The 144,179-nt window shown below is 34.4% G+C and overlaps 3 protein-coding genes across 4 annotated transcripts in view; all 3 read right to left on the bottom strand.

Moving 5' to 3' along the window:
* Nucleotides 1-7,556: 7,556 nt before the first annotated feature.
* Nucleotides 7,557-61,633, bottom strand: LOC105232404 (mucin-4). Its single transcript, XM_011214068.4, has 5 exons — nucleotides 60,157-61,633; nucleotides 8,762-11,698; nucleotides 8,564-8,701; nucleotides 8,296-8,503; nucleotides 7,557-8,175 (listed from the first exon to the last, which is right to left on the bottom strand). Exons 1-5 carry the CDS (start codon nucleotides 60,265-60,267, stop codon nucleotides 7,865-7,867), a joined length of 3,705 nt encoding a protein of 1,234 aa, XP_011212370.2. The 5' UTR covers nucleotides 60,268-61,633; the 3' UTR covers nucleotides 7,557-7,864.
* A 17,364-nt stretch (nucleotides 61,634-78,997) lies between these two features.
* The window catches only part of LOC105232405 (dual specificity tyrosine-phosphorylation-regulated kinase 2), a 162,349-nt gene continuing 97,167 nt past the window's right edge, over nucleotides 78,998-144,179 (bottom strand). For both annotated transcript variants that reach the window (XM_049446875.1, XM_049446874.1), the window contains exons 4-10: nucleotides 120,378-120,529; nucleotides 118,173-118,752; nucleotides 114,235-114,404; nucleotides 113,891-114,168; nucleotides 89,653-89,791; nucleotides 88,964-89,135; nucleotides 78,998-82,157 (exon numbers count right to left, since the gene is read on the bottom strand). In XM_049446875.1, the coding sequence (XP_049302832.1) occupies nucleotides 81,052-82,157; nucleotides 88,964-89,135; nucleotides 89,653-89,791; nucleotides 113,891-114,168; nucleotides 114,235-114,404; nucleotides 118,173-118,752; nucleotides 120,378-120,401 (2,469 nt within the window). In that variant the 5' untranslated portion in view covers nucleotides 120,402-120,529 and the 3' untranslated portion in view covers nucleotides 78,998-81,051. The remainder of the gene's footprint in view (nucleotides 82,158-88,963; nucleotides 89,136-89,652; nucleotides 89,792-113,890; nucleotides 114,169-114,234; nucleotides 114,405-118,172; nucleotides 118,753-120,377; nucleotides 120,530-144,179) is intronic.
* Nucleotides 126,352-132,039, bottom strand: LOC125775825 (uncharacterized). The gene has a single exon (XM_049446756.1). The coding sequence runs from the start codon at nucleotides 132,037-132,039 to the stop codon at nucleotides 126,352-126,354; it is 5,688 nt and encodes a 1,895-aa protein (XP_049302713.1).

Raw genomic sequence — 144,179 nt, forward strand, 5'->3', positions numbered from 1 at the left:
ATACTCATAATGTTATGCTGTTAAATTTTTTAAATGCTAATTAAACTGCATTTTGCACTCAAAGCAACAGTGTATTAGATATAGATGAAATGAAAAGTGAAAACGAAAAGCGAAAAAAGTATAAATAAATAAATTTACTATAAATGTGTATTGTAAAAAAACGGATATTAAAGAAATAAAAAAGCAAATACTTAACTTTGGTGAAAATACACACACAAAAACGTATAGAATTTATTTAAAGTAACGATTTGAGGATAATTATAGAAATATGTAAGGCAACAGAACAAATTACAAACGAAAACAAAACCACATTTAGGAAGCTAAACTAATCAAAACGATATTGAAAATATGACAGACAAACTTAACTTAAATATAAATAAACTAAGAAATTTTAATTAAAAACAAAAAAACAGCGTTTGCGACGCAAGCGAATGGAAGAGCATGAAGTGAGTAAAGAAAACAGCATTTACACGCTAAAGAAATTGGCGGCAAGCGATTAAATCCATTGTACTCGCTGTGGCAAGCAGTGGTAATGTAAACGCGCAAATAATATTATAATTATTGAAATAAATAAATGATGAAAAAAATTATAAATGAAAGCTATGAAAACCCTAAGTAATGTTAAATGAAAAATTTATGACAATTTTAAACGTCGATTTAATAAAGAATTTATGAAAAATTAAATGTAAACTTTTTAAATTGTAGTTTTTATTTAAAAATGCGCAAATTAGAGATTTTCCAAACATAGCGGTGAGTTGTAGGAAAAATTGTTGATATGCTTAAGTGTGGGCAAAAAATAGTAAGACTGTTGAATTTAAATTTCGCGTGAAAGCCCAATTGTCAAAATATTTATTTTTTAGGTTGGTATGACTGTAAATGACTTCTGTGCTAAATGTCATAACAAAATAATCATTATTGTTTAGTTTAGTCTCATCTTACTGAAGTACATAAAGTGCATATGGTGATTTTTAGGATGTGTGACATTTTTCAACAAAGAAGTTCAATTAAATGTGTAATAAATAGTGTTCGGAATCAAATTTCTGATGGCGAGACGTTCAGAATGTTGGAAAAGAGCTTCGGTGATAATTGTTTGTCACGAGCAAGTGTTTTCGATTGATGCAAATTATTCAAAGAAAGTCGAGAATGCGTTGACGACGAACCACGTCCTGGACGGCCATCAACATCAACTGATGATCAACACGTAAATAAAATAAAGAAATTAGTAAATTGAAAATCGACGATTAACAATCATCGATCAGATATCTTATTAGCATCGTTAGAATATCGGAAGGATCAGCGAAAACCATTTTGAAAAATCATTTGGGTCTAAGAAAGTTGGAAGCACGATTGGTTCCAAATTCACAATCAGTTTTTTTCGAAAAACAGTATCGCGTTAACATCTCAATGCTTTTCGACTACCAGCATATCATGAAACGAATTATTACTTACGATAACTCATGAATCTATGCTTGCGACCCGGAAACAGATGATAAATAGGACAAATATCCTTTTCAAAAAGATTTGGTGTTTGAAATTTAGAAGTCTTACATTTCAAAAAATATTCCTTTCATACAGAGAACGTATAAAAAGGAATTCATATTTTATACGATAATCGAAAACAAGGCATAGCGAGTTTCCCCACCAAATATATGCAGCGAAGGCACACACCACCGCACATTCTGTACACATCACGAAGAAGTAATTATTATAGCCATAAACCGCAAACTGTACGAGAAGAAAGTTGCTCTCGTCATATTTTATAGCACTTCCCATAAAAGCAGAACGAAAAAATTTTGTACACACTTCCTACTGGATATCGACAAACATCCGAATGAATGTAAACCTGCTTCCGATCCATCAAGAACTATACTCGTATGCCAGTGCATAAGAAAGATAGAGCGAGAGAGCAAATCTGGCTTTGTATTTCCAATTACAACGTCTCCAACGTTTTTTAATTACTTTGGTACATCTAGATTGCATAAATCTACAAGAGCTCGGCATCTAGAGAAATTTATTTTCCTCAAGCTTTTTTTGCTACTTTTCCATAATTCTTGGAAATGTTTTAGTTTAGTGTTCCTAACAACTTTTTTCATATCCAGACAAATGTGTTCTATTAGATTGAGGTCGGAAGAGAACGGCTCCCAATCCAATACATAATAATATGAAACGACGTATTAGATCCTTTCGAAATATGCTTCGGGTCATTCTTCTTGATAGAATCATCGCAATGACATATCCTCTTTGAAGTAAGTTAGAACTACGACTTCAAAGAATAATAAATTGTGTCCATAGCTCCTGAGAACCAGATTAGAGGCCCAACACCACTGCAAGAAAAACATTAACATAACATCAATTTGTGGTTGAATTGCTGATTACGGGATCATCTGACATATTGTTCTTTTTACCAGAGTTAAACAGTACAATCATTGTCACATCAGTGCATAAAATCTTGTGCCAAATTGACAGGAGTTCACCCAAAAACTTTCTAGCAAATTCAAGTAGTCAGTTTATGTGCACACTTCTGAGGTCCCTAACTTGAAGTACGTTCCCTTGGGTTGGCAAATATCAGCATTTTTTTATATATGATGTTGACATTGGAAATTAGAATTTTCCTCCCCGGAAGTCCTAAATGGGCACCTTTTAACAAATATTGTGATGTGCTCATCCTGATTATTGTACGTACCTTTGGGTCTGCCCCTATTTCATTGTATAAGTAACTAGCAGTTGCTGCCTTATATAGGCAAACATTTTCTTTTCCGAAAGCATTTTTTTTAATTTCTTTTCTTGGTAGAATAATGTGGATATCCTTTTTACAAACCGCCGCTAAGATTTTGTCTAAGTCTTCGAACAGGTTGTTTCATTTTCTAAAAACTCAAACCAGACGTAAATGTTTGTGGAAAAAAGTATAAATAAAAACGTTTGCAAAAATTTTATATCATATAATTCTTGGATCGCTTCAGTTGTTCTTACTATTTCGAACACGTCTGTATATTAATTTTTTTGTTTAATTATTATACCAGAGAACGTCTATCATAGAGAAGGTTCACGGCGCGAAGAACGTAAAAATATTTTTGGCTAACTCGGTCGCGATGGTCCAGTTTCACCACATACAAATTATGAGCGTGTTTAACAGCGATTGAGTGGTTTTTAGAGTCTATGAGCAATAACAAAAATGAATAAAAGAGAACCAATGCAGGGCACTATACATACAAGCGTATTTATATGCAGGTGATTTCTGGTAGGCGGAGAAGTTCCTGTATGCTTTTGTATACTATATACAAGTAGTTAGATTTTTTCTAAGTCTAATATACGTATGTATGCATGCTCCTTATGATACTCCCAACAACAGCATTGTGATATTTTCATGCTTCATGTTAGCTTTCAACCAGAGGATCGCTTGTGTGTGATACATATGCAAATACATACATATGTATGAATGTATGCTTTTGCGTTTTGCCGTCGGCAATTCAATATTGACATGTAAACATAATTATGATATGAGTATAATTTTATATGAATGCATAGTACTATTTACAGTCAATTTGGACTTGAATATTTAATAATTTTATTTGATTTTTACATAATATACTATACTAATAAATATTTTTGTATTATTTCTTAGTAATAGAAATTGAATTTATCACAACAATATATGTATAAATACATCGTCTATCATATTAATCTTATTATCTACTCATATGATTGCATGTATACGCATGTGCGCGTTCAGAAATTCATATCATGATTTTATCACTTATCAATATATTACATGTGCGCGCATTGATCTGCATGTTCATATATTCATATATACTTATATGTACATATATTTGTATACACTTCCGAACAAATAATGCACAAGCATACAAACATACATATGCGTACACATGTGAATATGTCACCACAAAAAATTGAAGCATTGTTCTACAAAAACAACAATTGTCTAAATAGCAGAAGCATCACAAGTCAATATGGCAGCCGAATTGGCGAAGCCCAAATGTAGTAAATTTTACAACAAAAACGATTTCATTCATAAACGCAGGCGCATATTCCACAAACGACCTCGCTTCATTCTTAAAAACAGACGCCGTAACATCTCCCCGAGCATGCCTTTGCCAACAAGCGTCTTTTCGCGACGATGGCAAAAGCTAAAAACCATAAATTGAACAACTTTCTGATGATTCTTCACAGAAAGAAGTGAGAAAAGTGGCAACATAGGAGTTGTCGATTTATAATATTTGTCTAAAATATTTTTCCGTGACTCGCAAAAATCTGCGTCGATATGTATGCAAGCTCATACATATGCATACATATTTACGCTAGTTTGTAGGCGAAGCTGTTACAGCGGCAAGGGAAGCGGTCAATAGGCGGCCATTCGTTTATTTTTTTCGGCACAGCTTGGATTTTCTATCATCACACAAGTGCTGAACACATTGAGTGCGACAGACTGTTCTGTCAAATATTAGAATACAGACGTTCTTAGGGACACAGTTATTGAGGCAGCTGCACAACTACATAACTGTGTCCATAAGAACGTGTGTATTTTAATATTTGACAGAATAGTCTGTCGCACTCAATGTGTTCAGCACTTGACTCTTTGACAAAACACCAGTTTCGGCCATTGGTTGATCTTGACAACGGAGATGCGAAAGATGCGTGCGACTATTTGGCTGCCATATTGACTTGTGACGCTGCTGATGCTATTTCAAACGATTGTTGTTTTTGTAAAGCAATGTTTGTAGTTTTTGCGGGTGACATATCTACATGTGAACGCATATAAGTATGTATGTTGTTTATGCGTTATTTGTGTGCCAATATCATAGGCACATATTTATGTATGTATGTACTTATGCACATAAGTACATATCAGCAGCGCGCACATGTTATTATTGATAAGTGATAATATACATGTGAATATAAGTTTTGAATAATATGTACATATGTAATGAAGTATACACATAAGTATGAATATATCAATTACAAATATAATTAAAAAAATAGGCTTTATTTTCACATAAACTACGAATATTGCTTTGAAAAAGTGATTAAATTCAAATTTATTCAATTGCACATGTATTCATTAATATGAACAAAAAGAATTCATACGAATACACGTGTTTGCATATATCCATATAAGAATATAAGCAAAAGAGCGAACATACGTCTGTTAGAGCAATATATTGTTTTGAGCATAATTTTAGTAGAAAAAAATCTAACTACTTGTATATAGTATATAAAAACTTTTCCAATCGAAAAGCAGAATAACCTCATTATGTTTCATTTTGGCGCCGTTTCCCCCGTAAAACATATGTACATATTAGTATATGTTAGCTTTAGAAAAAGTCATACATAAGTATGTAGCATACAGGAACTTCTCCGCCTACCAGAAATCACCTGCATATAAATACGCTTGTATGTATAGTGCCCTGCATTGGTTCTCTTTTATTTATTTTTGTTATTGCTCATAGACTCAAAAAACCGCTCAATCGCTGTTAAACACGCTCATAATTTGTATGTGGTGAAACTGGACCATCGCGACCGAGTTAGCCAAAAATATTTTTACGTTCTTCGCGCCGTGAACCTTCTCTATGATAGACGTTCTCTGGACGTTCTCTGATTATACTCTTGCAAATTCATATCCACACATGTATGTAATATAATTATTTATCATATATACAAACACAGCTTTCCAACTGTTTTTGCACGGTTCGTGTCTTCGCTGCAGGCAACCGGTTCAAGACTGCACTGGGTTAGCAAATACACAATTATACCTGTAAAATCTTCAGTTCGTACTGTAGTTGGGTAAAAACAATGCTTTAATAATTGAAGTTTCGTGCTTAAGTCTTTTGTTAATCTTAAAAAAAATGATGGAAAAAGCTATTATTCGCCTAAAAATAAATGAAATTGAACTGTTTCTTTATGCTGCTGGTGAGTGACATAGTCTGAACTACACCAATAAAATACCATTTTGAATTTTATTTAATATTTAACCTCTAACTGGTGACATGGTTTTTGTGTAATTTAATTGGTGACGAGCGGCCTAAGACGATAGCTTACTGCAGACTTTCAAACCATTAAATGAATATATAAAATGATAAAATAAAACTATTCAATAGGCTCGCTATTACTAACTTTCTAATACAATCTATATAGGAACTAAAATCAGGCGGTAAACTAAAAGGAAATACAATCAGGCGGCCTGTGAGACCGCTTGTCACCAGTTAAAGGTTAAAACATAATTTGAGTTGTAGGCCCTAAGGTATAACCATTCTGTTTAAACAGCTTCTTTACTATAATTACTCTAAGCGATTTTTCCGAAACTGCCCAATCGGAAGTAAATATTCCCCTCTGTTGAATATCTTTCTGTATATTCTGTATATAGTTCTTAACTTAGTACAGTTTCTTATTTGAAAATCGAAATTTAACACACAAAAATCGTTAAGAATTTCAAAATTCAAATTATTTTAAACGTCCCATGTCTACAATTTTATTATTCTTTGGGGGGCTTTTGGCCATTGTTCGAACAATATCCTATTTTTTGATTTTTTTTAACGCCGTAATAAAAGAAAATCGATTTTTTTCAAGGCTGTCACATATGTCAATGCAGAATACTATTGAAGTAGAATAGGTACTAAAGTGAAATCTGGATTTCATTTCATACACTGTAGAAAAGAGTTTTTATTTTGTTTCACTTTATTTTGGTTTTGCTGTGAGCATTGACTTTAACTTAACTTTATTATTATTTGTCATTTCTCTTATAAGAAACTTGTCCTTATAGTACTCAACGACTCTTTTCTCGTTACATTTTTTTGTTTCTGTTTCCTCTGAGTAGTGAAGTCTCCACTAGTAAAGCTAAAACCAAATCATTTACATTTTTTACTTAATTTTATTGATAAATGAACCTCAGCATAACCGTTTTGCAGTATTGTACTCATTTATATTTAAATGAATTTAAGCAAACGATTTTCGATGAATTTGCATTTAAAATGACGTAAGTAGATTTTTACATATTTTCGTATAAAAATTAAAATAATTGCGTTGTATATACATTAAGATACATGGGGTACTATTATTACAAAACAAAATTCGTCTAAATTATATAGACATTTTTTTTTTATAATTATAAACTTAATAATATGCATATAAGTATAACATTTCCAATAATAATAATTTTTTTCAATTTTGTAAAAAAATATTTAATTTTTATTGACACTTAAATGATGATTTGGTGCAAAATATTAAATATGCTTGTGTGTATATGAAAATATACTAATTTGTCTTGAAATGAAAATATATGCGTGTTAAATAATATGGATGAGCGGTTTGCTGTAAAAAGCTTAAATTTTTTTACTTAACTGAAAATGTAGTCGTCATAGTCGTAGTGGAAGATTAAACGAAACACGTGCTTGAACTTTAGTTATGAAAAGCTGCCATACTTTACTAAAAGCTTTCACTTCTTTAATGAAAAGCATACATACGTAACTGTAAGCGGATATAACTTGTAATATTGGAAGCACCAGCAGATTTTGTTGTTTTTTCGAAATTACTTACTAACAGAGAAAATTAAAAAAACAATAATTTAAGTATTAAATAACCGAAAGTTACCACTGTAATATTAACTAACTTTAAGGCTTTCGTCGCATAAGCTTTGAAAGCTTTAAAGCGCACCTGGCAAGATTTACTTCTATATTTTTTTGTTGTAAAACAAAAATATTCTCAAACAAATTTTTCAACTTGAAGTTTGTTGCTTTTGAAAATAATTTTTCATGCGTTCTTTTCTTAAATTAAAGCCTATATATTCGTTTTTTGTTTAATGCTAACTTAATAATGTTGTTTGTGTTTTCGTAAAGCTTTTGAAGCTTTAAGCTCACGCCAGCACACCATCCAACGCGTGTATGACGCCATTTGTTGCCGGTATATTCGAGGTGACCATTTGCGCGTCGTTCACCTTGATTTTGCCAGCGGATGTCTTTTGAAGTATAACGGTTTTGCCGGTTTGCAGAGAATCCTTCACTTGATAGAAACGCATGCCTGCGGAGAAAAGTGAACCGGGTACAATATGTTTCATCGCGAACTCTTCAGCAGCATCTTTGTCATTGAACAGCTTATCCAACGCATCGGATTCCATATCGCGGAAGCTCTTGTCCACTGGCGCAAAAACGGTGTAGGTTTTGATGCCTATGAGGGAAGATCAAGAAAGATAGAGAGAGTGAGTGAGAAACATAGCAAGTTTAAATTTGAAAGAGCTTTAGAAGACAAAACCATCAAACATTTCAAAGCTTGTGAGTTTTCACTTACCTTTGCTTTGTAGCTTCTCCGATAAGCCAGAAGTGTACAGAATTTTCAAGAAGTTAGAGAATCTATTCTCGCGGTCTGATTGTAATGTCTGCAAGAGATCGCCCACTGGTAACGGGAACATGACACGATCGACTGCGTGAGCAACACCTTGCGGTATCTTTATATCCTTCTTGTTCAGTAAGACCATTGCGCCATTTATTGTTGTGATCTGTAGGAGATAACCAATATCATTTATTTTTGTAATTTTTATGTGGTCTTTAATACTCACAGTCACATCGTTCCACTCCTGATCGTGCATGGTGTATTGGTTAACGCGCAATTGCGTGCCCGCCAAAGAAACGCCTGTCATCTCATCTTGCAGCGTTGCAATCTCGAAAGCGCCGGGTATCACGTGATGCAACAATAGCTGTTCCGTAGAGGAATAAAAATTAAAATTGTATACAAATAATTTCTATCAAGCACTTACGCCACTCAGCAGCCTGGGGTTCGCCTTAAACTTCTCCTCAGCGCGTTCGGGTCCACCAAGTTGTACCAGCAAGTTCTTGAATGCCTTATCCGTTGGCACAAAGATCGTGTATGGACCGGTCTCATTCAAGATGCTATCCAAACCGGATTGACGTAAATATTTAGCCATGGCGAAGAGTCCATTCGATTTCAGGATCTGTATGAGATCTTCACTAGGGTTCGTAGACGTCACCTCGGCAGCCTTTTCATTATTCTCAGTTTCTTGCACCAACGTGTCGGTGTAGTGACCTGACTCGGGCACCGTATCGACCAAACGTTCGGTGACGGCAAACGGTGTTGAAGTCTCATAAACTACAGGCGCAGTAGAGGCGGTATAAATTGGCGCTGGTGTTGTATAGTAGGTTGTGGCTGTGGACTCTGGTGCAGGCGGTGATAGCGATACTTCAGCGGGGCTTGTGCGATGCACAAGTGGCGCGTAGGTAGTGCTGGGGAAGACATACGGCGATGTGCGTGTGGAATGGTATTGGTGACGTATCGGTGATGTGCGCGCGAATGGAAACTCGGTGGTAGTTGTGGTCGTTGTAGTGGTGCTAGTTGTTGTGGTTGTTCTTGGAGTAGTGGTCGGTGTAGCGGTAGTCTTTATAATGTTACCACCCTGTATTTCGACCACCTCATCGTTGGGTAGTGTTAGGCGCGAGACTGAGGGTGGCAGCTTAATTTCACCGCTGCGTATACGCTCCAAAATGCTCTCCACCTCGGCACCAGTTTGTTTTGTTTCCTTCTCACCATTGGCTTTGACACCCTGTATTTTGAAGCTACCATCAGCTTGCTCCTCAAGATAGACGTATGTTGCCTTTTTCTTTGGCGGTAAGGTGGGTGCTGGCTGCGGTGCAGGCGCTGGTTTATTCGAACTCAAACCTTCAATTTCATAGCCATCGGGTATGAGTCCACGTTTGGCCAGTTCTTCCAGCGTTGGTGGTTCATCGGAGTCGGACTGTATGACAGCCGAGCTAGCGATGCTGTTGGCGCCACTTGAGATACCCTCAATATCGCCACCATAGAGTGAGGCCAAATTGGAGAGGTCAACACCACCGGGCAAAGCTTGTGGATTGATGGCAGCTTCTGGATCCGGTGAACGTGAGATTTGCACTTTAGAGCCATTTGGCAACACGAGATCCTTTGCACTTTCGGGCGCTACATCTGATATACTCAGTTTACCACCAGCTGGTGCGCTCACGGCTTCAGACGCTGAAATGCCTTGTTGGGCCAGCAAGGATTGCAATTGATCTTGTGAAAGTGCTTGTTGTCCTTTAACCAAATTGGGATCCGTGGTGCGTATGACTTGCACACGTTGACCGTTTGGTAATACCAAATCCATCTCGGAGTAAGTTTTGTTATCATCCTCCTTCTGCGGCGCTTCAGCCAACGCAGCCTTCAATTGCTTCAGCAGCTCATCGCGCCCGATGGTCTTGACGGGTTTCTTGCCTGGTGTGGTTTTCATGCCGTACTTGCCGAGCTCGGCCTTCACTTGCGCATAGACGTTTTTGCTGTTCTGTTTGCTCGGTACTGTGGTTGCCTCAGTGGTGGTTGTAGTTGTGGTGGTTGTTGTCGTCGTTGTGGGGTGTTCCTCGTGATACTTCTGCAAAGCAGATGAGAACAGATGGAGTTCGGATGGTGCTAGTGGGCGACTGCGTGGTGGCTGGTAGTTCTGGTATTGCTGCTGTTGTTGCTGCAACTGCTGCTGTTGTTGTTGTAGTGGTAACTGCAATGTGGGCGCCAATTGTTGCTTAAGTGTCTGCTGTTTTGCGAGGAATTCCTCATGTTGCTGACGCACCTTGTTCTGTGACTTCTCGTATTGCTTCTGCACGAACTGTTCGTGCTTCTGTATGATCTTCTGCTTGTACTCCTGATCGGCCGATTGTGCTTGCGGTGTTGGCAGCGTGGCGAATTGTGGATTGACAAACTGTTGTTGAGGCTGTTGCTGAGGCTGTGGTGCCGCTGATGGGAAGGCAGTCGACTGCAGGTTGGGGAAGATCTGTGGCACTGGCAGGCCCAAGTTGGGCGTCAACTGGAAAGCGCCGTTCTGCTGCTGCTGCAATGGCAGTTGTTGGTAGTTCGTGTGTTGCTGCTGTTGCTGTTGTTGTGGCAGTGGCAACAATTGCGGTTGCTGCTGCTGTTGTTGTTGTTGTTGGAAAATCAACTGTGGTGTGGTGGAGAATGCGGCTTTCAGCGGCGCCTGCGCCACACTCTGCGACTGGAAGGTGGGTATTGGCAGTGAGCTCGGCAGCTTCTGTTGCGTCTGTGGTGGACCAAAGTTTGAAGGTCCTGCTTGCTGTGGCTGCTGTGGTTGTTGCTTATAAACGCTGTTGGGTAGCGTGGAGTAGAGTGGTTGTTGCAGCGGTTGTTGTGGTTGTGTTGCCTGTGTCTGGAATGGCTTGTTGTTGTAAGAACGTTGTGGCAAGCTCTGCTGTGGTCCGACCTGTTGATTGCCAAAATTACGCAAAGTCAAGAAATTTTGCGTGTGTTGATCTACATTTTGTTGTTGCTGCAAGGGCTGTTGTTGTTGCTGTGGCTGCTGGAAGCGTATCGGCTGCTGTGGCGTGTACAATTGGTTCTGTGTGGAGCGTTGGAAAACTGAGTTCTGTTGGTATTGTTCATTGTTGTTGATGTTGTTGTTAGCGTTTTGATTACTGACGTAATTGCCACGTCCGTTGCCGCTAGGCGGGAAGCGTGTATTCACAGTGGGTGCCACCTGTCGGTTGCGTTGCTGCTGAGTTTGTATGGGTACTTCCACGCTTGGAGCTTGCTGCAGGAAGTACTGCTGTTGCTGTTGTTGTTGCTGCTGGGCCTGACGCTGCTGTGTATGGTGTTGCACGTCCGTTAGAATATGCTGTTGGGTAGAGAGCTGCCGGCGGAATTGGTTGTGGAAGGGAATCGGCTGCAATTAGAAGAAAAAAGGGTGGCGTTGAACAAAAATTTTTTTCTGAGTAATTTAACTACTTAAAATATTTCGTGGAAGCAGTTTATATACATTCTTCTTAAATCTTTTGATTTGGTTACATGAAAGATTGAAGTATAAAGGCTCTACACAGCTTTCAAATTCTCGTATATTCAAATTTTTCTTTGTAAATAATTTTCCAATGGTTAGTATCTCCCTAATACCCCAAAATATACCTCCAATCCTACTTTTTCCATTGTCAACCAATGTCAACCGCGAAATTTATAGCACAACAAACTCCTATTATTACATAATTTTCACTTTCAAACGCACAATTTCAACGACCTCTCAATGCCAGCGTCACACATTCGATAGCGTTGTTAGCATTACTCTACTTTCGTGGACTTCGTGGACGGAAAGTGGATCAACGATGCTATTGCAAAATACCTACAGGCTTATAAAGCAAAAACCTGTAACTGGGTAAAAGGAAAAATTGCGCACGAAATTGGAGCAATGCAAGTTTAACTGGTAAAATTGCCAAGTCAATTGTCGTTTGCAACGAGAGTGTGCGCATGCGCAACACACCAACAGCCTAACGTGCAAAAACACGCATTGTAATTGGTTCAGGCAAAACATACGGACAGCTTTTTAGCAAACCGCTTTTGTTGCTGTCGATGATGTCTTCTGCGGTCACATTGAAAACGTCAACCAGTTTTGTGTGTTCGATGACAAAAGCATCGCTGTGGCTGTGACGAAGTCTAGTGAGATTTACGATGCTGTAAAGTTGCATTACTTATTTTGCAAGTATGTATAAATATCCGTATTTAATTGCATCGACACTTTCATATACAATGTAACGTTGGTTTAATCGAATAATGGCGTAACTCAAAATTACAAATATTTTAGTTAAATAAATATTTCCATGTGATATTTTGCATAAAAACATATATCATAGTGGATTTCCAACCTTATTGCTGATAGCAATTTTTTTGATAAATAGATATAATGGGGAAATCCCCTTTTGTATTTTTTAATTGTATATTTTCAGCTTTAACCTAAGGTTTCTTATGAAATGATTCTTTCAAATGGTAAATTGATTCCTGAACGAGAAAAGCTTGTCGGTTACAAGGTACATATCAGTAATATAATAGTATAAACATACATATATGTTATAACTGATTTCTTTCTTTATAATATCAGAGGATGAATATCTCATTTTTATAAAAATGAGACCCAAATTTTATGAAATAAGCTACATTACAAGTATATTCCACTCCAATAATATCTTCATAGAATTCATGGATCACTCTAAGGCTAAGCCTCATATCTAAAGTAAAGGTAAAGCAAATGCCAAGCTGCTTAGAGTTCGATCTTCTCTTCTTCTTTGGCAGTAAAACTATGAATCGGTCTGTGTTGGAAACACGACCTCTTTCACTTCTTTTTCTAGACTGGAAAAGGCTGCGCTGACGACTATGATATTACTACCAAAGATGTCAATATCATTTTTATATAGAATAGCATTATCTTTTTAGAGTAAACAGTGCCACTGCGGTTCAAATTAGTGGTCCGTATCACTCTTTTTTGCATTATGTTATATCGAAGAAGGTATATGAGGGAGAATCTCACTATCTAAAACCCTGTATGACATTGAAATCTTCTCAGAAGTTTTTTCTTTTGACGGAGCTGAAGGTCGTGCTCAAGATCATTCTACACAACCGTATCAGATTCACAGAGATACCAAATATAGACATCACATCGAATAGGCATCTTCTATCAATGCAGTCAAAAACGCTTTGAAATAAACAAAAAAGCTTTTGGATGTCAATATATTTGCCGAGGGTCTTCCCAAAGATTCGAGGAACTGTAAAAATCTAATCACGGCATATATGTAAACATAAACATTATACTACTATTTGTTGATACAATATTAGTTCGACTATTTCTTTTCTACACAACAATTGTTGGAACAAGTTTTTCTTCATCCGTTGCAGCCCTTCTTCCGTCAATTAGCAATAACAAAAAGTGTTCCCTTCCATTTTCGAGTGTACTGTAGGTGTTTGTTACCAGATTTCAGTTCCTGTCTTTTCAAAAGATAGACCAGAGCTGTAAATCATTCGATTGATTAATCTCGAAATAAAACGGAAATAGTCGAATTAATATTCTCACCAAAAAATATTTGCTATAATGTTTATGTCCTGGTTATACATATATATATATAAGTATATGATTTTTATTTCATAAGACAATTGAGAATTACAAAAATGTTAAGCATTGGAATGAAATTTGACAATATGAATAATCGTAATCAAGTTCATGTAAGGGATCTTTTATTATTTTTGGGGAATTAAGTATATGCTTCGGTGTAATCAAAGTTAACGTTTTTGCTTGTTTTTCCTTGCCATTTAAGCATACAAGAGAGCTTTATTTGTAATAGCGAAAATTTCTTCTTAAGCAACAAAAAATATTTCGGATAGAAAAAATATAATTACTTTCAAATTATCTATTTCCTTTCATGCACGAAATTCTTGTGGTGAGAAATTAAATTTCATACGCCCTAAAAAAATATTAACGCATATTACATGAAAGCTCTTAAATGCAACCGACCGCCTACTACCGGTGTTACTTAATCTAATAACATTACAGCGATCTTTTCGGCCATGTAATTGCTTATTTATGCCGATTAAATGCTGTTTTTTTGACGCATTAATGCCACTTCTGCTTTCCACACAATTACTTGTTTACTTTTATTAATAAATTTTCAACGTAACCACTTTTTTCAGCTTATATGTGAGTACACTTACAAAACAAACGCATTTGTCTGGCGCTGGTAAACACCGAAAACTCTTTTCAAGTTTTTTATTTACTTTTGTTTTTGTATATTTTTTGCTGCGTGGCGTTTATAATCTCGGCGTGGCCGCATAATGCGCGTTTTGCCGCATCATTACTTGGTGGCGCTGCCGCGCATGCGCGCCGCCAGCATATTTCAGATTTATTACCTGCACAATTAATGTACAGTGTGGCATGTACGCCTGTAGTTGTTTGGCTAAATAAATTGAAAATGACAACAACAATGTTGCATTGCGTACAGGGCAATAGGGAAACAAATAATAATCAGCAAATTGTTGGTGGAAAAAAAACTTGACAAACAACGCAGCGACTTGTGGCTGCGGCATTAGCTTAGACGCGCTTATGCTACAGCGGCGGTTTGTTACTGCTTTTGTTGTATAACGCATCATTTTTGCGTTTGTTTAACGCTCTTTTGTTTCCCTTCAATTATTTCCAGCTTCTTTTTGTATCGGTGTGTTGTTGCTGTTTTCATGCCCTCCCACTTTGGCCCATTGTTGCGCACAATTGCTTTTGTTCATCACTGCATGCCACAAATTTGAGCGGTATTATGCTACATTTTGTTGTTGTAGTGCCCTGCAAAGCTTTGCTATTGACAACAACAACAACGTCAAAGAGAAGACAACAACCACTGCAATTACGCATACCGTAATGAGGAACGCGCAGCGATTTCAGCTGCGAAGCGAGAAAAAATTGCTGCTGTCGGTACTTAACAGCCACAGCATCCACACACACACTTGCGCATACACACATATTTGTGAGCATATTAAAAATCTATTACATTTTTCGCGGTTTACGCGTACATGAATGCAAATTAATTACGCATCACTCATACCACCTGGCGCACCACCGCCGCACCTCCCACCGTTCGGTAAGGCATCGGGTTACGTGACGCCTGCTGCGCTCATTGCTGCGGTTTGGTCATTTCTTTCACAGCTCTGGCGACGCGTGCAACATAGCCCAGTTCATTTAATGTGTTTGTTGTTTTTTTTGCTTGCAAGCGGCGCTTTTTTGGTATCAGTTGGTTTCAACTTTGCGGTTATCCCATCACTATTAACGTACGTTTTGCAGGTGCGGCCATCGCTTTAATGCGTTGCATGTAGAAATTTCGCCGCTGCCAAACGGCAGATAAATACATAATTCTCATCGGTTGTCTTCGGCTTGCCGGCTCATTGCAAATGACGGAATTTGAAGTGTTTCGTTGGTGCATGTGAGTAATGGCGATTGTGCAACAGCGTGTTGTGGACGTGCCTGTGGTTGTGCATGCGACTGATATGGGGTTTTCTTCCATAATTTAATGTAAATTTTTTTAAAATATGACCAATTTTTTTCCTGTTGCATAAAATTGCATGTAAAGTTGCTAAACTGAAAATTGCCAGTTAATAAATTTAGTAATAGACTTGTTTTAATAACGAGCGACATGCAAAGAATGTTAAAACATTTAATAGAGATGAGAAATTAAAAGGAAAATGGCTTATTAAACTGGATTATAAATAAAAAAAATTTCCTCAAGCAAGTAGTAGTACCACGTCACGGAAATTATATTTTACCCAGTGGCCCCTAAAGTGGTGAAATGATTTGTTTTCATACACCTTGGTGTAGAATATTTTCAGTTTTTCATTTGTTTTCACTTCCACCGCTTTATTCAGCTACAATTCTCCTAAGCTGAATAAGTGCTGAATACCATAAAGGGTAAAAAGGTTATATCAGATTAACATATTGTTCAGTTTTTCAGATGTTGTAACACTCACCGCTTTATTCAGCTATATTTCTCCTAAGCTGAATAAGTGCTGAATACCATAAAGGGTGAAAAACTTATAGTAAATTAACATATCGCTCAGTTTTTCATACGCTTTTACACTCATCGCTTTATTCAGCTACAATTCACATAAGCTGAATAAGTGCTGAATATCAAAAGCATGAAAAGCTTGTAGTAGATTTACATTTCACTAATTTTTTAAGATGTCTTCATGTTCATCGCTTTATTCAGCTACACTTCTTCTTAGCTGAATAAGTGCTGAATATCAGAAGCATGAAAAGCTTGTAGTAGATTTACATAACACTCAGTTTTTTCAGATGTTTTCACACTCACCCCTTCATTCAGCTACATTTATGCTAAGCTGAATAAGTGCTGAATACTATGAGGATTGAAAAGCTTCTAGTGCATTATTACTCATTCAGTCATACCTTCAGCGAACTAGCAGACAGAACCAAAACTAGCATTGACCGCCTCAACACATTTGTGATCGGCTCAAAGCACTTGGTCGATTTATGAGGGTATTTATGACAAATGTTTCTAGTAATTCTAGGTACCGACGTCATAAGTTGCCCAAGCGAGATCTCCTTTTTAGGATGGACTATTTAATCTTACCTTACCTAACGCAAACACCTCAAAATATTGCCCTGAACATCTTCAACTTTCTTTGAATACTTCATTATCTTGCGAAATTTCTTTACGTAACTCCAAAAATTATGAAGAAGCAATTAAAAAGTACGCAATTTGTTACATAACTACAATTGCGCGTAATATTCATCAAAATATTCCACAATTATGAAAACAATAATAAAAGCAACGTTACCTCAAAGCAATAAAACAATTTTTAAATAACTTGCAGCGTTGCCTACAAAGAAAGCCAATTACCATACATTTAGTAGAGATGATTCTTTGTACTACACCAACAACAAAGTAAAACTAAGTCGTCACTTATAGTTCACCTCAATTTTTGGCACACTTTACTCCATTTCAACATAAATAAATCACGCTTATAGAGTGCAAATAATAGAGCAATTGCTGAATATGCAATTAAAGTGTGGCAACAAAAAAGCAAAAACAACCCATCGCATGTCATAAACTGGCTTCTACGCCATATCTTCCATACTTCTCGGAATTCGCTTTGCAGCATCCGAAATACTTTCTACACTTGCGTGAAGCACACCAAGCAGAGTCGCTGTAAGACTTCACATATGTACATACATACCAACAAATGCACTTGCAGCAATTGCTGGGTTTTAGCTAGAAACTTGCAACCTCATCTACATATTAGACAAGTGTGTTGACTTGCATTTTACGCTGCTGGTATTTTTGTGGCACTAATTATGTCACATTGTATTTTTCGTTGCATGCTGCACGTTGCATGTTGCCAGTGCTATGTGCTTTTATTGTTATCGTTTTTACTGTGTGATTTATGCAAATGTAGCTAAACCCTAAATTTGTGGCATGACAAATGATGCAGCGAGTGAGTGGCAGGCAATTAAAATTATTGTTGATGTGAATTGGTTTTAAAATTTTAAAGTTTTCGGAAGGGAACTTGTCTTACTGCATGGAATCGAGTGTAATTTGTCAAATCTGTGAAATAAATTTCATAAAAAATATATTGGCGATAAGACTCTCTTCGCAACCTTTAAAGCTACTTTCGTTGGTAATGGTTTCAGACATGAAAGTTATCTTTGAAACTCATGACAAGAGGATTTGAGTCTAATCTGCTACATTTAGGTTTTAAGCCAGTTTTGGAAGAACTTCGAGGAGTAAGCTCATCTAAAAGTACTGTAAAGGAAAGAGAGTGCTATTATATGCGAATATGAGCCGCAAATATTATTTAATGGAAGATAGAATTATCATACAGGTATGAGGATGATTCCGTCTTCTTCACAAAATAAAGTATGGCATTGAAAGACCAATATATTGATTATACACGATTCTAAAATAATGAATACTCTAGTAATACGTGGGTCTTTAACGATATTCGTGGGAATTTTGCCACGAGATGGTGCAACTTGAGTATTATTTCATAGTACCAATATTCCGAACATCCTTTAGAGCTACTGTTCTTCTGCGTCATTTTCAGTATACATATGTCATTCTTTTTGGAACTTAAAATACAATAACCCTTTTCCATTAAAAATATCGAACATTGTGCCTGTAAAAGTGTTTTCCCGGGCAGTTCTTCTTCGTAATTTTAATATGAAAGGAACCTCAGCTGAAAGTCATCGTACTTTAATGGAAGTTTATAATGAACACGCTTTAGCTGAGCGAACGGGCCCACAAAGGGTTGCACGTTTCAAAGGTGGATGACTTTTCGAACTGGAGAAGACGAAGAACAGTCTTTGGGAACAAAAAGTTTGAAGCTGAGGAGCTGGAAGCATTACTTGTTAAACATTGTTGTCAAATATAAAAAGAACTCACAGAATCTTTGCAAGTCACCCGAGCAGCCATTTCAAAATGTTTCAAAAAAGTCAGTTATATTCAAATGCAAGGATGCCAAGAAGCCAAAAGACGTTGAAAGACGATTTTGAATGTCCAAAATGCTACTTGAGCGCAACACAAAAAATTGGTTTTAAACACAAGAATGTGGCTAGTTATGATTATTACATTATGACAACCTCCAACGTAAAAAATTATATCTGAAACCTGGAAACCAGAAAAATCAACAGCAAAGCCAAATATACATGAGGCCAAGATAATGGTCTAAATTTGGTGGGATCAGAAGTGTGTTGCACTGTGAACTCTAAACCTGGTGAAATTATTAATGAATATTTGGGTATAAGAAAGCTGTGTGCAAAGTGGCTGCCGCGCGAGCTCAAAGCAACGGCGAGTTAATGATTCGGATGTCAAAAATCCATGAATTGGGCATCCACCGCATTCTCCAGATCTGGTCTTCAGCGACAGTTTCCTATTCTCAGAAATCAAAAGAATGTTCAGCGATAAAAAATTTTCAACGAATGAAGAAGTGATTGCCGAAACTAAGACTTGTTGTGAAGCAAAATACAACTTGTGCTACAAAAAAGGTACTAAAAAGTCGCTATATCAGAGTATCATGTTGGAAGAGAACAATGTTAAATATGAAAAGAATTTTGTAAAATAAATGTGGTTTGGCTACTATAAACTTCTTAATTGAATATACCTAATAATTAAACTTATTTATTTAGATATAGAAGCCAACAATATTTGAACTCAACGAAATGCCATCAGAAGTTAAACGCAAACCCTTAATACAATCTCTGCAACTAAACGCCGCCATATTCTAGCAGTACTTCTAAAAATCAAAATAGAAAGGATTGACATGAAAATGTAATGATAATAAAACTAAAAATTATCGACTAGTCACGCAACCTAAGGCGTATTTGGCTAAGGCACGCAACAATAAAAACACTGCATTCGAAAAATCAACATCAAATCACATAATTGAACAACTGACCAATTCCACATGATGGCATAAGAAAACCTCTTCACAAAAAATAGGCAAAAAATAAAATAATCTGATAGAGAGCTACGCACACAGCGCTAAACCGAAAACATCAAGTGGTGAGTGGTTGTAAACCAAAAAAATATCAAATAAAATTAAAATAAAGCAAAAAATAAATAAATAAATAAACTAGGCAAACGAAAATTTGAAGAGCTCCACACAACGGAAAAACAAAAACAACATACAACTTGCCGCGCCACAGACGCCAAGCAAAGCAGGGAATGCGCTTGCGCAATAATCGCGTCTTGCGACCTCAAAAACAGTTGGCCAAAAATAATAGAAATGGACAGAAACAAGCTTTTTGCCAAGAAGCAACCAACGCAGCACACACTCAGCTACACTTGTGGTAGATATACAAGAGTCGCGCTAAGCGATGTCCGCCAATTACGCAACCGCGCCAGCCGAAATCGGAAAATTCGATGAGCATATGAAAAAAAAAGAAACGCGAAAAAAACGCATTTGCAAAAACTTCAGTCAAATAAACATAAATATGCGCCTGAAAAGAGAACGGAAGAATCGAAGAATCGCAAATTGAAGCATTTTCCAAGCAACTGCCGAAATATGGTGAGAATATATTAGCAATCGACAGTTGTTGCCGCCGATGCGGCACGTACAACCTTGAATTAGTTGCAATCATTGCAAGTAGCGGCAGCAGCAAAAAATGCATGTTGATAGACAAAACACGAACATAAATATTGAAAATAGCAAGAAAACGCATGAATTCCAACGGCCGTCGAACAGATGGGCAACAGCATCAGTGCATTTTGAGGTTATGAGCATTGAATTGCGCAAAAGTCTAACTGTTAAAAGTGAACTGAATAGCAGCTAACGAAGTTAGGCAAAATATGATGGAAGCTGCGGTTAGTTGAAGAACGTTTCGCGCTGCGTGATCTGCTCGTGGTACGAGTACTTGGGTTCAAAGCCGGGTTAAATGAACTGTGAAAGAGTTCAGCCGCTACCAAACAGTAGCTTTGAATATGTAATTAGTTCAGTTTTGGTTTGATTGAGAGTTAAGGGTCAAAATTTACAATTTGACCAAATAAAATAATCAAAATTTAGTTATAGAATTATGAACCTTGCCAAAAATGCCGGGAAATTTTCTACATTGAGAATTGAATGACTCCAAAGTTGAATAATGGAATCAGGTCGCATACCGACGACGTTGCATACCGACGACGGGATTTATTCGGTTCGAACGAATATGCCCAAAGAAGTGATATTTGCTCACATACTATACTATTAAAGGTTAGGTCTAACTAAAAGTCATAATCAACTACTAGAAGATGTCGGGAGTCTCCGTAATGAGTCCTTCCTTAAGCGAGGGGATAATGATCCGTCATAACCTCACAGATTTTGTGGAGATTTCTGACTTTTTCCACATCAATGCTTTCTAATTTGAACTAAACTTACGTGGGTATGAGAATTTTGGCACTTCTTAATAGATCTGTTTGATATATTTGAGAATGCTAAGATAAGATAAATAGACGAAGACCGTGATCTTAGGTCTATTGTGCCCTCTCCTAAATCACAAAGACTCACCTAGCCCCAGCATATTGATTAAGTTCAATATACTGCTAGCTGCTACCGAGGTGATGGAATCCTTATTTGGAAACATGGACCCCAGGGCATTTATCCTGCGTCTGCGGATTGCAATTAGCAGGTGTTCTGGAGTTTCAGGTCCCCTGTTGCAGAACCAACAATTGGCGCAAGCCTTGTAGTTGTTGCCAATACCTCTCTCTGCCTACTCTTTTTCTTTCTTCTTCTGTATATTATGACGACTCACCGCGCTGAATGGTTCTGGTCTTACTATGTTAGTGGATGCTGCGGGGCGGGCGAGCTCATCAGCCAGTTCATTCTCGGCCATACCTTTGTGACGAAGCATCCAGATGAGGTGCACTTGTTTTCGTTCCGCTGGACTATTCAGCCATTCTCTACACTCCTGTGCCAGTAGCAATTTGATCTCATGGCAGATATTGCTTTAAGCTCCACTTTGACTGTCGCAAAGTATGGTTGTACGTTCGTTGTGATAATTGCGTTCGAGCTTATCTCTACGTACCGGCTTATGGCTAAAATTTCTGCTTGAAAAATGCTCGGAAAACTTCCCATAGGTATGGAGAGAGTGGTGCGTGTTCCTGTGACTCTTGCACGAGTTCCCTCCGACGTTTTCGAGCCGTGGGTGTACCACTTGATTGTATTTACTATCCATAAGTACTAGTACGAGAATAAAAACATTCCATTCAGCCTTGCTGCTAAGGGTAAACTAGAACTTCTTGGTGAAGTTGAACCTTTTGGTAATGCTGTCCCTTGGGACAAGAGCCAATCGTATTATACTACAAAATTATTTAAAACGCAGGGATGTAGAATTAGTATTAGCATGTGAATGCTAAGTTCTTTAATCAGTAATTTGTTACAGTTCCATCTTCCCTGCCTCGCTGACGACGCTACAATATCTGCAGAAAATTTCCAGATCGGACCGCCATATCATACAGCTGCCCCACAAGCTGCATTATTAAAATCAAGTTTTTCAAACTACTAACGGGTGATTTTTTTGAGGTTAGGATTTTCATGCATTAGTATTTGACAGATCACGTGGGATTTCAGACATGGTGTCAAAGAGAAAGATGCTCAGTATGCTTTGACATTTCATCATGAATAGACTTACTAACGAGCAACGCTTGCAAATCATTGAATTTTATTACCAAAATCAGTGTTCGGTTCGAAATGTGAAAATCCGCTTTTTTATCGACAAATTTTGTTCAGCGATGAGGCTCATTTCTGGTTGAATGGCTACGTAAATAAGCAAAATTGCCGCATTTGGGGTGAAGAGCAACCAGAAGCCGTTCAAGAACTGCCCATGCATCCCGAAAAATGCACTGTTTGGTGTGGTTTGTACGCTGGTGGAATCATTGGACCGTATTTTTTCAAAGATGCTGTTGGACGCAACGTTACGGTGAATGGCGATCGCTATCGTTCGATGCTAACAAACTTTTTGTTGCCAAAAATGGAAGAACTGAACTTGGTTGACATGTGGTTTCAACAAGATGGCGCTACATGCCACACAGCTCGCGATTCTATGGCCATTTTGAGGGAAAACTTCGGACAACAATTCATCTCAAGAAATGGACCCGTAAGTTGGCCACCAAGATCATGCGATTTAACGCCTTTAGACTATTTTTTGTGGGGCTACGTCAAGTCTAAAGTCTACAGAAACAAGCCAGCAACTATTCCAGCTTTGGAAGACAACATTTCCGAAGAAATTCGGGCTATTCCGGCCGAAATGCTCGAAAAAGTTGCCCAAAATTGGACTTTCCGAATGGACCACCTAAGACGCAGCCGCGGTCAACATTTAAATGAAATTATCTTCAAAAAGTAAATGTCATGAACCAATCTAACGTTTCAAATAAAGAACCGATGAGATTTTGCAAATTTTATGCGTTTTTTTTTGAAAAAAAGTTATCAAGCTCTTAAAAAATCACCCTTTATAATACTGAAGGGTATTCCAACTTATGTATAAGATTTTTCCTTAGTTTCCTTTGACATACTATCTTTTACCTATCGCCAAACTTCCGAGCCCTTTAGACACATTTTGAGGTGGCACCATTATAGTCTACCCTGTCTTTGTTAAAAACTATGTCTGCCCACGGGCAATATGAACTCATTGAATATACACACAACGGATGACGGATGAGAAGTCACCGAAAAGTAGGTAACTCAATAATAATATGCGGCCAGTAGCCAATTTAGCGGCAACTAACAGCAGCTGTACGCCGTCAGCCAGACACGCCACGAGGCACGCGGTGAAGCAGGCATTTAGTTAGCCAGCAGCGTCCAACTACTTAAATACACACTTGACGAAACTGCACTACTAACGAAAAGCAACAATAAAGTGGCAATTTAAAAGTATTAAACAACAACAAGAAGCAGCAAGATTAAATTATATTGAAGCGGCAGCAGCAGGGGCAGCGGCACAGCATTTGCTGAAGTTGCAATTGTGCAATATTTTTCTCGTGCTTTCCGCTGTTGCAGTTGAAGTGGTTGCTTTCGTGCAACTCTTCTCGTTCGTGCTTGGAGCTTTTGAGCTGAATTTATTTATTTTTTGCTAAAGCAAGTTTTGGCTTTGTGTGCAACTTGCAACGCGCATGTGGCATGCACTTGTCCGTGCGCCACAATTGCAATTGCAATTGAAACAACATTGAGTAGCGCTTGGGGAAGCATCCAATTGCGAGACTCCGCTGGTGTAAGTGTCCAATTTACACAGAGATACCTGCATCAGTGGCGCATAACAGCGGCGACGACGACGACGAATGCCGACTGCCGACTGCTGACGGCTGACGGCTGTCTTAGGCAAATTAGCTTGGAGAGTTTGTGTGACGCCCGGCAACTGCCAAGTGGTGGTTAGTTGGCTGGTTTCGAGGCATATGGACAGCTTTAGCGTTAATAATAAAAAATCTCTGTGTAAAAACTTCTGGCGATTCCACTTAAATGTATGTTTGTATTTACTGGGTGAACTGCTGCTGGGGGAGCGCAGCGGATTCGGCTGGAAGCTTCATGTAGAGGAAACAGTCTGAATGTAAAATTTAGCCAGCAATCGCTTGAATATCGTTTAAGTAGTGGTGTATGTGTGTGTTACAGTTGTGGAGTCATAAAATTTTTACGACTCTGGACGATTGTAGAGCAGTAATAGTTGCCCCAAAACTTTTTATGTCTTACTTAGCGTGTTGTGTGTGAATTTTTTGAGCGTGTTGCCTTAATTACATTTTATTAGCTTGTATGGAATTTAACTGCAGCTAAGTAATGCAGTACTGTTGCCAGTAATGAAAAAGTAATCTGTTACATTTAATTGAGTAATTATCGATAATGAGCAATGTATCTGTGAGTTGAAGGTCTTCGATTCGTTTACTTATCAAGACAGGTTAGGTTTGGCTGCACGGCTGGTCCTCGCTACAAAGGGAATGAAGGATTCTACTTGGACAGCTGTGAAAGCTGGTACTTTGTGATTCACAAAACTCCTAGACATTAATTAAATTATTATAAGTCAAAGAAGCGCTTCAAGACAACCACAAATTTCTCGAAGTGGCTAATATCAATCCCAGCAACTTCAGCGAGTTCGAAGAAAGTGTGTCTAAACCTTGACAGTTGAGCTAAAAGTGTCTAAATGATTCAACCTTGCCTGCTTCCATACAAATTTGGCAATTTTTGGCCGACATATGAGCCATTGGACACTGTCAGAAAGTGTCTAAATGATACAGTTTGTATAGTGTCCGACAAGACGTGTAAACTACCAGTGGTCAGTGTCTAGCCGATTTGTGTCCGCCAAGGCAAGCAGTGTGGTTACCACCTGTGAGCTTATTGCATTGGGCAGTTTCCAGTCAGAGTGTTCGCAGCTGCACAAGTTTTGGTTGTTGAGGAAAGTATTCGGACATCCCAGCGCTCATTGGAAATCCATGGATCCAAAGTTTTGAGCGCTAGAGAACAGTGAAGTACCGATTCTTTGCCAAACTGATAAAATTGGCTGTACAAATAGTATCAAAAAGAGGTGGAAAAATGTTTTCCTAAATGCCTGCCACATACAGATTTTTATATAAATTTTTGTTTTTCTATAGCTTGCTATAGATATCTCAATATTTCATAATAGGTCCTATTGCCATAGAAAGCATTAGTTTTTTGGCTTCGAAAGTTCTCGAACCGCCATTTTCCATCAACATCACTAAAAAATCTTCATAGACATCAACTTTATAATAAAGCACTCGCATAAATGTCTATTGGTCTCGCCCAGAAGTCTAGCAGAGCCTTATAGTGCTCATAACCACAGAAGACAGGTCCGAGTAAGGCAAACTAATAAGTTTTCGCCACAACCTGGTACCACGAATCGAATATCCGAACTGATCTGGAGTTATATTAGGGATCTAAGTACCATTTGTTCCAACTCTATCAACCCATAACTGTATTGTGGCAATATTAGATCAACTTTAAAACACTGCGGCACATATTTTCGAACATGGAACTCCTAAGATCACATTCACAAAGGAAATTGGCTCGAGAAACACGTGTTCAATGGTCGGAAATTTCTAGAGAAGTTGTACAATGCAATGCTCGCCGCCTAAAAGCAAATAGGGACATGAGGAGCTCAAAGCTCACTAAGCACTGATTAAAGCCAAACATATTACCATCCAATTCTTCAAAAACTAGTAGCATTAATACAGTTATCTATCACTTCAGGAACCCACAATTTCAACCATTCCATTTGGCATCCTATCGTACTCATCCTTAAAGGTTAGGCTCACCCAGCATTGAATAAAGCTGAGCTAATCACTTAAAGCTTCCTGAATCAGCAGCGTTAATATAGTTTCCTCTTTGTATAAAGCATTGCTTCACTCGCTCATAATTTTAATCGCGCCACTTGGGATTTTTTTTGTTTACTTCTGCCTGCTTCCGCAATTCTCAACCACTTACTGAAGTTTTAAACTTTTAGTGGAATAATTTTTGCTGCCAAAAAGTTCGCTAGAAACAAAATTTTATTACCAGCGTGACCAGCGTCCTGGTGTCTGCTACAAGAATCGCTGACCCGCTATGCCGCGCAAACAAACTATCCACTGTGGTACATAACGAAACAAGTGTGCCGTTACCACCTTGTTGCATGCAACGTAATTAACATATTTACGGAAGCTTAAACTTCTGCAACATTTTCAGCAACAAGTCACTTAACGCCTTCGAAGTTTGTTGAGTACACATACAAACATGTAAATACACACAAAAATATGTATATATAGGAAGGTATGGTATATTGTGTGGTGTGCTATACAGGTGAGTATGCTAATAATGTGCGCACATGCGCCGCTCGAGTACACACACCCAGTGGTAATTACAAACATTAGTCCATGTTCAAACAAACAAGCAAACACACTTGCAATTATGCACTGGAAGCCAATGTGCGCTCAAAAGCCAAACAATTGTTAAGGTAAACACGCATATGCACATACATATGTATGTACGCATGCGAATAACGGCATTAAGCACGTGAAATTGTGTTTAGCTCATTTGAAATTTGCATATCCGCACGTTTGCATTGATGAATTACGCATGCGAAATGTTGGGCTCAGCTAACGGTTGAATGTGAAGTGGCGGGGGTGGTGAGAAAGCGGAGAATTCGCTTGCTGGAGTTAACTAGTTTGTATTTTTAGCAAAATTTGTAAATAAACGCGCAGAAGCTTAGCGGATTTAACTAGCATTTGCTGGTGATGGTCAGATTTTTATTTGTTGATGTAAAAATATTGGCTTCCTTCGTTGCAAGTGGAGGAGGTTAGCTGAGCTAGCGCTTTTCTTTCATTGCTCATAAGAAAGTTTCAGGATTGTGAGATAGTGAATAAAAGAAATATAAACCAAGTCAAAGAATCCTCTTTGGTGAGATCCAAAATCATATAAGACGTATTACTGGATATTTATCATCTGATCAAATTTGACCCGGATTGGTTAAAATATTCTATAAACACCTGATCAAATTGGCCCGGACTGGTCCATTTAAATAATGATGTGGTCCAAAATTTATACATATACTAGTCCCGGACTGTTCTATTTAAATAAAGGAAATACGTGGTCCACAATCTATATACATAGTAGTCATAAAGAGTAGGCAGGTAGATAGAAGCCATATAATTAAATTTGACCCAGACTGGTCCATTAAAACAAGAGACGCACTAACGTGGTCCGAAAGCTTTATACTAGTCATATTTACCATATATGCCATCTGATTAAATTTAACCCGGACCGAACCATGTAAACTGCGCGCAAATCGAATCAGTGAAAATTTTTCCCTAGATTGGTATCACACCTTAATATGTTTCTGTAGTTTGATTTCCATATGTCAATAAGTGTGTACTTGGCAGCTGTTTCTTTACGACACGAAAAGTTTGTGGAGTGATTTTTACTATCAAAGAATAGAGCCACGAGTTTGCTATACATTTTGTGTTTTTAATTTGATTCGTTAAAACTACTGCAATAGTGGTTTGGAGAGTCTACTTTATCATGAACACAAATATTTAAGAGGTACAAAGTTCGGGTTCAGTGAAGGTCGAGAAATCATAGAAAATGCCTCATGCAATACCTTTCTATTGACGATAATATTGTAACAGTTATAGAAAAAGTACTTGGAAATGGTAGGTTTGACATAGTAGGGAATCTCCACATATCTTAGAGATTGACTCAACACTTTATGGTTAATTTTTTGGTGAATATTTTGGTTAACTTTTGTGTATGAAATGTGTCAATACTAAACTCCTGCTAAAAGACCTGACTTTTTTCCAAAAACGACATCGTTAAAGAGAGACTTGAAAACGCCATCTTTTTGAAGTGCTTAGTTACTGGGAGCAAGACATGAATTTTTGAAAATGAAATCGAATGAGTTCAACAAATCTAGCAAATGGCGCTCCCAAAAAGATCGAAATTGTCCGACAATCAAATGAATAACCATCCAAAAATGATCACCAACTGAAAACAAAAATACGCTAAAGGCACTGAAAGCCATCCCTGGAGCGGGATATAACAAGTTTATCGAAAAACGGATTCCACTTAGGCAGCTAATGATACTACCACGAACCGGCGTTCTAAGCTATCCATGTGTGAACCTTCTTAGGATCGACTTTTTAACCTAAACTAACCTAAACATCTAAGAATGCCGGTACTTAGAATTGTTCGAAAATCTTATCCAAAAAATTTTTATTTATCAAACCACCTCTACATAGAAATGTTACGAAATTACAATATTTTCAATAAAAATTTGGCATGCCTATAAATTTAGCTCACAAAATATTTACATTTCGTATAATCAATGAAGAAAGTTAAGCATCTCGTTGCGACTTTTGAACTTTTTGATTATGAATAAGGAAATCGCTGATCAGCATTGATACATTTTGGGTAAGTTTGCTTGACCACTCCCGTTGCTTTCTATTTTAATTTATTAATTAAACCAACAGCGAGCTGGTGAAGCGGTCAAGCCGTAGAGATAATCTTAAATGCACGAGGAATTTCACTTTTTTCCATAACCGGTAATGTGCGTTCGTATATATGTACATCTGTGTGTAAGAAAAAAGGGAGAAGTAAGAAAAATAAATGAAATTAGCAGATAAAAAGCTAACTCAGGCTTCTTTCAGCATCGCAGCCCAGCGCAGCAACTATGCAGACTTTATGCCGCATTCTTCACGAGGTAAACGAGATATCTTCTTCACTTGACACACATACCCACACAAGTGACGCAAGCACTTGAACGCAAGCGCTTATGGGCGGGCATTACCACATGTCTGCCAGTGGGGCCGTAGAGCAGGTTAAAATTCATTCGTATGCACCGGCTGGGCTGCGTGCTCACTACCTGCCTTGCGGTTCAGTCACATTAGAGCAATAAACAAGCAACAAGTTAATACGTGTTAATTGATTTGTGATGCATGCCGCATGCATGTGCGTGTGTGTGTGCATTCATTCAGCGCTGCTGGCTGGCTTTAATAATATAGATGAGCCACGCATTTGTTGGTATTTATTGGTGCTAACGCACAACCAAGCCCAGTGCGCGCCGTTGTGGTTTCTCCCAACTCATCTTTGCGTAAAGCAAAAAGTTACAGCAAAGCGTAGACGCGCATGCGCATTGTTGTTGGCGCGTTCCACTAATGAAAGCAGCGTCGAGAGTGAAAGTGCCGCTATTTCTACCACATTTTTCCCCACTTTATTTACTTAGCATGGATTTTTCATTGAGCATTTTATTATTGTTGTTTGATTTTTAATTTAATGCTGCTCTTCTTTGCTCAACGATTCGTGGCCGATGATACTTAAGTGGTTAAATATTTGTATTTGTTCAACAAAGAATTTGACAAATCGGTAGAGGGGTACAGAAGAGTGTGTGTGATTTGTTGATTGATTGAACGACTGATTGAAATTAGAAGATTGAGAAGAAAAGAGGTTGGTTTCAATTAGCAGTTCGCTACCGCATTCTACTTCGTTTCTAATGTGGTAGATAAATAGTTTTCTCGCCGGCTAAACATAAAAATATGAAGGTTCTTGGAAACCAATAGTTAATCATTAGAAATTTTTCATAAATTCATAGATAGTCACTTGAAATTACTTACTGTTGGAACTAACATTATAACGGGTGATTTTTTTGAGGTTAGGATTTTCATGCATTAGTATTTGACAGATCACGTGGGATTTCAGACATGGTGTCAAAGAGAAAGATGCTCAGTATGCTTTGACATTTCATCATGAATAGACTTACTAACGAGCAACGCTTGCAAATCATTGAATTTTATTACCAAAATCACTGTTCGGTTTTTTTTTTTTTTCGGACAAATTTTGTTCAGCGATGAGGCTCATTTCTGGTTGAATGGCTACGTAAATAAGCAAAATTGCCGCATTTGGGGTGAAGAGCAACCAGAAGCCGTTCAAGAACTGCCCATGCATCCCGAAAAATGCACTGTTTGGTGTGGTTTGTACGCTGGTGGAATCATTGGACCGTATTTTTTCAAAGATGCTGTTGGACGCAACGTTACGGTGAATGGCGATCGCTATCGTTCGATGCTAACAAACTTTTTGTTGCCAAAAATGGAAGAACTGAACTTGGTTGACATGTGGTTTCAACAAGATGGCGCTACATGCCACACAGCTCGCGATTCTATGGCCATTTTGAGGGAAAACTTCGGACAACAATTCATCTCAAGAAATGGACCCGTAAGTTGGCCACCAAGATCATGCGATTTAACGCCTTTAGACTATTTTTTGTGGGGCTACGTCAAGTCTAAAGTCTACAGAAATAAGCCAGCAACTATTCCAGCTTTGGAAGACAACATTTCCGAAGAAATTCGGGCTATTCCGGCCGAAATGCTCGAAAAAGTTGCCCAAAATTGGACTTTCCGAATGGACCACCTAAGACGCAGCCGCGGTCAACATTTAAATGAAATTATCTTCAAAAAGTAAATGTCATGAACCAATCTAACGTTTCAAATAAAGAACCGATGAGATTTTGCAAATTTTATGCGTTTTTTTTTTAAAAAAAGTTATCAAGCTCTTAAAAAATCACCCTTTATTTCAATACCTCCTGAAATCAGCTGTTTCGAGATGAAAGCTCTTGTATGAAATGGCGAAAGCTCATAAGTAGAATCATATAAGCCTAGGTCCCCCTCATTAATGATTATGTTTCCATTCCCTTTGAAAACGACTCCATCGAAGTGAATAAAATGTTGAAAGCTTATAACTAACAGAAACAGAGAAAGCTCATTACTTCACAAAACGTTTCTTCTTTTGAAAAATAATGTAATTCACGGTTGGTTAAACTCAGTTTATCATAAAATGATTATATTTATTTCTATTCGCCCCAAATTCAGTGCTTTCGAGCTTCATAAGTTGATAGCATATAAGAAAAAGATGAAAGCTCATAAGTGAAAAAACTTTTATGATTTCAAATCAATCATATAATCCTAGGTTGAGTAAACTAGAAACCTCATATATTTTTAAACTCTTTGTAACCGCTTCTTCTTTTTCGAGGTGAATAAAATAATGAAATCTTATAACCAAAAGAAAATGTGAAAGCTCTTGAGTAAACAAAGTTTCCATAGTTTTGAAAAAACTGTATAATCATGTATAGAGTAAACTAAAAACCTCTTATTTTATTACAACTATAATATAAGAGGAGATAGGAGAGAGAGGAACTTTAACAGAAGAGGCGAAAGCTTATTTTCCTGACGATGTTTTTCTGATATTAATGGCTTTCTTCCTCTGAAATTTGCTGTTTGAAGGTGTATATAAAGTTGAAAGCACATGAGTGCATAAAACATTCATTGTTTTGAAAAAAAAACTCTTAAAAATTCCAAAAAGAAAATTTTAAATTTCTCAAGCCTGAAGTTAAGGAATCTTTTGCAAAATAGAGGTCTAAACCAGATCTTGGAACATAGGGTTGCTTCTTAAAGAATGAAAGCAATTGTTTTCAGATTTTTATAGAAAATTTTGATAACACAGCTTACAGTTTAATGGAAGCCGTAAATAGATCACACAATTTAAAAAAGAAAAGTAAAATATTCAAAACAAAAATCACAAAAAAGCAAAAAAAATCAAATTTTTGCGCATCACTTGCATATTTTTCGCATTTTATAAGCGAAAAAATTAAAAATTACAAAATTATGATATGCAAAAACAACAAACTGGCATTATCAATTTATGAACGATGTTAGCTCGTTAAATGTAAATTTGCACAACGCAATCACCGAGACCGAAGCGAATCGTATTGACAAGCAAATTATGCGGAAAGATGATTGCGAAGCTTTCAAAGAGGCGTTATGCAAGAAAGCCGCTGGAGAGGTTCCCAAGCAATATAAGGCGCTGCGAATTTGTTATTGCAAACAAGTTACGCGTGGAAAGTGTTGTGCATAAACTTAAATGTGGCAAGGCTGACTATTGACTGCAGGGTCAACAAATTCTAAAGCTCTGGCAAAATGTTTGTAAATATTTGTACATTGTTCCTAATGAACCTCTCATCAAATCGATCGATTTCGCGGGGCGAATTATAGAGCGAAAAAGTGACGAGTAACTGTTATATAATAAGAAGTAATAAATAAAAAAAATTGAAGAAATAAAAAAGTCGTAAAAATCATTAATTAATTCAATTTATTAAGAAAGTTGCGTCAAAGCGGAAAAATAGCAAAATATCGGGCAAATCATCTGGCGCGTGATCTTCAAGCGCCATCAATGATCAGCGAAATGCAAAATCATAACTGCAATGCTGAACAATGAAGCGCGGAATTGGTCAACACCTTCACAGACACCAATGAGATGATTTATTGATGCTTGATGGGCCTTTGCAAAAATTTGTTTTCTTTCACACGCCAAAATGTTATTTGAATAGAAATGTTGAATTTAAATACAGTTATGGTTATCGATTGCATAACATTTCGGTCTATATATGTTTATGACTACCCGAATGGGTTTATTATGAAAGAAAGTGCAGAAATGATTTAGAGTTTTCAATAAATAAAAATATTAAATAAGTTATAATTAAATGAAATTCGATATTTATGTATTGAAAATAACATTTTCGGGATCCCGTTTTTTCGGATTTTTATATTTCTTGTGCTTGTATATTTATTTGAATTGTGTTTTAAGGCATTTTAATGGACAACTTTTTTTTTCTTATTTCTTTTTGCATGCCAAAATATCCAAATTTTTCAGTTGTTAAAAAATTAATCCCGAAATTTCGGGATTGGAAAAAAGTTTCGTGACCCCGATTTTTTTCGGATTTTAATTTTTCTTTTGCACGCATAGTTAAAAAAATCTAATGACGCTATAATTTTATGAATCAGATTTTAGGGTTCTCGATTCGGATTTGGATATTCTTAATTACTTTGCAGTGTATATTTTTTTATTATCTCCAGAACTGCCACAATTTAAAGGATTTCCAGTTTTCGGTAATTAAAAACTTTCAATAAAGATTTTTCGAATACCGATATTTCGGTATTGAAAATTATATTTTCGGGATCCCGACTTTTGATAAAAGTATGAAATTAATTAAAAATACTACACAAACAATAATTTTATGAATCCTGATTTTTGGGATTGAAAATAATATTTTCGGAATCCTGATTTTTTTTTGGAATTGTCATACTTCATTTATATCTATACTTATAATAAATAATAAATAAAATTAATTTTGTATATCCCGATTTTTCGGGATCCCAATATTTTCGATTCGGATCTTCATTCAGATTTTCATATTTTTATAAGTTGGTATTGATTACTGTTGTAACATTCCCCCAAAATGCCTCACCGTTTATTTTTTTCAGTCACCAACTTCTTTCATATAATAAATGCTATACTAGCGAATAGTTGAAATAAACTTGCTGAGCCCAGCTAATTGACGTCGGCTTAATAAAAGCAACATATTTAATCGTATCTGATTAATTGTTTAATTTTTTCTTATTCCACTTTAATCCATTTTGCAAGAAAATAAATCAATTTCGGTACACAAACCTTTTACTTATTCAAGCACTTAAAGCAACCGATCCCCACCACTTTGAACTCTCCCATATCTCTACGCATGTTGCAACCAGCAAACAGCAATTTAAAACGCAACAACAATAAATATAAATGCTTCGTAATTCCAGTTGCATTATGCGAATGCCAGTTGCAACTGGCGCTATGCGCTTTGGTGGCAACATTCAAAAGCGAGTGAACTTGCAATCGCTCATTAGTCACGCAACAGCCGATTTTGATTGCCTTTTTATTGAGTTATAAAAATATATTTTCTTTGCAATTTCTTATATTAGTAAGTGTCTTAGAGTATCTTAGAGCAATCAGTTTTCTTTGATCAACATTACGTGCTTTTCAAACGGCTGAAAGAAACTGCAAAAACTTTATTTGAGTGACAAAGAAACGTCAGAAAGGAAGAGTGCAAGATTATTCTCATATGTAAATGTCAAATGGTGGAGGTTTTGATGATGAGACCAACACCTTGATCGCTGTAGAGTGTCGATTTACTATAAAAGTTGACGGAAATATGTTCATAAAAAGGCTGCAAACCTTGCCTAAACTTCAGAAAAAAAAAATAATCCGAAGTAACTTATAATGTGGTTACCAGTAATGTAAAAGGGTATTAAGGGCTTAGTGATTCTGACACAGTTGATTCTGACTACAAAAAATATGTGTTAGTATACTGCCTGTATATTTCGCCAAGTCTATGTATAAAGTAGATCAAAACCAAAGTAAATTATTTTATGAACTTGTGGAACGCCTTCAGTTTCACTTTGATTTTCTAGATTTCTCACATCACTATGAGAAAATTGCAGTTAAAATTTATGCAGCTACTAACCTAAAAATTATTGATTATGTGTATTTAATTGGCGTGGTATTATCTTACCGTTATTTATAAGAGTACCACCGTAAGCAATAGCATATTTTGATTGACGGCGGCTACAGCTGACTTGCAGCGTAAATTGAAAGGCAACGGATCATGTAGAGCAACATAGTACGTTTGTAAACTTTGTGTGCCTGTTATAACTGTCTATATTAACTGTATAACACATATTGAAATGTAGCAACATGCACCGTTATGTATTCACCTTCTAATTCAGCGACCTAGCAACAAGTTGCCATTTTTTCTTACACTGCAAAAAAGTCTAGTTGACAATGGCGGCATGTTGCAAGTGGCGCAATAAAAACATGTAGCATTTACTGCAATTAAAAAATACTCACGTGGCAAGCTTGCGGCATATGATTGAATATTAGCGAACTCCACTCATTTGCAGTTATTTTGAACGGCTGGTGCGTGTTATAAATGTAGTTTTTGAGTCGAAAATAGTTTATAATGGATTTTAAGCTGTTGCAAGAACATTTTTTAGCATTCAAGTGTGTAATATAGCAATGTTTAAGTATTTTCTAAGCATATTAGAATTCAAAAGAGCTTCTGAAGTACCATAATTTTTCAATAAAATGACAGAATTAAATAATTTTCTTGCGACGGCTTGAAAGATAACAGGAAAAATTTGTTGCTTAATTATGCGGAAGTTCTCTTCAGCTTGTTGATCAAAGTAAATCGTTAACTTTTGCCCGAAATCTTCATACCCTCCACAGGTACATTTCTTATAGCACAAAAGGGTATAAAAACATATTTTTCTTGATTTTGTGGGTTCAGTTTGTATGGCGGCTATATGCTAATGTCAACCGATCTGAACAATTTCTTCGTAGATGACAGCACTGCTGCAGATAACAATCCATGCCAAATTTAATGAAGATATCTTGTCAAATGAAAAAGTTTTCCATACAAGCTCTTTATACCGATCGTTCAGTTTGTATGGCAGCTACATGCTATAGTGGTCCGATATGAACAATTTCTTTGGAGATTATAGCACTGCTTTGAGAAATAATTTCTGCCAAATTTCGTGAAAATATCTCGTAAAATAAAAAAGTTTTTCTTACAACCTCTTGCAATTGACCGGTTAGGTTGTATGGCAGCTATACGCAACAGAGGCCGAATTTCATGAAAATATCTCGTTAAATAAAAAAGTTTTCCATACAAGAACATGGTTTTTATCGTTCAGTTTGTATGACAGCTATGCAATATAGTAATCCGATATTGGAAATAGGATCTCAAACTTTTTCCTTGAGATGTTACACACTTCGTAGAACCCTTTTCAGGGTATAACTATCATAAACTATGGAAAATATATGTATGTGTTTTGAAACAAGTCTGCTGCTGCCAACTTCACTCACGTCGCACTGCTGGCATACATTCCACAAGCGCTGATTGCCGCATGCCACCAACCGCAACAATTAGTATGAGCAGCCGCAAGCGTGAATATATTAATACAGATATTCATACATTCAAACATACATCAAGACAAACACACATACCATAACACATTCATACAATCACACATATCTACTCAAGAGAGTATATAAAACTTAGCTAAACACATAATTAAAGCAAAATAATTGTGATTAGCGCGGTATATTTCGGGCACACAAACACATATACTAAACTTAGTCGAGGTATAATTCGTAGAAATGCGCCAAAATACACACATACACACCTGCCACCAAATGAATAGAAGAAATCGGCTTTGCGCCACACCCCCGCCCGCGCCAGTGGAAGAGTGTAAACTACTTTTCTTTGCTTCTGCAACTCATTGCCGCGTCAAATGCTTCACAGTAGACTGCATCAGCTGCAACAGTGTGGCAGCTAAAGACTCTTATAAACTTGCCAGTAAATGCCAGCTTAGTGGCAGCGCCGGCGCGCGAGAGCGTGCCTTTTGGAGATTGTGAGCTTGTAGCATTTACAGAAGAATTGGAAATGCAGCCATTTACTTAGCTCACTTTTTTCTAATTTCAATTGAATTTTTTCTGTCGTTTTTTGCTTTATGTTGCAAGCTTCAGTGATTTCGTGAAAAAAATGCGCACATAAATATTTAAAAGCGCCGCTGCTTCAATTTGACGCGCTGCATTTAATTTCTATTCCTTATAGTTGTGTTTTGCTGTTGTTTTTGTGCATATGACGCGCTTTTGTTGTTGGCGTTGCTTGCAATGTGCAACAATGTGCAACCATTAAACATGCAACATTTGCGAATAATTTCTTGTTTTGCTGTTAGCATGTTGTTGCTTTTGTTGTTGTTCGGGTCTGAACGCTTTGGCGATAGTTTCAGCGCAATTTTGTGAGTTTCTTCAGTCGTTCGAATTTAATGAAAATTGAAAGTACTAAATTAAAATGCACTGCATGCACTTTTATTTACTCCACTGTACATATGTTTTATTATTATTATTGTTATTGTTGTATTGTGTATAATTTTTATTGAAAGCGATAAATGCAATGGCAAATGTAATTAGTGAGCGGATTTAATAAAAATTGTTAGTGTGTTTTGTTCAAAAAAATGTGGCAGCAAGAAAATTACCGTTGAAATTTCCAGGAATAACGTAGCTCCTTGTATAAGTCTGTTCTCAAGTTCTTTGATGAACTTTGATGTCATTGCTACAGAGAACTATATTTCAGCCGATCGTTACCAGAACAATGACTAAATCGTCAGTTTTATTGTTTGATAGACTACAAGGATGTGCGTTCCGCAAGTACAACCTTAATACACATTTTAAATACTTCCCTTGAACCCTCAATCAGAAAAAAGGATTAAGGTGTCTTTGCGAATATTTCCTCCACTAACACTACGATCGAAATTTAGAGCAAATGAAGGTGGTTTGACAACTATCATCGCAATAATGATCGATTCTTACCCCTTAGGATCGGATTATGAGATCGATCCTAACAGGGATCTTTCATGGACAGCTTAGAACGCCGCACCGTTGTGGTACTTAAAACTCTTACATATATAAAAGATCATAAGACATTACAATTAAGATCAACAGGTATCGATACTTCTCGGTAAACTTAACACAAACCCTCATTAGTCTTTTAATAGATTTTTCATTATTTAAGTTTGACTGTTGCAGTACAATGGACCATTCTCCATAATTGTCCATAATCAGATTTATCTTTAAATCAGTTTAATGAGAATTTCAGATATCTAAGCTAAGTGAACGAAACACACATACTCGTATACATTAAGGATCCACTTTGATCTGAATAGATCTCTATAAAAATCCCCAAGAAAAACCTTTATCGTCGTAAGGAAATAGCTGTCCAGCACACACAAAAAGACATATGAAGATCACACTTAACACGAATCTAAAAAAGGGTTATACCAACCAAAGAAATATTATTTTATTTATACGGCTTGCGGACCTGTCCAGATCAAATTTGATCTTGAGTTCATATCTAAATCGAAACTAAGTCATTTCATTATAATTATAATATTATAATTATTTTTACAACTTCTATTCCATTTTAAAATTCACTAAAATCCACTCAAATTAGCTGACAGTAAGGAAGAAGCTAACAAAAATTTTCAACTAACTTGCAACTTCCTACTTTTTCCACTTCATGCAATAAATAGCTGAAGTGTCTTCCTTATATGTTATTGATTTTCCTGTAGTTTCTTTCCCTTATTTAACACTTACCGGATATTTATTTTATACTCTTCGAGCAATTGTAATTTCACATGCCAAAAAGGTATAAAATAAGTATTTAATAATAATATTGTTGTTGCTACGGACAGTTTCATGCGCTTACGATCAATTTTGAGTTTAAATAAAATTAATTTGTATTATTTATGTATAGTAATTAAAATGAAATTATCATGGATGACCAGTCATGATGTCCGAAGGTGGGAAATAATAATAAAGTAATTGTTAATACAATATTTTGCAATAGGGTTGCCAAGTAGTGTTAAATTAAAATTGTTATTAAATAATAAGAGGAAAATTTTGATGAAATATCATTGATATTAATTTTAAATTTTTTTCATAACCAGAAACAGATGTGTCTAAGTTGAAAATTATAAAGAAAATTGATTATTTTTCGAAATTTTACTGCACCAACTTGAACAAGGTTGCCAATATTTGTTCAATGCTATAGCTGTGATATATTAATTAATGTAGGAAAAATTCGAAAAATACTTAAAAACATAAACCACATAACTATTACTGGATATACATACGCCTAGTGTTGATACTTTTTGATAGTGTTGCTATATAGATATTTAGGAAATAAAATTATTCAAATTGTTCAATTAATTATATATTTAAACATTTAAGCTTTAAAATATTTAATACGAAGCAAAAAATTTTTTTTCCAAATAGTTTTTTCAAACCTTAATATTAGGGTTGCCAATTTTTCTTTTATTTAAAAAAAATTTTGAATTGTACTGTTTTCTTCACCAGGAGAAAAAACGTTTTTCTCGAGTGTATAATAATTTCTTAAAAAGAGGATTGATAACTACTGTCTAAAAATGCATAAAGTTCTTAAAAAAATTGAACACCAAAAATAATTATTTTTCGTAATTTTACAGAGATAGGGTTGCCATTTATTTATATAATAACATAATTTCAAATTTAAAACTGAATAATATATTTAAATTTCAAACTTTAAGAAAATTTGCCACAAAGCAAGAAAGATATTTTTTTCTAATGTTAATGTTAAAAACAATTATAGTTTTAAGGGTTGCCAACTTTTTGTTTTAAGTAATTTAAAAATTTAAATTGTATGGTCTTCTACGTGGTTAAATATATTTCCCTTAAGTGCTCTATTAGAATGCTTCATAAACAGAGTTGCCACCTGGTTTTGAAGAATAGTTAATTTGTAGATAGTTATTTGTAAATAAAAAAAATGTCTCTAAGTTTTTTTTTTCATTACTAACATTTAATATTGTTGTTGTTTTTATTGTCGTTTTTTTAACAAAAAATATTTAAAGAAAATTATGAAAAATCAGTTATCCTGAAGGCTCAAACTTTCACACTATAGCAGTTTAAAAAAAATGTGCATGCCTAAGCAAGCGGAAACATGACAGTGTGTGAAGACAACTCAAATATGTGAACAGACACTTACATAACGGCGCATACCAGTGCCACATGCCACATACCGCAGCATAATCGCCATGCGTGAAATTGCATCGGCTGATAGGCGCGCGGCAGGCCCGGCAGCTAATAGTATTAGCAGTAGTCGCTGCAATTATCTTCATAGCAGTCATGCTAATATTTGTGCTTCAATTAGGAACTTGCTATTTTTAGCATTTCATTAGTATTCCAGCACAGAAGAAGAAGGTGCATTGCATATCGAACGCACACACACGCTCAGATATGATAATTTAAACAAAGGATTATACGATTTGGCACATAAGCTACTCGCTTTGAATGTGTAATTGTAGTGCTTGTTGTAGTTGTTGGTTTTCTTGTAGTAGTTATTATTGTTGTAGTAGTTTTCATTGTTGTAGTATTAGTTGTAATAGTAGCTGTAGTTGTTGTTGCAGCCATATTTGCATTACGACACTGCCAGTAAAATATTTGCGAAAATAAATTTGTGCAGTAAAAGCAGTAAATAAATGTTTACCACCTCACCAATTATCCCAAAAATTTACTGTTATGCAAATTTGGGTGCATATATTCATATGTGTGCATGTATTCGCTTAAAATTAGCAGTGGCATGCCACATGTTGACTGTGTTGAAAGAAATCTCATTGTTTGAGTGGGTGGCGCTGAGACGTAAAAGCTCTCACATAACGGTAGTGTGTGTAAAAAATAAGAGGAGTGGATTTGGGTTCAAAAATGAATAATAAGAGACGGTATGCAGTGTTGGTGGAATAAAGTGATTTTTATTTTGAATTGCTTTTGGTGGAGATAAAGATATTTTTTTCGGAAAATTTGGAACTAAAATGCTACAATATTTTTTTTGAAAACTAGTATAGAATGTTTAGGACAAATAATTTAAGAAATTTTCAAAATTGTTTTAAAAATTTAGTCCTTTTTTTCAGAAAATGAGTACAGTGGGTAAAAGTAAAAAATATTTACTTAAAAAATTTAAAATTTTTTTAAACTTCTTTCGATGTTATTAACTGAGTTTGAGTTCTCAACCAATTCTCAAATAACTAATTACTTCAAAAATGGGATGGATCACAGATTTCGCATAAAAATAACTACAAAGAGTATAAAAAGGGTTGTTTTCCTTCTTAACCATACAAAATATCTCTCTGTGAGCTCAAAAAAAAATCTAACCTCAAAATCTTTAATATCACAAAATCAATAAGATTAACAAAATCATGCAACAAAAAAAGATTTCTTAAAAACGTCCCCACCACCAACCTTCCAAATCCGCTACTGTCACCGTTGGCCCCATTCAACAGCTGGGTGTAAAAGCACAGCTAAATGCATGTGTATTGCGAAAAAGTTGCCAAACATGTTGCACCAGCTTCATGTGCCGCTAAAAAAATATCGCAACTACTTTTTAATATGTGTGTGTTTGAGCGCATACTTGAAGTTTGAGCAGCAGTCAACGGTCAGTTGCTGCTTCAAGATGCGCAAAAGGCACACGGAAGCGCATAAAGGTAGGCACACATAGACACATACACACAGAGCTATCGGTATGTGAATATATGCCGAGGCACACTTCGAAAAGCTTCAAAATTAATAACAAACTTTCGTTGCATGCAACTTTTTCATGCCACGCGCATACATACACATACTAGTGTGTGTGTAGTGAGCGCACATATGAGTGTGCGAAAACAATTTTCAAGCATTGCAGCCGAAATTGCATGCCTAAACTTGCCTTACAGTCGACAAAAAAAAGGTGGTGCGCTCCCAAAAGCAGGTGAAAGGGCAGTGGCGGCGCGGTCTCGAGCGCTGTATCGGCGCAATAAAGTTGCCATTTTTTATTATTTTTTAAAGCTTTGTGCAACATGCTTAGCTTAATTTCCTTCAATCTCAGTCGGTCAAGAGTGTGCGCCAAATAATTTGCATTATTGATGATCGCGTTGTGAAAGATTGTGAAATTGTGAGATCCCTCGGTCTCATACACTTTCGCAGTGAAGTGCAATTTTCTCATAAAAATTATAACTTTTATTGCACTACGCGCCTACAAGTGGCCATATTTGTTTGTTGCTTCGTATACAATTTTTAGTTTCACAATTTCCGGTATATCATGCAACAGCGCGGCTCGCAGCAATGTAGGAAATTACACTTATGAATTTACAATATTTGCTTACACAAATCGAAATGGGCAGTCTAAAACGGTGGAAAAAATACTGATGATTCCAACTATTAATTATTGCGCCGTCACAAATCCAAAAATGTACAAACATGCAGTGTCGCATCGGGCCCTTAAATCATTCATCAACTGTCAGTCATTGGAAATTAGCGCGAGTCTTCACTTCCGTTGGTATGTAGTCGGTCAATTAATACATATTCGCCGACCAATTTGGGATGGCAAAGCAATGTGAGCGTCAATACACAATTCGATTCCCAGTGTTGATGGGAAAACATATGAAATGAAATCGAGAGTGTTGTAATGCCTTGCAAATTGTGAAGGCCAAAACACGTGTGGGAAGTCGCATAGATTTAAGAAATTAAACTGAAATTAATTTTCATTAAGATAATTGCAGTTTTCCTTACGATGAGAGCTCAAAAAATTGGTAGAAATTTTTAAAAATTTAAGGGGCCTGCAGAAAATATGCATTTCGAGACTTCTATTGATATAGACGGGTAATCAAGAAAATATTCGGAACATCTAAGAGCATATTAACTACACAATGAAGTCGCCTACTCTTGTAACGGCAGTATTGTAATCCATATTTTCATGTGGTATCTTCTATTGCACAGATAAGCGTCGAAACAGACAACGTTTCTATACTTCTCAAAACTATTGAGCGTCAGGTGCCTAACTAAATCAGCGTAGTAGGTCTTCGAAATATTCCAAGACCCAGCCACAAGAAATGTCATCTAGAAATTTCACTACGTTATCTAGGATTTCATTTTTTATTTTGACGTCTTAAGTCTTTGCCACTCCATAATTACTCCTTTATAATGAATTGCCTTTTCAACAAGGTCAGGTTAGGTTTAATGGCTGATCTCTCGGCATGGCGGGAGAATCACACTCAATATTTTCAGTCCTATATAGAGCCTAACGAAAAACTCCTATAGTTGGATATTAGCAAAAGCATCCTGAAGCTATTAAAAATCTGCTAGAGTATTTTATTTCTATTTTTGCTGTTTCTTCTAGATGCCTAAATGTATGAGATTTGAGGTACTTTTGCCTTGATCTGTGAAAAGCGGTATATTCAAGGAGAAAGTGTTTAGTTGATTCTATCTCATCTTCTTCCCTACAACTGATGCAGCTGGTGAGATATTCAATCTTACTGCATGAATTTTGCTGAGAACGTAGCTACCTTTGACAGCTTTCTCCACTTGAAAGACGCTGCAGTTTTTAGGAAGCCTAAGACTAAAGTTGAAGGAAAGCTCCCGACAGTGTACTTCTCCACCAATCCTCCCCGCAAGTTTATCTTCATCCGTAATAGACTCGCCGTTGTAATTCTTCTACAATAAAACTTTTTCTCTGCAATTAATGTTTCATTTTTTAATTGAACTAATTATGAAATGAAAACAAACCAAAACTCATCAAAGTCACATGTCGAAAACAAAATTTATCCAAGGTAGTTTATGTGCTGAATTTGGTGGTCATTGCTGCGGGAAGCTTAACTCAGTTCTGTTGCAATAACATCGAGCTGACCAACGACTTAAAACAAAAACCAAGCAACATTGAAATCAATGCAACAAAAATCAAATTGAATTTCGGCATTGAAATGAATAATTGATTTGATTATGCAGCAAGATTTTTTACTTGTATGTATGTGTGAGTATATATTAGGTATGCGATATAAATGCAAATTCGAACTTCGAAAATTAACTCATCTGATGTTTTGACGTAATTTAAGTGAATTTTGAAGAGTGGAGCTAGCCTGAAGGTATGTATAAAATAATTTTCCTTCAAATTTACTACACATTTATTTTTCTTCAGTTAATAAAAGAAATGAAATTTTCTTTTAAATTTCTTCCCTTTTATTGCAAATTTCTTCGCTGTTGCTCTTTTTGCGCTTGTCACTGAAGATGAAAGTTGCATTTTGTTTTTAAGCTAAATTAGTGACGAATGTCGGAACAACAAAGGCATGTTGCAGCTGCCGCACAAGGGCCAGTGACCATAGCAACGGTAAGCAAGCAGCAAGAAATGCATAAAATTATATAAAAAATGCCAGCTACTAAATTGTTTTTGTTATGGACAACTTGTTTTTACCAAATTATGCTGCTAACAGCACCAACAACGACCGCTTGTGGCAGGGGGATGACCCTAAAGAGTAAAAAATATGACTGGCGTTAAATTTAGTAACTCATTGAAATTGATAGCTCAATGAAAACCCTTGATTAATAAAGTAATGCTTGTGTAATAATAATTGCTGAAGTAATAAATGCAATAATAAATTGTGCACAGCTGTTACTCGCAGCAAATAAAAATATTTAACTAAACATTTGCCAGCAACAACACTTCCTACATTTTCACAAGCTTTTACATATATTTTTTGAAAATTTTCACACACAAATTTTCAACGAACCCACTATAGCTCGCTGATTATATGCACTTACATATAAAATTACATAAAAAAGTGTTTGTTAAACAATTATTTAATAGAAATAAGCGAGAAAAAAATTTATTCATGCAACAGAAAACGAAAACTCGTGCTGCGAACGCTTGACCTTAACCAGCTGCAATTGAATGCGGTGAAATGGCCAAAAACGACTCTGCAGTCATGCACTCACTCATCTCGTTGCATTTTGTTTATTATTCAAAAATCTAGTTGGGAAAACTTGTTCCTGTTGCCGCTGTTGTTGTTGTTGTTGCGTACTTGCATTGTTTGGCACATGCGCTACACTTTAATTTCCGTTAACAAATTTGATGACGCGACAAAGTCAGATTCGCCTTCTGCATACCAAGCGAAAAGCAGCGAAAATAAATTATGGACACATGTTGCAGCAACATTTTTTATGCGAGCTAAGCAAGTTGGTGGTTAAAAAAAAAAATGCCTTTCCTAAAATGTAGAGGGTGGTAAATTTATAGAAAAGTGGGAAAACAAATTCATTGGCTGGGAAGATGAAAAGTTTAGAGCTCAGAGACCGATAGTATAGCTACTCAAACTCAAGGTAATTTAGAGCTTATATAGGGTGATTTTTTAAGAGCTTGATAACTTTTTTTAAAAAAAAAACGCATAAAATTTGCAAAATCTCATCGGTTCTTTATTTGAAACGTTAGATTGGTTCATGACATTTACTTTTTGAAGATAATTTCATTTAAATGTTGACCGCGGCTGCGTCTTAGGTGGTCCATTCGGAAAGTCCAATTTTGGGCAACTTTTTCGAGCATTTCGGCCGGAATAGCCCGAATTTCTTCGGAAATGTTGTCTTCCAAAGCTGGAATAGTTGCTGGCTTATTTCTGTAGACTTTAGACTTGACGTAGCCCCACAAAAAATAGTCTAAAGGCGTTAAATCGCATGATCTTGGTGGCCAACTTACGGGTCCATTTCTTGAGATGAATTGTTGTCCGAAGTTTTCCCTCAAAATGGCCATAGAATCGCGAGCTGTGTGGCATGTAGCGCCATCTTGTTGAAACCACATGTCAACCAAGTTCAGTTCTTCCATTTTTGGCAACAAAAAGTTTGTTAGCATCGAACGATAGCGATCGCCATTCACCGTAACGTTGCGTCCAACAGCATCTTTGAAAAAATACGGTCCAATGATTCCACCAGCGTACAAACCACACCAAACAGTGCATTTTTCGGGATGCATGGGCAGTTCTTGAACGGCTTCTGGTTGCTCTTCACCCCAAATGCGGCAATTTTGCTTATTTACGTAGCCATTCAACCAGAAATGAGCCTCATCGCTGAACAAAATTTGTCGATAAAAAATTTTCGAACCGAACACTGATTTTGGTAATAAAATTCAATGATTTGCAAGCGTTGCTCGTTAGTAAGTCTATTCATGATGAAATGTCAAAGCATACTGAGCATCTTTCTCTTTGACACCATGTCTGAAATCCCACGTGATCTGTCAAATACTAATGCATGAAAATCCTAACCTCAAAAAAATCACCCGTTAAAAGCAACTAACCGCACAGAGAAAAAACGTATGTAGATAACGTTATATTCAAGCAATCAAAACTTTTTCGAAGCGACTTTGAATTTCCATGCAGAAAAAACCTTAGACTTTATTTGAAAAATGTTTGCAAACCTTGGGACCTACCATCAAACCTCGGGAAATTCGTCGACTCCATCTTTTGCATAGAATTTGTTTAAAAACTTAGGAAACAATTGGGAGTTCGTCTTTAGGAGATTGCGACTTCGTTCTATTCGAGTTCAAGAATCATGAATCTTAAGATCTAATATTTTATTCTCTCACATAACTCGTTATTTCAAGAGGAATATTTGAAAATCTTCGAAGTATCCATCAAATCTCGGGAAATTCGTAATCTCAATCTTTTGCATAACTGGATACACTAAGAGAATACACTAAACGAACGGAACGGATATCCAATAGCCTTCGGAAGATCCTCACACTTCATTTTTTTTGAGTTCGAGGTTCGTGGATATAGAGATATACTACTTTATTTTCCCATACTATTGCCTATTTTAAAAGAAATGTTTGTAAACCTAGAGACCGAATATCGGATGATCTCGGACCTCATAAGTTCCTCGTTCGTCAAAATATTAATAGATAGATGACTTGGAAGGCGCAGTTTTCAACTCCGGTATAAATAATTAACGAGGAATCGAGTGACTTTTCTTCGTTGAATATATTTTTCAGTTTTGAATGAAAAATAAAAAAAGTTGCAAAGAAACTGTAAAAAGTGTTTTGTTCCCAAAAATTTCACTCTCAAAAATTCTCAACCAGCTTATGACTTAATTTCCATAAAGCTGGTTACTTAACTAAGTGCTGATTTCAATGACTCGAACTACTTTTGTTTAGAAATTCGTCGAAATTCGTAACACCCACGTTGGTGAAGTAATGATTATATAAAAGAAAGCGCCAAAAGTAGAAAACTGACCAAATTGAGTCATACGATTACCAGTGAGAATATGAAAGACAAAATAACAAATAAAAGCCAATAACAGTAATGGCAGCGATGAAAGCAACAACATCGCAGCAAACAACGATTAGCAACAAAATTGAAAACTTCAACACCAATAACAACAGCAACATCAACAGCAAAACACCAAAAGCAGCTTGGGGCACAATGTCCTCAGCGTTATGAAGATTACAACGGTTGAGCAATAAGAAATAAAGACAACAAAATATGCGCCAAAGGCTGCCACAACCAGTAATGACAACAAAAACCGATTACAACAACAACAGCAAGCGTATTAGCAAAAGCAATAAGCAGAGCGCAGCGACATCTGGCAACAATTCGAAACGCCACATTGACGCTGAAGATGATCGTGTCGTGGTTATTATTTTTGTTGTTGTTGCTGCTGTTACTGTTGCATACTTTTCTTACGGTGTCAGTGCTTGAGTGTGTGTGTTCGTTTTCTTGTTTCTGGCGTTCGCTGCTGTTATGGTTGTTATGGTGGCTGCGGCGGCGGCTGTTGCCGCTGCTTATCGCGTCTCACAACTGCTCATTTGGGAATTTCTTCATTTGTTGTTGTTTTATTTAGTTATTTTATTTTATTTTATACCTTTTTTGCTTTTGTTGCGCATTTATCTCAATTTGCTTGTGTACTTTTGCGCTTCATATACATCGGCATTTGGCGATGCTTACTTTCACTTTTGTTGGTAGTGTCTTTCAGAAACCCCAAAATTAAAAATATTTTCGAATTCCAGTTACAGACATTGTATGAATTATAATTGGTGTTTAATGTAGAGTTCTGTTTAGCTAACTTTTTCCTTTTTACAATTTTAATAGAATTTTTTTTTGTGAAAATTTTTCGTATCCCTGTCCCTATCTCTTATACACCAGTCTCTCACTTTTCGACTTATCGACCTGAAATTCCTCGGACGCGCTTTTTTTCCTCAAAAAGCTGCTCATTTGCCAGAACCGCTGATATTGGACCACTATAACTCTTGGCTGCCATACAAACTAAACGATCGGAATCAAATCCTTGTATGGAAAACTTTTTTATTTGACGAGATGTCCTTACGAAATTTGGCAGGAATTATTATCATCAATGTAATCCCCGAAGGAATTGTTCAAATCGAGTCACTATAGCATACAGCTGCCATACAAACTGGTCGATCATATTCAAGTGCTTTTCTGGAAAACTATTTTACAAGACAATTTATCTTCTCGAAATTTGGTGTGGATTATTATCCAAGACAGCCCCATTATGCCCGATCATATTATTCGGATCGCTTCACTATAGCATATAGCTGCAGTACAAACTGATCGACAAAAATAATGAAAAAGATCTTTTTATACCCTTTTATGCTATAATAAATGCACCTGTGAAAGGTATTATAGCTTTGGTGAAGAAGTTAATATTTTTTTTCCTTTTTTTAAAATTTGGGTGCATTAAAATTTAAATTTGGTACGATTTACTGCCATGGAGGTTTGCCAGACTATGTGGAGGAAGCCGCGGAATGAGCTAAGAGCAGTAAACTTTTACATATTTTCAAAAGAAAAAAATTTTTTAAAAAATTTTGTATCATTCTTGGACGAAACCCCCCGAAAAATTTGAACAAAATCTGTTTGCCTTATATAAATAAATTGAATTAATTAAAACTTTCCTTTTTTTCTTTTTCTGTAAACATCATGGTGTTATTTTTTAACTATTCGCTATTTTTGAACGCTTCTATAAACCCTTGTGAAGCTTACATATATCACAAACATATGTACGTAAAACCTACGCACTGCGCAGCCGTAAAGTCATCAAGCCAATTTCGTTAATTTGACACACTTTCGGTAAACAAAACATTGACTGCATTAAATGCCAAGCAAGAAATAACGGATCAATTCAGCAAAAACAAACAATATGCGAAATTATACATACAAATATCCGATCAAAGTCAGTGCCAGCTTATATCAAGTGATTTAGTAAGCGGGTTTTGACATTTCTTTGCTCTTTCTACTCATACGCCTCACTAAATTACATACTTTTCACACATAATGAGATACGATCATTTTAGAAGTGTGAAATCGATTAGAAATTCTGTTGGTATGCTAATGAAAGCGTGTGTGAATACTTAACGTCACTTAAAGAATAAAATTGTACAACTCTCTGAAACTTAGCAGACAATTTAGAAGCAAATGAGTGTATACAATTTGTGTCAGAAAGAAATATATTGTGACTTTTGTCTTAAAATAGCTTAAATCATTAATGTTAAGACAAAGAAATTCTTATTTCTACCACATCATTTATCATTCTTTTTATAATACCACCAATAAGGGGCAAAGATCTTGGTCTGGGTTAAATTGCGGTAAAATTTAGTGTAATCTCTTAAATTATATTCCTAAACGATTTTTCGCTCAAATTTAGTTCGCGAATGTTTTGTGAATCGTTTCATATAATCGCGAGTTATAAACTACAAGCTATTGGTTGGCTAGCTTATGAATAAGAACAAGCTGTAAGTAGATATATTTTTCGTTCAGATTTAGTTCGCGAATAGTTCGTAAGGTTTTCAGATACTCGCGAGTTATATACTAGAAGCAATTACTCGGCTGAACCTGAAAACAAAATTTTTCGTTAAAATCTATATCACGAAGGTAATTCTGAAAGAACTGGTATAGGTATAGATACCTAATAATTTTTCGTTCAAATTTGATACGCGAACTACCTGTGAGTATTTGAATCGACTCGTCAGTTATAAATAGCAAGATAAATCAAAAAGAACTAAATATGGCAGCAATGGAAAATATAGATTGTAAAACCAGATATTCTTTACCTAAGTACTTGTTCTGTTGAATCTACTTTGCGAATGAATCCTGAGTAATTTCAGATACTATTAGTCAGATAGGATATTCTCATATCAAAGGCTATAAGGTCGTAGCAGAAAAAATGTATTACTCGGTAGCTCTTTTTGTGAACGGATTTGATCTTTCTCGATTGAATTCTTTGTTGCCTGCGTGCAAAGAAGCCGTACATAGTCTTATAAAAGTAATAGTTTTTGGTGGTCAAATCGATAGAGAGAAGGATCATAAATTATTTACTTTAATACAAAATATGTAATGTATTTGCCCAAAGTGTCGTCATTATAGTTACTAGAAATTAAATATCAATCAATTTAGTTATTTTATTATTTCAAAATTCAAGACTCGAATACCCAAATGGTCACCTTAGAGCAATCTTTCTTATCTTCTCCTATAAATCAGAAAAATTTACCAAATTGCCTTCACCTTGAATAGTAATTTGGTGTAAATCAATCAAGCAATCTGGTCTTGTCAATAGATTACCACAAAAACAACAGTGCAACCAGTCATTAAGACTTAATCACCCGCAGATTAAGCGATAAACAATCAACCGCCAGCAATGGAAGTGCAAACGGTGTCAAGTGTTTGCCTCCACCAATGATTGACAAACCACACTTTCAACTTAAATGCAGCTAAACATAATCAGAAGGGCCAGAGTTGCACTTGATGTGCTGCCGCCGGCGCAAATCGATAATTGTGGTGGGGCTTGTCAGTTATGTAATCGAAGTTAATTTATAATGAAGAGCAGTGAGGCGAAGTGCAGCTAAGAAAATAATAACTTTTAATGGAAAGTGCACTTTGGTTGTTAGTGTTGATTTTTTCTTAGTTTCTTCAGCTAAACGCAGCTGCAGCAGTTAAAATCACTGAAGATTTTTTGCTTTTAATTTGTGTGCATTTTTGATTTTTCACGGTACTAAATGTTAATCAAGGTAGGGTAATTGAAAAGTTCCGGCAATTTGATGCACAGCGCGAGATGAAGTTGCTCCACAGTTATTGATTTCGAGGTCAAATGAAGGCGATTTTTTTTACGAATCGTTGAGGTTGCCTTATGCCTGGACTTCAATTTATGGTCGTAGTTATCTTCTAAGTTCAACGATGCCTCCAGAAAATTGCAGAAAATCTTCAAGTGCCTCTCTTTGACTTCGAACTGTGCGAATGCGCAGTAAACATCTTCTTTTTCAGCTTGCAACTTTACACATGCGTATTGATACTTGCTCAGTAGTCGTCTGCTTTCTATGAACAATGACTAGGTCATCGATATTGACGCTCGCTTTTAATGTTTTTTGCCTTGAAAATGATTCTTTGCTTTTGTTGTTGTCGTTCTCATACAAACTTGTCACACAACTTTATCGTATCGATCGCTGCTATGTACACATTGATCGCTTCTTCAGTTTAAAAAGGGAAAGTTCACTGTAACGTGATACATTTTGTTTTTGTAGACATCTTCATGTTTTCTTTCGTTTATTGCAGTAAATTGGTTCTTCGTTTATATTTTTTTTTTTTGCCAACGAGTGTTTCGCACATTTCACCTGCTCTGACTAGTGATTACTAAGATCGCTTGAGTTGAATTCCGATCCACTTAAGATTTTCTCATAATTTTGATAGATATACTATATTTGTCAAGTAATGATCGAAGGAGTAAGATTTTTGATAACAATTTCGATCTTTCAATCCTCTCTGAAGTGTAATTTCTTTAAAAGAAGCGACTTTTTTTGGAAGACGTCATTTGGTTTTAAATCGATACTATTGTATGACTACTTTTTCGATTTATTACCTGTATTCCTGTGTTGAATAATAAATTTGTTTGGATTTTGGATTTGTGCTTCTGGAAACGAAATATTTGATGAGATTGCTTAAAATGCCATCCGCATGGCTACCGAATGAGTTCAGGAAATACGCAAGTAGCTAAAAACGAAGAATATGAAATTTCCTGAACAACAGACAGACGGATTAGGATGAGATGGAATGCCTTAGGAGCATGGAATATTACCACGATCATGGCAAAGAAGTAGAAGGAAATTCTAATTAATTAATTAATTGCTAATCACACGAACTCGAAAAGACTGCAGGACGGTTGCTACCCTAGTTCCAGGTGACAACTTACTAGCATCAGAAGCGAGCCGTATGGGCTGTATTAAGGATGAGACATGTAAAAAGCACTGGCAAATAGGCATGAGAGAGACGCTGGAATCGGTCTGATCTAGATCTCGGATTAGTTATCTAGGAACTTTGCAGTTCAAGGAACTATCAGAATTAGATATTATATCTCTATTAAACTTCTTAAAAGTAGTCGTCGTGCAGGAGATAAAATTCAATTCATGTTAAAATGCACCTCCATCTGGCATTACAAAGGACCTGTAGGTCTTGATATGACATGACAGCCAAACAATATAATCTAACCAATATAACCCATAGACCCAACGGACCTTTAGGTCTATGGCGTGACAGCTGGATTTCTGATAATTTTATGTAGCAAAATTATACCCACCACGAGATATCTTTTTTTGGAGATCCTCGAGATCGGCTACGGTTTCCTATATTTTACGAAATCAATCACCATTTCCAGGTTAATGTGTGTGAAATAAACTAGGCTTAGCTTATTTAGAATTCATAAATGTGGTAATCAGTTTTTTTATGTTATTTCGTAAATTCTTCTAAATTTGAATTATAAGTTTTTCCGCGCTCTGATTTTATATTAGTACCGGACTCAATTAATCGATGTATTAACTTTTACGTTCATTTTTTCTTATTACCGTACTATCATTCTTCGCTTTTTGACCGCAAAACCCTCGGAAGTCCACCACTCGTATTGACTACCTAGTCGATTCCGATTGACTATTTTCATTATAGCGTTATACCGGAAGTATGATCGAACAATTTTGAAGTATGTTGACTCTTTTGATAAAATTTTATTTTTTTTTTTTAATTTTGCTATCAACGTTAACATTTTTGTTTTTGAATAATAAATTCGCGTGTTTATTCTTCCATAATTCATCTCAAAGTCTTAAAACTTTTGCTATCTTTGTGATACCAAATCCTCTTATAACCATAAGCTGAGGACTTAAAGGAACATGGAATAAAAGTCGTCGCTCTAAACTCCTGAATGCATCACATTATAACCGCAATAATCATATGTGTTCACATTTGAAGAGTTCTAAGTAACAGGAAGCTGCACATGCGACTCTTCAGCAGGATATTCTTACATATTTTCATGTCTAACAACACTCCAATTGATTCTGCAGCGCACATCACAGGTGTGTGCGTCTGTATAACGGTATTCACATCGTGCAAAGATGAGGAATTTAAATTTGAATTTGGCGGCGCTGATAACGACTGATGTGCGACGTATCGGTGTGCAGCAGCAATGGCGACGCAGTCGTGGGGATGCGAGGCAGATTAACGGTTTTTGATGCTGTAATATAAAAAAGTGACGGTGTGGCGTGCGGATTGCGATTTAAAACCGGAAATTGCTAACACAAATTGAGAGCAAAACCGGAGGAGTAAAACATCAAATATTTGAATACACGTACTGACATATAGATGTATGTATGTAAGTATGTATAGTTGTGCATATGTGTGAATACATTTAGCGCAATGGCAGATGTGTCATGTCATGCCGCATATGCAAAGCGATTGGATTTTCTATTCACATATAGTGTCTATGTAAATTTATTCAGTTATGTATATACTATATATTTATATCATGTACACTGTAATACAGGGTATGTTAAGTTTAGCACGAAATTTGTGACACACAGAAGGAAACGTTGGAGGCCTTAAAATATTTTTCAGATATCCCGCTGGAATTTTACACACGTTATTTTCTTCCCAACATGCCGCTTATTTGTCGGAATCGTTGAGATTGGACCACTTTTTCATATAGCTGCCGTCAAACTGAGCGATTAAAATCACGTCATTGTATAAAAAACTTTTTTATTTGACGAGATGCCTTCACGAAATTTGGCTCGAATTACTTTTTTAAGCAGAGGTATAATATCTGAAGAAATTGTTCGGATTGGATAACTATAGCATATAGCTGCCATACAAACTGAACGTTCAAAATCATGCTTTTGTATGAAAAACTTTTTTATTTAATGAGATATCTTCACGAAATTTAGTTAAAATTATTATTTAAAGTTACGTTACAATATCCGAAAAAATTTCTCAGATCGGAGTATTATATCATATAGTTGCCATATAAAAAGTACGATCAAAAGCAAGTACTTATATAGAAAACTTTTTTATTGGACAAGATATTTTGACGAAATTTAGTAAACAAATTACTCAAAAGCAGCATCATAATGTCCAAAAAAATTATAGAGATCGGATCACTATATCGTATAGCTGCCATACAAACCCACGGATTGCCATATGATCAAAGTCTTGTATGGAAACTTTTCTATCTATGTAGGGTATTATAGCTTCGTGCAGCAGAAGTTCACTTCTTTTTTTGCTTTGTATGTCCAACACTAAGTTTGCACCTCAGTCGTTATAAAGCGCTTCATCAAATATATATGAATGCGAGTTATACGGTATATCGCTCAAGTCTAGCTATCCATATGCTGCATTGATGTAATAGTTACTCTGCCATCGCTGGCTTCACTAGTTGCTTCAATACAATTTCATTTCTGTTTTTTAATATTTTTTACGTTTAATTTCCATTTCTATTACTTTACATATGTTTTTTTTTTGCATATATATAAGTACAATAACACTATGAACTAGCTCTGCTGACAGTGGCCCCCATAACTGCTGCCGCTTTGTGCCGCTATTTGTGGCAATAACCGCTTGCCTATCTTTTTTATCTGGCTTTTATATGGTAGCGTCTTTCATTCATGGCGCGCTTTTGACATTTTCCCGTTTACTATTTTATACTTTTTAAATTGGTTTTTTTATTTTTATATATACATATTTTTGTTTGTCATTTGCTGTTTGTTGCTTGCTGCTGTGACACCTTTTAAAGGCGCCATTCAAAGTGCGACTACCTTTTGAATACTTTCAGATAGCGATGAAATAATAATAGTAAAACGTTTATAGCGTGACACATGCGGGACGTGACGGGTTTAGGGCCAGCAGTTTGGCGAACTTTTGGTATTCGTATGAAGTATGGCGTTGTTTGAAGCCTCTGCTAGAGTACTGGTGTTGCTAGTACTTATAAGCTGTGGTTTAAACAGAAATCTTCATTTTAGTAATTTGTAATTTGAAGATCGTTTATCTAACCTGTGAATTAGTTTCACAAAGACACTTCCATCGGATTTATGAACTTATGAAACGGCTTGCATTATAACAAATATTGATTGTTTTATTTTTTTATTCTATACCGCAAAAGATTGCCTCTTAAAAGCGATAGATGACATCGAATAAAATTAAAAAAAAAAAAATAAAAAAAAACTTATTACGATTTTAATGGCTTTGCCGTCTATGAAGGTTTTAGAGAGATTTTTGTGATCCGTTTAAGGCATTTACTCGTCGATAATAAAACTGTAAGAACGATATATCGTCTGTCATAATGAAGAGATTTTTGGTTCAAGAGGTATTCGGATATTTAGAGAAAGTGTGAAACTTTCTAGAGAGCTTCCATCAATCAATATGAGATTTATGAACTTATGAAACGGAACGAATGACGACCATAAACGATTATTTACTCATATACCGCAGAAATCTACTTTTTTTTAGAAAGAGTTGAAATCGACTTAAATTTTAAAAAGCTTTATCAGGAACTTGAGAGATTGGACGGTATTTGAAGATTTACAGAAGAGTTAAGCTATCGATTTTAGACTTTTTCAGAATTTTCTTCACTGGAAATGCAAGTTAGAGAGACATAATGTATGGTATAGACTAGGACTCCGCTTCAAGGGTAAAAATATCACTCATGAGGAATAGCGAAATAGTTGCTTTAAACTATATGGGGCGATCCATGGTAAAGAACTCAATCGTAAAAGTCTGGAGATGGTTGAATTCATGCAGTGAATGAATTTGAAACGAACCAACGACTTCGTTCCTAGAATCACCACACAACAATTCAAAATGTAATAATCTGTGATTCTAACACACTTTTGCCACACATTCCTTGTGGCTTTAAACGTTTCGTAAATAATTTCATGAGAGCATTTTCTGGTTCAACTTTCTTCTTTTCTATGATCTCCATATATGTTTTTGGGTGACTTTGCTGAGCAGAGCTTAATGCAGCATAGCTTAAGTGGCTACGGCGTTCGCGCTTTTATTACTTCATACAATGTTATGGAAAATGCAAACAAACCCAAATGCCTGCAGGGGATTCTCAAATGGTGTCTGCAGCGATATTTTTGTTGCTCTTTTTGCATAATTTGCATTTTTACATATTATCGTTATTATTTACACTGATTTATAGTAAATAACAACATAATTCATTGGCTCTGTGCGCTGCCACTAAGCGCTAAAAAATTCCCTCGCATACAGCCACAAAAAATTGTGTGTATGTGAGTGTATGTTAAGGAATTCCAGGCAACTAAAGAGTGCCAACGCATGCATGCTTTGGTCTTTAGAAAATGCCTTTATGGCTGCCAGGTGGCATGTGTGTGTGCCACATTACCGAGAGCCTGCCGGTATGCGGTGAATGCTTATGAGGAGACACACACACACACGCACACTTATACACACTCAGACACATACAAATGCACATATTGACCCTAAAAAGTGCGAGTCCTCCATCAATAAATACTTGCGCACACACTCGCTTACAAGCGTATGCAAGCACTCACCGTTAGATATGCTATTGAAAGTGCAGTAAAAGTGCACACATTCTTGACTCTGCCCCACACACACCTCACCGCCACCCAGCAGCCAGTACACACACATATACCGGCGTGTAGTCACCCTCTTGGAGCGCGTACGTGCGCTTGTAAGCTGCAGCAGCTTAACATAAAATTTATATAAAATACCATCAAACGAAAATGAAATGCAAAAAAACAGGCAAAAGCAAAAGAATTGGCAAAATAAAAAAGTGAACGGCAGTAAATGAGGAGCTCCCATTTCGAGTTGAAACAAATGGCTAAATGAATGCAGCCACTACGAGCACTCGTATTTGTAAGGAGGTTGCATTTGACTGCATTTGCTCCATTTATTTATTTTTACGGTTCTTGGAAGTGAGCTATATACAGCAAACGGCAAACTGCTGAAATAAGAAATAAGAAGTGAACGCGTCCGCGTAGAAACTTATAGGTGCTCTAAGTATATACAACACAAGGCAGAAAGCAGAGCTCCCTGCAAGGATGTCGATTGCTCGATTCTTTTCGATGTTCGATTCATATTTCATATATTTGAAGAAGTCAAAATTTTACAAATTTTCAAATTATTTTGCTCTCGAACGAGGTCCATTTCGGATATTTTAATTCTCATAAGTAATCATAACCTTACGTCTCACAACCTTACTAGAGATAGGCGACCTGATAAATATAATTTTCGAGATATTTTTGAGAATGTTAGTAATCTTTTAATTACAAAATTGACTCTATCTCATTAAGATTAATTTCTTTACAGGATTTTATATCCACTTGTGCATTTCAAAAAATCAATATTCCATATATCGAAAATCTGATTTTAATCCGGTAAATATTTTCAAGATATGAGCATATTAGTAAGAACTTTTCAGCTTAGTGTAATCGACTACCAAAAGTTTAGAAACATTCTTCTCGAAACCCTGAAAACACTCTTTTCTGAATCGGTGAGCAAATTTACTTCGAAACGGCTGAACTGAAATTTTTTCACAACTTTCTAAGATATTTTTTATGCGATAATGATGAAAACAATAAGATTTTTTATTCTTTCGAATTTTTGAGCCTTTCTGAAGTCTGAATTTTTTCTCAAGATACAAATAAAAACCGAAAAACTGGGTTATTCGAATTTTTCACATAAATTTTAAGGTTAAATGAAAAAAGTCGGTATGAAAAAGTTATAGACCTTTTCACTGGCTACAACATTGTCATATAACTTTTTTCTATAGCAGTCGTAAGTCTGATAGAAATCGAGATAAGCCAATCCTAACCCAATTTTAATTCAACCAACCCCCTTCTCTTCTTTTTACCAACCTCAGATCGCCCGTGAATTATTTTTCTCTAAATGTTTATTATTTTGTCTTTTTTCGATGGGTTTTTGTCTACCATGATTTTGCTTGTTTTCAATTATTATCTACCCTGCTCTAAAACATATGTTTTTTATTAATTTATTTATAAAATAAAATACTTCTTCTCAAAAGCATTCATAAGAAACGAATTATTTCTGACTAGCATGTGGATATAACCTCTTAAGTTTTAATTTGGAGAAATATGATTTAAGTTTATGGTATATGGAAAGCTCAATATACTTAAGGTCGCGGTGCAATCCTCATCTATGTATATTATGGTATATTCCACATATCTTACTTTGTTCTATGACCTAAACTGGGTCACTCATAAATATCGAACCCATTTAATGATCAGTCATTAGAAAAGCCAGTATCAGCTCTTCTGTTCCACAAGTTCATATTTTATCACAGAACGGTAGATCATGAATACATTTTCAAAGCTTTTAAGATATTTTTGCTATAGAATTTAACTAAGGTCGAGTCATAAATGTTAGTCAAAAAAAAATTTAAAACGAAAGAAACGTCATAATAATAAATTTAAATTATTACTTTACTATAACAACCAATTTAAACAAAAAAATTAAAGCTCTGATTTATAGGAGAAAGGAATTTCAGTAAAAGTGATTTCAGATGGTATAATTAAATGCTGTTCGTCTTAGTTTTAACTAACAGGAACAATAAGCAGCAAATAGTTTGACTCTGTGACCAACTTTAACTAACTAACGCTCATATTTGAAAGATAGAAAATCTTCATGTAGGAAAAGTACCGTCTCGTTTAAATATAATGATAACTGATATTTTGATGGTACTCTTAATATTTATATAATTTTTTATATCCTGAGTAAAATATGTATATTTAGTTTACCATGCAGTTTGTAACATACCAAAGAGAAACATCGAAGATCCTCACTGTGGATATGTCCAACATTCTTTTTTATTTGACAAAATATCTTAACTGTCTATGCTGTCAACGTTGTAATATCCAGTGAAAATTTTCAGATAAAGGCACAATAGCATATATGTAGCTGCCATACAAACTTAACATTGAAAATCCAGTGCTTGTATTAAAAACTTTTTGATGTCACAAAATATCCTCATGAAATTTGGCACATATTAACATAAAAAATTAGTCTACAATCACCGAATATATAGTTTTCAGATCGCATCACTTTAGTTATAGCTGACAAATAAACTAACCGATCAAAATCAGAATCATTATCTTTTTATTCCAGATATAGAGATTTTTTCGTGTTTTAAGTTTGTATGACATGAAAACAAAGTAATCGTGCTTGGTTTTAAATTTTGGCTTTATCAACCTTTTAATTCCAGTTTCTTCTCTTTCCTTTACTATTTACTCTTCATCCCTTATTATTATTATTGTTGATCTTTATCTGAACATTAGGTTGTGTAGGTGTAATAGCCCTAAGGCAACCACATGTATTTACTAAGGCAAGGATATTTTCTTTTATTTTTTTCCTTTATCTATTCACTGGTCTACTTTGAATTTCTTTTCTACAAAAAAAAAAAAAAAAAAAAATATAATAATATTGAATTTATTTTTATTAAGAATGATTTTTCTAAAAAACAATAAAAAATGTTAACAGTATACATATGTTTGCAAAAAACTATTTTATTTTATTTCTATTACAAAATTAACATATTTCGAAAATATTCTTTCAATAAAATATATTGTTATGTGAGAGTAAGTTTCGATATTTTTAAGCAATACTAAAACAAAGTAAATTCATAAAAAAAATATTTTAATATTGTATAAGACTCTGATAGAAGACTAATTAAGATTTTAAAAATTTAAATGTAAATAAATGAGATATATTAGTATGTCAAATTTTTAAGCCATGTTTAAGAATAATAAATTCATCAAAAAAAAAATATTAATTAATGTTTTTATAGTATAAAATCGAATTTCAAGTCTTTTCAAGGAGTAATTCAGATTAAAAATATATAATAATAAAAAACTTTCAAAATTTCACAAATTTTCATCCTTTAACTAAATTTATTTTTGAACTTATTTTGGTTTAATTTTAAATTTTGTCACATCATTATGGAAGTATTCTACACAATTTTAAAAACATTTTTTTTCTACATAATTTATATTTAATTTTCAATTTTCTCTCCTCTCCTTAGGGAAATTTTTATTCACAATTTAGCCTTTTTAATAGAAGAAACATTTTTTTGAATATTCCAATTAGAATTTTTACAAAGCAAATGCATTAAAGTGAAAAGCTCCTGGCGATTTGTGTACTTCTAAAAATGAAGCTTCTGCTATGCGCTGACAAATATGCGAACATTCTTATAAATTTAACACTCTACACTGGCAGGTGTAGGTTTATGGGTATAGGTGTGGGTGTGCTGTTATACAATTTCTATTTTCATTTAAGACGAATTCATTTCGTTTGATTGCATTTCACTTACCACTTCATTTACAGCACGACTGGGATTAAATCCTTGGGCGGCGATTCCTGTGAGCAGCAGGCAGCATGCGCCCAATAGCAAAAACAACAAATTGCACAATAACAATCTCATGTTGCACGAAAGAAGCACATACAAAAACACACAAAACTAGGAGTTGAGAGGGTAATCGGAAGCAGCGGAAACGGAGCAAATAATGCGCTGAACAATTCCAATTGGAATTTTAGTTTGTTGTTGCAATTAAACGAATGAGTTGTGAGTGACGGCTGGCGTTTTATTTTTCAACTATTTTTGTTAAGAATATAATTATTTGCTTTTGTTTTTGTTTTTTGTTAAATTTTATTGCAAGCACGCGCACAGTAAGCTAACGGTACTTGCTTGCATGCAATTTTCAGTTGCAACGCAAATGTTTTCGGCAATTTATGAAAATTTGTCGTCAACAAATTTTGTTTATTTTTCAAAAATAAATTTTTTAAATATTTTTTATTGCTTTTTAAATTTTTGTTTTTGTTGAAAATTTATATTCAGTTTGCGTACGCAGCGAATTTACTGCTTCGAAAATGTCGTTGGCTTGCACAAATCGTAAATTTTTATAGTTGCTGTTGTTGTTATTGTACGAAAGACGTAAATATCACTGCGAAACCGCTTGGTACGCACGCTCACGCTCGACTGTTACGAAGACACTGACTGCCAGCACTGCGCGTACACTCGTTGGTATTTACGGAATATGCACTGCTGCTGCTTGCGACTAACCACTAGCCACCTTAGTCTCATAGACGCAGACGAAGTATGCTATAGTCAACTGGACTGGTAAAAGTTCGACGCTCAACTGAAATTCACATTCACAATTGGTAACAATTTTAAGTCAAAGACGCTTGTTGCGCTGCGCTGTCGCTGCTGTTGCTAATAACTCTTCTTGTTGTTGCTGTTGCTAGCGCCGACAATGGGTTCGTTGCTTGTTGGCTGTTGGCTCGCACGCTCGTTCGTTGTTTGCTCCGTGCGGCTGCTGTTGCTCAGACGAAGACTTGTTGGAGTTGTTGGTGCTGCCGAGTGCTGTGTTGCTTGCAAGCAGCAGATATCAGCTTCTTTTGGTTGGTTGTTTAACGTATCGGTATCGAAGGCGTGAGTGATGGAAGCGTGCGCGCACACGTCTGTAGTTTGAAAGCGACTGAATTGCAAGCGTGCGCCCGCTAAGCACACAGGTGTTGGTGGCGCCACTGGTGGCACGGCAAAGGCGCTGCGTCGCGCTGTGTTGATTCATGTGTTATTGGTGTTGCTGCTCGCAACTGAGGCTGCTCATCAGTAGCCACGGCAGCCAAAGATACAAGCGCCGCAACAGCTGGATGCAAAAGTGCTGAGCTGCAAGCATAAACCACAAGCAACGGCCGAGCACGCGGTCAAGCATGGCTCTTGTGGCTTCAAGCGGCTTGAATGGACGCGGCTCAAGCCGCAGCTGCAGCACGCTAATGATGATGATGATGAGCAGCAAAGCACTTCACTGCAACAGCTTCAAAAACAACTATAAAAACAACAACAAAAATTAAAACAAATACAAAAACAGCACCAACAACAACTATAAAAGTAACAACAACAACAACTCAACTGGGTAGTACTACTGCCACCACCGCCAGCTGTTGCGTTGTTGCCGCATCATCGCTTGCCATACGCTTTCTGGTTTCTACTCGTATTGCTGTTGTTTTTGCGACCGCCTGCAGTCAGCCGCCTGTACGGCCAGTGCGCGTGGGAAAAAACCTCAAAAAAGCCTGTAGAATTGCGAATAAGCTGTCGGAAGCGTTGTGCGTGCGTATGTGTGTGTGTGCTTGGCAGAATTTAAAAACGATTTTTGCCATTTCGCTTTTGCTTTTGCCGCCGGCATTGGCCAGAAGAGAGAGAAAGTGGCATGCGCGCGTGGGCCTTTTTTCGTTTCGTTTCTTTTATTTTCTTCTTTCTACTTTTTGTACTTTCGTTTTTGTTTGCTGCCATTACTTGTTGCTGAGAATGTGCTGTTGCGTTGCTTCTGTTTGGAGTTTGCAGGAAATGCATTCGGCGCTAGTGTGTTGCTAGTGTTAATGCATGTTGCGGCAACATGTTGCGTGGCTTTGTACTCATAGATGAGAGCCGGATGTAGTTTGAGGTACTACAAGATGATATAATTGCGACTTAAACCCACAAATTGTAGACGAAGAGAGTTTTAGTCTCCCGAATGAGCTAGATGCGGTGTAAATATTAGTCAATATATACATTAAACCTATTAGGGGCGAAGCCACGCCCACTTTTTAAAGATTTTCAATCCACAGATGTTAATCTCTAATACTGACAGCCCCCGGTAGGTACTCTCAGATTTTCTTAGATTTCGAAGTTTCGACATAGATCACACGGTTTACCCTTCGACAGTTAAAAACAGTGATCAATGACCGTTACAACCGCATACCTACATAAATCTCTCAAACAGGAATCATATGGCGCTAGGTGCAATAGCTACAGTATACCTTGAGATAGAATACAGAATACTGATACAGAAAACTTGCTAATATAAATACATGAGAACTGTGGCAAGTACTTAAACTTGTAGCTCTATATGCAGCAGCTTTGATTCAGCTCCACTTTTGGAAGCCGAATATTATATATAAGCTTCTTAACAACTTAAAAAATTTGTCATCTCCTATTACTGGAAATGGAGGTCAATGGAAGGTTTGAGACCTCTGATCCGAACTAACGGTGTAGGTGTTAAGCTTATTACTTTAGATCTCATCAGCAAATAAAAACCTTGGCGCTTGCTAAAATAATTCCAATAATCATTAAAATAAATAAAATTGTATTGATTTAGAGACTATAAAAAGATAACACAACCGGCCGAAATAACAGCACCTCTTAATACTAAAATTATTCGATCTCGATGCACATAATTACACCATTTGAGAAAAGTAATTAAATCAACACCATCACATGACCAAAGTGTTTGAAATTTTTTTTCCTGCAACCGCAGCATGGCATTTTTTCTTTCGCGTTTTATGCGCTGTTAACTGTTTCAAGGTCAAACCAATAGTCATCTGCCGTCAGTTGGACGTAAGCAATTATTCACCCGGCAATTACAACGTCTGCATTTGAACAAACACGCTTAAGGAGGCGTTAAAATATAATAAATTAAATCAAACACGCACAAATAAAGACAAAACAACAAAACAAAGGGGACAAAAAGTGGAGTGCTGTGGAAAATGTGCTAATCTGAGGCAATTAGGTGAGCTCACCTGCCGAGCGCCACAAACATTTTTCATAAAAAAAAACAAAAAAATACAAAAAAAATGAAATTGAAAAACTGAAAAAATTAATTGAAACTCTTTCAACTATTGTCAACGGTGTATTTTGAGAAAATTTTCGGAGCATGCTGTTTTCAATGCCAACCGTTGGCACGCCGGTATGTGCGCTTAAGCAGCCGGAGGCACGCTCATAAGCGTCTCGCTGCATACAATGTGTCTCAAGTTAACTAACAGTGCAATAGTTGTTGTTGTTTACTGTTGTTTATGAGAAAATCAACATTTACACACTTGCCGCGTGACCTTTATTACAGCGCGACCGCAAAAAGCTGGAAATGCTCGTGCACTTCTCTTTTCCGTTTGGCTTTGGATTTCGACCTCTTGTGTCTTTCCTGCATTTATTTTTATTTAAACAGTATTTATTTTACTATTTCATCACATTGCTTTTCGCAGCTTAAGATTGCTTCATTTTCGCGGCGTTAATCTTGATTTTAATTAATTTCTGGTGTAAACATTACAATGCAACGTGCTGCAATGTGAAAACACTTTGGTGTGGCTTACATTACACACGCTGCATAAATCACGTGTCTGTTGGTGGTGATGATGTTTTTGGGTATTTATTTGTTATTGAAATCTTCATCACGGTATTTTTGTTGATTTTTTTTTTAATATTTTATTTTTGAATTTTTAACATATTTTGAAAATTATTTATTTTTATTAATAAAAAATGTTTAGAAATATTTATTTTTAATTATTTCACTTTCAATTCTCCTTTAATTATTTTTACTTATTTTTTTATTTAACTATTTTAATATTTTTTATTAATTTTTTTACATTTTATTTAGTTGTTTGCATTAATTTTTCACTTCAACTGTTTTTAATTTTATTTTTAATTTTTCGAAATTTTAATTTTTGTTTTTTAATTTCACTGTATTATTTTTAGGTATTTAAAATTTATTTTTTTTAATTTTTTTAAATTTATCAAAATTTTTTTCTTTTAATTTTTTTAGTTAAAGTCGTTACTCATAATATTACTTCACATTTATTTAGATATACAATTTTTTTTTAATTTTCGAAATTCATACTGCTTTTATTTCTTTTTGTTTTACCTCCATTTCAATCTTTATTTATCATTGTTCCCACTTGTGGCATTGTAATATCAAATCTTTTTGTGCCACACCGTCTCACCGAGGTGTGGTCCGACAGTTGATAAATACCTGGGTATTGTGGAACCTACTCATCGGTGCAACACTGCACACTTATAGATTTGTTTTTTGTCTACATTTTCACTTGACGAATACCTCTTGTGGCATAAAACTCACAGTTATTAATTGCCGCCCTACAGCCAGCTATTAATCTGGAGCTATTCAGCTAGTGCAGTGATGTAATGAAGTGTGTCAGTGCACGTCCCAAAAATAAGTGTGGAAGTGTGTTAAACCGTATATCTGAGCTTAATATCCCTCGATTTTGGTATAACAATAAACTGAGGCGCATAGTATAAGACAATTTTCTCACCCGCTGGACACTTATATCACGCAGGGAAAAGCTTTTTCTAAGGTCAAGTATATTCAAGTAATTAGTTCTTTTTAAAAGCACTGTTATTTCTGCAATTGAAACCTAAGGTTATGTTATTTACCTCAGTTCTGGAAAATACACTGTATGCTTTCCTAACTAATGTATGCTACGCGCCTATATGATAATACGTCTTCAGTTCCATTTAACTTCATAATTCATTAGTCATTCTCTACTAAATACTTTTATAAAAAACTCGCAAGAGTTCTTTTTTTATTATCATTAGAAACGGTCCTTATCAAGGATCCTGTATATGCCATCTACAAATTACAAAGAATTTGTTTTACAACTCCTCTTTCAGCTTTCAGCGACTCAAATTTTCATAGATTAATTCTTTGTTAAATGGATCTGTTAACGACTTATTCCTCATGGAAGTCAAAATACTATAAACCTACATCCCTTTCTTCTTCTTCCCTGGCAAAGCAGTCCTAGGTGGATCATTCCATCTGCAACAATCTTCCTCCAGATTTTCCGATCCGATTGTTGGCATCCCAGGATATTATTTTGGTTTTGTAACAAATAGCTATCTGAAGTAAACGACTGACGGTCTTGAGACCCTCCGTTCTCAGAGTGTGTATGGTACACCTTGCTTTATTTTATTGTTGCTGCCCAAGGATCCAAGAATGTACATACATATAAGGTAAGAGGCGAAATCGCTACTTCGGACTGAGTAGGCAGCGGCTACGCTGGCAAGGTCATGTCGTCAGAATGGACGAACACACTTGCAAAAAGCTCACAGAGAGTCAAATCTTCCTCATATCATTTTTGCTGGCTCTACTCCACCAATAAAGGTGTTGAGAGAATCTGACTGCTCGCTAAATCCAAAGCGACAATTCACGCGTATAAAATTTTGGAAACTAAAGTAAACTTCCCGAAACTTGAAGTGCACAATGTTTTTCGTAACGTCTCTTACTTCGGTTAAATTTTTTGTCGTTCGTCGAAGAATGTTGTCAAACCTAAGAGAAATCATAAACATGCAATTTAGCTGGTAGTTTACGCTTCGAATTATCCATTTATTAACCTTAGATAAGAAATGTATATTTTGTATGTATGTATACGTACTATATATCACTATTTTGGAGGTTAGATTTCGTCAGAGTAGGCATACATATGTCTATGTCACAGTAATTTTTCTCAAATATTACAACCATTCTTATGAGGCGAGCCGAATTCGAAAATAAACTGCTTTAATTATTTTTAGTGAGGTCAAAGTATTTAAGATTTTAGTGTCATACTAAATATACAATTTGATTACAATCAGCATTCCTTTCACTAGCACACATTTGACATTAATATGGCAAGCTTTTAGAATCGCTATAAAGAAGTTAGGAGTTTTGCATGAGATAGATTAAAAGATTCCCACGTTTAATGAGCCACTAAATAAATGTCCAAATATACATACATACATATATCACTAGGTGTTATTTTAACTACTTAACACAACAAAAACAACAGAAAAAGCACTACAATGCGTTTAATTAAAAATCCTCCCACGAGTGTAAAATTTTATGTAGTAAATATTTAAATAAAATCCAAATCAAAAAATAAAAATAGCGCTGAAGACACTTAGCAATTGAAATTGGGTGTAAGAAGACAATTATGTGTACATACATACGCTCATAGAGGCTAGTAGTACTTAGCTGAAGAGGCAGTCAATTCAGCGGCCAGCATTATGCGCGAATAGTTTCAAGGTCGTCACAATTTATTTGCGGCTTTCAATGACACAGTGCCACCCGGTAAAAGCAGATGAGTTCGAAAAGAAAAGCAGCCGAAAAGAAATGCGAAAAAATATTTATTATATTGAATAATGAGCTTATTCAAATAAAAGCGAGAAAAAAATGCTTTGATTTACTCGTATTTCAACATAAGCTTGTTTATATAGTACAGTTATATACGTATGTATATATATACATATATGTATACATGTGTATATATTTTTGTGTCGGACTATATTTAAAACTAATTTTTGCAATTTCTTTAATTTTTTGCTGCATCAGCAAATTTATTGCATGCATTTTTTGGCATCTTTCTTCGACTTCGTTTATGAAGTGTCTATTTCAAAACACTTATTATCAGCTTTCAATGAGAAATGAGCTTAAAATTACTGATAGATAACTGTCTGATTATTTTTCAGACACAAATTTACTTGGTAGATATGTACCGTTATAATTGCATATACTCTAGTATAAGTGCATTTCGTCATTGCTGGCCTCTGTTCAAAACTACATGTCTTTGGCTACAATATTGAGCATTATTTGAAAGAAAATTCTTTTTGCTTTTTGTTGTCTTCATAACTGTTCCGTTATAAGTTAAGCATAACTTTATCTTTGTACGTGCTGCTATGCCGAAAACTGCACCTCTGAACACATGTAGACATTATGACTGCTGCTGAGTGTGAATCTTTTATATAAATTTTCACGAAATTGCTGCGTAACATCTGCAGTTGTCATCAGTCTGGTTCTTTTGATTTCATTCCAATTCGATATTTACCGCGTAATATTATCTAAGACGTGTGTTTAATAATTTCTCGACTTGGTACAACCGATGTTTTTAACAAAAGTGACTAATTTTATACCCAGAACAGTTAATCACGAAGTTTAAACATCCATAAGGAAAGGTCTGAGACCGAATAAAGCATATACATATGTACATATCGTCACCTAAAATACAAACCAACATGTCATCAAAAAACCGAAATTGAGTTATTTATTGCTTACGATTTACTACATCATATTAAATATATATAGCATAAAATTTTCAACTTCCGCTGACAGATATAACCAATATATAACCATTTTATAATCAAAACTAATATTTTTTTTCAATATTGATGGTTTCTATTATATCGTCTCCCTTCGTCTGTAAATTTAAGAAAGGTAATGTTACATTATTTTGCTTTTAAGGTGTCGATATGTATATTGATGATCAGCGTGAGGAGCTGAGTCGATTTAACCATGTCCGTCTGATGGTATAAATGCGAAATAGTTCCTAATTTTTTGAGATATCGGTCTGATATCGGACCATTTTAGCTTATAACTGCCATACAAACTCTCCCGTCAAAACCGAAGTAGAGATCTTTTTATACCTGCAAAGCTATAACCTCGGTTTCTTTATCGTCACTTATATGAATTAAGTAACTATTAGTTGTATAAATCATAAGTCAAAAACTAAAAATTTATAAAGAAGAATTCTTAGCTCATTCAGCCCCGTTTTGCATAAGATCAACTTCTTCCAATTGCGGCCATAAGAAATTAGTTACCATCGGTCTATACTGCTCTGCATTGACAGTAACGGTCTCAGCAGCTTCATTTCGAAAGAAGGACGAACCGATGATTCCACCAGACCAAAAACCCTACTAAACTATCAATTTAGGTGATTGTAATGGTTGGTCATGAATAATTTGTAGATTTTCTTCACATCAGAATCAGTTTTGCTTATTACCGGAACCCTCAGATGAAAGTAAGCCTCATCGGAGAAGATTATTTTATTATATTATTAGATATGGAAGAACGATTACTTTCATAATAAATTTAAATAATTTGTAAACGTTTAACTAACATATATTTGCCCATAACGAAATGGTAGATATTACTGAATACAATGAAAAAAGTTACAGACCATGACATATTAAAAATTGCCAAAATGACATTTGGAAATTATAACAATTCTATTGAAAAACCTAGTAATTATTAATTTGGTAAACGAGCTTATTACACTACATATCGAACGGATAAAAATATTCCCTAAATCCTTTAATGATGTCAGCACCATAGATTTCGACCTGAAATATAAATAAAGTGATATGAACCTCACAACAGGAATATGATATTTATATTCCACAAACTGACAGGTTCGTTACTGACCTTAAGTTTGTTTAGCAACAAATTTGTTGTATAGCTTGGGTTATTTCGACTAAAAGTTTCCATTGACATTCAAAATAATCTCAAAAAAGTCTGCGCAACATCCAAAAAGCTTAGAAACACAGAACAGAAACACACTTATCTGAAGCTTAGTTATTTATGGAAGATTTAAAGAGGCACTCCAAATTAATTATTTAGAAAATTTTTTTATTCAAAGTTAAAGCCAAATGTCAAGGAATCTTACTTGGACAGCTGTGAATGTGTGAATGTTGATTCTTCATCCAAAAACTCCTAAATGTAGCAACAGATCTTCATTGATCGACACAAGTTTTCTAAAGCAGTTGATATCAATCCTAGCCACTTCAATAAGTTCACCGATGATGTGTTTACTAAGATATTTCAGTCACAGTAAGGCAAAAACTGAGCAGTAGGGGAGAAATTGCATAAATGATTTCATCTCACCTTCTTTCATACAGCTTTAGCAAAAGCGTTGCCGTGATATAGACTTTACTAAGAGTAAACAGTTCAGAGGACCTTTTATGTTTCACTCTGAGTCAGAAATATTTCACAGCAGCACAAGTTCTGGTTGTTGACCAGACCTCTCATACCTACAATTATGTGTAATCTCTTCGGCTTTGGAGATTCCGCTGTAACCGGGCACCCATACAAGTCCATATTAGACGAATAAGACTCATGGTCCCAACATTGCAAAAGGTAAAAAAGCTTTAGAGTAAATTTTCCTTCGGATTTCAAGACATTTCTAAAGTTAGTAGATAAATGAGTTGACGATCGAAACTTTTTCAACCAATTTTAGAAAGATATTACTATCATTGAAAGCAAAATATGGGTCTTATATACAGTTCGATTGTATATTGAAAAGCCACAGTGTCAATTAGCTGCCTAATTCGGGGTTTATTTATGTATAGTCCGAAAATAGATCGTAATGGGTTACTTATTGTAACACCTTCACCTTGGGAGACCTATACTGGTAGGTCGTACGAATTATCTTCCCCAAAAGTAACTTGAAGTTTAAAGAAAATCTTTTGGGTCTATGTCTTCAATAAAAAAACGAAGTAGATGAGTAAAAAATATACATACGAATTATACAATTTTTTGCAGAATCTCAAAGAGAAGGTCAAATGTCATATGGTCATAACAGAAGTAGCTTTTAGGAAGTAAAACCTTAATAAAACAGCACATATTAAGAGAGTATCGTAACTAAATATATCGTTATACATACATATAATTACACTTAATTGCCTATGGTCAGCAAAAATTGTACGAAAACAGACAAAAAATACCACAGACCACCAAGAACCACAAAGAAAGCAGCGAAAGAGATCACCAATGGAACGCTGACGTTTATGAAAATAAAATATGGAAAGAAGTAAAACACAAAAATGCGCATAAACGATGCTTAAAGGCAGCAGAAAATATGGAAGTCAAAATATGCATAGGCATCGACGCACACAATAACAATAATAAAAAAGCAAAAACAACACTGAGAAAAAAGCAAATTCCGAAGCGTTAAATAGCCACCATGAGCGGCGGGGAAGACTTTCACCTGTCCGACACCAGTCACAACAACAATAACGACAGTGATAATAACAATAATAATAGCAATAACAACAAAAGTAGCCGTTAAAGTCACGGGCAACCGCGAAGTAAACTGTTATGTTGACCGCTTTGACGCGGGCGCTCAACTGCAGATGTCACAGTGTCGCCGCACACACATACACCCATAAAATTATGTGAAATTGCATGTGGCAATATGTGTGAGTTGTGTGAATGAAACCGGAAAGCAAAATAGCAGATTGACTGACCGTGGTGCACAGCATCTCTGCTTTTGAGCGCTGAAATAACTTGCTTTTGCTTAAATGTTATTGTTGTTGTCGCTTCGACTACTGATAATCAGTGCTTGATGAGTTTTCAACACTCGATAATTACATAAATTCTTAGAATGCTTCAGGTGCAAGAGATTTAATTGAAAAATTCATGTAAATTCATTTGGATTTCCACTTACATCATTCCAGATTTTCTCTGAACTCAAAAGGCAGAGAGAGGGATAGTGATGAAAGTGGTGTAATTTCCCGGTAACTCAAAAGTAAATACTTTTAGGTGACATGCAGGCGTTTCTTTTTAATTAGGTTTCGCAGAAATCTTTACAGACTTTGATTTTTCTTTATCCTTTATTTAACAGGAATAGCTCTTCGGCAAGCTCATTCATACTAAGCTTTTAGCAAATCGCCCTGAACCCATCACAAATCTGCTATATTTCACTTCGAGGTCTAAATGTATGAAATCCAACGGGTTTTTGACTTGATCTGGCAAAATCGGGGCATTCGAGGAGGAAGTGTTGATATCTTTCTAACTCATCTTCTACTAAACAGCTGATGCAGCTGGCATTCAGTAAGATGTTTAAGCTTAATACATGAATCCTGATCGGACAGTGTTCAGTTTGAACTCCTGCAACCATTGGAAGGAAAACCTTGCTGAAAACGGAGAGATTCCCAAACCTCTTCCCCGGCCCATAAGAACCTTCCCTGCTGCATAACTGCTGGTAGTTGGCCAATATTTGCTGAGCTTATCTGATGCCTAAAAGTACAATAGAAAACTACAAGAAGTCAGCTGAGCTCCTACTCGTTCCCACTTCATAGTTATCAAAGATGAATGAACTGACCTAACAAATTCATCAGTCTTGCAGTTTCCTGCAATACCGCTGCACGAGATATGGTGTTTAGATGCACTCAGCGGACTCACGGCTAATAACGCGAGCTTACTTTTGGATTGATAGTTACAGCTCTGAAGTAAGCTGCGCTCTAGGGTAGTAGATATACCGCTACCTTTATGCAGACACTTCCGCTTGGAAGACACTGCAGTGGTCAGGGCATCGTTCCAGCGTTTCTTTCGTCTCTTACCTCCCACGTAGTAGGTATGTGAGCAGAGCTCAGCTAGACTCAACCTTCTAAAAAGTGCTATATGCCAAGTTTTTGCGAGTGCAGTCTTTTTCACCGCCCTCCACGATACAAGAAATCCGTAGAACATTATGTGCTTAACTATTCTTTCATAGAGCCAAAGAGATATCTTAAGTGAGGATCTTCACCTTTTGCCAATTGCTTCCTTGCAGGCTGCGGTTCCTTCCTTGATTCTTTAGTTATTCTGGGTTTCCACAAGAGCTTGCTGTTTAGGATGAACCTTAGGTACTTAACTCTGTCAGTAGAAGCGCCTCCGGGATTTTGTACTTTCTAGTAAAAAAACCCGTTCGGTCTACAAGTAGCTACGATTTATGGAGAGCGAGTTTTAATCGGAGTCCCAGTCTAAGGTACCCATGAAAATGAAATAGCGCATACACGGTTTACTGATGAACATTGTAAGTGCAAGTAACTTTTCTAATTTTCGTACTTGAGCAATAGTTTCCAGACGAATAGCATCTGGTCGAATGTGACCCATTTTCACATATTCTAAAATAGGCCTAAGCCTATTTCTTCCTTGAGTGTTGAGGGAGGACTTTATTTTTCAATTGTCCACTCAGTCCAAAGAGCCAACAGGTGGACAAGAATGCTTCTGCATTGGATTTCAATACTGATATTATTGTTGGTGTTAGTGCTGGTTCCAAGATAGTCAAAATTATCAACGACCTCAAAGTTACGACTGTCAGTAGTGACGTTCGAGCCAAGATTACCAACTTTTAATACAATTTTCCATTCAGGCCACGGCTGGGATGACATTCGGTTTCGAAATCAGCAGAAGAGATGTGATCTAAATCATTTTCGGATCACCATTTGCTAAATTTTTGGTCAGTTTCCACATCATATTCAAAAGCCCATATCTCGTCTCCAGTAATGATGGGTTTTATGAAGTCTACTCGAAGTAAGTTTTAGAAAAGGTTCAACGCTTTTGGCACGAGACTAGAACTGACACACTTCATAATCAAAACATTTAGTAGAAGTGGATAGACGACTCACAGCAGGCAATTAGTAAATTAAAGTTTGCACAACTTTTGTTTGAAAAATTACAGAGTTTGAAGATAAGTATTGAAAGTCTTAGGCACTATATAAATACTAATACCTTAACGACCTCAAATCTTCCAGAATAAGAACACGCACAATATTGACATATACAATTTTCAGTTTATTATTGTAATTTCAAACATTTTGCTTGTTCGCATCTTACTTCGATTACTACGCACTATAATTATTTACTTTACAAATTTGCATTACTAAAATTAGTGGTATCTTATGTGTATATGGTATAACTACTGGTTGTTGGTTATTAATGACACCGTATTTTACTACTTACAAAACGTTGTCGAATTATTTTTGTGTAATTTGCAAAATTTTCTAATAATTACTTAATTGTGTGCCAATTAATTAAACGCTCTATGAGTGTTAACTCATTTGTATAAATGTTTGCTAATCATAAACTTGAAATGGACATTGGCCTTGCAGATTGCCGTCTACTAGTTAATGCATTCACAAAAGTTTATACTAAAAGCAAATAAATCAATAATTTGGGTTGACAATTTGATGAATCTGCTTTTGCTTAGGTGTTTTATTATAATTTTTCGCTGACTTGAGCTGGTCAGCTAAACTTTGATTGCTCCAGCTGCACAAAGATTATGTAAATTAATAAATTATGTTTTGAAAACTTTTGTGACTTTTATTAATGTTTTGGCACGTGTAATTGTTTCATGTGCTTAATTGAGTCAAAATTAAGCGCTAACTGCAATTCAATTTAATAGATTATTGTTTGGAAAAAGCAAAATATCGTATTGATTAGATTACATTGGATTCATAGATCAGCGCTTATACATACTGAAGACACTGTTGCTTCATTTTGATCATCGTGACCAGCTAATTGCATAGTCAGCGTCTTAACTGAGTGCTACTCTTTTCATTAAGACCAGTATAAGCTTTTCATAATTTTTAAAATCGATTACGCAGCTTTGGCGCTTAAACAAATTCGCAGCTGTCATTGAGTTTTTAATTGAATAAGCAATCAAATTAGTTTCAAAACTTTCACAGCTTCAAAAAAGCATTTTAATCTAGTAAAAGCAATGTTAGGTCCATATGCCATACTCTGAAAGTACACAACTTATTGCTGTTGTAATTATTTAGCTTTGATTACATTAGTTAATTGAGTACCTGTTGTTATTGTTTCTTATATTTTCAAAAAGTTGAAAATTCTTTATATTGTGAGAATTGAAAAACTTGCATATTGAGTACGGTTTATTAAATATTGAGTATACAGTTTAACTATTAAATTTGAAAAGTTTTCTATAATTAATTATATGTACTTAAGTATTTATTGTATTCATTCCGTATGTTGTAATGACTATTTTATACATTACATTACTATTTCACGTAAATATTTTCATGCCTAGTAAATTCTACATATGTTTGTATTTCGCTGCTAACACAGATTCAGCTGTATCACTCAGCTACTTACAACTACAAATACCTACACATTTATTACATAATAATTACATAAGTACAAATTTAAAATAATATTAATGAAGTTTAGATTATACATATGCTCTATTAGCTGTCTTTAAGTCCATATATCGATCACATTATTTAGATAGTTTGTAAAAAAGATGTATATATAGTGCTAAGGCTAATCTACTAACACACATAAAAGTATATTTACATAATGTATATTGTTTACAGAGAGACAAATTTAATTGTTTTTACATTGTTAAAGATAAATGTTTGTCAGAGAGTAAAGTGTCTCCAAGTGTATTTGCCCACTTAAACCTGTAAACCTTGAGAGAACCAAACATCATCCATTCAACATTTTTTCTCCAAAAACTACCAATTTCACCTCTCAAATCATATGTTTTTACCATATGCAAATAATAGCTGATAAAAATAACGGTAGCTGCTAGATAACTGCATTTTAAGCGCCGCCAACATAGGTGTAGAAGTTTGTTTTTGGTCGCTGCAAGGTGAGTTGCTTTAATTTTTTGCAATGATGAACAACAAAGTTTATTTAGCATTACAATTTTTATAAAAAAAACGATAAGTATGTAATATTCGTCTGTTGTTACTCTTAGTTGTAGCTCAAAAAACTGAAATACTATAACTTAAAAGAAAAGTCGCTTCAAAGTCCAAACATCTCTCTGTACAGACTTTTTTTTTGGGTTGTACCATACAATATATAGACATATGTAGGCTTTATATGGTCTCCGACATTTGCTTCTGGGTATCAAAAATGCGTTTTGAACTTAATACCGGGTGTATATGAGGTTTATAATCGCGTAAGCTTTGTCTATACCAATAAAGAATATATATGTATGAGGCTTAAAAATAGACTTAATTCTCACAGTTCTGCAAAGTGAACAGGCATTGTTATAAATCTGTTATTTGCCTCTTTTAAATCAAATTCAATTCATTCTCTCTGTATGTTGTTGTAATAAGTATTACTATACTAATTACTATTTGTATTTATACATTTTATAATAATAATTTACAGGTTGTGTTAAAAGTGCTACTTATTGTAATTTGAAATATATATTCAAACAAATTCATATATGTGTATTAAATTAAAATTTCTTAATTTAAATAAATATTTTTTAGTATTTTTTATATTATTTGTATTTTTATACTAAATTAAATATTTTTTAATTTATTATATTATTGTAGGTATTACTTATTCTATTCTATAATATTCTATTTTATTTTATTTTTTATTTTTATTTGTATTTTTGGTTTGCCTTGACGCAATATTTTTGCTACGATGATATACTTCTCGTTTACGTCATTAAATTGGTTATATTATCATATCTTAGTTTATTATTTTAGCAACTTTCATACAATTTTTTCATTACTTATATCAACTCTTTTTTTTTCTAGTATGGATTTTTGTAATACTTAGCATTTTTTCCATTTTTATATAATATTTTGTCCTCCTATTTCATTCTCCTTCGCATATCTATTAACTATATATCTATCTGGTGGTTAAGTTCACATATTTATTATGTTTTCCTAAGTTATTGTAAGAAACTCTCTGATTGTTTAAAAAAATCTAGACGCCGTACGGTAACTTTATATCCATTACCTGAGAACATACGGCATGACATACATTCTCTGCTATTACAATCATACTTGCATATATAGTACATATGTGTATTGAACTTTATTTCGTACAAAAGTCGATATATTTGTATATAATTGTTTACTCAAATACATTTTTTACATTTCATAATAATTTCTGTGTTTGAAAAATATGTTTGCAGTGATGTAAAAAATGTCTTTAAACTTTATAAAGTTGTTGTGAAGAAACTGAAAGAGTGTACATTAAAAGACAAATATTTTTTAAGCTCCAAACTATGGAATATGCTTTGAAAAATATTCCAATGATAACACTTACTAATTGGATACCACCCTTTAGGTCAATTTGATGCCTAAAAGTATTGAGTTTTAAATAAAAAATCATTCAATTTTTCTGTACTAAAATTCTTGAAACTGTGAAGAAAATCGTCAATATTTTCTAATGTGCGAATGATATACGTCCTGAGAAATGATCTTTATTTCATCAAACACTAATTTAATTACAAAATATTTGTATGCCTAAATCAACTGAGTTTCAACCAAAAAATGCTTCATTAATTTTGAAGTTTTCCCAATTTTTGCGATTTTTATATGCCTTCAAAAATGCCCAAAAATTGCGTTTCTACCAAAAAGTGTTTCAATTACTTCATTTTTAATACATTTTGAAATTTGTTAGTATACGAAATAAATTTCTGACTTCCGCATGCAATTTGATTTTTTGTATGCCTAAAGGTAGCCAACAATTTTAAACTCGTTATGACATATGATGCCTATTTAACGAATGGTTATATTCAGTAGCCTGAAAGTATGCTATGGAAATTGAAAGCTTATCAGTATTAACCCTATAATCGCCGAGTATTAAAAAATCTTTGAATGAAAAATTCATTCTTGCAAACAAAGATACTAAAAGAATTTTTCAACAAAATTTTTATTAAAAGATTTTGTTTCCAACAAAAAATAATTCATAAAAAAAATTAACTTATAAATAAAAACAATAAAAAATATTTAGAAAAATATTAAAAAAAAAATCGTAAAAATATATTAAAAAAATTATTTAAAATAATTAAAAAAAAACAATTATGAAAAGTTAAAAAAAATAATAATTACAAAAATAAATATAAATATTTTTAACAATAAAAATTAGTGTCATAAAAAATTTTTTATAATTTTTATTATATTGTGATTATTTTATTTATAACTATTTATAATTTTTATTTATTATTATAAATAATTGTTGTCAATTTTTTTGAAATTCTTTTTAAATAATTTTTATTTGATAATAATTAATGTTGTTATAAATAACATTTGTTGCAAAGAAAAACTCCTGCCACAGTAAAAAAGATATTTTGGCTTATTTTTTATTTAAGCGATTGAGCTTAGAAAATTGCGAAATTTATGAAAAATGCCAAATAGAGGCTTCACCACTCAACTTGCATACATATGCATATCGTATTTAAACTATTGACAAAAAGTAGTTGAATCAAGAACGAAACAACCTCTACTCCAAAATAATTAAATTATTAACCAAAACCTAACCAAATGAAAACGCAATCGTGTATATTTATTTATTATTATTATTATTTTTTTTTAATATTTTAATAAATTCATTCGATAATGTTTATCGTGTAAATTGAATAATTAATTTGTTCGCTTACATAAACACACGCACATATACAATGCACGTGTATGCAGTAGTAGTTATATTCACATGTATGTATGTGTGTATCTACATATATAATTCATATATATTACATTACACTGACGCAAGTCTGAATATATGCTTAAAACTAATTTACATATTTTTTGTTGTAAACATAATTCACAAAATCATTCTTCATATATGTATGTATATTTGCTTAACACTATTTGATGCAGTTGTATTTATGTTTATTTTCCATTAGCTAAAGTTGATAAATTCGAACACGTCGTGACATATTTAAAATTACATAAATATTGTTGGCGAAAATGCGCTAAATATTTTTTAACTAACGGTATATAGAGTGAAAATGAAACAAATGTTTGCAAAATAGAGAGAAAAGCATGCAGTTTAATGGCGCTGCTGCATATGTACACGTCACAGATGTGTGAAAAATATTGGTATGGTTGAGCAAAATGTGGCGTATTGGAGCAATATACAGGGTGATCAAATAAATTTCGGTCAAATAAACTTAAAAATATCCATATTTTGTTAAATTAAAATATTTATAGAAGCAAAATTTAGGAACTAAAAAATTTCAAACATGATTTTACTAACCAAATTAAATATGAATATTCATTAATTAAAATTGCTACAAAAAATTTATTCAAAAAATATTTTCAGTTAGAGCCGAAAAATGAGAAAAAGTATGAAAAAAGAATTAATTTAATTAAAACATTTAAATATAAAAAAAATATTTAGTTTAATTAAATTTTGACTTAAAAATTAATTTAATTAAAGGAGTTATAACTTTTGGCCAAAATAATTAAATTAATTAAAAAAAAAACTTATTAAAAAAATAATAATTTTAGTTAGAGAAAAACCAAGCTAAAGTATCAATTAAAAAAATTAAATATAGTTGTCTGAAGAATTAAATTTAATTAACGCAAAAACAAAATAAATTATATAATTTTAAATTTTTTATAGAGAAATTAATTAATTAATAAAGTTTATAAAAAATTACTTAATTAAAGTTATTTAAATTTATAAAAAAAAATAAATAATTAAATTTATAAAAAATTAAAATTTAAAATTAGAAATTAATAAAAAAAATTAATTAATTTAATTTAAACAAATTATTTAAGCGACAACTGTATTAGGAACAAAAACTGTTATTTTTACGAGCACTAAAAAAATAAAAAAAAAGTTATTAAAAAAAAAATTTGAAAATATTTTTAGTTAGAGTAGAGCTAAAGGCTAGCAAATATTAATTTAAGAAGTAATAGTATGGTGAAAAATTAAATTTAAATAAAAAAAAATTTATACAATTAAAAAAAAAATATTTAATTAAAAAATAATAATTTAATTAAAAAAATTAATTTAATTAAACTATTTTTTTTGCGAAACTAATTAATTTCACTAAAAAAATTATTGTTTCGAGAAAATAAAAAAATAACTTTTAAGCGAAAATATTTTTTTTCAACCAAAATTTATTTTTCAAGTCATTAATGTTTTATTACACTACAATTTAGCATTATTTTCTAAGCCAAAAAAATTTATTTATGTCTAAAAGTATTTTTCTAAACAGGAAATGTATTTTTTCAGCAGTGTTTGTTGTTGTTTCTTACAAAATATGCCAACGCTTTATTGGATATGCTTCTAGAATAGTTTGTGATGCATGCTAAGTTATTTATTTAAGTTTACATTCGCTTTATTACTAGTTTTATTGTATGCTTGACGCATTTATGTGACAGCATATGTGTATTTAGTGGCATGTCATTGCATTTATTTACATATAATCAAAGGCAGTTTATGTAAAAATTTACTAAAAGCAGTGAAACTAAAAATATGGAAGATTTTCGTTTTATGCCGAGACTTTTATTCATTTTTTTTTCTATGTGATTCTTAATTTCTTAGTTAAATATTCACCCAAAGTACTTTGTGAACATTTGCATCATGTTGTTGCATTAAAATTATTACTAAAAACCCTTTGACTTATATACAATTAATTTGCGGCAACATGGCGTTGCATGTGGCAAACGCAAATCTCTACTCTCATACAATTATATTTTGTTTTTCTTCTGGTTTGTTAGCATTTATTTTTGTTTGAATGCTTCTTTACTTATTTTATGTACTTTTAGTAAAATATTTTTATTTCATTGGTTTTACTAATTCACAAAAAAATCTTATATGTTGTTGTAATTTTTTTGTTAACAATATTTTTACGTACTAAAATTTGTTGTCACAATTTTATAGACTTAAAATTATTCTTTAATTTTTTTTTTTTTGTTAAAATTTCTTAATTCCACATTTTTTAAATAATTTTTTAATAATTTTTTCTTATCAATAATTAAAGTTATATTTTTTTTTAATTTTATACTGAGATATTTTTTATTTTGTTTTACTTCATTTTTCGTTTATATTTCATTGTAACTCACTTGCTAACTACTATGGTTTACGATATTCGCAACTTACAACAACTACATACACTAATAATAAGTATTATACATACAAAGATGTAATTAAGATTCCTTCCAATACACTCATACAAATACAAACATACATAACTTCGAATTATATAGCTAAAGTGTGCACGTAAAATTTTTTATTGTAAAAACGTTCGTCAAATAAATGAGGACAGGGAGCAAGGAAAGTTGTTCGAAAATTTAATTTTTTCGAATTTTAATTTTTTTTTTCATTTTTTAATAATCTGATTTTGTTCGAATATTAATAATTTTTTTAATTTTTTCGTATATAATTTGATTTTTTTCAACATAATTTTTTTTTTAATTTTTTTTTCATACATCAGTTTTTAATTGGAAAAAAAATTTAATAATTTTGACAATTTTTTTCAAAATCTTTTTTAATCCAAAATTCATTTTTTATAATTTTTGTAAATTACTATAAAAACAATTAAACAAAGCAATGAAAAAAAATTTAATTTGATTTAATATTTATTTTTTTTTAATTATAACTGTTGGAAAAAATTAATGCTCAGAAATAAAATTTTATTATTTTTATACCACCAATTTTCTCAATTGTATTGTTTTGATAAATAAAACTCTAATTTACTGAAATTTTTTTTGGCTTCGAACTCCTTTCCTAGCGCCCCCCACGCCTATCTAACAGTCAACGTATACTTAAGTCTGGCAATATGCACACAAGTCATAATTATTTTACGCAAAATTCATTTTAAAAATTACATTATATATTTGTGTGTGTTCATAATGATGCATATGCAGCGCTGAGCCTGGCAAAAACCATTTACCCGGGCGTATGAGCAACCTACGAAGGCAGACAAATGACAGCGCGCACACAAACACTCACACACACAAACAAAACTACTAGTCATAATTATTGTATTTCTTAACTCCTTTTCGAGCACTGCACGTCCACCGCATACGCGCCACCCGCCAAGCACTTGCCGCCGCTGGCGCCGCTTACTTCCACTTCTAGCTCCAAAAATCCACCATATTGACTAGTTTGCATTTTTTGAGCTCAAGTTTTGTGGGTCGCGCGCGAAGTCAAGCACGTCCGAAGATCGCCGACACGTCGCCCGTCGACTGTGAGTGTGACATGTTGCTGTTGGCGCCACCACCGCTGCCGCCGCCAACGGCGTTGTGAGCATTACCATGACCGTTGCCATGATGCGACGACACATTGCCCAGCGTTGTGCTCTGATGCATGAGATGGCTATGACTGCCGCCGCCGCTGCCGCTGCCTGCGCCTAAACCCAAGCCATACTTGCTGGAGCTGGTGGCTATGGTGCCGCTTGTGATAAGATGCTTGCGCGCTGCTGTGCCGCTATGCGTCAGTCCACCGGCGCCGTAGATGCTGCGATGCAAGGCATATTGCGGCACTGAGTCCAAATCGGACACCGATGAGGTGATCTTCGAGCGTACGGCCACCTTTTGCATGTTGCTGTACTTGTCGCTGGCGCTAAGCTTGATGTCAGGCAGATGACCGGAGGAGCTGGCGTGATGCGCATGCTGTGTGAGTGCGCTGCTGCGCGATTGTGTCGTCGTAGTCGCCTTGCTCGTTGTCGTGGTGATGGCCGCATTGCTGACCGCTGTGGTGCTGGTGATGGATGCCACCACGGCGCCGCCGTTGCCACTACCACTGCCGCCGCCACCACCACCACTGTTGGCAGTAGTCGTGTTGCTGGCTGTGGCATTTGAGGGTGGCGAGACTTCGGTGAAACTGTAGCAGGATGATTTTTGTGATGAGCTATTGTTGAGACCGCCTGTGGATGAAGAGTTTGTCATGCGACAGCTGCGATGACGACTGGAGGCGGTTGGCTGCAGGAATTCGTGGTGTGCTGCCTCTTCGGGCGTCATGCGCTCCGCGGGGTCCCATTCGAGACAACGTTGCAGGAAATTGATGAAATTACGATCTTGGCAGTAGAGCATCTGTGAGATTGATTTGCCGCCGGGCAAACGTTTGCGTCCCTTGGAGTTGGTGGTGCAACGTGGTGCGCCGCGCGAATCGAAGAACAAACGGCGTCGGGTGGCGTTGGCGATGAGTTCTTTCGGCGGCAGACCGAGCACTTCCATGATGCAGGCCAACTGCTCGACTTCGTTCTCGCCGGGGAAGAGCGGGAAGCCGGTGTAGAGCTCGGCAAGGATGCAGCCTGCAAGGAAATTAGTATAAAGAAAAGTGTTTAGTGACGAATGTATTGAAAATTATTGTTTATTTTTTTTAACTTGACCATTTAGAGAGAAAAATTTCGAATATTTCTTAAAATTAAAAATAAATAGTATCTTCGGATAAAAAAAAAATGATGACATTTTTTAACGAAAATTTTATAAAAACTTCATTTTTGAAAAACAGAAAAAAAAATTAAAAAAATATAAAAAAATCGTTAAAAATTTTCGTAAATTTTGTTTTTTTTTGCTTTTCTGGAAAAAAATGTTTAACTAAGATAACAAAATTTATAAAAATAAAAAAATTAATAACAAAAAAATTTTAAATTTAAGAAAATAGCTAAATTTTTAAATGGTTTATTTATGCATAATTTTTTTAAGAAAATTCTTTAAACTAAAAAATAAAAAAAAAAAAAATGTATTTATAAAATTTTTTTAATTTTTAAAATTTCAACACATGTATTTTTATTAAATTTTGTTTTTAACTCTTTTAATTTTTTTTTTTTAATATAATTTTCTTTTTATTAAATAATTTAAAAAATAAAAAAAAAATTGTTTTTATTTTTTTTTCAATGTTTGCATTTTTTTCACTGTAATTATTTCTTAAATTAAGGCAAAAGTCCAAGTTTCAATTTTTTTATTTAATTTCTTTTTCAATTTTCCATTTGTTTTCACCAAAATGGCTGTCGCTACAGCTTTTTCTGCATTTAAATGTTCTATAGCTGCACTTGACCACTGAATCTACAACTACACCGTTCCTCGCTTTCCATTCTAAAACTTACACTTATGCCATTTGACCTTTGCCTTGCCATACAACGCTACGCTGCATTGGCTTGGTAAATAACAAGGCAAACTTCTGCAGCTCTGTCTCAGCAGCCAACGAGTGGCCGAAATGGCCCTTACTCACAAATGGACGAGCAATGAAGCTGCATATTGCAGCTGCAATTATGCAAGCATGCCTTCATATATCAATATTTATTAGCTATTGCTGCTCTAGTTGTATACGGACTAAATCAATGCCGTAAAATACAGAAAGTGTGCTTAGCTGACCTTGACTTTGAATGTTTTGTTGATGCCACAAACTGGTCAATGCTGCCACAGCATTTGGTGCATTGTGAGATGTAATCAATCTTTTTGTCGGTATGCGGCAGTGGGAAGGTAGTAAACATATTTTGCGGTATATGGTATAAGGTTGTATGAAGAAAAGTTGCCGGGGCGTATGAGCAATTTTATTTGCAGCTTAGCTACACATGGAGTAACTTTGTAGGCTACTTCGTGTAGGCGAATAGCTGTTTATTTGTATGATTTCGATCAGAAGTAAACTTCTGGATTCAATTTAAATTCGAATTTCATTTTTGCTTTAAAAAAAAGTACTCCAACATCACTATTTTCAAATACACCTCCACTCAACCAGACTTATTGAGCCAATTTCGACGCATCTCAAATTCCAAATCCCTGCCAAATTATTGTCAGTTGCACCAACAATAGCAATAATCGGGTTTTACGTAAGTATTTGCGAGTTTCATAGCTTGTGTGCGCATCTCAAATGATAACTGCAAGTCACACACACCTCACCACATGCACACAATGGCGTCTCACATGCTTTTGTGTCTGCTTAAGTAAGCGAGATGCCGTTACCGCTTGCTCTCCATCAAAATTTTGGCATGAAAAGTTTTGTATAGATATCCATTTTCGATTTTTTCTGTAGAATTTACATTGTGTGCAGCAACAAAAAAACTTTTTGGCAACACCAGCAGCTGTCTGCTGCTGATTTCGGTTGGCATTGCCAATACCAAAAATCATTTTCGTAGACACATACATATGCATATTATATAAGTAGCAATATTTATATTCAGCAGCGCTTAAAAGCTTTTAGTTTCTAATTTCAATTGTTCATTTCGGGTATGAAAAAAGGTTTGTGCATGCTTAAAGCTGGTCGCTTGAAGATTCCTTTCAATTTGGCTAATGCAAAAGATTTGTACTGAAACTTTGAAGGACGTTCGGCAGCTATTTTTAGTAAAATTCGATGGCGACCTTATGATTTGAATTGAAAAATTAACAAATGGGTCGAAATAATAAATGCATTATTTAAGTAATTAAATTAAAGTCAAGAGTTTAGATTTGTTAGCGCTTTTTCGTATAACAAATTTTCAGTTCTGGGGAATCCAAAAAAAAAAATAATTGTTGATAAAGAACTTATACAAGAAGAATTACAAAACTAAAAAATTGTTGTTAAAGAACTTATACTTTTTCTTGTTGTATGGCAAGTGGTCTAATATGAACTAGTTGGTAACTAGTTTGTGAATATTTGTAAAATGCCTAGATTAATCTAAATATTTCAATTATTTGTATACAGCTTTTTTTTATTAGTAAATCGTCAATTAGTTACTGGTTCTAATGTAACTAGTCGAAGTTGTTACTAGTAATACTTAACTTTTTGTAAATGTTTGGTTACTTTTCGGGCAAAACTTTTCGCAATAAGGGTAAATTATACATACTAACAGATTACTCTAAAGGGCTATATCATTTTAGTAATCTTTTTATTACATTTGAAATAATGTCAGAAGTTTACATTAGTTTGTGTTCCGTCGAAACTTTTTTAACAAATTTTAATACCAAAGGACAAAAAATTCAAAAAATTTGGTAAAGAACTTATACCTACTTATATTTTCTCATTTTATGACAAGTGGTCCAAATTTAGCTAGTTGGTAACTAGTTTGTAAATATTTTATATGATGTCTAGATTACTCTAAATTTTGCATTATTAAATTTTTATCTTATTTTTGGCATATTGATCACCCATTTTTATACTAATTGGTTCTAATCTAACTAGTCTAAAGTGTAAACTAATTTTAATTAGTTGGTAACTAGTTTGTAAAATTCTTGTAGTATAAGTAATTACTCTAAGCATTTGAATGAGTGGATGTTATAAGCATATTTTGAATATCGTTGATCACTACTTATTAGACTTTTGTAATATGACTAGTCCAGGGTATAAGCCACTTTTCGTAATATTTTAGTTTTTTATCTGCAAAACACATCTCAGCGGAGCTACGTACATTGCATACTTCAACAACTGATTGAGCTACTTTTTAGGCTACATATAGTGTCATATTCCCCTAAAAGAACTTTTCCAACAAAATGAGAGAAAGTAGTGGCTTCAGTTGAAATAATTTAGCCTCAGTAAAGAGAAACCACATAAATTTAAGAAGAATTCCTACACATTATACCATCGTAACCAACTCCAAACTGCGAAACTTTCTAAGCAAATATTTTAATCAACGCCACTAACTTGATTTTGCTATTTCCGTTTTGCACCGTTTGCCCTCAAGTTGCGTGAGAAACCATAAAATCAGTGTTTACTTTCATTGATTTCACTTCAAACATAGTTTTCGCTTCCCACAAGCGCTTCAAAGCAACTTTTCACACACATTGAAGAAAGTAAGCATAAAAAAATCAGCGCGGCACCTTGCGGTGCACACACGCACATACACAGAAGCAATCACTTATCTATAAGATCGCTTGCGAGGTGAGCTTTGCAAGTGCTATATGAAAATTGCACGGATACGCTTTGAGAAACGCCTTCAATTGCGCTTTGAGCGCATTCACGCCGCATTGTTTCACATACACAGACACACCGATACACACATACATCTACATGCCTATAGTCTTTCAACCGAATGGGTATTAATGGCAAACGGAAAGCACGCGGAAGGCATGTGTCTATGGTAGGAAGCCGCGGAAGGAAATAATGAAGGCTAGCTAGGAAGGGTTGCAGGAAATTGTGTTTGCATTACCGTTATCAGAGTTATTTAAATGCCTTGACTTTAAAGGCACGCTTTAAGTGCGGCCATAAATGTTTGCTTTGATTATTGAAAGTGTTTGTGCTTTATTTATTTCTTCCACTTGTTGCGCATGATTTTTATCAGCTCTCAAACAGCTCCTCCTTATTTTTTAACACAATACAATATTCTTGATTTGCAACGTGCTGGCCAGGAATTTCTAATTGTTAAAGTGCGTGTTGGCATCAATTGAAAGGAAAATGAATTGAAAAAGCTATGCCAGGTGGAGATGTGGTTGTAAGTGTGTGAGAAAGTAGAAATGATGATATGCCTGTAGCTTTGAGTGGCTTACTCCTTTATTCCAGTAGTGTTTTTTGTATTTACATATATACATATATGTGAAAAACTTTATATGGATGTCTTAAGACATTTGAAGGCTTTTTTCTGGATGGAAGTGATTCCATGGCTTTTGTCTGATTTGTTGCTCTTGAAGTGGCCACAAAATCGACACCCACATTGACTGAAATAATTTCATCGAAATATTTTAAATTAAATTTAAGTTCCGAGAAAAAAAAATCAAAATTTATATTTTGTATATAGTCTTATCTCGTTTCATCCCAAGTAGCCCTATTGTAACTAGTTGGTTACTAGTTTGTAAGTAATTGGTTTCATTACTAGATTGATATAAAGATGTGAATTAATAGTTTCAACTAGTACTGAGCCATCTCTGACTGACAGATTTTTTTAGCAGTTTTTTTATCTCAGAAATGAGCTTGAAGGTGTTACATACATATATGTATGTATATGGAAAAATGTACATATTTGTCATAAATTTTTCAATTAGCTTAATCATCTTTATCCTTCCTCCCATTCATACATTCATAAATACTCTCATTACAACCATCAAATTGATCTACTTCCATTATTTATTAAGAGAAATTTTCAATTATCCCTCAGTTTACTACCCAAAATCAATAATCCGGAAACTTTCTCCGTATAATTCAAAATATTAATTAATTTGTCATCGACGATGTATTTCTTTGCAGTCGCCTGCCAAACCGCTGATCACACAAAATTCCAAGTTTCGCAGATTTAACGGCAGTGTTGTTGTATTGAACGTTAGTAGTGTAATGTAAGCTTTTTCCTCCACTTGCTTTGCTTTGCTGTTTTGATACCCACATTTACTGCTCCCAACCTTTCATTTCTGTACTCTATCTACTCTACTCAACTCTGCTCTCTCTACTCCACCAATAAATATGTTTTAATTTCGGGTGACACCCTCATTATCCTCTACACCTTAATTTACAGCAATTTATCCGGCATTCTGTTTAGTTGTTGTTGTGTTATAAGCTCGAAGCTTTGCTTGCAGCCTCTATTTTGTTTCATTGCTGTTGCTTTTGTCAATGGCGTCCTTACAAATTGTTGTCATCCATTGCAATTTATCACTTTGCGGTCAAAATGAGGTGAAACTCACGTCTTCTGTTTTGAAAGGACATTTTGCGATCCGCTGTCGAGATTAGCATCATTTTGTATTATAAATGAAATTATGCTTGTGTCTGTGCATGCATTTTCAATGGTGTTTGTGTGTGTTAGATGAATTGAGTTGGCAGATTGACCTCGTCGTGGTTAACGAGATGATATATTGAACGCAGATAAGCGCAAGGACAAGCGGTGCAGATTGTTTTGTGAATATTTTTGGAGCTTAATTTTTAGAGGTTAAGGAAAATTAAGTTTTTTGCTTTTTGAATAAAATTAACAAAAATACTTAAAATAGAATTATGTTAGAAAAAATATCAAAATATTTTGTTCTAACTCTTTCCGTAGTATTGAAAAAAACATTTTTTTTCAGACTAGTTACAAACTGCTTCATGCAGAAATAGTTTTCCATATATATTGTTAAACTATTTACACAGAGTGTTATATCAAACAGAAAAAATAATAATTTTTTGTTTAGTATTATACATTAGTATACGGAGGCATCTAGAGGTGTTCAAAGCAATAATTTTAACCCATTAGCGTTTGTCTATAGCTGCATTTGCACTTTCTCTAAAACAATTTTTACTTTTTTAAACGTACATAAATTATTACTGTAATATCAACCATATCAAGGTAAAATATAAATCTTTTCGCGCGCCTGTCAACAGCAGTGTGAAAAAATATTTTTTTTTTTTTCTAAAAATGCACAAAGTGTACGCAGAGCCATGCCAAATGCGAAATTCTCATGCATGAGCACCTTCCGCTGTGCAAGTATTTGTATTTATTTATTTTTGAGACGCACTTGTGTGTGTGTGTGTGTTGTGGCGGATGCACTTATCCTTGCAGCATTGAATGCATTTGAAGGTGTGCGTGCGTGTGAGTGCTTCAAGTGCATAATGGCATCGTTACACAAACGTATATCCGTACATACATATATGTACATGTATGTATATGTAATTGTATATACATATGTATATATATATATAGCATACAACCCTCCACTTGTTCCTCGCAGCACCTTTGATTTGATATACATTCAGGTCGGTTTCTCATTTCCCAATATGCAACTGCTCGCTGCAACTGTATTTATGTATATTAAAAAACATTTTTTTGCGCTCACCCACATAAATGCCATTAGCGAAAGTGGAAAATGTGCATATGCATATTATTTTAACGCGTTTCTGTGTCAACATTTTCGTAACAGTTGTGAAGGTGGAGAGAAATGAGTGGATGTAGGTGAAAATTTTAAATTCAGAAAAAAATAATAAATATCCTCACTTTCTGGCTGAGAATTCGAAAGAAGTAAATTTTAACGATAATGCATTATTTTGTTGAATATCTTTGACTTTGATTATACTTACTTTTTAAATAAAATAAATTGTATTATTTTCTTCTAAATTTTCTAGCAAAAATATATAATTTCTCCTTGCTTTTCTTTTTTGAAAAAAAATCTTTATAAAACCCCCCAAAAATATAAATTTTTCAAAAAAAAAAAACATTTTTTTAATACAATAATTAATTTAAGTCTTACTCACCTAAACTCCACATATCTATAGCGGTTCCATACTGCAATCCCAGTATCACTTCCGGTGAGCGATAGAATCGCGATTGTATGTATGTGTAAATTTTACGACTCACATAGCAGGAGCTGCCAAAATCGATGACTTTTATTGAACTACTGCCGCGTTGCTTCAGCAGAATATTCTCCTAAGGGTAGCAAATATATACAGTGATAAGACATATATGCACCTAAATAAATCATAAATATATACAGAGATTAGAAATCTGTATAAAAAACAAAAATATAAATATAGATATAAAATATGTATAAATAGATATGTATAAGAAAAAGAACTGTCTGTGCGCATAAAAGTATGCTTTACTTTTATGACGTTAAACTCTCGCGGCAGCCAAAATAAAGCTGAGAGCAGTGTTGACCAATTAATCAGTTCAATCCTCAAAAATAAAAAATAAATATTTCTGAAAATATTACTACAATCGCAACTCTGCGCTTTTATTGGCTAGCTGCGCTTATCTCATCACCTCACTATGTTTTTAGCCTAAGTTAAGTCTTGGCTGAATCAAATAAGTTGAATATTTTAGTGGTATAAATTGAATCTCTTTAATTTTAGAATTTTTTTTCATGATGTACACAATGTTTTTATGAATTATTCTCTTCTTAAAAAATTATATAAAATTTTTTATAAAATATACTTATACTCACCGGTTTGAGATCACAGTGTATGATATTCTCTTTGTAGAGCAGACGCAAGCATTTGACAATTGAATTACAGAACCGTCTGATCAAACTCATGCTGAAACCATTGTAGTTATTCTTCTTGATTAATTCATAGAGATTGAGACTGTAAAGAGAGCGAGAGAGAGTAAAGAGATAAAATTTTGTTTTATAGATTGAAGGTAAAATTTTATTGTTGTTTTATATTATAAAAAAATGTTTATAATTAAATAAAAAAAATTATTGATATTAAATGACTCATAAATTTTAAATTTCATTTATTTTAATACCCTAATTATATTAATTTTTATTTTTATTAATTAAATTAATTTATATAATTAAAATTGATTAAGGTATAAATAATTATAAAAATTAATTATTATACTTAAAAAATCAAATTTGCCTCTAAAAAATAATGAAATTAATTAAAAAAAATATAATAAAAATTGTTACTGCAATTAAAAATTCATACAAAAATGTAAAATTAAAAACAAATTAAATTTTTAATTAAAATATGATAAGTACCTCTAAAAAATTAAAAATATAATTTAATTTAATTAAAGCAATTAAAAATTAATAAATAATAATTTCAAATATAAAAATAGAAATTTTAATTAAACAAATTAACAATGCCGCTGAAAATATAATTAAATTTGGTTGAGGTAATTAAAAATTAATTTTAATTAAAAAATTAAATTTAGTTTAATTAAGTTAAATATTTAAATTTTTTCATTATTTTTTAGGGGTAATTAATATATTTTTAGTTATAAATTTTATTCTTTAAATATTTGAAATTATTTTATATAAATTGCTTACATTAAATGAAATTGATATTTTTAATTATGATATTTTTTTCAATTTGTATTATATAAATAGTCTTCCCTCAATTAATTTAACACCACACAGTCCGCTCTTTGCCATAACAATCCACTCAGTCACATGAAAAACGAAATTTATACAAAAAAATCTGAACCACCAGCATTCACTCTTCTTCTTCTTTTTCTTTACTGGCGTAGCATTCACTCTTACTCTTCGCATATAACTCACATATTAACGAGCTTCTACCAACTACTCCAAAGTGCGAATTCCAATTTGCATCAGTACTCAATGCATATGAATCTTTATTGCACAAAAAGCAACCAAACACAAAGAGGAATAAGGAATCAACGATAGACAGCCTTACACTATACAAATTCTTCTACATATGTATGTAAGTATGTATGCGTGTGTGTGTCTATAAATGCAAAAACCACCAAGTATGCGGTGAAAGAGCTGAAATCGCTTCAAAGCACACACATACACAAAGCAAAGAAAATCATAAAGTTCTGCATATGTGTTATCAACTGAGAGCTGGAAACCGCGCTGTGGTCTACATGACGTATGCGTAACTTTGACAGGCAGCAAAGACATCATACTCTTTTCAATGTAAATATGCGCATGTGTGTGTGGTGGCGGAGCAGAGTGGCGGCAAATTGAATTAAAATTGAGTACATACCTACACACTCTGAAAAGTATCACATGTGTGTATGTACATATATATTTGGATACAGAATATGTATTTTTACTTCAAAGTGAGTAATTCAATGAAAGTCTGTAATACTTTTATAGGCGAAAAAATTAAATTGTAGCACAGCCCTTGCATACTAGGGATAATTTTAGCCGCATAAATTTAGTGATTGTGGGTTGCTGTGAGTATGAGTATTTTTTGTATACTTGAAAGGATATTAATGCATCTACATATGTGAGTTCTTAGTAAAAAAATGTTTACTGCTTTAAAAGTCCCTTTGATAAAAAAAAAAACATCGCGTTGGCATTTCGCCATAAGTACTTAAAGATTCAGTATTAATTTTATTGGAACTTAAACGAAAAATTGAAAACTGGTTGGCGAACTATTAGGCTGCAATGGTTCTGCAATCGATCAATATGGTAAACTGGTCATAAACTGGAATATCGGCAACAAAGTCTAAGAGTTGATTTCATTATTAATGCATTATAAATTTATCGCTAAACGATTAATTATCGATTACTGATAAATTTATCGATAGATGACAATATCATCGTTTTATATATTGCAAATTTTGCTGAAAAATTATTTAAGACTTTCAATTATCGATAATTTTTGTATTAATCGATATTGAATATAAAAAATAATAGTGGAATGTTACCTTTTTTCTTTATTCTTTGAAATACGTCTGTATTAATGAAAGACTCTCAATTACCGATAAACTTCATATTAATCGATAATATTATTTATGTATATACATATAAGTGCATATATAATAATACCTATTTATGAAATAATTACCGATTTGTGTTTCTATTATTTAGGCTTTGTGTTTATATGGCTGATATTGTTGATAAACTGTTTTTAATTACCAATACACTATAAAATTAGCGATACTATAAATAATCGATGAATTATAAATTTATCGATAACTGACAAAATAATCGACTTTTATTTGAAAATAGTGCTAAAACGATGTTAAATGATTAATGCAAAAATATTTCAGCCATCCTATTATCGATAAATATCTCAATAACCGATAGGGAAATATATTAACTATTGCTGAGTTTATCGATTTTTATATGCACTCATTATTTCGCTGATGTATGCTTGAGTAACTTTTTTGTTTTTTGAGGCCTGGAATATGTGGCTACTATATACATATATATTAGGGTGATTCAAAAAAAAAATTTTTTGTTTTTTTTTATTGGTACTCGGAAAAATGGGTTCCTAGACACCTCTAAGAAATCCTCTCCAAATATGAGTTTTTAATTGTAACGGGAAGGTCCTCCGCCTAACGGTTTTCTATTTTTTCTTATTATCAGATAGAAAAATTTATATCTCGCTTCCAACTACTTAAAAAAATATCTTGTTAATTAGGTTTTGTAGGAAATTGAATGCTCTAAAATATGGTCTCTTATGATTTTTTCGTAAACCCAAACGTTTAAAAGATATTAACGGTTGAAATTTGACTATTTTTGGAAAAATTCTTTATTTCTTATTAATTTTATAACTCAATGAAAAAAAATTATTATGAATGATGAAACACATAGTTTTGTAGGAAATTTACTGCTCTATAAAAATGGTCTACTATGATTTTTCGATTAAGTTAAGCGTTTACGAGATATTCATCGTCAAACATCAATGCATATTAGGGTGGATCAAAAAAAAAAATTATTTTTTTTCGTTTGGTTCTGTGAAAAACAGGTTCCTAGACACCTCTAAGAAATCCTCTCCAAAAACCTATTCATAATAATTTTTTTTCATTGAGTTATAAAATTAATAAGAAATAAAAAATTTTACCAAAAATAATCAAAGTTCAACTGTTAATATCTTTTAAACGGTTGGGTTTACGAAAAAATCTTAAGAGACCATATTTTAGAGCATTCAATTTCCTACAAAACTTAATTAACAAGATATTTTTTTAAGTAGTTGGAAGCGAGATATAAATTTTTCTATCTGATAATAAGAAAAAATAGAAAACCGTTAGGCGGAGGACCTTCCCGTTACAATTAAAAACTCATATTTGGAGAGGATTTCTTAGAGGTGTCTAGGAACCCATTTTTCCGAGTACCAATAAAAAAAAACAAAAAATTTTTTTTTTGAATCACCCTAATATATATATACGTGTGCAATGTGTCTGTATGTATGTGTCAGCAGATATTGCCATGTATCAGCATGTATTCTCTGAAGAGTTCGCTTCCTTTATGTGCTGATTGAGTGCGCGAGACTGTAAAATTCGATAACGAAAACTCAATTTCAATTTTTCAGTGTTGTTGCATGCTAACACGAAGATGGATGATGGAATGAATGGAAAAATAAATTTGAAAAATTTTCCGGAAAAAAATCATAAAATTGCAAAGAAATTTAAAGTGACTTCGAATTGGACTTGGAATGACTTATTGCAAATAAAAATTAACAAATAATAATTTTATTAAATTTTTACTACCTACAAATTTATTCATATCTTTTAATAGTGAATTCCACTAAACATACTATTTCAATAATACAGTTTCATCTGCTTTCAACGTTTTTTTTATTTTGCTAAAAATAGTTCGCTGGTTCATCAAATACGAGCATGTGCACATATGGCACCGCAACTTTGCGGTGGCCATGCAAATAAAGTTGGCATTTCAATGCTTCTCCATTGCTTTGGCTTTCGCCTTCAATTCATGCTAAACCCATTTTATTACTGTTGACATCTTTATGTGGCAGCCATCAGCTGTCAACAGTCAGTTTTGCTTTAAGCTCTTTGAATGCTATTTGTTTTGCGCGGCTATTGAAATCTATACCGAGAAAACTTGACTGAATGCATAGAAGATATAAATAGGTGAACGCGTACCAACACATTTCTATGGATGTATTGTAGGTGGGTGTTTTTGTAGAAAGGCTTCTAAATATGCACGAGCTTTCATCTTCTACAAAGGAAGGCTGCACTGGAGAATTCTTTTTGTTTCAATCTTTCATTTACAGAGATTTTAAAACCAAAGGAAGAATTCCTCCAATTTTTTCTTAAAAGTAACTTCTGTATAATAAAGATTTTAGTGGAGAACATATGACATTTTTTTTAAATGAAAATTTTCTCTCTGAAAAATCAGTAATTTTTGTATAAAATAATAATATCAAAAACTTTCGAAGTTTCAAAGGAACATTTTCTCAAATTTATTTTGCAAGTAAGGAAAGACTTTGAAATAACTAAAACGTATAATTAAGGATAATATATATAAAGAAATGTTTTGAAATTTTCTATGACAAAAACAAGTAATTTGGGTATAAAAATATAAAATCGAAATTATTTTCGAAGTTTCGAAGAAGATTCGAAAGACTTTGAAATAGTAGAGAGTAATAGAATGATGCTAATTATCTTTTTCAAAATTATCAAAGTCAAAATCATTAATCTTGATATAAAAAAATAATATACATTTTTACTTTTCGAAGTAAACATCAAAAATTTTGGTATAAAATAGAATTATATAAACATTTTTTTCGAAGTTCTATCTGTAAATATCAGTATAAAAATTTAATATCAAACATTTTTTCGAATTTTCGAAGAAGATATATTTTTGAATTAAAGGAGAATAATGTTAATTAATTTTTTTTTCGAAGCTGTTCAAGTAAAAATTGGCAATTGATATAAAAAAATAATATGAAATTTTTTTTTTCAAAGTAAAAATGCGTAGTTTTGGTAAAAAAAAATTAGATTACGTTTTTTTTTTTAAATTAAAAAAATTTCGAATTTTTCCAAGTAAATTCACTACTTAAAAAAAATAATTTTATTCCAACGTTCTCTCAGTAAAAGTCATTTAATTTGGTAGAAAAAATATTAAAAATTAAAAAAGCCCTTGAAATAACTCAAAAATTAGTTTTTGTAGAAAATATTCCATAGATAACTAAAAAGAAAATATGTTTTTATATTTTGTCAGCAGCGATTGCTCAAACATTGATACCAGTTCAATGTTAGAACGAATGAAGGCATTTTTTTATAATTTTTTATTTTTATTTATTTTTTTTAATTTCTCTATTTCTATAAATACTATATATTTTGTATCTATAACAAAGGAAGACTTCCTCTAATTTTTTCTTAAAAGTAACTTCTGTATAATAAAGATTTTAGTGGAGAACATATGACATTTTTTTTAAATGAAAATTTTCTCTCTGAAAAATCAGTAATTTTTGTATAAAATAATAATATCAAAAACTTTCGAAGTTTCAAAGGAACATTTTCTCAAATTTATTTTGCAAGTAAGGAAAGACTTTGAAATAACTAAAACGTATAATTAAGGATAATATATATAAAGAAATGTTTTGAAATTTTCTATGACAAAAACAAGTAATTTGGGTATAAAAATATAAAATCGAAATTATTTTTTGTTTTTATATTTTGTCAGCAGCGATTGCTCAAACATTGATACCAGTTCAATGTTAAAACGAATGAAGGCATTTTTTTATAATTTTTTATTTTTATTTATTTTTTTTAATTTCTCTATTTCTATAAATACTATATATTTTGTATCTATAATATATAGATAACGCATTATTGGTTGCAGATATCTTAAACAACTGAATATTTTTAAGATTTTTTATTTTTCTGTTATTTCGCTTTACTCTTTTGACATTTTTGTTTGCCGATATCACAAAAAATTAAATATTTCTTTATATCTATTATTATTTTACCTCTTTAACTCAACTCCTTTGCATTTTCCTATTAATTATAATCAGATAAAATTTTATAGCACAAAAAGTTAATTATTAAACAGCAACCAAAAAGGAAATGCCATCGCCAAATTCAAGGCTAAGCATTCACTTTTCATGATTTCCGGCACTAAAATATCGCCATTTGTCGGTGATAGGTATTTTTTTCATGCCCAAATTTGCAAGTGGAAAAGTACAAATTGTAAAAACAAGTATTTTGCAAACCTATCTGCAGCGCCAAGCCACGATCAGCCCCCATATACCACAGCAGTCATATCAAAGTAAAATAAAAACTTACAACAACAACGATGTACAATTTGTTGGCAGTCAAAATACAGATAAATTCATAAATACATATTAGTAGCTCGTTACCGATTGCATTGCATGTCAATATGCGATTTGCAGGCAACGACTACACACCTAACCTCACTAACTGGCAGCCGCCCACGCCCACACACATGCTTGTTAAGCGCGCTGTGGGAAAGCAAATATTGTCAATGCCGAGTACAATTGTTGTAGCGCTTCACCGTTTGTTGACGTCGTTGTGCATACATATCATTTATTTTATCTGTTTTTATAACAACAAAAAAAGAAACACGAAAATACAAAAAGGCAAACTGTCAAATCGAATTAAAGCGTCTGCAAACAAATTCGCAAAGGAAAAGCAAAATAAAAAATGAATAAGACCTTCGCCTTCACACCGCCCAAAAATTTCAAGTTCAGCTCGCGATTTGGTACATTTGCGCCTACGCTTATGCAACAAATATCGAAATAATGCAGAAATAATTCCCAACGCTGAGCAGTCAATGACACAAAGTGAGTTGTGTGTGTTCGGCGCGGGGAATAACAAAGTAATGCGGCATAAAACAAAAATGGCTGTGATGAAAAGTAAACATGACATTCGCATTACTTTGATGGCTTTACTATTGGTGCTATAGTTTTAGGCGCGCAACGCTAAACAGCTGTTTGCAGCGTGATGGCGGCGGGCGAGAGCGAAAGAGTAATGGAGCGCGGTACTAAAACCAAATGAGTTTTTATTTTTAACCTGGAGCGGTGAGATAAGCCAACAAATCAACCTGAAGAGGTATGAATAAGTCAGCATAACGGTAAGCGCAGTGCAGCTTTTATTATGATTGATGATAAGGTCTAATGGTGCACAAAAAGATAAAGATAAATATAAAATGATGTAAAGGTTTCCAAAAATGTAGACGTTAACAAAGAGAAGAAAAAAATATTACATTCGAGTGGCTTGTTTTGGGCGTTTCATATGCGATTTAAGTCAGATTTACTTATTAGTGGAGAAATAAACTAAATTCAAACAATCGTTGGTCATGCGAAGTTATCGTTTTTGTATTGAACTTGAACTTAAATGCAAAAGAGAATCGAATTTGGGACAAAAAAGTGTTTTAAGGACATAAAAACGTCCACATGTATGCATCACGCGTTGCTTAACCAAAATGTTGTATACCTTTTGGCGTTATTTATGGCGTATTTTTTTTTAATACCGCATACCTTTCGGCGACACATTTATATAATTTCAATTTTTAAGTATAAATTTACGCGAAATTATTTTATAAATAAATATCTTATGCCATTACCCATAAGAATTGAAATACATACTTCGAGAAGCTCAAAAACGCCTACCGGCTGGTTTTATGACAGCTAAAAGTATGTTGAATTTTTAATTTACTTCGTATTATCACTGGCGCGTAAAAAAGTGCCGACTCTGCGGCGCCAAGCCATATGCCACTGTGTGACAGAGCCTATAATGCTTTGCGTATTTTTTCCAAGCAACAAAGCTGCCTTAAAGCGGTAAATTATATGAAAATGCGTAAAGAAATTCAAGAAGGTCCTAAACAAATACGCTTTTCCAGCATTTTTTAAGCCTACGCCATGCGGCTTTAATATAATTTATGCATTAACCACAAAAATATTAAATATTTACATATAGCTTGCGTCATAAGCACCTAAATGTGTACTACCCAAACGTTAAAAAATGCAACAAAAACACATTAGCATATATGAATATGTATGTATATGCAAATAATATTGTTTTCCACTTTTCGGTGGGGAGATATTGATTTAATTTACCGTAATACAATTAAAGCGCAACACAATTAATGAAATTTAATGAAATTAAAGGGTGACAAGTAAAGGCATGTCATAGTAAAGCAAGCGCTACACAGCTGTTGGTGAGAGTGGTTGGTGGCAGGTAATAAAGTTTATGTGCGCTCATGGTGGCTTGATAGCGACCGCACACACACACATACACACTTACTTTGTACTTTTCACTAACAATATTAATAGTTGCTGATGACATTAATAATAAGCCATGAAACTCATCACAAATTTCAACAGCGCGCATTTCAACAAGTTTCAGCAGCGTATAAATTTAGTTAACAGTCTCAATGCACGCACTTGAAATTTGCATAGAAATGCGACGATGAGTTTAATATATTCAATTTCATCATAATTTCATAGCAGCAAACTTTCAGGTCGACTTTGTTTACGCGATTTCAACAAGCTTTAGTATTTCTCAAATTTTCTTTAAGTGTATTAAACTCTATTTTTGGTTTTAGGATGATGGGTGAGTTCGTTGTACGCATAAGCTTTAAAGGAAGGAGAAGCGGATTCTGTTATGGAGGATGAGAGTTTCCACTGATTTATGGCCTTGAAGGCTTCACATTACTCAAACTACAAAAATAATAGATAGCGCTATCCCCTAATTATGCAAGATAAAAAAGCAGTCAAGGCTGACATAGCGTATACGCAACATCATACAATTGAGGACCTTGATAGTGATGATTTGAAAAAAGCAATGTAAGGTATAAATAAAATTAGTAAATCTAAAATTGGAATTTTTATTTTTTTATATTTGTTTTGACAATCCTTAAATTTTTTTTATTTATTTTTTAATTCTTCTTTTAATTTAGTTTTATTTTTTTTTAATTTTATTCAAAATTGTAATTTTTATTTTTTTATATCAGATTTATGTTTTAAGTTTTTTCAGATTTTTTTTATAATTTTATTTAAAATTGTTTTTAACTTTTTTATTTTTTCAAATTTTATTTTTTTTTTAATTTTTTTATATTATTTTTAATTTTTTTGACAATTTTAGCAGAATTTTTCATTCTGGTTTTTTAATTTTTATTTAATAAATACTTAAATATTTGTAATTATTTTCTAACATCTACTTCTAAAATTTGTATTAAAAAATATTTTTTATTATTTTCAAATTTTAATATCTCCTGCACTTTATGTATTGCCACATTCTCTGCTTTATTGCTGCCTGTCATCTATTTATGTAACGAATGTCACAACTAATTACAAGATATTTTGCATCCTTGGAATTTTTCGCACTTCCATTAGCAAAAAATGCAAACAAAAGCCTTTTCCATGAATTGAAATGAGCAATGGCAATGAAATGACAGAGAATTGTGGTTAATTATTTGCCATTTTGCTTGCTTGAAAGACAGCAAGCCGAAGAATAAAGTTCAAGGTCAGGCAGTTATAAGCTGCATACTGCAAATCGTTTGGTTTGCAACATTTAGCATTCTTATTAAAATATATAGATAAGAGGCAACATAAAATATTTTAAATTAAATTTGACGATGCGAAATTTCAAGAGAATTGCTTAAAAATTTATTTTATAAAAAAATATTTATCCGATGCAATGTGCAAGTTTAGCAAAATCAACAAAAAAATATCGAAAATAATCAAATTTAATTTCATGCTTGACTAATATTACTATAAATATGCTTTAAAAGTTCGAAATTCTGAAACAACAAATTTTCATTACATTGATGAAGTAATCACTCAGTTTTTGAGATATCGCTTTGAAACTTTGCACACCTTCTTCTGTTCTCAAAAAAACTGCTTATTTGTTGGAATCGCCGATATCGGACAACTATAGCGTATAGCTGTCATACAAACTGAAGGATGAAAATAAAGTTCTTGTATGGAAGAATTTTTTATTTGATGAGATATCTTCATAAAATTTAGCAAAAATTATTACTTTAAACAATGGTGCAATCTGCGTAAAAATTGTTCAGATCGGACTACTATAACATATAGCTTCCATATAAACTTATCAATCAAAATAAAGTTATTGTATGGAAATTTTTCCTTTAGTCAGGGGAATTAAAGCTTATGTGCAACGGAAGTTAACGTTTTGTCTTGTTCTCAAATAAATTTGCTGCAAAGTGCTTTAAAATCACTAAACTGGCAGAAGCAGGCTTTAAGGCGTCGCCCAAATCAACGTAGCTGCCATATATACCACTATGGAGTGGCAACCTTAATGTCAGGCATAAATCACAGCATGTCACTGCTAAATGCTGGAAATAAGTGAAATTTCTAACTATATACACATTGGAAAATGTATATCCACACATGTGCTGCCAAATTGCCACGCTAACAACACCAGCGCACACACTTAACACTTACCTATGCGAAAGAATGTAATGAGCTGGAAACTGTGTGCGCCAAAAAGTATGCAAAACTCAACTTAACCTGAGTAACGGAGTGCATATTTAATATTGATAAGTGAAAATAGCTTAACCTACTCTAGAAAGAAAATCACACAACAACAATAACAATAATGTGCATTCAAGGTGGCTGAGTACAAATTTAGTGCGGAGAACTATTTGAAAAGTTCGCATTTTATGAGAAAATACTCCAGCAACTATTTGAGAAGTAAACAAACACGACACTCAGTGACAAGCAGCTAACGGCAAAATAAATGTAAAATCTAAAGCTAGGTGGGGGAGGCAAGCAACTTTCGCTGACTGAAAGTTGAAAAATTTTTGAAAAATATTTTGCTTTACAGTTTAATGCACAGCCATGAGTGAGTGGCAAGTGTGCCAGGGACACAAATACAAAGTAGCAAACTGTACACAAACACAAGGTAGCAAAATACACACAACTACATATGTAGCTTGCGCGCACATAGCGGCAAGTGACATTTTTGCGCAGGAAATTATGGCGAAATGTCGCACTAATTTAGTTACCTTCCGCCAAATAAGCACATTAAATAGCAATTAGTCACAGTAAATGTCGGAAGGTCCCGCAATACAGCAAGGCACATATGCGCATGTGTGCGTGCAAATATGTCAATGTAGTCTGCCAGCTGTTTCTGTTGAACTACGTGCGCTTTATAGTGCAAATACAGATGTTACGTATACGCCCACGTGTCTCTTGTGGACCGCAGGCTGTTTTGCGTCGCCTTTCATGGCATTGGCAATGTATAAATTACAAAAGTTATACCAAAGCATGCTCGTAAAGCTATCACCTATACGCTTTGCATATAAAATAGCAAGAAATTAGATTTGTGCAGCAAAGCAAAGCTAACAACACACCCCACGGCAGTGATAAATTTAATGTTTATGTAGCTGAGAACTTCTTATGTTCCTTGACTGGCAGCAGAATTTAATTATATTAATACTAATTGATGGCCCAGGCATAAGCACGGGCATGAAAAGTCTGTAATGTAATTGCGTAGGCAACGCATATTTATCTGTGAAAGCAGTAAGTGAGCGCACTTAGAGGTTGTTAAGGTGCCCTTCATGAAAGTTTAAGTGCATATATGTATGTGTGATTATGTGCCTTTGTTGTTAAGTATATAGGTACTATGTGTATATATATAAATTATATGTTGTATTATATATTATATTGAAGATATTCTATGGTGGCTTAGCTTAGCAATTAAAAAGTTTTCATATTAACGAGTGCTAAGATCTGGAATATTCCATTTATTTTGTTAATAATATGCTGTTGTATTATTTTTATTCATGAGGTTTATAAATTTGATTTTTATTTGGGTCATATAGAGAGTCTAGCAGTGGGTGTTTTCGAAAATTTTCAATTTTTTATAAAATTGGCAGATATATTAATTTTTCTGGGAGAGAAAAGCAAACACTGAAGTCTCTAGTTAAGCTTTGAAGCCGAACTCGAAACACAAATTTAATTTTTCAGCCTTTGTCATCTGGAAAACTTCATGCAGGTAAATAAATTTGGTAAAAATCTTTATTTCCTGCAATATTGTCAAATTTGATGAAACTAAAATTTCGTATGTACCCGACCAATACCCTCACTTTTTGAGATATCGAATTGAAATTTTGCATATAATATTTTCTATTTAAAAAACTGCTTATTGGTTGAAATTAAATATATCGGGCCAGTATAACATAGAGCCGCCATACAAACTGATCGATGGAAATAAAGTTCTTATATGGAAAACTTTTACATTTTGTAAAATATCTCCAAGAAATTTTGCATGTATATTTGCCTAAAACAATGATTAAATCTTCGAAGAAATTGTTCAGATCGGAGCACTATAGCATATAGCTGCCATAGAAACTGGATAATGAAATACAAGTCCTGGTATTGGAAACTTTTTTATTTTACAAGAAATTTGGCACACATTATTCTCGAAGACAACATTTTAACTTCCTAAGATATTGTTCAGATCGGACCACTATAGCATAAAGCTGTCATACAAACTAATCGGAAAAAATGAAGAAACAGTTTTCTTTATACCCTTTATGCTTTAAGAAACGCACTTGTGAAGGGTATTATAGTTCAGTGCCACTGAGAATTTAATTGCAATGAAACGCAAATCTCTTGCCTGTCCAAAAATGTATTACCTGAAGCTGTGAAGTCATGCTTTCTTCTCATTTACTCAATACCATATGTCTCAGTTCTATCTTAGTAATTTTCATCTAACTATTTGTATATCAAAATGATACACAATATTATGTCTTTCCAAGGATTTCTAATACAATTTCATTTGACTATGTTTTGCTTTACTTTCAAACCTCTACTCCCATCTCACATGTATGCAAATACTCCCAGTTCATATACATATATTATTCATGCTGAGCGCTGCTTGGCAATTTAATTTCTCAGACCACAAAATTAATAGTACACATACACAAAGCATACATTGTATATAACGGGTGATTTTTTTGAGGTTAGGATTTTCATGCATTAGTATTTGACAGATCACGTGGGATTTCAGACATGGTGTCAAAGAGAAAGATGCTCAGTATGCTTTGACATTTCATCATGAATAGACTTACTAACGAGCAACGCTTGCAAATCATTGAATTTTATTACCAAAATCAGTGTTCGGTTCGAAATGTGTTTATCGACAAATTTTGTTCAGCGATGAGGCTCATTTCTGGTTGAATGGCTACGTAAATAAGCAAAATTGCCGCATTTGGGGTGAAGAGCAACCAGAAGCCGTTCAAGAACTGCCCATGCATCCCGAAAAATGCACTGTTTGGTGTGGTTTGTACGCTGGTGGAATCATTGGACCGTATTTTTTCAAAGATGCTGTTGGACGCAACGTTACGGTGAATGGCGATCGCTATCGTTCGATGCTAACAAACTTTTTGTTGCCAAAAATGGAAGAACTGAACTTGGTTGACATGTGGTTTCAACAAGATGGCGCTACATGCCACACAGCTCGCGATTCTATGGCCATTTTGAGGGAAAACTTCGGACAACAATTCATCTCAAGAAATGGACCCGTAAGTTGGCCACCAAGATCATGCGATTTAACGCCTTTAGACTATTTTTTGTGGGGCTACGTCAAGTCTAAAGTCTACAGAAATAAGCCAGCAACTATTCCAGCTTTGGAAGACAACATTTCCGAAGAAATTCGGGCTATTCCGGCCGAAATGCTCGAAAAAGTTGCCCAAAATTGGACTTTCCGAATGGACCACCTAAGACGCAGCCGCGGTCAACATTTAAATGAAATTATCTTCAAAAAGTAAATGTCATGAACCAATCTAACGTTTCAAATAAAGAACCGATGAGATGCGATGCGATTATGCGTTTTTTTTTAAAAAAAAGTTATCAAGCTCTTAAAAAATCACCCTTTAAGTAGAAAAAATATATCTACACAGCATAAATGTATTTTCCACCAGGTGCTCATATCTAACTGATTTTCAGTTGACGTAGCATACATTTAGGGGTCAATATATTGCGCTTATAGACTTAATAGAGTTGCATGGCAATATATGTAGATAGTTGAATACACTCAAAAATACCCAAACACATAATATATCAAGTTACAATGAGTATATATATATAAATATATATATACACCACCTCGTAGTCCATAGTAATCTATGGCCACACTGATAGCATCAACACCCTCCAGCAACAATCAAGCGCTGTAAATATAATATATACAGAGTAACACCAATACACAATAGCATAATAGACTGGTGCACGAGCACCAAAGGCCGAAAGTGAGACTGCAGGTATATAAATTCAGCGCCGCAAAGCGCTTAGTGGCAGGCGGTCATACGAGGGTGGCAGTTCATTATACTCGAACAATGGGTTGTAACATTTTTTACACTAAAAATTCTGAATTTTTTGTTAACAATTTTGAAAGCACACACACTCTTAAAATGGCTATACATATGCAGATACATATATGTGTGTGATTGTCCCACAACCGACCTACTTAACGTGCAATTTAGAAGCGCCGCACATTGCCACAGTGACATTTTCTTTGCACAAAAAGCCTTAAAATCCAGACATGACCTCACACAACACCAACAACAAAGTCCGTGCTCATAAAAATCCACTTATTTGCTTACATATGGCATATATGTGTGTGTGTGGTATTAACCTTTTGTTTGCCCGTATATTTATGTACACGAAAATTGCAGTGGTCTCACTGGCCATAAAGCGCCAGTAATACCCCACAAGTGACCACCTTTAAACAAACAGCAACAACAACACTAAGCATACACAGCTAAACAGCTATATAAATAAATATGTTTGTTGGGACCAGACTACAAAGTCCCATACATGACTTGTTGTTAGCGGCGCAGCTTTGGACACCCTTTATTGCCGCTTGCATGAAAATTCAATGGGCGTAAAGCAAAAGTGCTGCCATAAAATGCTAAATTATGGCAACACTTAAAATTGTGGCGATTATGTTAGTGTGTGAACGTGTGCTTGATAACGTGCACTGGGCGTTAGAATATGGTTGTATGTGAGTGTGAGTTTGTGTGTATGTTATTTTGTGCAGGTGTTGAAGATGAAGCAAGTTTCACCCGTGTTTTTTATATTTATTTGCGATTTGGTGCATGTTGCTGACATAATTTCAACGTTGTATTAGTAAAGCTGACTCAGTGTTTATGGCTTTTGCGTGATTTATGTGGGAGTTTGGGTTCAATTGAGGTGTTTTCTAATTTTTTTTATTACTATTTTTTTGCAGAAATATTGTAGAAAATTTTAAAAGGTATTTCGTTTTTGTGTTTTAATATTCTTTGAAATATGTTACTTTGTTAGTATAATATAAATTTGTGAAGTTCTTGTACGTAAAATTTTTTTTCAAATATTTTTTTACAAAAATTTATTTTCTTTTTTATAATTAAAAATTTAAAAATAATCCAAAAAAATTAAAAAAAAAACTATATTTTCCTATTTTTTGAGAAAAAAAGTGTATTTAAAAAAAAAACCTTCTTGAAAACAAAACTTAAAAAAATTTCTCAATTCCAGTTCCAAAATTTTTTTCCTACATTCTCCATCACTTTGGGTATTTATTTTCACGTTTTATATTTGTTTGTGTTTTTTTTTTCATTTTTCCCCATCATAAATCACTTTTTAGTTGGTTTCATAGGCGTTGATGTGCCGAGTGCCTACAATTTTTCACTTTCCGTGTTTGTTGCAAATACTACAAATATATGTACTAAATACACATATGTATAACCATATGTATAAAAAAAGAAAGAACTTGTGGGAACAGGCAAATGCCTTGTCCCATATCCATTTGCTCATGAATCCATTTTGACATGCCGACAGTCTCGTGGGCAATTAAAATCAGATTTTCCCAAAGATTTATAGTTTGGCGAGCGTTGACAAAGCCAAACAATTTAAGTTATTTATTCAACAGTACCGATTTGCACGTTGACTTTAGGGAGATTATTGAGCTCTTAATTTAACCAAAAAGTTTGATATTCATACAATTGAGTGGACACGTATTTTTCGACTAATGAAAGCATATGACGAAGAGAGAACATTAAATACGGAAATGAAAGCTCTGAAAGCTACTAAGAAGTTTTATTAGAAGTAAATTGAAAACCATATTCATAGAGATTATCTCAAAGAATTTATGAAAAAAAGTTGGAAATTTTTGTTCTTAAATATTTCGCATAGTTTTCGAAAATAAAGAAATTCTTGAAAAAAATGTTGAAATTTAAAAAACTTTTTACAGCCCGCGAAAAATTTGTTTTGCAGAAGTTAAAAAAGTCACCAAAATTAAATGCATTCAGATTATTTCAAAGAATATTCGAAAAAAGTTGGAAAATTTTGTATAGTTTTCTATAACAAAAAATCTTTGCGAAAAGCTCTGAAAAAAGTTCCCTTCAAAAAAGTTTTGAAAAAACAAAATTTATAAAGCTCTAAAAAAATAAAAAAAAAGTTATCAAAATAATATGCATTCTAGAATTACAAAAAAATTTTGATATACTTGGAAAATTTTGTTGTTACAAATTTTATAGTTTTCGAAAATAAATAATCTTTTCAAGAAAGGAGAAGAAAATTGGGTTGCTAAAGTTAAAAAAAATAACGAAAATTATATACATTAACAATATTTCAAAGAATTTTCGAAAAAAAAGGGCGAACATTTTTTGTTAATAAAAAAAATTAAATATTCAAAATTTCCGCAGTTTACAAAAACGACAACAAAAATATCACAAGGTCTTCAAAAACTTATTTAAATTATAAAAAATTAAAAATAATTAAAATTCCATATATTTTTCGAAAATGAAAAACTGTTTTAAGAAAAAGAAACAAAAATTTAAAAATTTAATTTGTAAAAAGTTGAAATTAATTATAAATAAAAATAAAGTTTCGAAAATGACATATGATTTTTTAAAAATTTAATAAAATTAAAAATTAATAAAATCAATTTAAAATTTCAAAAATTTCTTGTAGTTTTCGAAATTGAAAAACCCATTAAGAACAGTTTTCAAAAAGCAAAAACATTTTATTTAGTTTTGAAAATAACTTTAAAAGAAAAAATAAAAAAAGAGAATTGCATATTAACTTCAGAAACTCAATTAAATCAAATTTAAGTAAAAAATTCAAAAATTTTAAATTTCATACGATTTTCGAAAAATAAAAATTCTTTCAAAACAGAAAATATATTTCAGTTAGCCTTCAAAAAATTGCAAATTAAAATAAATTTAAAAAAATTAAGTTTTGAAAATTTCAAATGGTCTTTAAACACTCAATTAAATTAGATTTAAGTTAAAATGGAAAAATTCTAAAATTTCATACAGATTTTGAGAATGAAAAATCAATTCAAAACAGTTAAAAAAAACATTAGAATATTTCATTTGCTCTTCAAAAACATAAAAACATAATTAGAGTTATAATAGAAAGTATCGTCAAGGCTGTTTCGAAGAAAAAATTAAAAAAAAAAAATTATATATGGATTCGAATTACAAAACTATAGAAATTATAAAATTTTAAATAATTTAATATAATTTGAAACTGTTCAAAATTTAAACTTTGAATTTTTCTCAACATATTCTAGACATATTTTATTACTCAAAGTCATACTCCGGAGCGTCCATGAATAAAATTCGTTCTTTCATGCTTAGATTTTCCCACGCTACCGATTAGAATGCTATATTTCCAATTACTCAATGATATATTATACATATTTTCAAATACATGGAAGTAAAATGAAATAAAAAAAACGTTCCCACGCTGAACCAATTTTCTTGTGTTCAATCAGGAATGTATGTATGTGTGCAGCTGTCCTTGCGCCTATGTCGGAATGCAGATAGAAAGCAACATTTATGTGCCCTGGACTCTAATTTATGCCAATTTAGGTACTATCGAAAGCATAGCTACATAACTTGCCACATTTTATTGGAGACACGTGCAGGATATTGGTTGCAACATATGGCGCAATGGCAGCCACAAAGCAAGCAGAGCAAAAAATATATATTTCTTTAGGAGAAGAAGAATCAGAAGTGAAGGTATGCGCGTCATGTACCATATGTAAGTATAGCTGTGAATATTATTTCTATGCGCTTTGTGAGTGTATGGTATATATGTTTATGAGTCTTTAGTATATAAGTGTATGTATGTGACAGTGTGTCTGTGGCAGGAGCCTATATGTAAGCTCATGGATATTTACGCTGACAAGCAGCTATAAATCTTCGGTAAGCTAAAAGAAACCCATACACGCACTCACATACGTACACACTTCTCACTTACAAGCACTCACATCTCACCTATAAGCTCATACTGGTACATATGTATATAAATGCCACTGGGTTAGCACAAGCAAAGTTATATGCTGGTTGCATGAAAGTGTCACTTGCTCCGTTTTATTTATTACTAATGATGTTATAAACACACCCACACCCACACATACATAATACTAAAAGTGCTGTTAGCTCACCTGTTGCCCACTAGCAACTTTTTCTCTAGCTCTGACACGTGCCACATATGCCACATGCACATATAAACAAGAATATATGTGACATTTAATTGGCTCCGTCATATTTAGGCAACTCAAAGGCACATCAAATAGCATTAGAAACTACCTTACATTACAACAACAACAAATGCCGAGCAGAAAAATTCATTGATTCGTGTAGTTTTTGTGCTTTTTTGTGTGGCAAATTAAGCAGTACGCTTGTGGGTTGGAGTGCAGCTACTCAAATTGGCGCATGAATGCAAAATAAGTTCGCGACATAACAGTACACGGTAGTGGGAAGAGCGGTGTGTGCGCCTAATATGGAATTTTTTTCCGCTTTGCAAGAAAAATATTGCGATTTGCACGCGACACAACGTCACCAAAATGTATATCATTTGTGCAGCAGTGTAGCAGTGTCTAAAGAGCACGCGCCTGCTTGTATGCCAAAGTCAAATAACGGTATTTTTTGCCTCTTTTTTGTAATTATAAAATCATATGACTAAATATTGGCGTCGGCAGTGTAATTTCACGACGAGCAATGAAGGTCAGAGTCGCTTGTTGTAGCGTTTGTGGTTGCTGGCAGTCATAAAAGCGCATTGCCTGCTTTTAGGCGCAAACTTTTTAATGTTTGTTTTCGGTTTGCTTTCGTTTGCAGGTGTGCTTGTGTGTGGGCTTGCTCGTGGTTAAGTGTAGGCGTAATTTGAAAAATCCACAAATGTTGAAAGTTTGCGTTTCATTTTTAGATTTTTAGTACTTGGAGGACTTCTTTCTTTTGGGGGGAATTTATAAAGCTAATTTTTGGCTGGAGGCTTTCATTTGCAAGTCACAATTTTAATTGCAGTTTCGCATGCGCCGACAATACGCCCAGCAATTAAATTTGACATTTTATATAATAACGGTTTTTCATACATACATACATACATATGTACATGAAAAATTTGTGAGAGTATAATTGGTGGTGTGGCTTCTAATGACGAAAGCAAACGGAAGTTATTCGGTTGGCGGTATAAATTACAGTTATAGCTTGAATTCAGTAATTCGGGGTAATTGGGATTTGAATTAGACACACTGCTAAAGCGTTTAGTTTTGAGAAAAAAAGAATTTTTTTATTTGAGTTGAAAGAAAATCTGAAATTTGCAGCTGAGGCTTTAAAGAACGAAATGTGGGCCTCTGGACTAAAACACCCCTTTTATTTGAAATAAAATCTTAAGTCTTAAGTCTCAGAAATAATATGTCGATATAAATATTGACTCCAAAACGGCCGTTATTCGGGTTTCAAAACTTTATTTTGAGCTATACTGATTATATATACTGTTATCCGTTAGTCCGGGTCAAATTTGATCACATGTTATATTTAAATTTGTTCTCAACCATCATCCAAAGCCTAACCAATCACTTGGAATTATCGTAATATCTTTAGAATCTTCACAAATCGGGACCGTATGATCATTTTAGCAGAGAGAAACCCTGATTTAATGATTTTTTAACATACCGAAATGCTATATTTGTCAAAATATCGATCTGCAACTATATCAATTTTTTAGTTAAATCTGTTGAGAATTACAGAAATAAAAGCCGAACGAATGAAATATAACCACTTTTTAGTTAAACTCACCCAGAGTTTCTAACATTTGAGAGCTTTTTAGCATACTCTTGTAAATTCTTTATTGAATCCTGCCAATAAATCCATTAATTTTTTTAACAATAAACTCAACAAACCCCCAAACAAATACAATAAAATTAAGAGCCAATTGTTTTCCAACTTTCAACATGCAACATGCACCAATTAAGTGCCTGCAAGCTCACAAACGCAGTGGCTGTGAAGCGAGCAGCAACTGCACGACCACGGTCATGGCCAAAACTACCACCGCGCGCACTCCACACCAGCGCCAACTACCACCACATCCATCAAGAGCAACGTCATTTCGCTGACTTATTTGCTTGTCGCGATTGAATTGTTGATAAGTGGAAGCCCGCAAAATTGTTGAGTGGCAGTAAATATTGAAAACAAAAACGCCAAGAGTCACTAGCACACAAAACAAAAAAGTCAGTCAGCAGAGTCGCTCCAACTATTCGTACTACTTCATGCCGGCTATGCGACTTACTTCCGTACACGCAAAATGCGCGCTTTACATTCTTTCGTGCGATTGCGAGTGACGCTGATTTGGCAGCACAGGCGGCCGCACGGTACAAGGCACAGCGCAACCACCAACTGACAAGTTGCGAACTTTAAAATTTTCATGTAAACACAAAGCCGTTGGAGTGGAAGTAGTGGCTGAAGTGAGTTAATCAACGGGAGCAGGTGGTGAACCGCAAAGTGAGTGAGGCAACAAAACGCAATAAAATTGTGAATATTTAGAAAAAAGAAAATTTCAGAGTAGTCCTAGAAGAATAAAGAAAACTAAGAGTATTAGAAAACAAGGCACAGAACTGGCACGAAAGACATGTTTACTCGAAAAACGGATATCTTAGGTGCTTAAAATTGGTGAAATTGTATAATTTTTTACGCCAACCAAATATATCTGCACATAACAGTATATATTCAACATTATCTGGCTAAAATTGCAGGTAAAACCGAAACTAGTCCGCATATAACTACTTTAGGACCGGTTCAAAACTAAAGATGTTTTGTTATCTACACACAAAAGTTTAAACTTTGCACTATCTGCTTGAAAATGTTTGCAAAACAGTTACTACTCCGCTTGGAACTAGTTTCGGCCCAACCCAAAACTCAAAAACTCAATTTTTCTGCTGGGTGCTTATCTACAAACAAAAATTTAAATTAAACAATATTTGCTTAAAATTGGTTACAAAACCGGTACTAGTCCCATACGGACTAGTTTCGGTCCAGTTCAAAACTGAAAATATTTTGCTGCTGGGTATTTATTGGCATACGCAAGTGAGTGCAACTCGCACGCTATAAGCCACATTGTCGTACGTCATTTGTTTACAACAATGCGATTGTGGTAGGAGCGCACAAACGTGCCACCAAAAAACCACCAAAATCGGGAAACACATGGAAGCCAGACAGACAGTTGGCGGTTGGATTGAAAGTGAGCAGTAAAAGTTGGAAATTCGCTTTTGACATTTGAATTAGTTCAAGGTAGTTGCGGAAGTTGTGGGCGATGGGGACGAAAAGTTATGTGAGGAGTCAAAAAGCAACTATTCATGCAATTTCTTCGCTCTGGGAGCAACTGTATGAATTTATATGGTGCTACGGGGATATGTAGATTTTGATTGGATTAGGGCTTTATTAAATTTTGGAGTGCATATAAGGTAATTGAACAGTACGACAAGAAAATGATGTGCTATGAGTTAAAAAAAATTTGGAGAGGTTCTCAAAATGTCTTAGCTGACTCTCAGCAGGTTTTAAGTTGCCAATTTAGTTCTCCTAGTGTTACCATAAAGCGATTTGGTTTAAGAAAGCAAATTTTTTTTCGTTCGGCTCTCATTTTCACCCCATTTTCATATTAATAATACATAAATATATTTTTTTGTATATTTCTCGCATGCAACATTGTCAGACCATTAAATTAATAGAACACTCAATCTAGTTCGATTAGAAAGGCATTTACGAACATGAGTATATGTAGCTTGTTTCAGCTAATAAAATAGCAAAAAATAGAAACAAAGATGTAGCATACTAATAGGCGCCCTTAGAAGCACACACGTTTGTATATCGGCATCAATACATATAAGTATGTGTGCTGTTGTCACGAATAAAATTTTCATGTATTATTAATGTGCGTAACAATCGTCCCAAAGCACGCAATTCACATTCCTACAATAACACCCAAGCTCGGCATGAGGAAAAGAAAAGAAAAAATATCAATAAAAAATTGCATGCAATAAAAAAATTATAAGAGAGAGAGAAATTTATGAAACAGCAATTTCCGCATAGCATGAAGCATTTATTTTCCAAAAATATTGTCGCATATGCAAATATACATACATATGTAAGTAAAATATATATTTACATACATGTATATAATAAATGTGTGAAAGTAAAGAAAGCAAGTGCAGAAAAGCAAATGACTTCGGTGGTTGGCAAGAGATTTGCGTAAAGGTGCATACACACTTTCGACAAGTTTGTATAAGGGCATAAGTAGGTACATATACTCTTACATATGAAATATATGTATATTCAAGAAAACACATACACATGTATGTACATGTATGTAATACCAAAAAGTTTTCTGAGCCAAAATTACGTCAATGAATGGCCTTCCAAAACATATCTGCTCACACTTCAACTAAGCGCTTAACTTCTTGAGAGAAAAATAAATGCTAACGGTTGTGAAAAATCGCCGTTATTATAAGTATATACTTAGTTATATGCATATATTAGTGCGGAGTTATGGATAGCCTTCGCTGCGTCTACAGACGACAAAAGTTGGCTTATGAACGAAATTGGAAATTTATTAGCCCTGTTTTGCACTTGACGTGTACTTTTTGATGAAGAAATGTTGCCATGTTGCCAACGAATTGCGTGAACTTCCAAACTACAGTACTTCTAAACTTACAAAACAAACAAAAACAATAGCTAAACTAATACCACCAATTATATGAAAATTTGGTTAATTTTTGCATATTTTTTCTTTGACGGCAGGGGTGGCCAAACTTTTCACTAATGAAGTAATTTAAATGCATAGACGTATATGCCGTTTTGTTAATGACCGAAATAAATTATGCATTAATTGCTTCTAGGCGACGAAAATTTACTGCGAATTTGCTGTGGCAAGAACGGAAATAACACTTTTGCTGCGGTAGCGATTAAATTAGGTAAGTGTGTCACAGTAATGTTAATTAGATGTAAATAGTATTAGAATAAAATTTTATAAGCAAAATAAAACTATAACTTTTATTTCAGAATCCCGAAATTTCGGTTTTCAATTTTCGGGATTGCCATGTTAATTTTCTTATTTTATAATACTGGAATAACGATTTTACATAAAAGTAAAGCTGTAACTTTTATTTCAGAATCCCGAAATTTCGGGATTGTTAATTTAATGCTTTGAAGTATAAATATGTATATTTAGTACCTTAGCAGAATAGTATGCTTTACGATTGGAAGAGACTGTTAAGCGTCTCCTTCTGTTTCCTTTAGAAACAAATTTTAATATTGTATAATAATTACTAATAAATGGTTCTAAAATTTGTCTATTATTATAAAGCTGATATTGTTTTAAAGAGTAGAGACATAAATAAATTAATTTAAACAGAAATATTTTATAAAAATTTATTGCTAAAAATATGAAAAATTTCGGGATCCCGAAATATTCACTTCCTACTCCCGAAATGCTTCTTAAACTAAAATTTCCTATTTTCGCAAGTAAAATAAAAAAAAAAGTTTTATTCAAATATATATTTTATAACAAATATTTTACTAAAATTTTAAAAATTTCAGGATCCCGAATTACTCAATTGCTAATCCCGAAATTATTTTTATTTAAAATTTTCCTGTCTTAGCAAATAAAATATTTTACAAATAACACAAATATTTTTAGAACTTTTTTATTAAAAAAGTGTAGCATTAAACTATATATTTCACCAAAATAAAGTATTTCACTCACCTCAACAACTCGAATGTAATGCACAAATGCTTGCGGAAATATGTGTAATCCAACATGTGTATAACATTATGAGATCCATCGGCATCCTTTTCGCGCAATTCATCTAAAATATTCAATTCTACCACAGCCTGATTGAGGAAACGTCGCTTATTGCGTATAATCTTAATGGCCACATATGTATTGGTTTTGTGATCCATGGCGCGTATAACTTGACCAAAACTACCCTTACCGATCACTTCGAGTATTTCATAGCGGAAGGCAATGTGATCGTGTATGATCTTTGTAAATGAGCGAATATCGTTTTGTCAAAAAATGCTTATATTTTCTTGTTGTTTTATACTCACAATTTTATAATTTCCATTGTCATCATCGAAGCCTAAATTGGCTGTACCATTCGTTGTAGATTTATTGTAATTTTTAGTGGCATTATGTCCGAAATACCAAACCTCTTTATACACCTTCAGTTCTTCTTGTTCCACATCTGTCAAATATTTGCGGTAATTCATGAGGAGATCTGGAGGTTTGGAAAAGGTTAAAATTAAAGACTATAAGAAATAAATTTTTTATTTAATTTATTCCGAACTTAATCGTTACTAAAGAATATAATTTAATTGTCTTGAAAATTACATAATTAATCTGCAAATAATTAATCATAAAATTACGTAATTAATCTTTCAATGATTAATCACACAATTTTAGAATTATGTTTGACTAAAGATCATTCTTTGAAAGTCATAAATATTTTTAAGCCTAAATAAACTGCAAATGATTAATCTTAACTATAATTCAATACTTAATAATTAATCGTAAAATTACAGAATTATTTGTGACTAAAGATTATTATTTGCAAATCATGCCAATTTTTTTGATAATTAAATTACAAATGATTAATCACATTTTAAAATCAAGTTTTATTGATTAATCAAAAACTCAACATTTGATCTAATAATCAGAACTAAAATCACGCGGTTCCAGAAAAATAACTTTATTTTCCATTAAAATTGCATTAACACAAACGACTCACATACATGGTTAATGGTGTATCGCAGCAAATGAAATAAAAATTAAAATAAATTTAGCATTAATTAAAAATGCATGCTTTGCAGTTTACACTTTGCACGCACGCACATTAACATATTTACATATGCATTGCATTCATTTAAAATATCTGCTCACGCATTCTGTGAATGCTTTCAACTCAACTTCAATGCGTGTAAGCGCCCTTTGTATTGCATTCCTTCCTCTTTGCTTTGAGTTCTGCTGTCCTTCAAAGTCGCACTCACACAAAACACACACACATACAATTTCCATGCATCAGCTCACAACATGCCTGCAGTTTAGCACCTCGCCTCCTCCCGCTCTGTGCATTTTTAAATACGGCGAGTAAAAAATAATAAAAACACAAATTTTCAATTTATTTTTACACCGTTAATCCATTTGTACACGGATGAGTATGAATAAAACAAATCCATGTACAGCCGTGTGCCCTGTGTGTCAATGGGGAATTCACTCACATAATATTCCATATTAGAGAGTAGAAAGTTGAACACAGTTGAGCACAGAGATATGAAAAAAAAATGGTTAAACCATATAACACACACACTCTCCTCGGCTGCCACTCAATGCTCATGGCTGTGTCGGGCAATCAAAACATTTTGAAAAGTGGTTTAATTAATATTTTATGTTTTATTTATTTTAAGCAACAACAAAATACCACGTGCCTGATGGCTGACCTTGGGCAAATTTTAATACATATATATACAGACACAAGTTTAAATATATAACTTTATAGCAGAAAAACAGTTTTTCTCTAAATTTCCAGAAAACCTAATAAAGTATTGATTTTCAAGGGGTGTTTCGAGATTTTAGAATATTCCGGCGATTTTTTACTTATGTATAATCTGAGTATTAATTAATGGCCACATTATCTGGAACTGGCACTAAAAAATAAAATATATGTTATATGTATATGTATAGATGGATTTATTGCACAAATGTTAGATGCTTGAAATTTATACTCGAAAAATAATCCATTGCTTTGGAGGTCTTTAAAAACTTCGAAATTGCATAACTTCAATACTTTTGGTTCCTCTTTGACAGCTATAAGGCAAGTCAATTGATTTCAAAACCTCTTTCAGAAATGCCTTTATTTCCAAACTGAAGCTTTAAAGTTTAAGCAATTTTTTCCTTGAATTGTATTTTCCAACTTTGGGAAGGATGACCTTTCAGAAAGCATATTTTTGGATAAAAAACTCATAACATTCGAATAAGAAAAAAATGTTCCACTTTCTCTATGAATGTCCAGCCCTATCGCAGATCCGACACAGAACACTTGGAAGCCATGAAACAACAAACCTTGAATGATGTCTACAAAAAGCATATCCGACATTAGTATCTCCATCGAAACCACAAAATTGTGTGAACGAATAGGTGAAACGTGATAGCAAATAATAAAAAGGTCTACTACTAGTGGAAAAAAATGGCACTGCTAGTGCTAATTGAGCTCGAAATATTATAGAGCTGCACTCCTACATACCTACCTTCCTACCTACCATAATATTATATTCAACGGAGGCCTTCAGACTCACGCAAATGAATTAACTATCTTAGACTAGAAACTAAGTCTCAGCATGGAGTCTTTAGTTTCAATCGAACTTTTGAGTTGCAAAATGAACCGAAAAATATTCTTAGTTACGTATAGAATTTCTAGGGGTACCTTACTCTTGTAAAACTCAAACCTTTGAGAGTCAAACTTCGACTGGAATCTTTTCATTTTCCTTGCAGGAAGGATCTGGATGGCATACAGTGAAATAAATTGGAGCTCATCAGTAATAGTGCCTTTATTTGAACCTTAAATTCGAGTTTAAAAATTTAAGTATATAAAACTCGCTGAAGCTTCTCATTTCATAAAATTATAGTTTATAAAACCTCACCAAATGTTTCTATTTGAGTGTTTAAGAAAACTGAGTTTCACATTTGGAGCCATAAACTCGTGTTTATGACTTAACCTTTATAAAAATTGTCCTCTGAGTATTTAGGAAACACTGAGTTTCACTTTTGTTAATCATAAACTCTGAGTTTCTCATTCTTGAACTCTCAACTCGAGTTTGGGGATTTGTGTTTATACCAGTTTAATGATTTACGGATACAAAACTAGCTAAAGATTCTTATTTGAGTGTTAAGCAACTCTGAATTTGAAATATGTGGACCATAACTCGAGTTTATGAATTTCCCTATATAAAAATTTACTTTTAAGTATTTAAGAAACACTGAGTTTTACATTTTTGAATCATAATCTCTGAATTTCAGATTTTTGAATGCCAAACTCGAGTTTAAGGCTTTTCCCTTATAAAACTTCACTAAAAGTTCTCACTTGAGTGTTTAAGTAACTTAAGTTTCGCATTTTTGCACCATAAACTCGGGTTTAAGGATTTGAGTTTAACGTTTTTTAACAATTTTGAAAAAAATCTTTAAGTTTGGGATTTCATCACACTCTTTCTCACAGGGTGAGCAGGAGAAAATATATATGAACTTACAACCGAGCTCTGTAGTTATTTAATTTATTTTCACTTGCGCTTTTCACGCTTACATTTGCGCTTCGAAACGATTTTCTTTATTTCGCAGGCTTTTTGCACTTGGCTTTCAATTTCCATTTCTCTGGCCGCACTTGCATCCTTGACCTTAATATAAATTATTTAAAATTTAATTAGCAACAACGACGTGAAGCAGTCTAAGCAGTCTTGTGGACACCAACACACATACATAAGTATACATAGAGACGCATACAAACATACAAAGTGTATATAGCCGCACTTCAAACCGCACGCTCCTGTGGTGAGGGGTCCGTGGCTGCAGCGAATGACAGTGATGCGTAAAATTCAGCAAACTAGCAAAAAATTAAAGCGCTGAAAGGTTTTTACACACACACACAAAGAAGGGTCAGACGCTGTCGACATTGACGGCGAGAGCAAACGTTAAGCGCTGTCAACGGAGCGCCCACTGTGTGAGGGTGTAGATATTGAAATTGCGAAGCAAATAAGCGCCAAGCGTGTATAGACTCAGTGCCCAGCGCAAATACGGTTAGCTGAACTTGAATAAATACCGTTAATACAAAGCAAATACAACCAACAGGCGCAGTTGAAGGACGAACTGTGGCACAGAAGACTGATACACACACAGACAAACATTTACACACACACACACATTCAAAGACCGCATTGTAGAAGCTTAATTTAGGTTTGTGGTTTTTGTTGTTATTTTCTTGTTTCTGCTTTTTACCCACCTGACGGCGACATCGGCGTATTGCATTTGATATTGTCGCTGCTGCCGCTGCCGCTGCTGCTGTTCGACTTGGTCGATGAGCCGCGCTCGCCGCCGCTGGTCGTGCTGTTGCCGTGCGAGGAGATCGTTGTCGACGATACTGGCGAGCCAATGTTGTTGTTGTGATTACTTAAATTATTGTGACCGTTACTGTTGTTGGTGTTACCGCTGCTGTGATGGCTAGTCGCATCAGTTGTCTGTAGCTGTTGTTGTTTTTGTTGCGCTTTATTATTGGTATTACTGCTGCTATTGTTACTCTTATTGGTACTGCTGTTATTGTTGTTGTTATTGCCTGTAGTCGGGCTGCGCTGATGATGTCCATTGTGATGGCTATGGCTGTGACTGTTGTTCACATGGTTGTTGTGCACGTCTAGGCAACGGCTGGAGCGCGATGAGCCGCGCGTTGTGCCATTGCCACCCACTGTTATGCCACCAACGCCCCCGTTGCACACATTGGGCAGATCGAGGCGTGAATTCGAGATACGATTGTCGCGATCGACAACAGCGCTGACGCGCCGCAATTTATCGTTGTCTATTTGAATCTGTAAATGCAGAGTGAAAGAAAGATATATGAAATATATGAGAAATATTAATAGCGGAAAAATTTTCCGTAGCCTACTTTTAGGCATTTGCTAATTAATTTATTAAAATGTATTCTTCACATTAAGACATATGTATTAGGTCTTATGTATCTTAAGGTTGGTACGCAGCTCTCAAGTAATTGCTCAAGAAAAAAACTACATTATTTCTCAAGTAATTTTGACAGCTGGTTACGCATTGTGAATGATCCACATTAGAAGAGCAAGAGAAAATAAACAAAGTAAACAAACTTTGTGCGTATGTATGTATGTATGTATGTGTATGGTAAAACAAATATTTTCATTGAGATTTAAGGAATGTTGTTGATGATTGGTTGGTTTTATACAACATTTCAAAATGGAATATACTTTATAATAATGATTTCAACTAATTTAGGATGAATTTGACGATTACTTCGAATTTCCCTCAAGAAACAATTGTTGATTTGATGTTTCTTCGCAAAACCAGGTTTGCCATATTCACATTTTATTGAAAAAAAGTATTAAAAATTAGTACTAGATTTCTTGAGAGCTGCGTACTAGCACAAGTAAGTTTATCGCAGGAACGTTTCTGGACCGTTTCTTAAGCGTTTTTTTTATATGAAGTTTTTACGTTTCTTGAGAGCTGCGTACTAAGCTTTAGACAATTTTACCATCATAAATATTGTTTCCAATTTTTTGGTTTTATATATTTAATTTATTTTAGCATTAAAAAAGAATAATTTGAAATTTGCTTAGGTATTGGCCCCACATAATTTTATTGCAATAACTATTTTTTAGCGTCGTAAACTTTTTGTGGCGAAAAATTCCTTAACTTATTTTAAGCTAATAGAAAAATTGTTTCTGAAAAATTTTTAATCAGTATTTTGGGGTTGCCACCATTTTATGTTGAAAAAATTGTATTTATTTGTAATGTTAAATACAAAAATAGTTGAAAAAAACATATATTTTTGCTAAATAATTTTTTTGGAACAAATAATTTGTAACGTTGCCACCTTACGATTGTGATTAATTCTTAAATCTATTATAATAAAATAAAAAAAATCTATTATAAAAATTTGCTTATATTAGCAGTAATAAAATAAATTTTGTAAAATTGTGCCACTCATTAAGTTGAAAAAAAATTATTTTATTTTACTATTAATGAAAAATTGTTTTCGGATTGCTGTTACATTATTTTGTTGCAATAAATAATTTTTAGAGTTGCCACCTTAAAATTATAAAAAATCGCTAAATTATTATTAAGTATTTAAAACCCTTTTGAAATGTTGGGCATTGCTGCAACATATTTTTTTTTTTCAAAAAATAATGTTTCGCGTTTTTGTATTATCGTGTTATAAAAATACTTATTTTTTATGTTTAAATTAATTATTTACATTAACATTTAGAAAAAAACTAATTGGAAAAGTATATTCTAATATTTTCGAAACAGCTGTCTTCGTTTTTTTATCATAATTTAATTTTAATAAATCGAAAATAGACTCCTTTTCAACATTTTTTTTTTGCATTTGATAATTCTTCTCTACATATTTTGTGTTCCCTTCCCATTTTCTAATAATTTTTGGGTTTCATTATATATTTCTACTCACCGGCATTTCGCAACGATCCAACATTTTCCAATATTCTCGCGTTGAGAATTTATTTAGTATCCTTGACGGATGTTGAGTTTTAAGTTCAGTTCAAGAATGTTCCAATAAATTTACCGGACACGCGTACATTTGCGATTTGTATTAACGGAGAGCTGAAAAGAAGAAAGTAAAAATTAATTTCAGCGTGAAATTTTTAAAGAAATGTACAAGAAAATATAATAGCTGAAAATAAGATAAGATAAAAATGACCTAACCTATAATTGTTTAGAAGAGTTCAGGAACACTTAAATGTGATATTTCAGTAGATATGCTTGGGACTTTCTAAGAGCCTAATAAACTATTGCACCGAAAGAAGAATTTATAAATAAAGATGTACAAGTGGATAGGCTCAAGATTTTATCAGAGCTTAGGAAGCTCATAGAGCTATGAAAGCTCTAATAGCTTGGACCTATAACAGAGTTTGAGAGTATATGATGTAAAAATGGATATGTTCGAGATATACCTAGAGTTTTGCAAGCTCATTAAGCTCTTTGTGAAGTTTTTCCAATATTAGATAGGTTTTTCACAAAAAAAAACAGAAAAAAGTCATAATCAATTTTTTCACAAAAAAATCAATATTAATTTTTAAATATCGAAAATATATTCCCAAATAAACAGAATTCGAAAACAGTTCTTTTCTTCCTAAGTTCATTAAAAACCGAATTTTTATGAACAAAATAAAAAAAAAATGTTAGAGTAAAGCTTACTAGTTAAGCAAAGCCTTCCATAATTGTAGCTTTTAACCCCTAAAAGGATATAAAAAATACTTCCATGTACTGAAAAATATATTTAAGCAAATACTACTGACAGCTGGTTGATAAAAATAACAATAAGACAGGCAAAAAACAACAAAAAGTTTAATCGAGCTTGAAAAAGCTTTCGGAATTTTACGATTATACTCATCCTACTTGGCGTTTTCACTGCAAAAATGTCAAGTTAATAAGAAATCTTTAGTTTATAGCATTCAATTTAAGAAGATAAAAACAGAAATGTTCACAAATAGCACAAACAACAATAAGTGCTGCGCTTTAAATGTCATTTGACGTGGCGTGCTAAAAGCTTCGCTGCTTTTGTCGTTGTTTTTGTCTGCACACTCTTATTGCAAATGCATTTGTGAATGTACCTTTTGACTTCCCTCGGCACACCAGCAACAACAACAACTGTCAAAGAAGGTGGCGCAGTCTGCCTGCCAGCTTGACTGACTGGCTGTCTGTGCGCTCTAATCGTGCTGCGCATGCGCATTAGCGCACATAAACCGCAACTCGTTGGCTTTTCATTGCTGTTGCATACAAAAACACACACAAAACGCCAAAGAGACGCGGTCGTCATTGTCATAATAATGAAATGTTTTGTATTTAAGTCCGCTTTTGTGGAAGTGTGTGTGTGAGTTTGTGTAAAACGCATTAAATGCAGCGCGCGGTGTGCAATTGCGCTGCACTGAGTGGCACATAAAACATCAGCAGCTCATCGAAGCTGACTGCCACTTCCACTGACTCGCTGACTGGCTGACTAACTCGTTAAGTTTAATGTGCGCGTTCGGTTCGGCGGTAAATGGCTGCAGGTACTCGTGTCGTTAGGCTTTTTGTGGCTGATAGCGCGCTTGAATGGCGGCTTCAATGAGTGATTTCGCGTTAAGCGTCACGTAGTCTGCTATTTACAGCTGACAGCTGTTTGCGTTTTGTTGTTGCAGCAACTGCTGTTGCATATAACCAGCGATTATTGCCTGCTACTTCTTGCGCTTATTATATTTTGTTGTATTTTTTGTTTTTGTTCTTTTGCATTTTGTTGTGCAATCATTCTTCCTGCCTATGTGCTGCTGCACCCTAATTGCCCGTTGTCTTCAGTTTACTACCACTTGTTACTCGTGAGTGCACAAATTGGCTTGCAAGGAGATGGCAATTTTCTTTATTATTGAAATATGTCAATAAATATGAGGATTCTTAAATTTTTAATAAGTTTATGAAGGGTTTCATCGTCGAGTAGTCAGCGAGTAATAATCTGGAGCCCTTCTACGTTTATATTAGAAATTTTATTTGTTTGCAGAGGCTTTCATCTTTTCAAGCCAGTTTCTATTTGGAGAGAATATTTTCAGCTGCTTCGGGTGGCCTCAGTAACTCCATTTTAGGTATTTTCATATGCGAACTTTTGAATGGCGGTTACTGTATAGTACATCGGTTCAACATAAAAAACGGTTAAAATGTAAATATTACTTTATTTCTTTTTTAATTTTTTCTTAATAATTTTATACGAAGTGATTATTATTATAAATTTTTGTTTTATTTCACATTTTTTTAAGTTTTTATTTAAGTTTTATTGTTCTAATTTTTTTTAATTATTTATATATGTAAAAATTTTTTTATGAATTTTTTTAATTATTTAAAATTTTTTGTTAATTTTTTTTTTAATTTCCTAATATTATTTTTAATTTTTTTAGTTTTTAACTTTTTAAATTCCTTTATTTTTTTTAATTTTAATATTTTTTCTTGTTATAAATAGAATTTTTGTTTGCCAATTCATAATAATTGATTTCAATATTCTTGTATGTTTCTTAGGCACTTAAATTAATTTAAATAAGTTTTTTCACAACAATACCAAATTCATGAAACTCGCCGAATAAAGCAAACTGATATTAGAAAAATCAATACCAAATTGTTGTTTTTTTTTAATTTTTATTAATTATTTTCTTTAATTTTTCATTAAATTTTATTATTTTTTTTAAATGTAAAATTTTCCATTTTTTTTCTTAAAATTTTATTAAGTAAATTATATTTTTAATTTTTTATTAATTTTATAAATTTTTCTTAAGTTTTATCTTTGTAAAATTTTCTATATTATTTTCCTTTAAATTTTAATTAAAGTATTTTTTTTTTATATTTTTTATTAAGGCATTTTAATTTATTATTAATTATTTTCTTAATTTTTAATAATTTTGTAAATTTTTCTTATTATTTTTTTTTTTAATTGTGAAAATTCTTAATTTATTTCATTATCCATTTTTGCTTCTGAATTACTACAATTAATCATAAACATATTTTGTGACATTTGCTTTCAACACGCTTCCAAATTCATAACAATCAATGAATAAACCAAATTATTTCATTGAAAAAAATTCAAAACAAACCGCTTAAAAAATCGTTTGCGCGCGCTCATTAATTATTTCCTCTACCTTTTTGCTGCTTAACAACAACATACATATAAATTAATTTCAAAAACAAGAAAAAAACATGCCGACGTCAACGCCGCCGCCAATCAAATCATGCAATGCGCACGCAAGCATTTGTCTTCGGCAGTAGCTTTGCTACCTCGCCCCCCTCCCAACAACTCCCACATACGAATGCATTGACGCGCGACCGGCTGAAGGGTTAACCTCATCGGCTGCCATTTCATTGCATTAAACATTGCTAGCTGTCATGTACGAGCGTATTAAGCAGCAATTGTTGTTGTTGTTATTTCATTGTATTAACTGCAATTTGTGACAAGTTGACGTGCAGCCGAGGCAAAAACACCAAAAAAAATAGCAGCCTGACTGGCGAAACAGCCAAATATTTTCCGACAAAATATAGCTTCATGCGCGCTTTTAAAGCAAAACAACAACATCAGTGACAACAAAAAGTAGAAAAAAATAAACGCAGCCCCTGAAAGCCAGACGAAAAGCTTGAAAAAAATATTCACAATTTTTCCACGCTTGGTTTGGCAGCGGCGCACACTTTTCTATTTAAGATAGTTATATTGTTGTTGCTGTAGTTGTTTGTCGAGTCGGAAATTGTGGTAAAAACTTTTGACATTTAAGTTTTGTACGGAGAGTGCGTGATTTGCATGGGTGCTGTGGCCATTAGAGGAGGGGGGCTCGCTTAAATAAGTAGCTTTATTGGTTGTCTTTTGTATTTGTAATTGTTGTCGTTAGCTGATTTTGTGGTTTGGTAATTGCATTCGAGTTAGTTTGCGGTTATTTAGTTAGACATTTATTACCCCGTTTTGACTTGAAATTTGTATTTGTGTGTATATACATACATATGTATGTATGTATATGAGTATTCAATTCATAAAGCAAAGTTTTAACGAATTGAGATAAGGTTCGCGATTGACAGCTGTCTACGTAATTGATAAAGAAGGCTAAAATTTTTTTTTTTACATCGAATATCATACCCTATCTATCCTTTCTATGATGTGAGTTTCATTAGGCTTTCTTAGGTTTTTGAAGTGAAGTACACTCCGGATGGAATCAGTTTTTTATAATTTTCATGCTCCATTAAAGAATAGCAAGGTTTAGTTGTTGGGATTCATGCTATAAAGGAGTTCAGGCGTAGCTCTGGACCACTAACAGCCTATAAAATACACCTTCTTTGGGGGCGCTAGAAAATACTCCTCCACTGCTACAGTGATTCTGGTTTTCTCGATAGATGTAAAATAATAAAAAAAAAATGTTTCCAGAAGATATTGTCCCAATAATGACCTACGTGTCGAAAAAAAATAAAAAGCTGGCGGCATTTTGAAAAAAATTGCATCCAAAACTTTGGCCATTTTTGATCTAACAAGTTGCTAGAATCATTTGTTTCAAGATAAATTGATGGAACTGATTGAACTAAACTACTAGACTTAGAAGGCTGTAACTTTCTTAGAAGGCTAACCATTCTGAATATCGATTGAAAATTTTAGTATATTATTTTTAAGGGTTTATTCTATCAAAATATGAAAAAAAAGTCGATTTATTTTTAAAATGAAACAGTACCCTCAAAACATGGGAACATTGTGAAAATCGGACTAAGATGACCAACAGTAGAAGTTTGAAATTTTTCAGCTATCTAAACATTGGCGGCCAGTAAGAAACTAATATAAATCCTCAAAAGGGGGGTCTTTCATACATCATTGGGCGTGTTTTTTACGTGGCAAGTTCCAAATGTAACGAAAAATCCAAGAGCTATAACCTTCGATAGAGGCCTCACATCGCTTTACACGCCATTTATATAAAATTTCGGGTATGTTTGTTAATAAGACACCCTCTGATAGAAGCGAAACTCTGATTTAAGCCTTCGCACATAACTTCGGAAAGCGCTAGTAAATCACTAAGTCGGACCACCTTTTGGGTATTATTCCGCATAGTTTTTGCTGGAAGTGAAACTCTGAGTTAAGCTTGCCTATATAATGTCGCGTAGTATTTGGGTATTATTTGCTATTCGTTGGAAAGACAAAACGCAAATGCCCAAATAGAACCTTTGCTGTATATGATTTCGCATAGTTTTTGCTTTCGTAACAGTACAAACTACTAAATATGTAGAAGCAAGGTACTGTTCTTCTAATGAAGACTAATGTCAAAATTGCATCTGAAAGGTTCTCTACTCTCAAGGAGTGTTCGTCTTCAATAAAATATTTTTCTACAAGTGACGAATAGTGATAAGGCCGATTAAGTTTTGAGAGTCATAGTGGTATATGGTCAAACTTAAAACTCCCAAGAAAGGTCGATTTCTAGCTTTCATGGTCTCTCATGAGCCAACACTACAAATAGGGCGTTAATTCGAATGAAATACTCAATTCAGAACACAACCTATATCTAAATAGAAAATAAATGAATTTTAGTTAAATACCATATGTTAATAAAAATGCGAGAAATTTTTTGCAATTAACTGATATAACATTTAATACCGAATTTAAAGGTTATTCAATGTTAACAAAAAAATCAATGGTTAATTAAAAAATTTAGTCTCAACTGCACCCTCTGAACGTTATCGACGGTATGATCGTTCTTCCCATTGCCTACTTTGCTAAATATACTAATTGCTCCCGGTTTCCCAATTGGACCAATCAGAATGCGCCACGTTAGCTTATGCGTAAGCAAGTAGGACTTAAAATAATTGCTCCCGCTTTGCTTATTAGACCAATCACAGCACGCCACGTCGGTTCATACGTAAGCAAGTAGGACTTACGAGGATTACGTGAGTCATGCTGCCAGATCGTTCGTAACACTCCCCCCCGGTATATCCTGCTGATCAGGGTGTACCGAATTAATCACATCTAGAACGGCTATTTTGGCGGCAGGTCTCTCAAAGATGCCACAGGCTGTCTTCAAAGTGGCGCTTCTAACCTTTCCATCTTCACTCTTTCGTACTTGGATCACTTTGCCTTTAGGCCAGCAGTTCCGGGGGTTACTAGGATCAACTATGTACGCTATATCACCGACTTCGATTGGCTTTACATCTGTAAACCACTTGCTTCGCTTGGTTATGGTGGGCAAGTACTCCACTATCCAACGTCTCCAGAAGGCGCTTGCTAGTTGCTGCGATGTTTGCCAGTTACGACGCAATAAAATGTTCTCAGTAACTGGTTCCGCGATTGGCTTAACTCCACTGGAACTACCTAACAAGAAGTGGTTAGGAGTGAGTGCTTCTTCCTCTTCGTGGTCGATGGGGATATAAGTTAATGGCCGAGAGTTAACCGTCATTTCCGCTTCCATTAAGACTGCACGAAGGAGTTCATCACTGGGGCGGCTAGTTGTCAAAATTTGTTTAAGCACTTGCTTTACTGACCGAACTAATCGTTCCCACGCTCCGCCCATATGTGGCGAAGCGGGTGGTATAAAACGCCAGTTGGTTGCAGCAGAAGTAAAGGTTCTTGTGATAAGATTTTTATCTACCAGATCAAATGCTAACTTCAACTCCTTCTCAGCACCTTTGAAGTTTGTACCATTATCGCTCCATATTTCTACCGGACTACCTCGGCGCGCCATAAAATTACGTACAGCTAGAATGCAGGAGTCTGTCGAGAGCGAGTATGCGATTTCAAGATGCACTGCTCTGGTTGTTAAGCAGGTAAATAATACTCCGTACCTCTTTTCGGTACTTCTTTTGACCGTAACTAGGAGTGGACCAAAGTAGTCAACGCCTACGTAGGAGAACGGTCGAATAAATGCTGAGGTCCGGAAGGCGGGCAGAAAGGCCATCATAGGTGGCCGAGGTTGAGATGTTCTGTTTTTACAATACTGACAAAGGCGTCGAATCTTATTGGCCACTGTTCGTAGTTTTATAATCCAATAGAACTGCCTTATCTCATTCACCACTGTTTCCAAGTTTCCATGATGATACTTTACATGGAAGTGGTTAATGATAAGGTACGTAACATGATGATTTGAGGGCAATAATACTTGATCTGGTCGCCCTGTTATCTTAACTCGACCATTTATTCTCAAAACGCCGTGATCATCCAGATAAGGTGATAGCTTCAGAATATTGCTGGATTTGTCAACTGGCTTTCCGGCTTCTAGAGTTGCGATAGAGTCTCCGAAGTTGTCGTCTTGAGCCTTTCTCCAAAGATAACATTCCGCTTTACGAAAATCTTCAGTAGTTGGTCCATTACCAACAGGTTGATTATCTCGAATAATGCTTAGCCAGACCCGAACACAATACATTGTCATAGCTGTTGCACGAAGTAGACGGTTCCAAGTTGAAAATCTCAGTGGTTCTGGTACTACCTGATGCTGTTTTGAGGTTGGGTGATGAAAGCCAGTAAATTGTGGACGCAGTTCTTCAGTTGCAATGCATTGCAATTCGTCAGACATAACCCATTTGTCAGGCGAGAGGTACAAGAATAATGGCCCTCTAAACCATCGACTGTCATTAGAAAAGTCTGGATCACCATTCCATTTGGTTGCTTCGTCGGAAACGTTTTCCTCAGTTGGAACCCAATGCCATTGGTTGACGTCGGTCAGCTCTAAAATTTCACTAACCCGGAAGGCTACAAATTGTTTGTAGCGCCGGTGATCGGATCGTAGCCACGCTAACACCGTTCGGGAATCTGACCAGTAAACGCATTTATCAATGTGGATTGAGTGCGATTCGATAACATGTTTGGCGAGGCGAGCACCTAGAAGTGCTGCTTTCAGTTCTAAACGAGGTATGGATATTAGCTTCAATGGCGCCACCCTTGTTTTGCTTGCGATCATTGTACAGCTAACCGTATCGCCATACGAGTATCGAAGGTAACAAACTGCTGCATAGCTAGTTTCACTTGCATCAACGAACGTGTGTAATTCGATTTGTGGAACTCCGCCAAACACAGTTCGCATATAGCATCTTGGAATTCTTAGACTCTCTACTTTCGGAATTAGTTTCAGCCATCTTAGCCACTTGGCAAATTGATCATCAGGGATTGGAACATCCCAGTCGCATCCAGCTCTCCATATCTCTTGTAGGATAACCTTTGCATATATCACGTAGAAACTGAGGAGTCCAAGAGGATCGTAAATAGTCATGACCAAACTCAAAACCTCGCGCTTAGTAGGCCGCCTTTTATGAAGAAATATGTCAGAATCTCTATACTTAGCGGACACGCGAAATGCGAAATGGTCGCTAGACGTAATCCACCACATGCCTAAAACCTTTTCAGTAGGCAGTTCACGATCAAGATCGAGAGATAGCTCATCGAGCGGATTCTCATTTAGGGCAGATAATACCCGTCTCGAATTGGACAAAAAATTTCTTAAATGAAAGCCTCCAAGTGCATGGACATGACGAACGTCTTGAGCTAATTTAATAGCTTCTTCTTCGGTGTCCACACTTACCAACATATCGTCTACGTAGTGATTTTCGGTGATGCACTTTGAAGCAAGAGGAAATTTTTCTTGAAAATCTTCTGCATTCCTATTTTTTACATATTGCGCGCAGCTTGGTGAACATGTGGCCCCAAACGTCATCACTGTCATTGCAAATGTAGTCGGCTCATTAGCGTTTGGTTCATACCAAAGAAAACGTAGGAAGTTTTGGTCTTCTTGTCGTACACGAACTTGGTGAAACATTTCAGCTATATCGGCTGTCACTGCAAATCTCTTTTGTCGAAACTTAAAGAGCACCGAGTGTAGAGGAGTTGTTAGGTCTGGGCCTTTCAGCAGCATGCTGTTTAGGGACACTCCATTTACCTTAGCAGCTGCGTCCCAGACTAGTCTAACCTTTCCTGGTTTATTGGGATTGGTAACTGCAAAAATCGGCAAATACCAATATTTTTTGACGGCGGAGTCGAGGGGTCCTAAACGTCTGATATACCCCTTTTGAATATAATCGCGTATCTTTGTGTGAAGAGTTTCAGCGAGATCGTGGTCTCGTTGCATCCTTTTCCGTAGACAGTTCGCCCGAAATAGGGCCATTGATAAGCTATCGGGAATTTCAATGTCTGGGTGCTTCCACAATAAGCTGGTCTCGAAACGACTTCCAGTGCGAACGGTGAATTTTTGTAGTTGCTCCAAAGCAACCTCATCCTCCTTAGACATCAAGGCAACAGGTTTGGTTGACACACCTAAGTTGTCGAGGCAAATGTACGCTTTGGTGATTTCAAGCAGTTCAGCTTGAGCAGAGCAATCACAGATGTGATAAACGTGGTGTATGGGATCGGCGCCGGCTTTTTGCATCGACCCTTTCAAGGTCCATCCTAACTTAGATTTTTCTGCAATTGGCCCATTCTCTCCCCCATATATGGATTTTATTGGAGATCCAAGAGCCGCGTTATTTAAGCCTATCAGCAGTTGTGGAGTGGCGTTTGAATAAGAGTGCAATGACAATCCTTTCAAATGTTTGAATTGTAATCGTAGTTTGTTAGCGTCGAGCGATTGAGTAGGCAACTGGAGTTTCTTCACAGAGCGAACACCTTTAAGAGAAAATTGCCTATGCCCATTTAGAGCCGATATAGTCAGGTCGGCTACGACAGACTCGTTCTCGTACCGATGTGTGTCGCCAGTCCAACGTAGGCAGAGTGGTTGTGGTGTTCCTCTTACATTCAGCTGTTTTAAAAGCTCTTCGTCGATGAGTGTAAGAGATGAGCCATCATCTATGAAGGCGTACGTTGATACACTTTCCTGACCAGAGTGTATGACTACTGGTAGTATTCGAAACAGTGTGCTTTCCCCTGTTGCTATATGCGCGTTAATGTTGGCAGAATGCTCTCTGGCTAGCATTTTGACATTACTTGACGATTTCGTAGCTACAGTTTGAACGAATTCTGAGTTGTGTAAAAGTGGATGATGACTGCGTGTGCATCCGTTAACGCCGCAAGGTTTGACCCAATTACATCTATTCATCGAATGCGTTTTCAAACATCGACGACATAATTTTAGTTTACGAACAACTTGCCACCTTTGATTTCGTGGCATTACCTTGAAAGAGGCACAATTAAAAACTTCGCTACAACTTCCATTGCAAACGATACATCTTACCGAACTGAAATGATGATTAAGTGCCCCTCGTTTGCGCTCACGTATTGAATCCTTTGGAACGATAACGCAGTTGGCACCTTGAGCCAACTGAAAGAGCCAATCACTGAAGTTTTGTAGATTGCATGCTGTTAAGCTCCGCTTATGCATTCCCCAATATGCTGGTAAAAGCCCAGGTAATTTCGAAACCAACCGCTGTTCAAATTCGGGATTGTTCAAATGACCAGTCAGACCAGATACTGACATCGTTGTACAGATATTTTGCACTTCTACGGCGAAATCGACTATAGATTCCAAATGGCTCTCCGATGGTGGCGGTAGTTCACAAATTTGGCGTTGTAGAACACTGATGATCAATTCGGGTCTACCAAATCTCATTTGAAGAGTGGCCATAACTTGATTGACGCATGAAGAGTGCAATAGCAGATTTTTAACAGCCTTTAGCGCTGGACCTTCCAACGCCTGTCGCAGTCTTAGCAGATTCTCTTCGTCAGAGAATCCGCAAACCTCTGTAGTTTGATTGTAAGCGGCATAAAACATCGGCCACTCGCTGGGTTTACCATCATATTTGGGTAATTCTTTAGTAAGGCTGTTACGAGAAGCAACTTGCTCCCGAGTCAATCGGCGAGAAGTTGAAGAACCAACCGACAAGCTGTTAACGCGCTCAGCTGTCGGAAAAGTCGTATGAACTGGTTGCGGCAAAACAATCTCTGGATTGAGTGTTGAATTCCGTCGCAACTGCTGTTCAAGTGACTGTATTCGGTTCAATAACGATTGAAGAACCGGTGTTTGAATATCGGTTTCACCTTGTTGACCCGTTAACATTCCGGTTGGCATACTGTTAGGTAATGAAGACCCGCTATTTGTAATACCGTTTAGAACAGGAGCGGTTACATTAAATGGCGCCACAAATTGTGGTGGCAGCTGCAGCATTTGGGGTGGAAGAAGCGCCTCATCCCTCAACCTGGATGAGATCCTAGGCATTGAATATTGCCTTTCATCCAAGTCGTCATCAAAACCCATCGCGTCTATGGGATCCAAAAAACTATGCTGTTCTCTTAATAAAGCCTCTCTCTGTCGTAGGATTTCACTTTGCTCTTGTAGCAACTCGACGCGACGGCGGAGACCGAGTGAACCAAAAGAATTTGAGGAGTGAACAGGACTTATGATTTCACTTTCTTGTAGATGTGCTTGTTGGGGTGATACCGTGTACACCCGACTTCCATTTGGAGGAGCTGCATTTGATACGCCTGCGTTCGAACTCTCAGCGTGTGTCACAGGAATGCGCTTAGCAGCCCGATCACTATTATCCTCCAGGTTGCTCACAATTGGAAAACTTGTTGAGGTGGTGAGATTAGCGGCTGCAGCACAATTAGGACCAAGAACGAAATTGGCAGGTGCAGCAGGCGATTCTAAGTTATTCGCGCGCGACATTATAATTTACGTTAAATGTAGTGCGCGAAGAGGGTGCAATAAATTTTTTAAGATGTTAATAAAAATGCGAGAAATTTTTTGCAATTAACTGATATAACATTTAATACCGAATTTAAAGGTTATTCAATGTTAACAAAAAAATCAATGGTTAATTAAAAAATTTAGTCTCAACTGCACCCTCTGAACGTTATCGACGGTATGATCGTTCTTCCCATTGCCTACTTTGCTAAATATACTAATTGCTCCCGGTTTCCCAATTGGACCAATCAGAATGCGCCACGTTAGCTTATGCGTAAGCAAGTAGGACTTAAAATAATTGCTCCCGCTTTGCTTATTAGACCAATCACAGCACGCCACGTCGGTTCATACGTAAGCAAGTAGGACTTACGAGGATTACGTGAGTCATGCTGCCAGATCGTTCGTAACACCATAGCTTATCACTAAGGTCACCGATAAAGGGGAAGCTAAAATCCACCATTATACCAAAAAATAAGCATAAATATATACACATTCAAAAAAAAAATTAACACAAATCCATTAAAAGTAACTACGAAGCGTTTAACAGTCGACCGACAAGCAACAGTTTGACACCTGTTTCTTGCACGAACCACCACCACCAACACCCTTTGCTGCAGCTTACCCCTCAGGTGCAAACAAATCGCTGCAATTGACCAACGACAAGTGGAACAGCCAAGCGATTGAAGGGCTCCGGCGTTTAGAAAAAGGGCGCACTATAATCGCCAATTGCTGTCAATAGTAACAGCAACAACAACAACAAAAAGAAACAAATTAAAGCAATCACCTTTGTATGTTTACATACATACACATGTTTAACATGTCTCAAATCGTTCCATTGGCCGCGTTTTACTCGCCGACCATTCACAAAAAAGCGCCGAAGAACAAAAATAACAACAAAAGAGGAAATTGTATAAACTGAAGCAGGTCAAAAGCACCCTTCGCTGCTACAAACTGGGACACAGTCGCTGCATATTGTTAGCCCGCTTGGACGGTTGGTCAAACTGCGGGCTTAAAGGCTAGGTGGCTGGAGGGCCCGACGGCTAGTGTTGGTCAATGTACTCATTTTAAATGCTCGCCGCTTACTGCTGGGCACTTTAGTACATAAATATGCGCATATGTATGTGTCTAAGCGCATATAAAAACAATCACACATTTGAATCGCGCAGCCGGTGAAAGACTCTGCTCACCTAATTGCTATGAAAACATTATTCAAATTTGTTATTTTCCCCCCCCGCCTATATGTATGAATGTGTGTTTTGGCATGTCTCCCTACATAATGCCATGCTTTGCTCGCCGCTCTGCCGGGTATTTTTATTACACCGTGTGTGCTTTTCGTTTTTGCTCTTGGTTGTGTGTCGATTTTTGTATCCAGTGGCCTGTGGTGACACTCGAAATGCTCTGCTGGTGTAGAAAAATACCGGAAAAAACAATGGAAGTGGCACAAGCCAGTTGGAATAACAAAAATCGGCGAAATAGTTAAGCAGCGGCTGCCGGTAGCGCAATTAGATATCGTTGGCGGCAACAACCAATCTTTTTATACCGTTATAACAATGAACTTCCCCCTTTTTGGTGTTTATTTTTTTAGTGATTTATTCTGTGTTCTAATTTCTAGCGTTATGCCACAGAGAGCGGCAAATAAGCTGGATACTCTGTCACTTTTGTGGATTTGTAGGTTTTGGAATGATTTCGTGTTAAATGTTGGTATGATATGAGCTTTTTTTATAAATTAAAAGCTTTCATTAAATATAATTTGCATACATGGAAGCTTGTAATTCTTTAGTTCTAATAAAAATTTTTGGGAGTTTAATTAAAAATGTAGAACGTATAATAAGAGAAAACTTCGCCTTAACCTCGACTTTGAGAAGCAACTAATCTCAATTAAAATTATTCGAGAAAGAATATGAAAATCTTGAACCTATTTAAAAAAGAAGCTCGATGTTTGGGTACCACATGAATTGTCTATTAAAAGTTTAATGGACCGAATTAACATCTAGGATTCTTTGCTGAAACGAAATGAATTCGAAACATTTCTGAAGCGAATGATAACAGGAGACGAAAAGTGGATCAAATACGATAATAATGTGCGACAAAGGCCATGGTCCAAGCGTGGTGAAGCTCAACAATTGGTCGCAAAGCTCGGATTGACGCTTCGATAAGTTATGCTGAGTGTTTGGTGGGATTGGAAAGGAATCATCCACTATGAGCTGCTCCAGCCTGATCGAACGATTAATTCAACATTTTACTGTCAACAACTGATGAGATTGAAGCAACCAATCGAAAAAAATGGCCAGAACTAGTCAACAGAAAGGGCTACAAAGCCATCATGACAACGCTAGACCACACACATCTTTGATGACTCGGCAAAAACTGGGAGAGTTTGGCTGAGAAGTTTTGATGCATCCACCACATAGCCCCGACATTGCACCGGTCGGACTACCATTCGTTTCGGTCAATGCAGAACTCCCTTAATGGAGTAAAGTTGGCTTCAAGAGAAGCCTGTGAAAATTACTTGTCGCGGTTTTTCGCCGAGAAACCAGAAAAGTGCGAAAAAATCGCAAAAAGTGGTGGACCAAAATTGAACACATTTGTCTCATTAAAGTTCATTATGAATATAAAAAAAATAAGTTGAAGTTTAATGATGAGAAATACGAAAAGACTTTTTCGACTACCCAATGCTTATCTTTTCTATTTGATATATCTTCACTTAATATAGAAACACGAACCCTTAAGCTCGAGTTTATGGTGAAACTTTGTGTTTATAAAGGTTTATTTTGTTTTCTCTCACTTCTCTCATTTATTCTCCCTGTTCATATAGCATTATGCAATTTCTTTTCATTCTATGTCATTATTGGGTGGTAATAAACTACGCTATTTCCTTTCCAAGTTCAAAATTCACCAATCAACACGTTCTTCTTTCAAATGACGCACAACGAAAAATAATAATTTTCCACCCAGCCACCCGTCACTAATACTTATGAATATATTTATGATACACGCTGATTTTGTCCAAAAAGCACGTTTGCCCGACACATGTTTTCCATTTGGCGAGTTTGCAACGTTTTGCCCCCACAAAAACAAGTGTCTGTGACTTATCAAGGCAGAAGTGGGGCAAAAGCGAAAGTCAAACGAAAGCGAAACGCTGATGGGTGTAATAAACTACAGCGCAAGTTCAAAAAAGCTTACAAAAATAAACCAAAATGTGATGCAAATAAAAGTGTAGTAAAATTAAAAGTAACGCAAAAACAAAAAGTAATTAATTACATTAATTAGCATAGCAACCGGTCGGCTTGAGAACCTTGACGCATTCTTTTTATGATTTTTTTCTGAGTTGCGAGCCAGTCTGAGGCGGCGCCAAGTTTGTCGTATCATTAAACTTAAAGCAGAACTTTTTTTCTTTTACTTTTTTGGTACTTTTTAACCTCCAGATCTCGTTTCTTTCTACACGTGAAGCAAAAAATTCGTAAAAAGAGTTATTTAACTTTCTTTCAAACAGGCTTCACTAGCTCTCAATATGTTTGCAAAGAAGAATGGTGAAAAAGATAGCGTAAAATATGAATTGTGATGATTTTTTCAAGTTCTAAGTCTGGAATATCTCTTACCATTATTTACTTTCTTTGATGATTGTACGAGTACATACAGGAATACTAAACTAATGCTATAAATAAGTACTTCCATATGTTTGTACACACCTTCAACCCTTAATTGCCTTCGAGCTTATACAATTCGTTTATGAAACTAGAGTGTTTTTAAGACGACCATGTATGACATGAGAGCATGGCCTTAGACGGCCCATTGTGATAGCACCGCGGCTAGACTTCCCTCACTCTATTGTCTCCTCTTTAAACCACACAGTTTTATCTGTTCAACCTCTTTAGGTTGGATTACCTAAAAGCTGTGTGGCTAGATCCTTACAATCACTTAAGTTCGATTTGGTGGGCAAAAAATGTTTCTTCACATAACTTAAACCATCTGGTTGGAATGGAAAGAGACTATCAAATTGAGTTTAAATAATAAAAACTCATCTAAATATACTGGAACTCGGAAGCGTCTTACGACGTTTGACCTTTAAAATCTAGTTTACGACTTATTTTGTTCCTTATCTTTAAAATCTCCCAAAACGTTGCCACTTGTTGCCTGTAATAGATTTTAGCACCTTAATATCATGCCTTAAACTCGAGTTTATTACTTTTTTTTGTCTTTATCATTAAACACTACCCAAAACGTTCCCTAATGTTCACTTCTATCATTCTTTATATTACCCCTAAACTCGAGATCAACTTAAGTGTCAAGAGTTCATTAACCTAATTATTCATAGAACAGGGTACATTAAGACAAAAAAAAACACCCGGAAATTGTATTTAGTGTTTCGAGGACTGGAAAAATCATAAGCATAAGTGTTTTACATTTGGTATACTTTGGTGGTACTTTGAGGCGACAAACTAATATTGATGAATAATTAAATATATTGAGTTTTATTTACAATTTCCGGGAACTTTTTTGTCACAATCTACGTTAAGATTGCCATGAAATTTGAAATATCAAAAAACAGCCGATTTAGACAAGTGTTTTGGTTTGCCTCTCTGTCTGTATATACGTGAACTAGCTCTTCAGTTTTTGAGATACCGAACTGAAATTTTGGATCCCTACTTTTTTTCAACAACAAGTTGCTCGTCTGTCAAACTGCCAGATCGGATCATATATATAATATATAGCTGTCATACAAACCAAATGATCGAAATCAAGTGCTTGTATGAGAATCTCTTTTATTTGACAAGATATCTTCACGAAATTTTGGCACAGGTTATTACCTGAAACAATGGTGCAATATCATGAGGAATGATTCAGATTGGATCACTGTGGCATATAGCTGGCATACAAAGTGATCTATCAAAGTTAAGTCCTTCTATGGAAAACTTTTTTATTTGACGAGATATTTTTATGAAGTTTAGCGGGGATGAGTTGAGGCTGCCATACAAGCTGACCGTTCAAAGTCAAGACAAAAACTTTTTTTATACAATTATAGTAGTAGAAATGCACCGTTTTTTTTTCTTGTATGATTTGTATAATTCTTCGTTTCGCTCCACTCTGTGTTTAGCCTAAGCGTCTTCTTCATTTATACCTTTTTATTTGTATTTTCATCTAAATGTTGTCAATGCAATGCGGCAACCTTGGAGCACAGCTATTGGCATTGAGTTGTAAAGCGATAAATTATTAAATAAAATGCTGTCAATTAATAATAGTTACCGTTATACATGTATCAAATATACATATATGTACATACATATATATTTATATATGTATGCATATAGTATATAAATGTGTGTTTATATGAAAGTGTGTGCGTGTAACTATTTATTATGTAATTTTGTGCAATAAAAAGCCACACTTAATATTTGAATTATTGATTGAAATAAAATTGAATATAAAGTGCATTTATGTATATGTTTATATGGCTGTGAATGTGAAATCAATTATTGATATATAAAGAAGTAAACGGCAACTGCTGTAAAACCCGCCAGCGCAAGCGATAAATCTGCAATAACCATTACTGCAATAATGGCAATGAATTGTAGATACATATGTATATGTATATTATATGTATACCATCGCATGTATGTATATATTTTTACAGTTATATCCAATGTGGTATGCAAACATTTTTGCCTGAAAATGGCATACAATTGACAGCAAGCAATTATAAAATCATACATATATACATACATAGATAATAAATATATGTATTTACTATACATAATCATATAATATACATATATGTGCATGTACTACTGTTGTCAAAATATTGTGGGCGTTAAAATAGTTGACTTTTTTTCCTCTAAACATATCAAATTGAAAGCATATAAGCCTATGATGGCCTAGAAAAGCTTCATTGTTCAACAGAAATGAAATATTTGTGTTATTAAATAATAACAATTAATAAATATGCATGTGCGAATTATTTTGACAACTTTCTGCGTAATTTTTGTGGTTTACAATTTTTTTTTCATTTATTTATGAAATATATTTTTAAGCTTTACTCATTGCTTTGACACCCACAGCTCGAATTTCAACGCGCTTGCAGATTTTAGTTGGTCTTTGGCTTGATGGCCGTTGAAAAAGTTTCGTATTTTTCTTTGCTTTTTCACATTAATCGCAAAGCGTGGTTGCAAATGTGGGCAGCTAAACGCGCTTTGCATACTTAGCGTGTTGCGTGCTCTTCGCTTGGCTTTTGCTGACATTGAAAGAACTTGTGCAATTATTTTGCTATGAGCGATTTGAGTCACAAAGTCACAAAGCCAAGACTTCGATTAAATAACAGCATAAATTTTAATGCCAAGATGCTGAATGTGAGATATATTTGTTGTGAGGTAACGGAAAGGAAAAAGAAAACATTCATACATATGTGGGAATGAAACGATATGGCGGCACAGAAAAGTCAGAAGAAGAAGAGTAGAGAAGGAAATCGCTTTTTCCTTTGTCCTTTGTATTCTTAAAATCAAGAGTTTTGTTTAATAAACCATATTATCAATTTGTTAAATGTAATTGGTCTAGTCTACCTAATTGATCCATAATTATTTCGATTTCATAAAAAAACATAGTATTATTATTATTTTTTTCCTTTTAATTTCATTGTCCAACTTAAACGATTGCAACGATATACATAAATGCTTCAAAACATTCAACTTTATACTTTGCCCACCGAACCTTAGCTAACTGCACCCTCTAATGCTAATCCAGGCAGCAGACAAAAGATTTTCAAATACGATTTTTGTGCCACTTAAAACTATGCACAAGGATTTGACATTTTAACACACAACACTTTTGAATGCCCTTGATAAAGTAGCGCTTAAGTGCATAAATCTCGGCAAAATACCGTTATTGAGTGCTGTAAGGCACAGAGTTTATACTTATCCGTACTTAAACCTGCACCCAAAACAACAAGTAAACAAAAACAACACAAGTAGCAAAGCAAAAGAAAACAACAAATGGCAAGAAAAATAAATAAACAAAAAAAACGAAAAAAAAAAAACAAAAACGAAAAAATCGAAAATTTCGCACAAAAGCGGGTCAATCACAAGTCAAACAATTGATTCGTTTGGATGGCAGCAGAAAATGGCACGCAGTGCAAGCCTTAGAAGAAGCAGCAGCAGCAGAGAACATCAAAGGTTCAGCAGTGACACGACACGATGGATGGATAGATGCAACCATGCAGCGGCAGTCAAGTGTGGCAAGTGCATAAGCGGCTAAGACGGCTTGACTGTTGACACTCCCGCAAGTGTCAGTTGTAAGCGATGCAAAATCAAAAAGCGCAAAATAGCGAAAAATGCAACTAAACGCTGTTGCGGCACCCTTCTTGTCACTTGCTACAAGCAGACGTGGCATTTTTAGTTTTTTTTCTTAATTTTCAGCTTCAAATACCATATTGTGCCTTGCGTTGCATGAAAAATTTGCTGGCGCATGATAATTGTTTTAGCTTTTCATTAGCATGCTTGCGCTGTTGGCATAAATTACTTGAAGATTAGTTGCCACAGATAAGCTTCATAGTTCAAATTTTACGTTGCAAGCAAATGTCAGCGTGGCGGAGAGCAAATAAATTCTATATTCTAAAGATTTAAAATTAATGTTGCAATAAAAAAAATACAGCGGAACAAGCCTTTAATTTTTAGTATATCTAAACTATGATAGTGAGGAGAGTGGCAGCCATTAAGTTAGCAGCGGAAAAATTGTTCCGAAGTGCAGCATCTGCTATTAGGATAACTCTTTACTCCGTCAGCAAAACGGTGATATCAGCTTTGAGCTCGCTCATTGTGCACCGCAAGTTGGTTAGGGAGTGTCTGACCTCACTATCGATAGGATCGAGCCAATTTATTATCAGACTCGTCTGGGTGACTGGTCATGGCGGCATCGCTGGAAACTGCAAAGGCGATGAGTTGTTCCAATTATACCTCAATTAGAACAAATTGGGTCTCCATTGGCTTTTTGTGTTCTAGCTTTGGACCTCTGGACTTCGCGAGAGCTTTGCAGACACTAGATAACAACTAGCTCCTGTGGGAGTACGAGATGTGGACTAGTGCTAACGGCAGAAAATTCACCGAGTTCTTATTTTACCGTACTCATGAAAGTTTTCACTGGACGAACGCTGACGTACGACAATGTAGTATGGAGGACGGTGAGGTAGATATGCGAAGAAGATCTAAACTTACGATGTAGGAAACATATCGGGCATAGACTCACTAGATAAGATAACTTATTTCCACAATTTCTTTATTTCTTCCCGTTCAATGGGGAAATCAAAATATTTTTTAGCAGATTTTTGGGCAGAGACGACGTCTACAAATGTTCCGATCGATATGTCATAAACTGGGGATCAAGTTCGCCTATATGCATACAAGAGGTTAGTTCAATTTGAAGTTGGCTGCGACAATGTGTTATATGCTTCAAAATTACACGCGCCATCTGTTGAAGAAGCGGTAAACTTACTTGTATACCCTGTACTGTATCTACAAATAGTTTCTTCCATTATTTTAAACAATGTAAGCGTTATGACTGCTGCTTAAGCAACTTTTTCACGAAATTTTTAAACTGTCACTTTGGTGTCATAAACATTTTATGAGCGCAACGTGCCATAATTTGGACAAAGGCACAGTATTTTATGTATATACTTTATATACTCGTATATATGTACATAAACAAGTGAGCACATGTGCTCTACAAAGACAACAAAAAAACATAATTGTCACAACACTTTGATGCTACCGTACGCCGCGCCGCCAAGTAATACCCGGTAGCCGATGCGACACTTAAGCTCAATTGAATATTTCACACGGCAAATTAACGAATTTTCGGTTCAGTCGCTTTGCGCCCGGTGCTTAATGGCACTTGCCGAATATTTATAGCAAATTTAAATTATTACTTTTTACTGTCAATTATGCTGACAGCACACTTTTTTATATTTTTTATATTTTTATTTTTTGAGGCACTTTTTTCTGAGTTTCGGTAAAAATTGTTGCTGACTGCAGGCTTTTTTATTCAAATTGCCGGCTACAATTGAAGCTTCCTCAATTATGATTGCAGCTATTTTTTTGGAAGTGCTTTATTATGTACAACAAGCATATGCATGTATATGAGTGAGTATATACATACATACATATATTGTTTGTGCGTACAATTTTTGCCTTGGCGCGCGTTTTTTGGGTGTCTGCTGTGCGGCTGGCCTATGCTAGGTCAAGTTGTGGCCTTGAATTTAGTTATAAATTTTGATTGTTTTGTGGAAAGTCGTACCAAGCAATGTTGCCATTTAAGCACTCATAAACAAAAGTGTGTTTCGGATGATGATTGATTTATAGGAGGCGTATGGCTGCGATTTTATGGAGATGTATTTGATGGGAAAAGCTAGGCAGTGATGTAGAAATTTGTTTTGGAAATTTTTGACGTTAGAAAATATTTTATGGCTGCTAACGCTGAGGCTGAGTACAAAGTGTTCTTGTGGAAAAATTAATAATTACACAAAAAATTAAACTTTTTCCTTTTCTATTACTAATTTCGTGCATATAAAGCTTTTTTGGTTTTCTACTACGTTTTTAATTTCTACTACTATTTTAATTTTTCACTACTATTTTTCTTTCTGCGTTCTGTGAATTTTTTATTAATAATTTAGTTCACATACCGCATTTTGGGTTTTCTACTATTTTTTTAATTTCTACTATTATTTTGCTTTTATACCGCTTTTTGATGTTTTATACCACTTTTTTACTTTTTCAGTACTCTTTTGCTTTTTGTATTCTTTTTATATCGTATTAAGAATTTATTTTAATTATTTGTAGCTTTTTTGTTTTTTCTACTACTTTTTTAATTTCTACTACAGTTTTATTTTTTCACCACTCTTTTGCTTTTTCTATAGTTTTGTTATTTTTTATTACTTATTTACTTTGCAGCCTTTTTGTTTTTTTCTACTACTTTTTCAATTTCTACTACTATCTTAAATTTGAATAATCTCTTAATGTTCTTCAGTGCTATTATCAGCAATAATGCTATAAACAATCATTGCTGATGGCGTCTAAATTTTTTTTCCATTATCCAACATCCCATCAGCGCTAATGTACATATCGCTCATTTGCTGCAAGACCGGCATAAATCAAAAAACGTGATTTTTGAGTTAATGCTGCAGAATTGTTCGTTATATCATACTTCATGTTGAGTGAAAAATTCATATGAATACCTCTTATATGCTCCGCTTGAGAAGAGGTGTAAGGTTGGAGTCGCCGTGTAAGGTTGTAGTCAGTTTTCTGGCGAATCGATTTTTCTGACTTATGCCGGTCTTGCAGCAAATGAGCTATATGTACATATATAATAAAGGGCTGCATGAATACGCAAAAAACAAACTTTGAGTCACTGTCCAAAAATTTCAACTTGCACTCACTCACACAACGTAAAAATGAATTCTCATGTTTGGGTAAAATAAGGACCGAGTCTCATTAGTGAGAACAACAACGAGTTCGCTCAACTCATAGCACTCTCACAAGTAACGATCCACTCTTTGTAGAATTGGTCTACCAAAGCATTTCATTCTGTTGGTGTGAATTAATTCTGTGCAAGAAGGATGTTGGATGAGTGAATGATGTTCGTGTGAATTAACAACTGTTAATTCGAGTTATTCTAGTTGCATGACTAGAAAGAAGTATGTAAATACGCTTAGATAATTACATATGAATGTGGATAAAAAAATGTTTCCAATATTCAATTTTATAGCAATTTTTATGAAGTTTATTTAGGGATTAATAGATTCAACAAAATATTATAAAAAATAAAAATATTTTAGAACTAAAACCTGTCCTTTGGAACAATTAAAAAAAAACTCTTTTTAAATCACAAAATACATACAACTTTTAGTTCCAAAGTATCACATTTTTATTAGTTACATTCGCGTTCATTTCCAGTCACAGTATACACAAAACAAATGACGAATTTAAATATTTAATAAACTGTCTCGGTTAAGCGTCTACGGCCAGTACAATGCAGGCAAACATGTTGTGGGGAAAACCCTTCCGTTTATCTTCTCTATTTGCTTGCTTAGCTGAACACTATGGGTGCGCCCTGTTCTGTTAAAAGAATGAGAGAAACAATGAATTCACATAACAATAAGTGACGATCACACACTATTCCACTACTTAGCGAACGCTAACGCTTTGCATTCACTGCTGGTTGATGATATGAGTGTGAGTTGGGTTTGTTTATGAGATGAATGAGCTGAGTCTACCTGCTAGCGATAAACAACAACTCACAATGTCTTCTCTGTATCTGCATTCACATAATTCCAACTCAGCGTCGGCGCTCAACTCGAGTTATGAGATGAATTCATAAATTCTCTGTTGCATTCATAGCGTGAATTAATTCTTGCAACCCTTTAATATGTAATAAAAAAGCTTGACTTGTCAAATTGCTTGTTTATAAATATTAATTTCATAACTTTAATGACATATTATATGGAATATTTACATACATATTTTTTCAGTTTATTGGCACATCTTGCATAACTAAAAACAACTCCGTCAACTGCTTGCTACCTGTTGAACTTCCCAGCAATTTTTACAAAATATCTATATCCCAGTGTTGTTTTACACTCAAACACGTGCTGTAGGATTTTTGTTGCCGCCAAAAATGCGCAACAATTAATTATAGCGCGAAGCTATTTTCGTCTATAAAATTAATAGCCATAAATTAGCAGATAATTGATTTCGCTGGCGGTATGCAGTAGTTGCTGTCAATATGGACTTTTCGATAAACACTAGCGGGCAAGCAAGACAAAAAATGTACAGTTAAATGGTAAGAAAATAAAAGTTTATAGCCATATGCAGAGCTCGGCACATATTTGCCTTTGTATTATTGATATTTATACTGCTTGGCAATTTACATAGCAAACAATTACCATACACACACATACATATATGCAAGCACACATGCCAGTGGTAAACAAAATTAATTGTGCGGCAAATATGGCTGGCGGCAAGGAATGAAGAAGATTAGAGTGATATGCGAAAATTTGTATTTCGTTGAGCATATGTTTAGTTTATTTTATGTATAGGTAAATATTTTCAATTCAATATGTTGGAAATTTATAACTTTTT

The sequence above is a fragment of the Bactrocera dorsalis genome, chromosome 1 (assembly GCF_023373825.1).
Source record: "Bactrocera dorsalis isolate Fly_Bdor chromosome 1, ASM2337382v1, whole genome shotgun sequence".
Lineage (NCBI taxonomy): Eukaryota > Metazoa > Arthropoda > Insecta > Diptera > Tephritidae > Bactrocera > Bactrocera dorsalis.

Coding starts and splice junctions, on each gene's coding strand:
- LOC105232404 (XM_011214068.4), bottom strand. CDS start 60,267: ATGAGATTGTTATTGTGCAATTTGTTGTTTTTGCTATTGGGCGCATGC. Junction 8,504..8,563: donor AGGAGTGGAACGATGTGACT/GTGAGTATTAAA, acceptor TATCTCCTACAG/ATCACAACAATAAATGGCGC. Junction 8,176..8,295: donor GGAGAAGCTACAAAGCAAAG/GTAAGTGAAAAC, acceptor CTTCCCTCATAG/GCATCAAAACCTACACCGTT.
- LOC125775825 (XM_049446756.1), bottom strand. CDS start 132,039: ATGTCGCGCGCGAATAACTTAGAATCGCCTGCTGCACCTGCCAATTTC.